Consider the following 115,790-nt stretch of genomic DNA (forward strand, 5'->3'; position numbering starts at 1 on the left):
TTGACCAGCCAATAAAGAGCACCTTCCATATGCCAAGTTTGTAAACCTGGTGTCCACAGAAGGGTGCTATTGACTCTGTTAGCCTTTAAGATGCTAGGACACTCCTGTTTGTTTTTGCCATCACATGACTGCCCCTAGGGTTGCCACCCTCCAGGTGGTGGCTGGAGATCTCCAGAAATTTAACTACAGAAGCACATGCTTCCAAACCCACACTGGCTGTCCCCATTTAATTGTAATGTAAACACAAGAGATAATTTCCCATTGGGCTGCTTCTGGGAGGTCTACTGGGGTATCTCGGTAGTAAAGCAGCCCCTCAAATGATTAAAGTCAACATATTAGTCATACTTAGCATTTACATGTGTATATATATAAAATACTGCTTATTGTGGTTTTGAGAACCTTGAAGGCGCCCTGCGGACAGGGTTAGACATCATAACATAACATCCTTTCTTTCCTTTGGTACAAATTTCCAGCCAGTAGCCACACGTGGTCAGCGGCTCTGGCAGGAGAACTGCTCTGAAGAGGCAGAGGGAGCTGGATGCCTGCCCTGGCAAGTTGGTGGTTGAGATGCTTCTTCTTTCTAAACTTCCACTACCCCTGCTCACAAAAAAACCTGATTTGTTTCTAGCCTTATAAACTAGATTTCTAAAGGATGGGGTTGTGGGCTTGGTTGGAGGATGATAAGTAGTTGGGTTGGATTTATCCTGCAATGATTAATCTCTATGATGGTGTCAACGTTATAAGCCCAGGCAGAAAACACGGTTGCGCTTACCTGTAACTGCTGTTCGTCGAGTGTCTTCTGTGCAGTCCCATGTGGGACTGAAGACATGACGATGAACCATAGCTTTTTTCATGATGGAAAGCTCTTGAATCCAGTATCCACACAGGGAACGGATTATTTTATTTGTTTAGTGCACCCTTTGTACCACCCTTTTCTGAAGAGCTCAGGGTGGCATAGATCACGTTCCCCTCCTCCATTTTAACTTCACAACCACTCTGCGAGGTAGGCTAAACTAAAAGAGAATGACGGGCCCAAACTCACCCACAGTATGTTTAATGGCAAGTGGGAAATTTGATCCCAGGTCTCCTTGGTCCTCCTACAACATTCTAACCACCACATCCACCAGCTAATTTGATGAGTTTATTAAAATAATTACACTCCACTCTTCTGCCATCAAACAGCGGCCTAGGGAAGCTTACAAATGCAGGTGTGAACTGCACCACACAATCGTATAAAACACTATAAAACATATTAAAACACTGTAAATACAAAAACTAAAAATGGATGGGGAAAAGCAGCATTAACTCAAATCTCTATGCCACGAGTACTCAACGAGCTAAACACCGTGTCTGTAAGGTGCCGTAAAGTGGCAGCCAATATATGGCTATCCCATAGGTTTTTTTAAGCAGAAGTTATTTCGGTTCTTGTAGGTTATCCGGGTTGTGTGACCGTGGTCTTGGTATTTTCTTTCCTGACGTTTCGCCCACAGCTGTGGCAGGCATCTTCAGAGGAGTAACACTGAAGGACACACGGTCACACAACCCGGATAACCTACACAACCCGGATAACCTACAAGAACCGATGAACTCTGACCATGAAAGCCTTCGACAGAAGTTATTTCCTTGGTGCTCTCCCATTCAAGTACTGACCATTCTTAGCTTCTGAGATCTGACAGGATTAGGCTGCTATACCATACCATTACACATCCCCGCTAAACATCATATCAACTATACTAAGTTGCCTAGAAAAGCCTTTTAAAACAAGAGTTTGTCGTGCAAATATTGTAATGGAACCCAGCGTGGCGTAGTGGTTAAGAGCGGTGGTTAAGAGCGGTGGGCTCTGATCTGGAGAACCGGGCTTCATTCCATACTCCTCCACATGAGCAGCAGATGCTAATCTGGTGAACCAGATTTGTTTCCCCACTCCTCCAAACGAAGCCAGCTGGGTGACCTTGGGCTAGTTACGCTCTCTCAGCCCCACCTACCTCACAGGGTGTCTGTTGGGAGGAGAAGGGAAGGTGATTGTAAGCCGGTTTGATTCTTCCTTAAGTGGTAGAGAAAGTTGGCATATAAAAACCAACTCTTCTTCTCTCTAGAGTTGCCAACTCTAGCCTGGAGAGGGGAGGGTTTGGGGGTGGGGAGGGAGCTCAGTGACAATGTGATGCCGTAGAGTCCATCCTCTGAAGCTGACATTTCCTCCAGGGTATCTCATCACTGTAGCCTGGAGATCAGTAGTAATACCAGGAGAACTCCAGGCTCGACCTGGAGATCGGCAACCTTACATCTCCTGCCTGATGCTTCGTACAACTTGGATTAATCTTGCTGCTTTTATTTTCCCTGCTACTCTTCTGCCAACTTAAAAGAAAAGTTGCTGAGGAAAACTTTATCTAAAACGGCAGAATCCTGCTGTCAAGTTGGTTGTTCCGAAATGAACTTCCTATGTGGGGAAGGGAGGAGGGAGGCAAGATCAGTGAGCTGTAAGGCGGGCTGTGTGACTCACTGCTTTATAAACTTCCCAGATTTGGGCTGACTTCACACGGAAGAATCGCACCGTAATAGGGAAAACTGCAAGGGGGAGGGGGGCAAGGCTCAACATTTCTCAGCCGCTCCAGCTGTTGAACTGTAATTCGGACCAGCCAAGCTTTGCGATGTTTTGACAGTCGGTGATGTTTTCGGAACACTTTATTCCCACATCACAGCTATTCAGTGTTCCAAGCCAATGCTCTTGAGCCGATAATCCCAGTGATTATGAGGTGGAGAATCACCTCTGTTGATTCAGTCTTATGAGCTCAACTCGCAGATAGTCAATCGACAAGCCCTACATGTTGATCAGCCATAGGCCCTCATTATTGTGATGAGGGTGGGCCATCACACGAACCTATTAAACGGTTGAAAGCGAGACAGATAGGGTTGCCAACCTCCAGGTAGGGTCTGGAGTTCTCCTGGAATTACAACTGATCTCTGGACTACAGAGGTTCATTCCCCAAGAGGAAATTAACAGAAGGTGGGCTTTGGTATTCCATAGACTCTAGGAGAAATGGAAGCCCTAGAGTGATATCAAATTCCCAATGAGCTCCCTCCCATCCCCATCCAAGCACCGCCCCCAAATCTCCAGGAATTTCCCAAGCTAGAGCTGGCACCCCTAGAGACAGATAGTGGTTCTTTCTTGCCAGCAGTTGTTTATTCTGACTGGAAGAAGCACTAGACGTTCTTGAGCAGAATTTTATCCAAGATCCTTTTAACTGGGTGTGTGGGAGGCTACAAGAGAGATAATTCTGAGGGAAATGGTGGTGTTGAAACCTGAAATAGTTGTAAAAATAACAGGCATATCTTGAGCTAGATTCGAATCCAGTAGAATCTTAGAGACCAACAAGATTTTGGGGATATACATTTCGAGAGTCAAAACTCCTGACCCTTGCCAACTCGTGAAGACCCTCAAGGTTATACTGGACCCAACGTTATTGCTGGAGGAGTAAATTAATGCAGTCGCAAAAAAAAAAAAAAGGCTTTCTTCCAACTCAGCCTGCCCAAAAAACCTCCCCGCCAGTGGCAAAGAGGGACGTGGCAACCTTAGTTGCCATTCTCCAGGTGGGGCCTGGAGTTCTCCTGGAATTACAACTGACCTCCAGACTCCCCTGGAGAAAATTGCTGCTTTGGAGGGTGGGCCCTTTGGCATCACACATCCCTCTTGAGCTCCGTCCCCTCTACCTTTCCCAGGTTCTGCCCCCAAATCTCCAGGAATTTCCCAACCCAGAGTCTGGGTTAAAAACTATTAAATAGGCTGGCTAAGCCCTGCCTGTTAAAGGCACAAATTGTTTCGTTAAAAACAAACACTTTTTAAAAATGAGGATGATGATTAAAATATTTGTTTCCCACCTTTCCAATGCTTGAGGTGGCTTGCAATCATTAAAATAATAAAGCTTACGAATCCCACAACAAACCATTAGAAACAGCCACAAAACGACTTAAAAAAGAGGAGCGCATTACAATTCCTGAAAACCAGCCTATCTTGGTTCAATTTGGCCTGCGTGGTATAATAATTGTGAAGGACAACAATAATCTCAACAAATGCTCTTACAATTAACTGGGAGGGTCATACTTGAATATATCCCTAAACGTGGGCCTTGCAGAGAATCTTCCTCCCCTCTCTTCCCTGAAACTGTGCCTGGCTGTCCTGTGAGGTAGGCTTGGCTGAGGGAGAATGACTGGCCCAAGGTCACTCAATAGGTGTCAAGGTGATTTGAAAGGTATCCAATTATCTGAGGTACTTCTGGAGGTAACCAGAGAGATAACATGAAGTAATGTATGCTTTACCTGTGGGAACGTCTTCTTACACTCAAGACCTTCACGTAAGGCGCTGCTTTTGACGTCATTTTCACAAGCGAAATCTCAGCAGAGACTTCTTAGCGGTGGCACCAACTTGATCCAGTTCCCTACCCAGAAAGCTCTGAGAAGACTATACTTTTCTTCTGCTGCTGCAGGCTTAAGTGTGGTCATTTTTACCAGGGTGGTTACTGGTTTAAGCTAGTTCAGGACATTCTCTCTCTCTCTCCCCATTATACTTAATTTGTTGTTTTAGCTTCATGGCTTCCTTTGGCTAGTCAAAAGGGTCTTTCTCCTGCTCATTGGTAGCAGCTGTATTTTATTTGTATGTGGTCAGGGACAGAGGTCACAATGGCAAAGTGATTAAGAAAGGATATAAATACTAGCAGCAGAAGTAAATTTTAAAAAATGTGAGGTAAACATCCTAAAATTAATTCTCACTGGAAAACAAAAGGAGCCAGATTGACCTATGCTGCCTTTTCCATACCGCCTCATGCCATCAATGCTGGGGGATAGGGTTGCCAACCTCCAGGTGGAGCCTGGGGAGCTCCTGGAATTACAACATCTTCAGCTAACAGAGATCAGTTCCCCTGGAGAAAATGGCTGCTTTGGAAGTTGGTCTCTGTGGCATTATTCCTCGCTGAGGTCCCTCACCTTGCCAAACCCTACCCTCACCTGGCTCCACCCCCCAAATCTCCAGGAATTTCCCAGCCCAAAGACCTACTTGGGGGGGGGCTATATAGGGCTGCCAGCTCCAGGTTGGGAAATACCTGGAGAAGTTGAGAATGGAGCCTAAGGAGGGTGGGTTTTGAAGAGGGGAGGGACCAATGCCATAGAGTCAAATTGCCAAAGCAGCCATTTTCTCCAGGGGAACTGATCTCTGTCGCCTGGAGTTATCACTTGTAATAGCGGGAAATCTCCAGCCGCCACCTGGAGGTTGGTGACCCTAGGGCTCTCCTCCACTTCTCACAGGTCTAAAAAAGTAAAGCTAGCTAGAGAGGATTTTGCATGCTTGTCTGCCCTTGGCACAGAACTTCTGCTGCAGCTGGGGCTGCCAGGCCCCTCTTCGCTACTGGTGAGAGATTTTGAGGGCAGAGCCTGAGGAGGGAGGAGTTTGGGGAGGGACTTTAATGCCATAGAGCCCAATTGCCCAAGCAGCCATTTCCTCCAGCTGAACTGATCCCTATTGGCTGGAGATCAGTTATAATAGCAGGAGATCCCCTGCCACCACCTGGAGGTAGGCAACCCTATTTGCAGCCCAGTTGCTTCTCGAGGCAGTTGTTACCACAACTCAAGCTTGGGCCTGGAAGGGGTTTTTTTTTCCCTGAGAGGCAAAACACCACTCTCCTGCTGGCATGTCTGGTTCTTAACCAGGCTTGAAGAAAGAGGATGATTTCCTATAGGCTCACTTGCCCCTCTCCATCTAAGGTCTACTTCATCATCAGGAGAGCAACGAGCAATAGGGTTGCCAACTTCTAGGTGGGGCCTGGAGATCTCCCAGCATTACAACCGATCTCCAGACTACAAAGGTCAGTTTCCCTGGGGAAAATGGCTGCTTTGGAGGGAGGACAGTCTGGCATGGCATTATACCCTGTTGATGCCCCCTTCCCCAAAACCCTGTCCTCCCGAGCCCACACCCAAATTCCCAGAGCTGGGAACCCTGCTCTGTAAGTAGGAAACCATTGCAACAAAAGGGATTGAGCCTTTCCCTTTATTGGGCTAGTTTTATTTACAGGGAGTCTTCCCCACCCCATTTTTTCTAACGGGGAAGAACAAAACCTGGGATCTAGCCCCTGCTGTCTGGAGGTAGTTTACCATTGCCTGCCTCTGCATAGCAACCCTGGACTTCCTTGGCAGTCTCCCATCTAAATACTAAGTAGGGCCAACCTTGCTTAGCTTCTGATATCAGACGAGATCAGGCTAACCTGGGCCATCCAGGTCAGTGCCAAAGACATACAGAGGTAATTTGCCGTTGCCTTCCTGAGTGTAGCAACCCTGGACTTCCCTGGTGGTCTCCCATTCAAGTCTTAACCAGGACCGACCCTGCTTAGTTTCGGAGAGCTGATGAAATCAAGCTAGCCTGGGCCATCCTAGTCAGAACTACCTCAACATATACACCTAAAACAAATCAGAAATGAGGAACAGCATAAAAGAGTCTATAAGTGTCTAATTTATGTCCACTAGATGTGCCTAACTAGGATTCTTCTGTTCTTTGCAGTTTTGCAAAAGAGCCATGTGAACTTTTAACATATTTTAAGTCATTTGTACATACCAATGTACTTAAAAATTTTAAGGTCAGTCTTTGTAGAGCATGGGATTGGGGCTCAAAACCAACACTGCGCAAAATAGAGGCTACGACATTTGTCAACTGCAATGCAGAGGTGGGAAAAGCCAGACTTCCTTTTTTATTGGGGGGGGGGGTGAGGAAGAGAGCCCAGCCTTTACTGGGCAGACTTTGACAACTATCTTTTTTCCGTTTTCATTTTCTACCAGTATAAAGCAAGTAGAGGCCTGCTTCAAGTGACTGTTGAAGACCAACCACTTTTTAAGTTAAAGAGTGCTTATTTATGCCTCATTCTCCCCTTTCAAGAAGGGACTGCACTGTGTGCCACAACATTCATACCATTAAAAAAAAAAAAGATCAGTTGAGAAAGGAAAGTTTATTGACGTTTCTTAAAGGCTTCTTTATACAAAGCAACACATTTTAAAAATGATATTAAAGTGAGTTAACACACACCTACCCAAGCCCCCAAACAGATAGATCACACCTGCGCAGAGGAAGGAAAGGTGGTGTTCTCCCACTGAGTTCGGAGTACATCTTCATCAGCGGGTTTTGTCGTTCCTGTGCTCAGGGAGGCAGGATCTAAAAAATCTTTTGCTTCCTGCCACATGGGCTAGGACCGCCCTCTGATATCCAGTTCTCTTCCTGCCTTAGAGGGAGAAGCAGTGTTTGCGGTTAGCTCTGTAGCAATCCTGATTTTTCTAGCCTTTGACTTTAATAACTCTTTCTGTCTACCTTCTGTGTTCTTTACATTCTATCCTTTGTTTGTGCGCACCCAGCAGCCTTTTTCCGTTTCGTCTCTGCCTCCATGCCTCCCCCCCCCGCTTCTCGGGAGGAATCATGTCAGAAAGTGGGGACAGGGCTTCAGAGGAACTAATGTCGGGGGATGAGGAGCAGGTTGAAGGGCTCCTTACCTCCCAACAAGCGTCTCAAGCGGCATCCAAGAGCCGCGAAGGAGAGAAACGGGCGAATCGGCCCGATTTGCAAGCGGCGGCTCAAAAGCGGGGCCTTCAGCTGGGAGACAACCAAAATGGCGCGAAAAAGATGCGCGCGGACAAGATGGCCGCCGCAACTGCCCGTTCGGCCTATAAAGGTTACGAGGGTGAACCTGATCCCGGTGATGCCGGCTCCTCTGGAGTTCATGCAACTGGGACCACTCCGGGTAACGTTGAAATAGTTTCTTCCTTAAATTCGGAAGGGGGGGCAGGCAGCCTAGGACTGATTCAACTTATGCGGCAAGCATTAAGAGAGGAGTTTGCCCACATTAGCGACCCTTCCTGCGGGAGTATCACAAGATCTAGGGGATCATCCCCAGTTTCTAGGGCATCCATCCACTCTGAGTCAGAACGTGGGGAAAGCTCTAGTGGCACACGACGTACCTGGCAGACTAAAGCAGCTAGGAAGGCGCCTTTACCTTCTACCAGCAAGGCCAGGCCACCCTCTCCCTCATCCAGTGAGGAAGATGAGGGAGAGTTCTCCTCAGGAGAAAACAACGACATAGGGCCACAAGATCAGGACCACCAATCCTGGCTATTTGCCGGGGAAGATTATCAGGCCTTTCTGACCAAGGTCCTAGTAGCCTTAGACCTCCATGAGGATGAAGACTCAAGAGGCAGCCAAAAGTAAGTCTAAATTCAGGGGCACCAAGGAGTTCTTCACCAGACTGAAGACATCTACCCGGGCCGTGCCCTTTCCTGAATATTTTGAGGACATCCTCAAAACTAACTGGGACAAGCCTTTATCCAATAGACAACTCCCAGCTACTGTTAGAAAGATGTATAATCTGGAATCCTGGGCCTCCAATCTCCTTCAAGTACCCTTGGTTGAGGCACCAGTCGCTGCTCTGCAATCGGCTGGCTTACTGTCTGAGGATGGGGCTGGTAACATCAGGGACCCTCTAGATAGAAAAGCTGATTATGCCATCAAAAAGGCTCATGAGGCTTTGGCCATATCCACCCAAGCTTCAGCTACGGGAGCCCTGGTGGCTCGGACCTCCATCATGTGGATCAGGAAAATAATTGACCTCTCCACAAGATAACAAAAGGGTACAAAGTCGCCTAAACAGAGTTCTAAAAGTGGTGAATGTTATGGCAGATGCCACCCTTGATTCTATGGCTATGTCGGCCAGGGCTCTGGCAGTTTCCTCTATTTCCAGAAGAGCTCTTTGGCTATGGTCCTGGTCAAATGACTTCGGTTCCAAGCCCATCCTACTGGGATAACCCTTTGAAGGAGGTCGGCTCTTCGGCTCTAAGCTAGAGGACATCCTAGTAGAGGCGAGAGACAAAAAAAAGGCCCTACCGAAGTACATAAAGAAAGAAGGTAAGGGCTCTTACTCTTCTTCCTTTCGTACATCTCACACTCTGGCAAGAGGCAAATCAGACAACAGAAGGAACAATTGGAATTCTGGAAGAAGATCCTTCCGCCAAAGCTCCAAATTTCGCAAGGGTTACCAATCACAGCAGCAATTTGACGAGTCCAACAGGTTCACTGAGAAACCAGGGAAACAGTGACTACTGGGACACTCCGGTGGGGGGAGAGACTTCAGTATTTTGCCAATGTCTGGGACTCTCTTCACCTGGAAAACTGGGTACGGAAGATCATCCACGAGGGGTACAGCCTAGAACTACGCAAACCTCCTCCAAATCATTTCTTTCTCTCCCCCACATCTACGAAACCGGACAAGATGGCTCGAACCCAAGCTGCAATAGACCACCTGCTCTAGATCAGGCAATCGAGTCCGTTCCTAGAACAGAACAGTGCGCAGGGGTATACTCCATTTTCTTCACCGTTCCAAAGAGAAATGGAGAGTGGCGTGCCTACCTAAATCTAAAACATGTCAACAAGTTTATTTGACTCAGACATTTCAGGATGGAAATGCTCAGGTCTATCATAGAAGCTTTAAGTCTACGAGCGTACCTGACATAAATAAACCTGACGGAAGCGTATTTGCACATCCTCATATACCCCGCGCACCAAAAGTTTCTACGCTTTGCATACAACCAAGATCACTACCAGTTTCGGGCCCTCCTGTTTGGCCTTTCATTGGCTCCGAGGGTCTTCTCCATGTTCCTGGTGATGCTGGTGGCCCACTTGAGAGAGGAGGGGATACGTGTCTTCCTGTATTTAGACGACATCTTCGTGAGTGCTCCATCGGAACTTCTGTCCCGCCAGCATACAGAGACTGTCCTCCGGACTCTGGAACATCATGGATTCCTGGTGAATCGCATCAAGAGCTCCCTCTCCCCGTCCCAGCTAATCCATCACCTGGGATGGATTATCGACACGAACCAGAATGCAGTGTTCCTCCCACCGGAAAGGATCGCCTCCATTGTCAAGCTGACAAAGACAGTTATTCTTGCCAAATCTTCCGGACTTTCGTCCCTAGCCAAACTACAAGGGAAAATGGTGGCATGCATAGGGATTGTTCCCTGGGCTCGCCTCCATATGAGAGACCTCCAGTGGTTCCTCAAACCATTTCAGTTGCAGATAACTCAAAAGAGGAACCCACGTCTCATCGTTCTGAGTCATGTAAAGGACAGCTTGAGGTGGTGGGCCAGATCCCACAATCTAGCCAAGGGCCAGAATTATCTCCCACGCTACACGACTCAAATCTTCATCGATGCCAGCCTGGAAGACTGGGGAGCAATTCTATAGCAAGTGGCACAGGGCCGTTAGACACCAGAAGAGAGCCGTCTTCACATAAATCGGTTGGAGTTACGAGCGATCTGGAAGGCCCTGTTAGAGTTCCAACCAAGAATCAGGAACAGTCACGTGCTACTGAGGACAATGTCTCAGCCAAAGCTTACATAAACAAGCAGGGTGGGTCTTGTTCCTCATCCCTCCAAGTGGAAGCAATGACCATCCTGAATTGGGCAGAGAATCACGTGGCATCCCTCAGGGCGGAACACATAAAAAGGGTGTTGAACACGCAAGCGGACTGGCTCAGCCGACAGCAGGTGGACGAGAGGGAGTGGTCCTTGAAGAGGGAGGTCTTCCTACAAATCACAGAGAGGTTTGGAAAACCGGTTATGGATCTCTTCGCCACAGGCGAAAACCATCAGCTTCCAAGGTTTCTGTCAAGATTCATGCATCCAAGAGCTGAGGGAATAGATGCGCTACTGTCCCCGTGGCCACGGGGTCTTCTATATGTGTTTCCTCCGTTACTGATAATATCCAAAGCTCTACGGAAAGTCAGACAAGAGAAGGCCCTCATCATCTTCATAGCTCCACGATGGCCCCGGCGACCTTGGTTTGCAACCCTGAGGGAGTTATCGATCCAAGAACCATGGACCCCACCTCCGGTGCAAGACCTTCTCCAGCAGGGCCCCTTGGTACACCCAGATCCAGACTGGCTAAAGCTGACCCCCTGGCTCTTGAAAGGTCAAGGTTGCTAGAGATGGGATATGCCTCAGAGGTCATCACCACCATGTTGGAAGCCAGGAAACAATCCACCAGATGAATATATTATTTTTCTTGGAAAGCTTTCGTCAGATGGTGTGGAAGAAAACATACTGACCCAGTGGCCACCACGACAGGCAACTTACTCGACTTTCTCCAGGAGGGACTGGTGCAAGGGTTGAAGGCATCTACTCTCAGGCGACAGGTTACAGCGATTTCGACCGTAGTTCCCAAATTGGACAGCTACCCAACGCCTAGGCATCCACACATAGTCACCTTCTTAAAAGGAGGCTCGGCCATATCACCTCCGACAATCCATAGATTCCCCACTTGGAGACTTCATGTAGTACTGCATGCTCTAACCCGACACCCATTTGAACCTTTACGGGAGGCTTCCCTGGTTCACCTTAGGATGAAAGTCCTTTTCCTCACGGCTGTGACTTCGGCTAGGCGAGTGTCGGAGCTAGCGGCTTTATCGTCTAGGAAAAGCCTTTGTGTATTCCATGCGGATAAGGTAGTGCTACGCCCAGATCCAGCCTTCATACCAAAAGTGAATTCTAGGTTCCATAGACAACAGGAACTCCATTTGCCATCCTTTTGCCCTCACCCTTCACATCCAAAAGAAAAGAGCTGGCACACCTTGAATGTGAAAAGAGCCTTATGCATCTTCTTGAGAAGGACGGAACCATTCCGACGTTCAGAATCTCTATTTGTGTCAATATCACCTCCCAATAAGGGATGTAAAATGTCAAAGGTGGCTATCAGCAAATGCATCAAACAGTACATCCAATTGTGCTATCAACTTAATAACATCCCGGTTCCCTTGGGGATTACTGCACACTCCGTTCGCAGTGCAGCTGCTTCTGCAGTCTTTGATTGTCATGCATCCGTGGAAGAAATTTGCAGGGCTGCGACCTGGTCGAGCCCTTCCACATTCATACGTCACTACAAGATAAATACCTATTCATCATCCAACGTGGCATTTGGTAGGAGAGTCCTCCAGAATGTGGTTTCAGATGATCAGTGAAGACTCCCTCCCAGTTAACGTCAGCTTTTGAAGATCCCGCTGATGAAGATGTACTCCGAACTCAGTGGGAGAACGGAACCTTGGCTTACCTGTGAAGGTTCCTTCTACACTGAGGGAGGAGTACATCTTGCCTGCCCAGGGTGAAGAATCGAAACAGATGAAGAATGGCAGTATTCAAGTTGCACGTTTAAAAAAAGGGGGGGAGTTAGAATAGAGTATTCTCGTGTTTACTTGTTACTAATGCCGTGTTTATGTTTTTATAGTGGCTGCTCCTTGTTCTTTGGGTACACAATTATGTTTCTTTCTTTTTTTCAAATTCTGCTTTGGATGTCCTCGAACTGGATATCAGAGGGCGGTCCTAGCACATGTGACAGGAAGCAAAAGGTTTTTTAGATCCTGCCTCCCTGAGCATAGGAATGACAAAACTCGCTGATGAAGATGTACTCCTCCCTCAGTGTAGAAGGAACCTTCATAGGTAAGCCAAGGTTCCTTTTCATGCAAACTCTGTACCAGAAAAAGGCAGCAAAACATGGATACTGAGAAGGAAGACGCACAGAAATTGGTGGCTAGGATCCAGAGTTACAGGTTGCTTTGAATGATGGGCTGGCTGTCTCTCAAACTGGCTTTGGAATTCTCCTCAGATTTAGAAGTACGGTAGTTTGAGTTGGGGAACACATTCCACCCCCCCTTGACACACACAGAAGAGTTCTTTGGATCCCAGCCAACATGAAGTGCATCCAAGAACTGATCTACACATTACACAGAACAAGCTGGCCAAAATCTCAGCTGCACAACCTGTCATACCCAGAGATGGCGATATGCCTGTCTCTACATACCTCAGCCACATTTTCTCCCGTTACCCTTCCCCCGTTACCCTTCCCCCTCCAAGAAATTTAGGGAAACATACATAGGGTTCCTGTCTCCCATTTGTAGCCTCTCACCTACCCTGTGGCTGGTCACTTCTCAGCCATGAAGGAAGGATCTGAACCCAGATCTCTTTGCTTCAAGTTGACCACTACAGTTGCCAACTCCAGTCCAGGAAATTCCTTGGGGAGGACCTCAGTAAGGATGCAATTCTAGAGTCCACGCTCCAAAGCTGCCATTTCCCCCAAGGAAACTGATCCCTGTACTCTGGAGTTCATTTGCAATTCTGGGAGGCCCCATCCAGAGGTTGGTACGCCCGGCCAACTTTGTAGCAACAGAATGGCTTTCTGCGGTACCCCTCTTACTATATCTAGACTTCAATACACAAAACCTCATGTTGTAATGCATCTTTTTAAATACAATTTTTAAATGGCAAGGGGATCATAGCACTTTCATACCTCACATGGTCTGACCAGGTGCAGTCCAGAATTTTACCACTTTATTCTATGTAATATCTTCTAGTAAGCTTACAAAAGAATCAGGCACTCAAAACTTGCATGTGCAAAAGTAAGTCGATCCAAACAACACACCAACTGTGTATCATAGAATAAGTTTATTTTACCTGAAACCAGGACAGTAGGTGTGATGCTCATTATTGTCAGCATTGAATCAGAACAACCAATGTTATTTACAACTTCTAAAAAAAAAGTCACACATGCTGCTTGATGAACTAAGTTCATTATTAGGCTTCTGTTGCTGTTATGATAAAACGCCATCACAACATGTGTATTGCACCAATGTGTGTCTACGGCTTTAGATTTAAATAAGTTACATTATTACAGTGCAAAATAAGTCTATTTGCACACTCCAAGGTATTTTTTAAAAGCTGAAGTTATGGAATTGAAGGTTTTTAACAATTTCTCAAACATTCAACAACAGTACCGTTGTCAATGAACCTGTATAAATAGGATTGCATATTGTACAGAGCTGTTTAAAGTGGTATGTTAAGATACAATAGAGATTATTGGCTACTTACAACTGAAAAGCATGCATTACAGTCCAATATTGTACATTTTATCAACTATGACATTTTACACAACGAAATATGAAAAAGGAGAATAAAACTTGGCCGATCACCACTCTTTAATTCTTGCTTAGTAGTTTAGGGAGATTGTTGTCTTCATGCAGCAAAGAACCCCAAAACTTCCTTGCAGAGGTCTGTTTTATCAGTTAAAAACTGTATTGCACATTTGTAGATCTGTATATGAATCGAAGCTTACAGAGCACCACACACTTCCTTCACAGAACACGAGTTTTCAGTTCTATTTTTTCCTCCCTCCCTAGGGAAAGAATTTTGTTTCTGTTTTCTTTTACAAGACTCATGCAGATGTTTTCGGTAGATGCGTAGCTAAAGACGCATGCACACAACAAAAAAATTAATCTTACGTTTCTGCAAAATTTGCTTAGGGCTAAGTGATTACTCCAGTTTTGCTGCAAAGGAAAAAAAAAGAAAGAGAAAAGAGAAAGGTAACGTTAGTTAGAAAGATGGATAAAAAAGACTTAATAAAAGCAAGACTTTTTTAAAAAAAAGCCTCAATAGAGATAGCAGGAAAATGTTAACTGACTACAGGCCTTCCATTTTCCAGTGGGAAAATGCAGGTTAATTGAAAAGCATGAATAAGTTAAAAGATGAGAGAACATTCATTTAAGCAATATTATCTTCTGCTCTCCCTGCACCACCACCACCCCCGGCTCAATCAGCCTAGGGAGCTTATGTCAGAGGATTTGACGAGGGGAGACCAACCAAATGCCAAATATTTTGATTTGGTAGCTGTTGCATAAGGCAGGAATGAAAAGAGAGTACATAAAGATCATGCATTCCCTTAAAAGGTATCGCCAGGCCTGCAGCAGGTTGCTGTAGACCTTTCCTTTCTGGGCTCTCAGCTCCTCCTCTCCAGAAGACCAAGAGGGTCTTCCCCCTCCTCCACATTGCCATGGGAACCAACTGAAGGTTGGACATACATCACACATATATCACTCACTGACTGCCCCAGCTTCATGCATGAATGAAATCACCAGACCGAATTCTAAAGTCAGCAAATATCTGTTCAGGACACGCCACTTAGCGGGCTGACACATTTAACTGAGTGTCATCAAGTGAATGTATGTTCCTGTATAGACCAACCCTAAGTGCTAGGCATGCTTTGCCCATGCCTACCAAAAACCTGTAACAGTCTTAAAGGCGTCTTAAGAAACTACAGACAGCCTAACCATTCCTTTTGCTTGGTTACTGCAAAAGCTGTCACACTTGGGAGGAGGGGGATGGCTTTATCCGATCCTCTTCTGTGGCATTTCTTGTGCAGACAGCAAAGATACTGGCTGGATCTATCAGCTTTTCCCTGGCAACAGCACTCTGCATTGCTTACTTTTTTTTGGGGGGGGGGGAGGTCAAATTCTAGTAATTTTATCTGGATTTTCCAGGTGTCATTTAAAGGATGTGTCACTAATTAGGAAGCAGTTAGCAGAAGCATCTGGGAAATTACTAAAAAATATTGTGGGCATAACAGTAAGCATTACAGGATCTTGCTTTTCCCTCCTTCCCCAAAATACAGTACCAAAATCCCATTAAAAACCCCCTATGTATAGACATAAGGGCCGATGGCCACCAAGGAATTCTCTTAGACAAGGTTTTCCCACCAGAAATGCCAGCAGTGATGACACAGAAGATCAGAGGAAGGGTCTCAACTAATTCTTAACTATTATTTTTTTAGTCGGCTTTTGTAGAATTTCTGGCTCCCTGCCCCCATGGAGTTTGTGTTAAAGTACATCGGTATCTCTTTCCTGACCATATTAATTTTTTAAAAAATGCATATTAGCAGAGATTAGGGAAACAATGATTAGGAAGTGCAAGAAATCAACGAGACAGGTGCAAGGACAGACAGTTTGGGTTGTTTTACCTATGCCTCGCCCATCCTGTAATCGCCCCCGCCTTTTCTCCTTTTGTTCATCAAGGTATCTAATCAGCTATGTCTATGGAAGACACTCAGAGGCTGCTGTACTGCATTTTATCACCACACATTAGGACCCTTTGCCCTGTGGATACTGATTCTTTAAAAAGCATTGTTCAACCTTTTTATGAGTTTTATCCAAGTTTTTTTTTGTAAAAACTCTTAACAAGACAAAGAGTAAACACTGATTCTTTGTAAGAAATGTTAGCAATCCTCTCTCAGGCTTTTGAACACAGGATACATTTATGCTGTAAGAAAGAAGTAGGCTTGCGAATTGCTCATATGAACCCACATCTCTGCTTGATGCTTTAGTGAGACCGTTGACCCAGCTAGCTACGTGTCTTCTATGCCAAGTTAGAAATTCTTCAGAATTCCATGCAGGGGACTCCCTTGGCCTTGGTACCAGAGATTGTTTAGAACTGGCGATGCTGGGGACAGAACCTGGACGTTTCTACATGCAGAACATATGCTCCATTGACGAGCTATGGCTCATTCTCCTTTGACAGGATGCGAGCCAACGGCCCAACCGAGGTTTTACCCAGAGCCGTAGCACACTGCATAGCCAAACACTATCTTATCTTAACCTTAGTGGTGCTGCATGGGATTAAAACCTACTGAATACTGGGTTGTACTTTAAAGACCTGAGTTCCTGGGATTAAAACCTGCCTGAAAAGAAGTGCCCTCTAATCTTCTCCTTGAAGTACCAGATGATAGATTGTTGCCCAAATACATCACCACTGAGATCTGCTAAGGGAAAAGTTGGTGGTGCCAGTTCCTTCCATGCCATCTCACAATTCAAAAAGGGATAACCTCCCCAAACACAAAAACTCCGGGGGGACGTGAATGCCCAGGGCTGTCTGGAAGCTGCCCTTGCAGTGATCTCTTAACCATATTTTGACATCTCCTGGCCTGTTAAAGGCTTTCCTTTCAATTTCCCCCCCATGCTGTTTACAAAGGATGAGCAACTAAGTGAATGGTGGGGACTACGCTCAAAAAAGAGATTATACGTGAATATCCTTTGTACCTCTCATTAGACCACTGGCTAGCTAACGCAGCAGTAGAAAAGAGCAAGAGTCCAGTAGCACCTTAAAGAGCCACAGCTCATGAAAGCTCATACCCTGCCAGAAATTTTGTTAGTCTTTAAGGTGCTACTGGACTCTTGCTCTTTTCTACTGCTAGTGACAGACTAACCCGGCCACCCATCATGACCTGTCTAACCCAGCGTTATCTGCTTGTCCTCGAAGGTCTCAAATGGCTGTCTTCCCGAGCCTTGTAGCTGGGAGTTCCATGTTGATGGGCAACGGTAGGAACTGACCTTATGCAGCAAGGCCCAGTTCCTCTGCTGGGACTTCTCCTGCATAGCTCTCTTATCTAAAGCTGTACAGACTTCCCTCAAGTATCAGAGCCAGAAATTTGAAAGGCCTAAGCTGGAAAGTGTTGCGAAACGGAAGCCAGATCGTGTATGTACACTGAAATGTTAAGGAAAGAAGTCTCCCAACATGAGTAGTTCTCTTTGTTGAAAGGATCTCTGTGCCTGAGAGTGAAAGAAAAAGGCCCTGGGCCTGTACAGGCAAATGGAGAGTTAAGAGAGCCGTTATCAGTATCCTGTCTGTAGCGCCAGAACCTACACTGCATGCTGCCACCTCTTGTGAAGGATGGGTCACAAACTCATGCTGGTTTTTATGCCTAGATTTGGTTATACTTGTCTTTTAATGCAGCCATGCTGTAGATACAGATATACAGGGTTTTCTCTGCCACTGCCCGGCTTTACTTTAATGGGCATTGCTGTAAGGCTCTTATATGGGGTGGCAGGTATGAACAGCAAGATATCTTAGGGATGTTCAGCTCACTTTTGTGTAATGAGGAAAACACAAACTAATGCCCATTAATCCAACTTCAGTGCAGCCCGCTAATGCAAAACAGGATCCAGACTAACAAGATGTAGGATGTAGACAAGCTGGAATGGGTCCAGAGGAGGGCAACAAAGATGGCGAGGGGTCTGGAGGGCAAGTCCTATGAGGAAAGGTTGAAGGAGCTGGGTATGTTTAGCTTGCAGAGAAGACAGAGGTGATATGATAACCATCTTCAAGTACGTGAAAGGCTGTCATAAAGAGGATGGTGCGGAGTTGTTTTCTGTTGCCCCAGAAGGTCAGAATAGAACCAACGGGTTGAAATTAAAACAAGAATTTTCTAACAGTTACAGCGGTTCCTCAATGGAACAGGCTTCCTCGGGAGCTGGTAAGCTCTCCTTCCCTGGAGGTTTTTAAGCAGAGGCTAGATGGCCATCTGTCAGCAATGCTGATTCTATGACCTTAGGCAGATGATGAGGGAGGGCATCTTGGCCATCTTCTGGGCATGGAGTAGGGGTCACTGGGGGTGTGAGGAGGAGGTAGTTGTGAATTTCCTGCATTGTGCAAGGGGTTGGACTAGATGAGCCTGGTGGTCCCTTTCCAACTCTATGATTCTATGACCTACTGCTAGTAACATGGATAAAAGGAGTAGAAAATTAACGTTGATCCCATAATCCTACATGGCACACACCAGAAGAGAAATTTTGAACTTTGGAGAGCTCTAGTTTCATGAAAGCAAAGCCAAAATGAGGGGAAACACAGCCGGCCAAACCCCCAAGTTTGGAAGGGTAGCTGTTTAAATACCCACCCAAATACACTCCAATGAGCCCCAAGCTGGTCTTTCGGCTAGCTGTACATCTATGTTTGTTTGCAACTCCTGCTTATTAACATGGGGCTCCATAGCAAATGCAGAAAAGTTGAAGGGACTGGCAACCGGACACGAAAGGCCTGGCTCACACGTGCAGGAGAATAAAGTGGAAGAATGGACTACATCCTGGCAGACTACAGATGAAGGAGTCCAGCAGTGAACGCTTTGTTCTACCATCTGATTCTTCTACATCTGAAGTAGGCCTAATTTCCTCAGAGGAAGGATTGCTGTATGAAGTTATGAGAGCTGGTAGACTGTGGGTGGCTATCCAATGGAATGGTATACAGAGAGGCTTGTAGCTTTCCCTGACTATGCCATATGAGTCAGACTTGCCTTTCTCCCTGCCTCTCCTGGCACTGTGCTTGCATCAGACCCACCGCATGTCAATGAGGTGGTTTTGAAGAACAGTCGAATGCTTTCAAACTTGACTGGCAGCAACTTGCCAAAGAGCTGGCCACCACCAAGCTGCTAAGGCTCAAGACATGGTTTTTAATACCTGTATTGGTGTTGGCTTCCATCCCCGAAAGGCTTTCAACTTAGTACGTGAAGGGGCTTCTGAATTTCACCATCAGAAATCCATCACGTGTTCATTGCCTATCACAGTGACAAGTGTGTTTTAGCACTTGCCAAACTTAATCTATCTCCTTCTGAACAACAAGAGTGACCTAGCCAGTGATAATGCCGTATGTGTGAAGCCAGCACACTTCACTGTTTGCCAAAATGTTGTCCTTATGGGCTTCCCGTAGTAAGCCAGTCTACAGTCACCCTACTGCTTCTCTACAGCACAGTAGAGTCTCTGCCCAATAGGAACAATCAAGGAATTGTCCTGTTAGAGCTCACTACTTAGAAATCTAATTGCAAGAGCCGTGACCTGTTATAGCTGGCAAAGCTCATGACACCTCTGAACAAAGTGGGAAGCATTCCAACACCACCCAAGCAGCATTTCACGATAAGCAACATGGGACTGGTATCCAGATACCTCAGTTTTTTTTGAGCCGGGGGTTGGGGGGAGAATCTATGACTCAGGGCTCCAACTACAAAGCCTTTTTGGAGATGCTGACAGTTGCTAATGGAGAATGAATGTAATTTCAGAACAAAAGGTGTAATTTTCCTGAGCCTCTCAGGGCACTGCTCCCACTAGGTTAGTTCTACAGATTAAGCGGATAGAAATGGCAGGCGCAAATGCCCTTGTGCTCCAAGTCATTTGGGCCTTCTTGCTACTGGATAGAAGAGTGGTGATAATAATGTAGCACAGCAGAATATCTGACAAAACGCAGCATGGAATGGAGGAAAAATTAGCATTTTATTCTTTGACATGTATACAGCATATGCTTTTTTTTTTTTTAACAGCACATCACCACTGGAATGGTGAAATGGAAAAGAAATACTCACTTCAGTCGATGAATGTTGGTAGGCATTGGAGAGAAACACCACACAGTTAGGACTGTTAATGAACTTACACATTGTTGGTACAGGACTCAATTTGGAGGGGGGGAAACACAACATCATGCGCTAACATTTATCTCAATAGAATGATGGTGGTTAGTGCCACATTAAAAATAAAAACAGTTCTATACAATATGTTCATTTGGTCATGTGGTATTTACAGATTTTACAAAACACACACACGCACACATACGCACAGAAACTTGTTACTTTTGCACATCAGGCTAGAAGAACGTGGCCAGCGGATTATGTCCCAAGATGTGTCACTAACAGTTAAGAGGATTAACGAAAAACCAGTGAGAACTCCAGATGTGTAAATTTGAGTTGTTTGCTTCCAGGTCCCATTAACAAATGCTCAGATTTAAAAACAAAAACAACAAGGAACAGAAAGTTCAATACATGCAAAAAAAATAAATCGATAATTAAAAAGGAACTCTGTTTCCTAGGGCTTAATGAAAAGAAAGCCATAGAAATATCTCAATTAAAAAAAAAGGTTATTTTTTTAACTCCTTCCTTGAAGTCCATCCAGGCAGCCATCTCCCTCTTCTGCTTCTCCCCCACCCTCCCAGAACAGGCAATGCTGGTGAAACAATGCTGTTACAATAAAAATAAGACATTTAAATAAATATTTTTTTAAAAAAAAATCCCTACTTGTGTTAAGGGGAGATGGGGGGGGGGCACACCACCATAGATCATCAACAGGTTGCACCTGGAATGGTTTTTTCTGCACTAGCAAGCATAGACATACCTCTCCTTAAAAAGGTGTAAACAAAATTAAGTCAGAACCTAAAATATAGAAAGGGGGAGGAGAAGAAAGACGTGGAGAATAGAAGAAAGGGGGCAGATAATATACTGAGGTAGCCTCATACTCTGCCCAGTGCAGAAAAAGCCCAACTGAATGACAAATTAAGATTAGATGACCATGCAGAAGACACACACAACTGCATGCTTTTAGTTGGAGAAAAAAAGGACACGCAAAAACATTCATTCCCTAAAATCTGCTACCAATTGAAGTTTGCTAAATAGTGTCCACTGGCACTCCCCCCCCCCCCCACAAAACACTTTTGTTTTTACAAGGATGAGTTAACTATTAAACAGAACACTGTACATGCGTCTCCTCTACAAAAAATATTTGCATAAAATAGTGTTAATTTCTCTGTACATGTCAATGGACACCCTAGTTGTGTATAAAAGAGGGGGGAAATACTGCTCCCCTACTGGAGTCAGGAAACAAAATAAGAAAACCCAAAAATCTAGGAATATGAAACCTCAGTCACCGGCAAATATGTTCATGTGAAAATTCAGCAGAATAAGACAATTGCTTCAAACAATAAAAATTGATTAAGTTAAACATCTCTCTGTCAAACTGTTATCACTTCAGGTCAAGACAAGAACATGTCACTAAAGTTAGTGTCTGTGCTATACAGCCAGATAACCAAGGGAAAGGTAATGAACACAAACGGCCAGGAAATCCCTTCAGTGCATGCGGACAGAGGACGTGGTTTGGTGGCAGGCAGCAGAGTATCTTTACCCGGCTCTAAGTAGTTACGCGCCACAAATTTAAGTGTCTCATCCAGCAGAATGACGGGCAGCGAGATTTTCAACACCATCAGCCACTGGATCAGATTCAGAGGTGTGATTTGGAAGATCAGCTAGAAAACAGAAGGGAAAAAGGAATTGTTAAAACCTTTGAACAGAGCCAGGAGTCAGAAGGGAGACTCGAGGTGGATGGGAAGGAGAGCTCTGGCTTGCGATTTGCTCGCCAACTTACTGGCAGTGGCTCCACATAAAGGATGAGGAAATGAAGAGACATGGACAAGCAGATGGAACCCAGCAGCCAGACGTTCTCCCACGGAGGCATCCGTAGCAAAGACTGGTTCTCCGACAAGCTGCAAGAAACAGTGCAGGCGGAGTGAGGCTTCACAGTTCCATAACTGTTTTGTTCAGACAGGCAACCAACACCAGGCCTACATCAAATACCCCACAAACATTCATGTATATAGTGCTTTTTGCAAGGTTGTCCATTATTGCAGATGGGACACAAGAAGTATGTAGACAAGCTGGAACATGTCCAGAGGAGGACAACAAAAATGGTGAGGGGTCTGGAGACCATCCTATGAGGAAAGGTTGAAGGAGCTGGATATATTTAGCCTACAGAGGAGAAGACTGAGAGGGGATATGATCACCATCTTCAAGTACTTGAAGGGCTGGCATATGGAGGAGGGTGCCGAGTTGTTTTCTGTTGCCCCAGAAGGTTGGACCAGAACCAACGGGTTGAAATTAGATCAAAAGAGTTTCCATCTAGACATTAGGAAGAATTTTCTAACAGAGCGGTTCCCTTAGTGGAACAGGCTTCCTCGGGAGGTGGTGAGCTCTCCTTTCCTGGAGGTTTTTAAGCAGAGGCTAGATGGCCATCTGATTCAATGACCTTAATCAGATGAGAGGGAGGGCATCTTGGCCATCTTCTGGGCATGGAGTAGGGGGTCACTGGGGGTATGTGGAAGAGGTAGTTGTGAATTTCCTGCATTGTGCAGGGAGTTGGACTAGATGACCCTGGTGGTCCCTTCCAACTCTATGATTCTATGACACAGGCTGTGAACGGTGGCTGAATGAACTCATGGCTGAGCTAAGATTTGGACCGGGGAGTCTCAAGGCCCTTTAAAAAAAATTAAAAACAATTCACTATTAAAATAATGAACCTCCGTTGCAATGGACGAAAACAACACTAGGGTGTGCGAGAGATGATCCGGCCCTTCTCCCCAGGCCTCCAGAAGTCCTGCCATTTCCTTCCTTTCTTCAGTGGGCCAGTGGCGAGGTTGCAGTTTCCCCTGCACCCCTGAAGCCCATGCTGCGGAGCACAACTCTTTGCCCAGCTGCCAGTGGAAACATGGCCCAGGGTCAGTTTGGCAGCTGCAGAGGCACCAAGGCCTGCACGTGCGCGCACAATATTCAATCTCTCTCCCTGGCTCTCTGGCTGCAGGTGTTTCTCTCCATAGTTCCCTCCTGGGTCAGGCTAGGGGCCTACCTAACTTTCCACAACATCTTCGACAGCGACCAGGCAGATGTCTTTGAGACATTCAAGGGCAACACAAGGCAGACATTTCTTTCCAGCCACAGGTAATCAAGAGGCATACCAGTTCTACCAATCCCATACTTCACCCACTTCCAGGTATTTCCTCAAACTAAAAATCCTTTAGAGCCACCTCTGAATTCCATAAACTGCATCTTGGCAAATTCCTCGATGTGTGTGTGTGTGTGTGTGTGTGTGTGTGTGTGTGTGTGTGTGTGTGTGTGTGTAAAGTGCCGTCAAGTCGCAGCCGACTTATGGCGACCCTCTTTGGGGGTTTTCATGGCAAATGACTAACAGAGATGATTTGCCAGTGCCTTCCTCTGTACAGCAGCCCTGGTATTCCTTGGTGGTCTCCCATCCAAATACTAACCAGGGCTGACCCTGCTTAGCTTCTGAGATCCGATAGGCGTGAGTAAATTTCTGCTCTCAAAACTCACACTGCTGCACCAATGGTGCAGAGTTTGAAAGCGGTCAAGGCAGACCCAAGGGAAGGAACGAAGTCCTTGAGCTTTCCGTTTCAAACACACTCACCTGTTGAGGGCATTGCACATCTCAATTGTGACCAGAACAGAAAGAGCCATTGTCATAGGATACGGAGACTCAAAGACGACACAGTCAACACCTTCAAAATCTGGGTTTTCATCTTTGCACTGCAGGAAATGGCTCTGGGAAGAAGCAAGACACAAGTCAGTCTAACTACACTCTGTCTTGTTGATCAAAACAGCCTTGTGCTAGCACTACATAAAAGTATAGCTAATGCACTTTAACCATTAAAAACAACAATTAGTCGCATATATTATATCTTGACACAGTTAAAAACTGGTGGTCTCTTAAAAAAAGTCATTCCGAGATCTCTGTATTGCACTAAAACAATCAAGCTAAGTTGGCTGCCCTCTGAAAAAATATAAGCTTTGCTCTGAAACTCTAACAATGTTTCTGTTTTTGAAATATTGAAAAGGAAATAATACCAGCTGGTAGAAGGTGATCCTTGGGCCACCGTCAGCAGCAATAAACCACCAAGCGGCAGCCCCCACCGTAGCAGCTCCAACATAGCCTTCGAGAGAGAAAAAGGACACACATCTTAGCGGGCTGAACAATGGAGCATCTGTGCAGCTAGCTGACCTCACCTGAACTCTCCCCTCCGTACAATAGGTTACTGTGTAACCTTTGCCCATTTCCTGTAATTAGTATCCATGCTTAGAACTCCATCCCAAATTCACTGCAACTGGACTCTTCCCAAGATCACATCTCATCTTTTTAAAAAGCCATGGCTGCACACAGTGAAAGGGTGTGAGTTTTTTATGTGATGAATCTGTGTGTGTGCGCAGTCAAGTCACAGCTGACTTATGGCAACCCTGTAGGGTTTTCAAGGCAAGAGACATTCGGAGGGAGTTTGCCATTGCCTGCCTCCGCATGGGCAGAGAGTTCTGAGAGAACTGTGACTGGCCCAAAGTAACCCAGAAGGCTTCCTGTGGAGGAGCAGGGAATCAAGCCTGGTTCTCCAGATTAGAGTCCACCGCTCATGTGGAGGAGTGGGGAATCAAACCTGGTTCTCCAGATTAGAGTCTGCCACTCTTAACCACTACACCACGCTGGCTCTCTACCTCCCGGCCCCCCAAAATCTGTAACTCTTGTCCAAATTAATACAAAGTGTGTTGCTTCCTTTAACCACAGCCATTCTTAAGTGAGTCAGACAATCCAATACCCCAGCACTGCTGGCTGGAAAAACTCAACTTAAGCAGCATCACTGCAGGACCATGGCAGAAGTGGGCCCATTACTGGCTGTATTAGCAAGTACCAAAACATCAAAAGACCAGGAGAAAAGGATGTAGAATTGCACACAAGAATGTATTCTTCAGCTAACTTTAGGCACACAACTAAATTGCCATGCCAACTGGTGTCATGAACCACCCCCCACCCAAAACTCAGCCAATTTTGTGATGCTTTTAAAGCCAAGAGGAGAAAGGAAGGACAGCAGTGGAAGGGAAGAGGAGTAGCTGCTTTGTTCTACCTAAGGGCCAAAGCCAGAGTGACTACTCACATCCAATTGCCAAATAACGGAAAAAGAGCCAGCCGGAGATCAGGGGCTCTTTAGGGTTGCGAGGAGGTTTGTCCATGATGTCCAGATCAGGGGGGTTGAATCCCAGGGCGGTGGCAGGGAGGCCGTCCGTCACAAGATTTACCCACAACAGCTGGACAGGGATTAAAGCTTCGGGGAAACCCAGAGCAGCCGTCAGGAAGATACTACCCCAAGAAGAAAAAAGCACACAGAATTAACCCTTTGTCCTGCATACTTTAATACAACTGCACCAAAGACTCCTTGTCATAGATAAGAGGTCTGTCTCAGGTTTTCCATGCGTCCATCCACCTCAGTTTGACACAACCCATGCCATTCCAGGTGAGAGTTCTTTACAGGCAAATCAGCAGCAGCCCTCCACCTTTCAGCACTAACATCTGGTAACCAAGATGCATGTGGCCTACAGGAAAGAGCTTCAGACCTACATCTGTCAGGGTGGGAAACTGCATGCACCTCTGAGCTCCACCCTTGGCATCCAAAACAGCAAAAATAAAAAACCAGCTTTCTGGTTTTGAGATATCCAAGCCCCTGGGTAAGAACTCACACCAGGGACACAAACCAAAGGGCAAGCTTTGGTGTGGCACTCCCCCTCCAGCCTCCTAGACACATTCTGACAGGAAGGATTCCTCAAGTCGCTTGATTACCTTCTCAGGGCTGGATTTGTCCCAAGTCACCAGCATTCCACCTAGGAGAGCAAGTTAACTCGCCCAGTCCCTAGAAGACCTGCAAATGGTTGAAACACCTACCAGACAACCTCCCCCACGTTGGAAGAGATGAGGTAGCGAATGAACTGTTTCATGTTATTGTAGATTGCGCGGCCCTCTTCCACAGCAGCTACGATCGTCGAGAAATTGTCATCTGCCAGCACCATTTCTGAAGCTGACTTTGCTACCGCGGTGCCCGACCCCATTGCAATTCCAATCTCTGCCTTCTTCAGGGCTGGGGCATCGTTTACACCATCACCAGTCTGAAGCACAAAGTTTGAAAGATGACATAGTGGACCATGCTGATGTCCAAGTGTTAACTCTGCTTGAGCCACAGCTCCCCAGATGGGGAAGGAACTCTATGTATACTCATGGACTTGCTTACTTCTGCTTTCCAAGGGTAAGGCCTAGAACACATGAACAATTTGCAAACTGAAACCTGTTTCTATCAAGAAAAAACTGAGGGGGCCCCCTCCAACATACTCCCAGCAGTAATTCTTGCAGTCAGCCTCTCCCGTATCTTCATATTGCAAGATACCTGCCCAAATTTAACCTCCAACAAAAAAACATAAAACCACTCTTCCCCCACCAAAAAACTATCATACTCTGCTCTTCATTTAAGCAGCTAGATTTTTCTTCATCTAAGAAGCCACAGTCTGCCACTTATCCCCAACAACTTACCATAGCTGTGATCTCATCAAAAGCCTGCAGAAACTCGACAATTTTAGACTTATGGGAAGGTTCCACACGGGCAAAACAGCGGGCGTTTAGGCAAGCGTCCCTCTGGGCAGCTGGGGAGAGTTCATCAAACTCACGGCCCGTGAAGGCTCTCGTGGTGACATCCTCATCTTCCCCAAAGATGCCAATGCGACGACAGATGGCCACGGCAGTCCCTTTATTGTCCCCGGTTATCATGATCACACGAATGCCGGCTTGCCTGCACAGCTTTATGGACGAAGCCACTTCAATTCTGGGGGGATCCAGCATTCCCACACAGCCAACGAAGGTCAAATTGGTCTAAAACAAGATTGATAATTCAAGTCAGGTTTCTATTGTATGGTTATTTAAACTGCAGAGTGTCACACATGAAGTAGCCTTATGCTGAATCAGACCATCGGTCCATCAACGTCAGTATTGTCCACTCAGACTGGTAGCAACTCTCCGGGGTCTCAGGCTGAGGTCTTTCAAGTCACCTACTGCCCGGACATTTTAGCTGGAGATGCTGGGGATTGAACCTGGCACCTTTTGCATGCAAAGCAGCAGCAATTCCACTGAGCCACAGCCCCTCCCATGACACCAAATTGCATGCACAGTTATTTTCTGTTGCCCCAGAAGGTCGGACCAGAACCAATGGATTAAAATTAAATCAAAAGAGTTTTTGGCTAAACATTAGGAAGAACTTTCTGACAGAGCTGTTCCTCAGTGGAACAGGTTTCCTTGGGAGGTGGTGGTCTCTCCTTCTTTGAAGATTTCTAAAGCAGGGGCCAGATGTCCATCTGTCAGCAATGCTGATTCTGTGAACTAAGGCAGATCATGAGAGGGAGGGCAGGAAGGGTTGTGACAGTGTTTGGTTCTTGTGGCCCTTTCTTACATGCCCAGGGTAATGCCAATCGCCACTTTGGGGTCAGGAAGCAATTTTTCTCCAGGCCAGATTGGCCAGGGATCCTGAAGGATTTGTTTTTTTGGCCATCTTCTGGGCATGGGGTTACTGGAGGTGTGGGGGGGCAGTAGTTGTGAATTTTCTGCATTGTGCAAGGGGTTGATGATCCTGGTGGCCCCTTCCAACTCTATGATTCTATGTTCTCAATGTTGTGCAACAGAACAAGAGTCTTACAATTTTATACTACAGTAGTAGCACTTAAGTTAAATTTGAAGATATTCTCACAACAGTACTGTGACGTTCATCAACACTGTTCCTGTTTTACAAGCAGGCAGAGAGACTGAATGGCCCTAGATAATGCCACTAAGTCAGTGATTAGACAGACTTGAACCGGAACCTCTTGAGTCAAAGGGCAACACACCACCCAGCCAGCCTAATGAGAAAGGTCTTTTCTCCTCCCCTTGAGGCATGTGCAGATGGGTACAGTTCTCTCAGCGGAGGGGACTACTGCTCTACAGGCACAAGCAAAAACCGTACACGAAGCTCAAGCAAAAACCGTACACGAAACTAACCTCGTAATTAATGAAGTTTGCAGAATCCTCCAGGTTCATTTCATCCCTCCTAAGCGGATTGTCATGTGTTGCCAGAGCTAGGCAACGCAGAGTGTCTCTGCCCGAGCCCCACTCTCGGATGACAGTCAGGATCTTCTGCTTAATTCCTGGCGTCAATGGTATCTTAGTGCTTCCGACCCGGACGTGCGTACACCTGTCAATCACGCCTTCGGGAGCACCCTGCAGGAGCACAATGAGCACACCGATTAGCCTCATCAGCAAGAATCGAGTTGAGTCATTTGCCTTCCTGCCACAGACCTATTAAGAGCACACATGAAGCAGCAGCTCCCTCTCTCCAGGAGCTGAAATACTAAGCCTGGATTTATTTGGGGGGGATTGTGCTGCAAATTCGTTTTGGCAAAACTTCAGGAGCCATGCTGCCTTTCAGCTGATTATCAACCACCACCACCCGTAAGCATGCTTGCCTTAATGAACATCTTGCTCATGGCTGTCCGACTGGGCTTGTTCGGAGTGCAGTACACAGACATCGACTTTCTATCTCGTGAGAATTCAAGAGTGAACTCTTTCTTCATGAGTTGCTTTATCACCTGGAAGGCCAGGGGGAAGAAGAGTAGTATCAGAATTGCACTGGAATGAGCTTGAGCAAAAGGAGACTTATTGAATCCTGTTTTGTGTGCATCACTGTAGAACTACTGACCGAGTTGCAAGCGTTTGCGCGTTCAATTCTGGACAAGCCTTTCAATTCCGTGTCGAACACGTTCATCTTTTCAACCAGGCAAGTGAGGGCGGTCTCTGTAGCTTCACCAACCTTCTCGTACACTCCCTTTCCCTTCATTCGAAAATCAAAACATGTTAGCATAATCACAGATTGACCAATAGTCGCATCTGTGTAGGGTCTGGTAAAACACATGTCCACAGAATCATTCAGAATAAACAAAATTGGATTTGTCACAAAATCTGGTAATGCAGAAACGGTACTTTCTCCATAACACTGTTTTGTACTAGTCCTTGCTTTCCTTTACAAATGGCCACATCTTTCAAAAACATTATCTTTACTTGTTTGCAGTCTGCTACACTTTGAGCCTTTTAACCACTGATAAAATATTTGCAAACAGCAAGCATATCCTGTTGCAACAGCATCTGAACTCCATCAATCCTCTCAAGTATCCACCCTAAGAGGTGTGAGCAGGTCAGTTTACCTTCAACCCCCAGCGCCGCTCAGGCTTTTCTCCTGGGCCCTACTGTTCATGCGCTCCTGCTTCCACCTAGCTCCACTCCTACTCTAGTGCCTTGCCTTTTGAATGCAAGGAACAAGTATCAAGCTGCCTCCTTCCAACCCCACTAGCAACCTCTAACCAAGAGAATAATTCTCTTTCCTGCACACTCTGCTCTCTTTCCCTCCATCTCTCCTCCACCTTCAACTTTCTCCTGTCCCCTTAACTGCAGTGCCATGTGTGTGTGTTAAGTGACATCAAGTCGTTTCAGACTCATGGTGACCCTATGAATGGAAGTCCTCCAAAATGTCCTATCTTTGACAGCCTTGCTCAGATCTTGCAAATCGAAGGCTGTAGCGTCCTTTATTGAGTCAATCCATCTCTTGTTGCAGAGCCATGGAAACCCAATATCAGAGCATTTGTCAGCTGCTTTCTTTGGCATCAAATGGCACCTAAAGCAGGATGCTGTTTTTTTAAAAAACGAGACGCCCTCTTAGAAGCAGGAATGTTTTCCTTTCTTCACCATACTGCTGACTGCACAGAAAGCATTCAGCATATTGGCCACTGATTATCTACTCCTGTCCACTGTGGTGCAGAGGAGGGACTAGCGCTGGTTGAATAGAGATACAACGTGGACCCTGGCAGGGTATTTGTCCTTTAAGTCTACAACACACTGACTTGTCTAGTTCCCATCCTCTGTCCTTGGCCACTCCTCATGCATGGAATGCTGTGGATGCAGAGAACAGCTTGATATTTCTTATTTTCAGGAACATCTCAGGATACACTTGTTTCTTGTAAACAGCGGCCATTTTGTTCTTTCTGTTGCTCTCATGTTTTGGAAAGACTCACCTCATTGAAATCCAGAGAAGAATCATTGCAGAGGGCACAGATGGTTGCAAGCTCTATAAGGCCATCATACTGAGAGCATCTGACAAGTTTTTCATCTTTATGCCTGTCAGAAACAAATGGGCTGTGAGACTTTCATTCCAGTTGCTCATGTAACATCACAGTTTACTTGCTGGCAGCCGACAGGATGACACACACAAAGCAACTGCTACCCTCTCATACTCACATCCCTCACACCATGAATCCCCAAAACACTGGGGCATGGTGCATTTTTTTAAGACTGTAAAAAGTGAACATTTTTGTGTGTGCTGTTCAGCCTTATAGAATGAGAAGGGGATTCTCCAGATCAATAAGATCTATTACATTTAATGGCATTTTGATGGTTAGGCTGTTCTGAGACTGTCTGAAGACCATCTCTTCTTGCCCACACAAGCACAGAAAAGAATTATGGTCCATCACCTACTACATGTTCCTTTGAACAGGAGACGCTGGAGACTGAACCTGGGACCTTCTGCATGCCAAGCAGATGCTCTACCACTGAGCCATGGTCCCTCACATCGATACCCATAAGGTAGGTACACTAGAACATATGGACACAACATGCTGGCTTGTTTTGAGAGTGCTTGGGATTTTAGTTACAATCACATCTCTAAATAAGAGCTCAAAGTAAATCCTAAATTGTTTGAGATCATTTTATCTGAAGGACCGCCTCTCCTGCTATGACCTGCCATGTCACCTGCGTTCGACATCTCGTGGATTGCTAGGGGTACCTGCCTCTAGATTAGCTCGGATATCTGCCATTAGGGCCAGGGCTTTGACTGTGGTCACCCTGTTTTTGTGATATGCCTTGTGGGAGGAGACTCACGTCCTGTACCCTAGTTAGGTTCCATAGGGTATGTACAACAGAACTTTTCCAACAGGCTTTCACTTGATTGGGTTTATATTTGCCAATCTCTGTTCAGCTCTGGTTATTTCTCCCCTCTAGTTTTCAGAATTTTTGGGGTTTCCAATTTTTGATGTTGATATTTTTAGAATTTTATACTGATTTTACTGTTGTTCATTTATATACTTTGCTGGGGAGAGTGGGATATAAGAATAATAAATAAATATCAGTTTTAAATTATGTTATTCTACATGGTTGTTAGCTGTCTCAAGCCACACTTGTTGTGGAAGAGACAGGATATAAGTTTGAAAAATAAATAAATATTGCTCAGACCAGTCCAGACAGCATCCACTTGTAGTAATCTCATGGAAGGCTTCAGATGTCCTGCGACCGATCCCATTCCAAAACATCATCAACTTAAAATTTATACACAAATCAAGAAGCTGCCCTTCAATCCCACTTGGTAGCATCAATCTTTCTTTCAGACAGCTAATACTCTCAGCCTCGGCGCCACCATGCGTGCAGCCAGACCTGTAAACGCATCATCTGGCAGGTACTTAGCAAGAAAAAACCTCTTACACTTCTCCCAGAGGAGCATATGTTGAGCCAGCCACTGTAAATTCATTCAGAGAGCAGCTATCCCCTTCCACTCTGTCCAGAATGAACATCTGTAAGAAAAATGATGCTACAGTTACGTTCAACTAACTGAAGCAACTCAGTATTCATATACATTTTACACTGAATGTAAAAGGTTTTATGCAGGCTAGTATCAACAAACTAAGTTCATCTTTTCAGCCACGAAGAGACAAGTTAAAATGGCCAACATGGAGCCACCGACTCGGGATTACGTGAATAGGTCAAAGACCACAGACAAGTCCTTTTGATCACCTATCTCCCCCATTTGACCAACACACGTGGTGGTCTACACTGGGGGGGAAGTTTCCTCACACCTCTTCTGTTCATGCAATTATTAAGACTGATGCTTAAGCTCTGCCCACAGAAACTGAGCTGATGCAGACTTTTCACCAGGATGGCAATGCTCCATGTTGTAAGCAAGGTAACTTTAGAATCAGTTTCCTTCCCCCAATATTATGGCAGCTATCCAAGAGGCATGGAGTTAGCACCCCAAGATTTATATAGCATCGCATAGCTTATCTTTGGGTTTAAAAAAGAAAACACAGAAAGTATCATTTAAAAGCCCCAAATTTTAGACCTCATGGAGACATTTAAATATGTTCGCCAATGAGTGCCATATATTTCCGTTTGGGGACGAAGCTTCTGTGCAAGGCAACGTTAGCTCTACCTTTCCCTCAAAGCCTCCAGTCATGACCTTCCTACTCATTTATTCCTTCAAATCCCTGGCCAGCACCTCTTCGGTCAACACTCAGCTCTCAACAAAAACAAAAACCATTCTACATAAATTTCGAGTTCAGTTCTTGGGACTCCATTATAGTACAAAAGCATTAAGCCAAGACAACAGCCTGTTAGAGTTTGGGTTTCTGTTCCCAGTCCATTCCAGGAAAGCACCCTTACACTAACTTCCAGTACATTAATTTCTGCTTCCAGCTGTTGGGTTTGTTTGTTTTTTTGGATCAAACAAAGAACTCAAGTGGTGCCAGACTCCAAGAAAGACTTGTGTCTGCATCCAAGCAGCAGGATTCCAGTCTTGTGCACAGAAATGTATCTGTTCTCCTGGAGACCTATTTAATATTCTTTTTAGTATGGTGACCCACTGAATGTTGGTAAGGAGCATCCACATTAGACATACAAGTCAGGGAAGGGTGGCCAGGAACTGGGTGATGAGGAATAAGATACAGGAGAGTCAGAAGGCAAGGGAGGTGAGCTTTGGCTGAAAAAGAGGGTATTCTTGAGAAGATGGAAATGACATTTCCCTAGCGAGGGAGTAGCACAGCTCAAGACCAACTGAGTCTGCTGAACAACCTGAAAATGCATGATGATCCCCTGGGCCGAGGCAGAACTCATACATATATATGGGCACATACCCTACAGAGGGACAGCCCTTTTTATATGAACTTCAAACATTCCAGTAAGTGGCTGCAGTGAGTCTCCTTTAAGGCTTGCTCTATGCAATTCTCAAGGATTTAAAAATTCACATCAGCTTGGACTAGCTACAGTTTGGCAACAGACCACAATGCAGAAAATCATCCCCTAGGATTACTACTGCAAAAGCTTCCTAAAGAGACAGCCTCTACTGGTGTACAGGCAAATGCTGCTTTACTGCTTTTACATGCTGAGGCAGCCTTCCAAAAATTCACAACCAAGCCTCTCTCTGCATTACCTAATGACATTAACAAAAACAAAAGCCCCCTACCCCATAAGGGGTGGGATTAGAAATAACTTTTCTTTTAGCCTAGAATAATGCAAACAAAGTAACAGAATAATGGTGCATTGTAAGGAATTCTCTTCAAAAGGAGAAAACTTGGGTGTTGAAGAACCTTACTGGTTTTTGGCATCTGCTTCCCTAAGAAATGGGCAGTTATGCAATACCCCTGCAAGTAACCTTCTCCAGAATACAGATGAGCAACTGCTTTGTGTCCCAAAGGCAGAAACACTAGAGCAGTATATTGCAAGACAAGACCAGGGAGCAATACAGATTGGTAAACAGCGTTAGGAAAAGGGGGGGATAGTTAATATTTTAAACAGACCCACAACCCAGAGCATTTCATTAAAAACTATACACAGAGATAGACATCTCTATTACCATTTTGCTCATATGAAATTCAACTCTGGCCCAGTAACTCTGAAGAAAATTATGTAAGGTCATATAGTACAATATAATGCTTCAGCCCACTTAGACCATCAGAGAATTACCTTTCAAAAAAGGTCCTTTAATTTGAATTCGGCGTCTCACTTTGTGCTCCCATTAAATTCCTGCTCAGAATTTCAAACGCAAGTGAGGCGCAACAGATTGAGAGTGAAGAGTCTGGCTTAATTGTTAAAGAATGCTACAATATGTAGATCAATTAGCATTCAAAATAGCTTTCTCGAGGAAGAGAAACAAAGCTGGATGCTCTGCTCAGAATGAAGAGTCTAGCATTGAAGGTGACCTTGAGAATCCAGTCAGAACTCTGTATTTCACTGTCTCAGATGATGCATCAGATTGTAAATTTGGGCCTTCCATGTCAAATCCAGCCTGGAAACACTTATATTATCAGTAGTCTTAGAAATTGTGAAGGTGGGATGACTGCCCAGAGCCAGACAATATGGGAGGGGCTTGCCTACTCATGGTCAGGGCTACTCTAGCTTTCACCTTGGCTGAAACTGAACTCAGTCTTCTTCTCTAATGTTATTTGAAGGCACTTTAATATTAAATTATTCCAAAAACTTCAGAGCCTTTTGGAAAAGGGGGAAAATGGAGCTGTATTACGCTGCCATTTTTATCAGGCTATATATGAACTGACTGGTTGCCTGTGACAACAAGAATAATTTCTAGGAAACCAAGTCTGGATGCTTTCGTAGACTGGAAAAACCACACACACGCTTTTACTTTACCCCAGCTCAGTGGTCGGCAAACTCATTAGTCAACAGAGCCAAATATCAACGGTACAAAGATTGAGATTTCTTTTGAGAGCCAAAACGCCTTTTAACAACCATTCATGCATGGGAGGTTTTGCCTTGGATTTGCCGCTCTCTAGATGCACATTTTCCCCATCTGCATTCTCAAAACTCTGCAGGGGGGCTTATTGTTGAGTTTTGAGAATCTGAATGGGGAAAATGTGCATCTGAGTGGCAAATCGAAGGCAAAACCTCCCATTCATAAATGGCCAATAACCCCCCACTCAGAGTTTTGAGAATCTGGGTCTTTCCCATCACCTGCTTGCCCGGTCCCTTTAACTGGAACAGCCGGGGGTTGAAGCCGGCGCCTCCCGCTGCCTGGCCAAACGCGCCTGGCTGGAGCACTACCCAGGCTGGTGGGCCGCCGTGTGAACTTCACTGAAACTTGGAGCCGGACTGGGCGCGCGGCCAGGACGCCGCCGGACCCGCCCTGCCCCCCGGGGCTCTCAGCGCCGCTCCAGTGCCACCCAGCCCCGACTTCCTGCGCCGCTTGGCTAAATTTAGACGGGGGAAGCGCCGCCGAGGGGCCTGGCCTGCGCCCCCTCCAGCCCGGACAGTGGCCGTGTGCCCTGGTGCATCCCCGCCGGTGCTGCCCTCTTGCACTCGGTCCAGTGGTTCTGGGGCTCACCGTGCTTGCCGTAGTAGTTCTCGCCGCCTGCCGTGCCCGCCGCCCCGGCTCAGCCCTGCCCACCGCCTCCTCCTCCTCAACGCCTCGGCCTCCTCCGCCAGCCAAAATCAGCGGGAAAAATCCTGCCCGCTGATTGGCTGCCGCCGCCCGCCTTGGCGCTGCCGGCCCTCGAGCGCCGCGTGCAAAACCTGGCTGCGCTGTGAGGGGAGGGAAAGTGGGGGAGGAGGAGGGCGCTTTCCAGAGCCGCACTCAAGGGGCCAAAGAGCCACATGCGGCTCGGGAGCCGCGGTTTGCCGACCACTGCCCCAGCTGGATGGGTCAAGGTTACTCTGGTGAGGGGAAGACATCCTAAAGGTACTCTTTATTTTCAAAAGTTGAGCCCAGGACTGAACAGAAGCATAAGGGATAGAAGCCACTAGGTCTTGTACGACACTTCTTGTGTGGCGCATAACACTCGATCTATAGAAAAGGCTGCTTTTCTCTTTATCAAATCTAAGTACGGTTTGCTGGTGATAAAGTCTCGACAAAGTACTGAACAAGGCAGAAATTGGAAGCAGGCTCTGGCAACAAAGCAAGGCAGACAATCACAAAGACTGAATTTGCAGTTCTGAAATACTGATGTTAACACATAGACAATGTCAACCTTACCCTGCAGACAGACATCTGGTTGGTGGTGAGAGTGCCTGTCTTGTCTGAGCAGATGACTGAAGTGCAGCCCAGGGTTTCCACAGATGGTAGGCTTCGAACAATAGCATTCTTTTTGGCCATTCGGCGAGTCCCCAGAGCCAAGCAGGTGGTAATGACAGCAGGCAGGCCCTCGGGGATTGCGGCGACAGCCAGCGCAACAGCAATTTTGAAGTAGTAGATGGCACCCCGAATCCAAGAGCCACCATGGACAGGATCGTTGAAGTGACCAATGTTGATTATCCACACCGCAATGCATATAAGCGAGATGACCTTTGACAGCTGCTCCCCAAATTCATCCAGCTTCTGCTGAAGCGGGGTCCTCTCTTGCTCGGTGGCCACCATTTCGTCACGGATTTTGCCAATTTCAGTGTTCACCCCTGTCGCCACAACCACACCCATGGCTTTGCCTGCAGCAATGTTCGTACCCTAAATCATGAGATTAAAAGAAAATGGGAGAGATGTGTAGCAAATCATAAAACACAAAGAAATGGGCTACCAAGTTACATCTACGGATCTCATGTAGACGTGCAATGTGAGACTTCCTTGACACTAATTAGAGCCACAGAATAGAACAGGCATGTGAATGGGCTTGAATCTGTGTTTTTTTTTCCACCGCTGTTGTCATCATGTGGGCCACTGCTAAGTGGTACAGTGCATGTCTTGCACATGCATGGCCTCCAGCTCAGTGCCCACGCTACAGTTAAAACAGATGTTGTGGAGCAGGGTGGACCTCCAAGGAATACCAGGGTCATGACGCAGAGGCAGGCACCTCCAAACATCTCTTGCCTTGAAAACCCTACTGTGTCACCATAAGTCAGCTGTGACTTGACGGCAAAAAAAAAAAAGCTGTTCAGGAGATTAGTATAATTGAAGACTATGCCTACATGCTACTTCAACTTTGCTCATTTAGTGCCATTAAAAATGTAATCATTTATATAACAAGATGTTGTAATCATTTCCTACATCAGCTGTGTTTGTGTGTGTGTAGTCAAGTCACAGCTGACTTATGGCGACCTCGTAGGGTTTTTAAGGCAAGAGACGTTCAGAGGTGGTTTGCCATTGCTTGCCTCTGCATGGGCAGAGAGAGTTCTGACAGAACTGAGACTGGCCCAAGGTCACCCAACAGGCTTTATGTGGAGGAGTGGGGAATCAAACCTGGTCTCCAGTTTGGAGTCCACCTCTCTTAACCACTCCCCCATGCTGGTTCCTCCTACATCAGCTACCTTAGATGAAATGGGTGAAGGCTAGTTAAAAACTCCACTAGGAAGGAAGCCACAGCAGTAGCCCATTCTCTTAATAATGTGCACACACACACACACAAACAGAACGTGTGAATCATTCACTTACAGAAAAGAGCATGTTCTTCTTGTCTTGATTCACTGCACGAGGATCAGGCACGGGGTCTGTGTGCTTAATTACAGACACGGATTCACCTAGATAAAGGTTACAGCTGTTCAGTCATATATTAAGCCTCTCCCCATGGTCCAAACATTTTGCATCTATTACAACTGCTTCATCAGAATACAATGTCTATATGGAGTTTTACCATTCACGTGTAAAAATTCTTCTTCCACCGACAAAAGTACTAATTTTGGAATTGCTTCACTTGATCATGAAAGCCAACTTTTAAACAAGGCAAACATTTCACAAAGGTCACACCTAGCATACTATTTGCATTGGATCTATGGACTTGGGAGTCTATATAGGAAAGTAGGAATTTTAGTTCATAATTTAATGAAGGTTTTAATATGTTTACATATCAAAAAGAGTTTGTCAGTTACTGTAGGGATGCACAACTCAAAGGCCAATTTTATATCTGTAATAACTGTAATAAGAATTTCACTCCCAGCCAATCACATCAGCAAAGGAATCTCCAACAAAAGTGAGCCATGAAACTTGGCAGGCTAGCTAAAACTGGTACCCTTAGACTGGTGCCAAGGAGAAGAGAAGCAAAGTGGATGTTCTCGCATTCTCACCTACATTATTTGATTAGTCTTAGGCCTTCCGGTGAAGTTAAAAGGAAAGAACTACAAATAGTGGATATGTAGAATTTCCACAAAGGGCTTTAAATAAGGAATGGGGCTGACAATCAGCCTGAAGGTCCTATTTTGTACAGGCCTTGGTTATGTTGGGTTGAATACCTTATAGTAAGCTAGAACAGGTTCAAAGATCAAGCCATTATTTTAAAAAGTCGGTTCAATCCCTGATGCCCAGTGCATTTTGCTATGCTGCTTTCTGATAGTTGTATTTAGTACTACATGTACTAAATCCATTGACCAAGAGGAGGAATTAACAGATGCACATCTCTCCCTGGCCTTGCAAGCCCTCAATGGTCCATGCACCTCTTGTGCTTTTCTGGGCAAGAACCTACACTTGACCTACATTCCACAAATCAAGCACAAATCAAGTGTCACATGAAAAAAAACAACTAATGCAACAACTAGGACAGAATACAAAGAAGCCTCCACTCCAGCATTACTCTAAAAATTGGAGATGAACAACGAGCATTGTCAAGGTAAACCCTACTAGAAATGAATACAATATATGCTTCCATTTGGCCCTTAATTTTTGACAGGCTGTCAGTGATGTCAATAAAGGGTGGAAGAAGAAGAATTCTCCCCCTCCTTGTAATTCTTGGCTGTAGACAGGTTACACATGTTGTATTTTACAAGTAATATTTGCAATTAACTGAGGGAGGTAACCAAAAAGCTTCTCTCTTGATTTCAATATGACTTCCTACAGTATAAACTGATTACTCCGAGATTATTGGGAACAGGCACTTCTTGCTCATTCTGGATTGTAGCTAAATTTAGCATTTTGGATATTTGGTTTAACAAAACCTATGAAGGTATGCTAGTCAAATAATGAGAGTAAGTGTAACATGTGCACCAAAATGCAACATGTATTTCTCTTGTTTTCCAGGTCAGTGCCCAATAGTCGAATGAACAGCATGATGCTGCTGTAATCAGACTCTAATTTGCTTTCAAGTGCTAGTCAAAAACAAACCTTTCTTGAGAGAGCCCAAAAAAACCACATACCTGTGAGAATTGATTGGTCTACCCTTAGAGTTGTAGATTTTATAGAAGTGATTCTTATATCAGCAGGGACCTTGTCACCAACTGTGAATTAAAAAATGCACAAACACATGAATTTGAATAATTCAGGACTTCAGTAAAATGTCATACTATTAATAGGTCATTTATTCACATTTTCTCTCATTTCAACAGGACAGCTAACTTACAATATTTTTCTTAACTTCCAACAGAAACGACGACTCCTCTAAAAGTACCTCTCACTGCCTGAGTATTTAGGAAATTCTCTATGTGGGTTTCACATTAAAAAGATGTATATGAGTACATATGTATGCTTCAACTTTCCATGAATTCAACTTTCCATGAATTCTTTATCAGTACACTAAGACACGGTCATTGACAGGATGCAACTGTTCCACTAGTTCCATGCAGCAAACACAGCTTTCAACTGACATTTCTTAAATAGCACCTCATGCCCCAAAATCTACATGAGAAGCTTTAGAGGGAGTTCCCAAAACAGTTTGTGTCACAACACTGTGGGTGGGGGTTCTAATTTTTGATGGAAACAAGTAAAAAAATATACCACCAGTATTTTTGAGCACCCTTGGGGCACAACACACACAGCACTTGAGATCCCAGCAACTCCAACTCCTATGCACTCACCCACACTTCACCCCATCAGTATTTCTAAAGTGGCGCATACTGACAGTTTAAAAGAAACGTTCACATAAAATGCTCAATCCGATAACTGCAACAATAGCAGGGAATTAAAAGCATTCCAAAAAGCACAGGAACAGAGCACTATAAATTCTTGCATCACCAGCTAATAATTACTGATCCTGACACAAGGAGTGGACTTGTTACGCCCTGCAGTAGTTTTACTGCAGGGACACGGAGTCAACGTGAATTCCTTCAGGAACTGCTTATGCAACTGGCAGCAATCATGCATATAGGGAGAATGAGGCTGCGGGAAAGACAGAAGAGCAGCAGCCTTTACACACAATATGAGTGGAAACGCTTCCCAGATGACTAAAGTACATATAAATTTGTGGCTTTAGATACCCTTTTAGAAAATAAGAACGCATTTCTGTGCAGTTTCTCACAAGGTCAAAGTTATAATCCTAGTGTGACTAGAGTCTCCGCTGGGAGGCAAAACTACATTATACTTATATGGTTAGCTACATAGATGAGCCTGCTATACCCCTTTTCCTTTGTTCCATTATTGTACACAAAAACCAACCTAAACGCTGTGCCCCTGAGCAGTGAAGAGAAAATAGTACAAGGCAAACAATGACCAAGGCCAAAAATGGGCAAACTATTTGAGTGCACTCCCCCCTTGATGTCGTGAGGAGGTTTATATGTAGACACACGATAGCAGCTGTTATTCAGTTTCACAATTCCACCACACAGCAAACAGGCTCAGCACAATGCAGGAGAAAGCCCATCACTCTGTGCGGCATACAGGGTTGTTGGGCTTCCAACAGCTGAACATCTCAAATGCACTACCACACTTGACAATGGTATATTAAAAGACTGGATCTCTTTACCAGGAATGTATGCTGTTCAGTCAAGGAGTGACAGCTATAGACAGTTATACCAGCTCCCAGCAAAAAAATATCTCGGGCAACTTTGTGCTCAACTCATGCAGTAGAAGTGAACACCCCAGTTACCCCTTCAATATGGCATTTAAGAAAATGCTATCTTTCTTAATAACAACTTTTTAGAACATATCGTTTTTAACTGTTCAGAAAGTGTGGGGTCAGAAACCTATGAGCCCAAATAAGAACAGTGCTAACATGCTCAAAGAGGCTTTTGGTATCCAATGACGTCCCTGCACAGAACGTACATGTTTTCCTGATAATTGCTACCAATTGCAATTCTTGCTGCCTAAAACAATCAGGCTAACGTTTCCATTGTTCAGAAGTCTGTTAAACTACCCAACTGAACAATTAAGTCTGGGGAGAGCTCAGACTCTGACCATTCTAATGCCGTAGTACAGTACACTGGTTTAACATTCCAGTACCAAACGTTTCTCCAAAATTGCCATTACATCATACAAGAAGCAAGCATATCAATGTAATGTACTGAAAGATTTGTGCAAGTTCATTGTCTGCCTTATATTTTCCACAAAGCTAGGTTAGAGAAGCACAACAGTTTATCGAAATAGATTGCTGTTGGTCAGTCCTTTTGGTGCCCATGTCCAATTTTCCTTCATTTTGGACCACCCCTTGCCAGAGACTTGTTTTTCTTTACAACTGCCTAACTGCAGTCCAGATTGATGTTAGAAACCAGAGGTTTAAAGTATTGTTCTTTCCAAAATTAACTGTTCTCGCCGTTGAAGTAGACCCTCGACACATGAAAGTAACCTATCCATTAACCCTTTTTTGCTGAATGTGAAAGCAAAGGTGGCTAGTAACCTGCCTTATTAATCACTGCACGGCTTAATACAAACAGAAGGCAAGGGGGGTTACAAGAATTCATAAAAAGCAACAGCATATGTTTTACCTGTAACTTTTCCATTCTAGTACATAACAAAAATTACCCAGCATTCACAAAACCGAACTGTACACTGAACATTATTTCTCGGCATCTTTGGGAGGAATGTTTATTTAGTTAAGCTGCTCCTGATCCATCTGCTCAGAATTTCAAAGAACTACCATGCTCCATTTCTACTTTCATTTCAGTCCCCAGCTTTTCAATCTAACCTGATCAGTTTTATTTTCAGGCCAGTGAAACCAATGAGTTCTCTGGATAGCCCAAGGTTCACTAGTCCACGGACAAGACTACCAAACCTGACCAAGGATAGCGTACTGTTCACCCAGAGCAGAAGCCTCAGAATGGAACCTTGGCTTACCTGTGAAGGTTCCTTCTACACTGAGGGAAGAGGACATCTTATCAGCGGGTTTTCACCGTCCTATGCTCTGGGAGGCAGGATCTAAAATTCTTTGCTTCCTGTCTCCTGGCTAGGACCGCCCTCTGATTTCCAGTTCAAGGACTTTCAAAGCAGGAGTAATAGAAGATAAAACAGGAAACGTACACTGTAACACACAATAACTCAGAACAGTGATATAAGGAACAATTAACACAATAGGAACAAGAACATTGGAACTTGAAAGGTGACTACAACAGTCCTTTCACTTGCTGTTCCTTTCTTCTTTCTCCTTTTTTTTGTTGTTTATGTACGGAGTCTTCCAACCTCTGTATCATCTTCACCCTGGGTGGGCAAGATGTCCTCTTCCCTCAGTGTAGAATGAACCTTCACAGGTAAGCCAAGGTTCCGTTCTCCCACTGAGGGAAGAGGACAGCTTATCAGCGGGATCTTCAAAAGCTGTTATATCCGGGTGGGTAATCTCAAATCTCTTCTGAAACAATGGTCTGGAGGACTCTTCTGCCAAACGCAGTGTCAGCCGATGAGTAGGTATTTATCTTGTAGTGCCTCACGAAGGTGGATGGCGTGGACCACGTCGCTGCCCTACAAATCTCCTTGATTGAAACTTGCCCTTCAAAGGCCGCTGAGGTTGCAGCACTGCGGACTGAATGAGCCATGATCCCTGAAGGTACCCGAACATGACTGAGTTGGCAGCATAACTGAATACATTGTTTGATACATTTACTAATGGACACCTTTGACATCTTGTAACCTTTATTAGGAGAGGAAACCGATATAAACAGGGACTCTGAACGTCTGAAAGGTTCTGTCCTCCTCAGGTAGATCTTCAAGGTTCTCCTTAGGTCCAAGGAGTGCCAGTTCTTTTCCTTCGGATGAGCCGGATGAGGACAAAAGGAAGGAAGATGTAGGTCTTGTTGTCTGTGAAATCTTGAATTCACCTTAGGGGCGAATGTCGGATCTGGACGTAACACAACTTTATCTGCATGAAAATGCATAAACTTTTTCTAGATGACAGGGCCGCCAACTCCGACACTCTCCTGGCTGACGTGACAGCAGTCAGAAAAAGAAGGGGTGACTTAACGAAGCCTCCCTTAGGGGTTCAAAAGGTGGTTTAGTGAGGGCTTGAAGCATGACTTGAAGACGCCAGGAAGGGAACCTATGGACTTTAGGTGGAGAAACAGCTGCTACTCCTTTCAAGAAGGTAACCACGTGAGGGTGCCTAGAAGTAGGATAGCCATCTAAACAGGGAACAACCGTTGTTATGGCCGCCACCTGCCAATGCAAGGTGGATGCTTTTAGCCCTTGTGCCATTCCCTCCCAGAGAAATTCAAGGAGATGGCCTGTAGCAAAGGACAGGGGGTCGAAACCTTTTCTAGCGCACCACCTAGCAAAGGCCTTCATGAAAAATTATAACTGCGTCTAGTGGATTGCTTCCTGTCTTCTTGCATTGTGGAAACGACTCTTGCGGAATAACCTAAGTCTAGTAACCTTCTCTCAAGATCCAGATGGTCAGCTTTAACCAGGATGGATCCGGATGAACTAGAGGTCCCTGAAGAAGAAGGTCCTGGATAGGAGGTAAGGGCCACGGGGACTGGATCGATAATTCTTTCAGCGTTGCAAACCACGGTCTCCATCACATGACACAGGGAGTGTGGACCCAGAAAAAAAGACAGCTTCACATAAATTTGCTGGAGATGAGAGCCGTCCGGAAGGCCCTCCTTGCCTTCCAACCAAAGATCAGGAACAAACATGTCTTGCTGAGAACAGACAACATATCAAAGGCTCACATAAACAAGCAAGGAGGGTCTCATTGGTTCTTGTAGGTTATCCGGGCTGTGTAACCGTGGTCTTGGAATTTTCTTTCCTGACGTTTCGCCAGCAGCTGTGGCAGGCATCTTCAGAGTAGTAACACTGAAGGACAGTGTCTCTCAGTGTCAAGTGTGTAGGAAGAGTCAGAGAGGGGTTGGGTTTGAGCTGAGTACTGTCCTGCAGACGTAATGTGCTAATCATTGTCCTGTAAGTATCAAGATAATGTACTAATGAGAGTGTGGTATGTTAATATGGAAGCATTGTATCCTGAAATGATCTGGTAATGTGTGAAATCCAAAGCTAATCTGCATGGCTATTGTTGACTGTAGCCTTTGTTAGTCTGGAGGTTTTTCAGGGCAGGAAGCCAAGCCTTATTCATTCTTAAACTCTCTTCTTTTCTGTTAAAGTTGTGCTGATGTTTATGAATTTCAATGGCTTCTCTGTGCAATCTGACAAAATAGTTGGTAGAATTGTCCAGTCTTTCAGTGTCTTGGAATAAGACCCTGTGTCCTGTTTGTCAGTCCATGTTCAGCCACTGCTGATTTCTCAGGTTGGCCAAGTCTGCAGTATCTTTCATGTTCTTTTATCCTTGTTTGTATGCTGCGTTTTGTGGTCCCGATGTAAACTTCTCCACAGCTGCAAGGTATACGATATACTCCTGCAGAGGTGAGGGGGTCTCTTTTGTCTTTGGCTGATCATAGCATTTGTTGTATTTTCTTGGTGGGTTTAAACACTGTTTGTAGGTTATGTTTTTTCAAAAGTTTCTCCATCCTATCAGTGACTCCCATTTCTTGATACCCTTGTCATCCGTAAAACAAACTTTCAGTTAGGTCACAAGGTCTACCGGAAACCAACTCACACAGATCGCTACTTACACAAAAACTCCAACCACCACCCCCGACAGAAAAGAGGAATAATCAAAACATTATTGGACAGAGCAAGATGGATCTGTGAACCACAGTTTCTCAAGGAAGAAACTAATCATTTAAATCACGCACTGCTAGCAAACGGCTATTCCAAGAATGAAATCAGAAGGGCCATTAAACCAAACAAAAATCAGAAAACTCAGGAAAAACAGTCTCCCATAGGAAAGATATTCTTGCCATTTATTAAAGGAGTCACTGATAAGGTAAAGAAAAAGAGGAAGAGGCACCCATGTTACCGGTTCCCGTCCCTGTGGCATGATCCCCTCTGGAGCCGGCATCACAGGAGGCCTCCTCACCCTCGTAACCCTTCTGGGCCGAACGGGGAGTCGCGGCAGCCATCTTGGATCCGCGGCTTTTTTCGCGCCATTTTCGCTGTCCTCTGACCGCGAGTGCTGCTTCTGTGCCGACGCCTCAGATTCGGGCTGCGCTCCCCTGCCGTGTACTTTGTGCGGCTCCTTTTTCGACTGTCGGGAGACAAGGAGTCCGTCTATTTGTTCCTCGTCCCCAGAAAGGAGCTGTACCAAGGCTCCGTCCTGTCTTCAGACATCGTCCCAACCGGGAGGGAGGAGGGGGGGAAGAACAATCGGGGGAGTTTAAGACATCCAACAAGGAAGGACCACAGACAAGGAACTAGAATAGAATTAAGGATTAAGGAAGACAGTAGATAAGGGTAAGGAAATGGAACAATAGAGTAAAAAGAATAGAATAAGGAGCAGTAGCTTTGGAGTTAATCTCCCAAGCCTGCTTCTCCCACTAAGGCAGGAGGAGAACTGGAAATCAGAGAGCGGTTCTAGCCAGGAGAAAGGAAGCAAAGAATTTTAGATCCTGCCTCCCAGAGCTTAGGACGGTGAAAACCCGTTGATAAGACGTCCTCTGAGCTCAGTGGGAGAAAGGGGCTTTCTCTTCACCATCACCTCCAAGAGACCTCTCACATCACATAAAATCCACTGACAAGTACAAAGGGATCCTCAGAACAGCATAAGGTGATACTGGAGCACAGAAATTAGACGTACGCAATTCTTTCTACTCAACAAAACAGGGGCCAGGATCCAATATCTTGATGCCATTTTCTCCCTCACTGGTCCAAATAACATACAAGTAAGCAATTTTCACACAGACACTCTCAGGGCTTACTTTAGAACTATGATGATCTGTTGGGGAGGGGGCATGGCTCAATGGTAGAGCCTCTGCTTGGCATGCAGAAGGTCCCAGGTTCAATCCCTGGCATCTCCAGTTAAAGAGACTAGGCAAGTAGGTGATGCAAAATACCTCTGCCTGAGACCCTGGAGAGCCGCTGCCAGTCTGAGTAGACAATACTGACTTTGATGGACGAAGGGTCTGATTCGGTATAAGGCAGTTTCATGTGTTCATGTGTTGGTGGGCATGTTTCTGAAAGGATTAAAGCAGCCTACAACCAGCTGTTATGCTGCAATACCCTTAAACCTTAGAGCTCTCTCTTGCGCTTACAAAAAACATTACTTTGGACTCTTGTAACAGAGATAATTACAAGTGTTTAAATGCAGATTAGTAAACTGTTAGTTGAAAATAATTAGGAGACTTATAATTATAGCAATAAGTAAGTGTGTATGCTTAAAACACAAGGAACAGTAATTCCCAAAAGCAGTAAGTAGCACTGCTGTCAACACAGCTAGTGATAGAAATGTAGCCTCTTCATTTTAGGGACCAAAAGGAAGACTGGCAGCATTCGGAGGATTCTGGCATGTTGTCAAAATGAAGCAGAAGAATCCAGTAATAATTATTACAAGAGTATGTATGATTCAGTTAATATTAAGATTAAGTAATAGTGATATTTCATTAACCCTTAAACACCAAGACTTTAGCCTAATTAAAAGAACCTGCCACAGAAACATGCAGTATTAACAGCTGATTAACTTGATGGTCAAGCATTTTGTTCTGTACCTTTTGTTTTAATAATAACTTTTAATTAGAAGCATATTTTTATTATGAGTATAAGAAGGCAGCTATTCTGTGAATCCAAAGAATGAGAATAGCTCAAGCCTCATGCTTTCTAAACTTTATGGTTCAGTAACTTAGAAAGGGAAAAGCCACCAAATCCAGCAAGAAGTATCAAACTAAACGTTTTCTAAATTTAGGTGAATGCGCTGACCTGGTTTGAACCCTGGCTAGATCATCAATTCCAGTGGGCAGTGGCATGAGGCTGGGAGTAATCTTTTACTTTAGAATGATTCTAGCAGGATAATCTTTCCCATACAAACACAAGATCCTGGCTGAAAGCTACATTCAGTGATAAATAATTAACAAATATGGCTAGATTTCACACTTTTCTTACTCAGAATTAAACATATTCATGAAACTTCTAATTTCCAAGAGTAATACTAATACGACATTGTGTTTTAACAAAGCTGTTCCTATTATATACTCTGAAATAATATGTAGCAGACCAGGGTCCCATTAAGCATGCAGAATTTAAGTTCCACTGAACTCAATTCAATGGTACTTTTGAAGAAAGCGTTGTACTAATACCAGGTATTAAACCTTCAGGTATATGCTGATGACTTTAAGAACTTAAAAGTATCTTCATACAGTGCAAGGTCCTTCCCATGTGTATACTTTTCAAAGACAGTTTACAGTATTTATTAAAAAGCTTATATCCTGCCTCTCCATCACAACAAACAGAAGTGGTGCAAATTAAAACCTTCATAGAAGGCTTAATGGAATTGCCTTCTTCCTACAACAAGAACAACAGCTGTTTGACTTGACTAAGTGGGGAATCAAACCTGGTTCTCCAGATTATAGTCCGTTGCTCTTAACCACTATACCACACTGGCTCTCTGGGAAGGGAAAAAGAAGAGGGGGGGCAGCTAATGTATACACTGTTGCTGTCCTCAGCATAAGCCTGGCAGAACATCTCTGTCTTACATAAATAAGAGCATCTTCCAGTGCTTGTGTGTGTGTGTAATGTGCCGTCAAGTCGCAGCCGACTTATGGCGACCCCTTTTTTGGGGTTTTCATGGCAAGAGACTAACAGAGGTGGATTGCCAGTGTCTTCCTCTTCCAGTGCTTAGGACTAAGCAAAGTTTCTCTTCAGTGACACCACTTTTTGCAAAATTAAGTTAAAAGACGTACAGGCGTGATCAACTTAATGACAGCAACTAAGAGGCCTGACTAAACAACAATATACAGTGAGGGGGGAAAGTATTTGATCCCCTGCTAAATTTGCCCGTTTGCCCTCTGACGAAGAAATGACTAGTCCATAATTTTAATGGTAGGTTTATTGTAGCTGTGAGAGACAAAACAACAGGAAAACCCCCAGAAACCCAGAAGACAAAAGTCAGAGATTGATGTGCATTATAATGAGTGAAATAAGTATTTGATCCCCTATCAACCAGCCAGATTAGGGTTCTGCTGTCGACAGAAGCAATCAATGCATCAGATTCCAAACTAGCCACCATGACCAAGACCAAAGAGCTGTCCAAGGATGTCAGGGACAAGATTGTAGACCTGCACAAGGCTGGACTGGGCTACAAGACTATTGCCAAGCAGCTTAGTGAGAAGGTGACAACCCTAACCGTTAACTGTCAACCTCCCTTGGTCTGGGGCTCCATGCAAGATCTCATCTCGTGGAGTTGCAATGATCATGAGAACGGTGATGAAGCAGCCCCGAACTACAGGGGGGAACTTGTCAATGATCTCAGGGAAGCTGGGACCATAGTCACCATGAAAACAGTTGGTAACACACTACGCCGTGAAGGACTGAGATCTTGCAGAGCCCGCAAGGTCCCCTTGCTCAAGACAGCACATGTACAGGCCTGTCTGCAGTTTGCCAATACACATCTGAATGACCCAGAGGAGAACTGGGTGAAAGTGTTGTGGTCAGATGAGACCAAAATCTAGCTCTTTGGCATCAACTCAACTCGCTGTGTTTGGAGGAGGAGGAATGCTGCCTACAACCCCAAGAACACCATCCCCACCATCAAACATGGAGGGAGACATATTATGCTTTGGGGGTGTTTTTCTGCTAAGGGGACAGGACACCCTCACCGCATCGAAGGGACGATGGACGGGACTATGTATCGTCAAATCTTAGGTGAGCACCTCCTTCCCTCAGCCAGGGCATTGAAAATGGGTCGAGGATGGGTATTCCAGCATGACAATGACCCAAAACACAAGGCCAAGGCAACAAAGGAGTGGCTCAAGAAGAAGCACATTAAGGTCCTGGAGTGGGAGACCTTAATCCCATCGAAAATCTGTGGAGGGAGCTGAAGATTCGAGTAGCTACACATCAGCCTTGAAATCTTACTGACTTGAAGAGGATCTGCAAAGAGGAGTGGGACAAAATACCTCCGGAGAAGTGTGCAAACCTGGTGGCCACCTACAAGAAACGTCTGACCATTGTAATTGCCAACAAGGGTTTTGCCACCAAGTATTAAGTCATCTTTTGCAAAGGGATCAAATACTTATTTCACTCATTATAATGCACATCAATCTCTGACTTTTGTCTTCTGGGTTTCTGGGGTTTTTCCTGTTGTTATTCTGTCTCTCACAGCTACAATAGACCTACCATTAAAATTATGGACTGGTCATTTTTTCGTCAGAGGGCAAACGGGCAAATTCAGCAGGGGATCAAATACTTTTTTCCCTCACTGTATGTAACAAACTCCTGTGAATTTGAAGTTGGCTAATTCATATGACCTCATTAAGAAATCTGAATACAGCACAAATACAGTGTCCTAATGTGGATGTCAAAGATTCTCCACATATGCTTCCCATTTTTCTGTAAGCCCCAGTTTGCCGTTAGGTGTGAATTCAGGGAGGGAAACATTATGAAGAGTGTAAGGAATGTGCAAGCTCAAGGCTCACTTATGTTAACATGGTTTAGCATTACATGTGAATGGTCACATTATAAGCCCCCTGTACACTCTGAGGATAATCCATATAGTTCACATATTCTCTGCAGAAGCAGGGGATGGGGCATAGAATGTGTCATACACGTATGGATATCCTAATAATGAGAAGTGTTAAATATAGTTGGACCACCAAGAAGTTTCATCTTAAAAAGAGAAGACTCTTGCCCCCTCAGTTGTGTGCGTGCAAACAATACTTTTAGGTCAGATTTCAGAAGCAGAAAAAATTAAGCTGTGTATTTTGTACAGTTAACTAAATTAACAGCAAATGCAGAGTTGAAAACACCTTCAAATCACTGAAAATCCCATGAAAATCTAGACCAAGTCAGTAACATAAAAAGTTATTTAAGGACAATGTCCAGATATCACCCTCAAATTACTAAGTGCATTCAGTCTGCTGCACAACAGCAAGAGACCCCAGAAGCACACTATGCGGAGATCAACAAATAATCCTACAAGATGTATGTCCTAGACTTCTTTATTTTCCATACTAGACCACCTCTTGGTATACTGGGATATTCCAGGAAGATAAGGTTGCACATTATAAAACCTCTCACTTCAACATATCCTTTCTTGAAGAACAATGCCTGATTTAATCACCTTTTGCACTCTCTCTCAGTAACCCATACCTAAAAAATATTTAGCAAGATGTCAAATCATGTACCTTTTTGATTGAATGCTAAGTCCATCACGTTTTGGCTCTTATACTATCAGTGTCCAAATGTAGGCCTCTTTTTTTTAGTCTTAACACAATTTAAGGGGACATATTTTAACCTCTTTCATTTTAATCAACAATTTCTCAATGGTAGAACAAACTGCCACTTTCACCAGCAAGTTACAGAAATAGTTGTTTTACACAAGAAAGGGAAGCACGATGCAGACACACTCTAGGTCAGTGATGGCGAACCTTTTAGAGACCAAGTGCCCAAACTGCAACCCAAAACCCACTTATTTATTGCTGAGTGCCAATGAGACAATTTAACCTGAATACTGAGGTTTTAGTTTAGAAAAAAAACAACTCCTGTACAATGCAGGAGATTCACAACTACCTCCCCACCACACACACCCAGTGACCCCCCTACTCCACGCCCAGAAGATGGCCAAGGGGCCCTCTCTCTCATCATCTGCTTACGGTTCTCATAAAAAGGCGCCCAGGGGCTGGCCGTCTTGGCCGCCCTCTTGGGCACTTTCCCCAGCTCCGCAACGTCGGTTCTGGGAAAGGCCGGGCGGGCCAATGGGGGGCCCCTCGGCAGGGGCTGAGCCACGCCCCCCCCCGGGCTGCAGCTGCCAGCTGCAAAGGAGCCCAGGCTGGGCCAGGAGCCTCTGGGAGGAGGAGGAAGAAGGCAACGCTGCAAGGGCGAAGTGGTGCGCGGCTGCTTGGGCGCAAGTCCCGCCGGCCGCCATCGCAGCACGCCCCCCCACCGCATGGGCCGCTCCCGCTCCCCAGCGCTGTTTTGCAGGCCACTCAGCTGGGCTGCGCGCTGGACAGAATCGGGGGGGGGGGGGCGGCTCCTCTTGGCGAAGCGGGGAAGGCGCCGCAGGTGGCGGCCCGGCCTTCGGGGGGCTTTTGCAGTGGGCGGGCAGGCCCGGCCTCCCTTGCAAGGAGCCATGTCCCTGCAGCCCCCAGACTGCTACGGGTCGACGAGGCCGGGGCTCCGTCCGGGGCAGGAGTCGGGGGGGCAGGCTGCGTACCCCGGGGGTCCCTGGGGGCGACCGCTCCCGGCTCGCCCGCTCTGCACACACTCGGAGGGGCCCCGCGCCACCCCTGCAGGGCAGGCTCACCGGGCGGGCAGCAGCGCCTCCTTCTCCCCTCCTTCCTTCTTCGGCTCCCGGCCGGACTGCGATGGCCGCTCCGGCCGCGGCTGCTCCTTGCCCCCGTTCTGAAGCGCCTCCCAGTCAGACCTCGGGCGTGAGGAGCCAATCCGGAGTCGCTACGGACCGCCCGTGGCGCGGGTCCAGGAAAAGCCACGCCTCGACCCCTCACCTCGAGCCTTGGAAGGGAAGGGAAAGGAAGGCTGCTTCCCGGGGGCTGAGCGGAGGCGGCCGGGCGTGTGCCGACAGAGAGGGCTACATGTGCCGGAGTCGGCACACGTGCCATAGGTTCGCCAACACGGCTCTAGGTAGTTCCTGAAAACACATCTGTGCATGGTGGCATTTTATGATTTTGTCACAAGGCAGCTGGCATCCAGGAGGAGATCCAGCAATCTGAAGTGACCAACCACATCATGAAGGCAACCTCACCCACATTTCTATGTGGCATCAAGCATACTGTATTTTTTTCTTTTGCCATCAAGTCACATCTAATTTATGGCAAGTCCGTAGGGTTTTCAAGGCAACAGATATCTGGAGGTGGTTTCCTATCGCCTGACTCAGCATCACAACGCTGGTGTTCCTTGACGGTCTCCCATCCAAATACTTGCCAGGCTCAACATGCTTAGCTTCTGAGATCTGATGAGCTCAGGCTAGCCCGGGCCATCCAGCATGCTGTACGCCAGGTTAGTTTTACCACGTGGCCAATAGCTACAGACTGCTAGCTCCCATCACCAATGCACAATTCCACATGGCTAGACTGAAGGCAACATCCACTGACGTGAATCTGAGGCTGTAAGTTTTAGTGCCTGAAGCCTCTGCCAAGCATCTCCTTGGCAAAAGGCTGTTTTGTTTTTTTAAGGGGAACACCGCATACAAACATCTGCTGGCTTGAAACTTGAGCGCAATCCTAACATGTTTTAGCTTAGTCTTTACCAAGCCAAAATTTACCAAGTACTTTACATATTCTGGAAGCTCATCATTTGCTTGATGCTATTAAGTTACCGCCTGGCAACTTATGGTTAAGGGCAAATACACAAAAACTCATTGCCTATGTTTAGAATCCATTTCCTCCTGACGAAATAAATATTTTTTAAAAAGAATTATTGACTATGCCTCGATGCCACCTCCCCAGAAAAGCCTATAATGAAGTACCCCTCAACATTAGGCACCACTGACACACAGGAGATAGTTACCACCTGGTTACTCATGCCACTCAACGGTGAGGGGCACTTGCCTGGATATGCAAATATCACTGGCACTCAGCCTAGAATTCCATGGCTAGATATGCATCCCAGCATCAAGTGCTTTGTTGCTTCCCTACATGGCCCGTGTTTTATGGGCACCATGTCAAAGGCCATCCAATACGCTTATACTTGTGACAAGAGGCATGTACACAGTCTCTCTCACCTTCAGGTCTTGACATTAGCTATGGAACACAGTGTATGTACTCTTTGCCACCTATCCTGAAGTTTTAACTAGGGACAGTCATTTCATTCACGAAGTATAACAGTGCAGACTTGCACAGAATGAAGCTGTTCCTTACAAAAGCTCATTCTACAATGACTGTGTTAGAGAACTCTTTGCTATACCAAAGGGACCAACATGGGTGTGTGTGTGTGTGTGTGTGTGTGTGTGTGTGTGTGTGTGTGTGTGAAGTGCCATCAAGTTGCTTCCGACTCATGGCAACCCTATGAATCAGTGTCCTCCAAAACGTCCTATCTTTAACAGCCTTGCTCAGGTCTTGCAAACTGAGGGCCATGGCTTCCTTTACAGAGTCATTTCATCTCTTGTTGGGTCTTCCTCTTTTCCTGCTGCCCTCAACTTTTCCTAGCATGATTGTCTTTTCCAGTGACTCTTGTCTTCTCATAATGTGGCCAAAGTACAACAGCCTCAGTCTAGTCATTTTAGCTTCTAAAGTCAGATCAGGTGTGATTTGATCTATAACCCACTGATTTGTTTTTTGGCCGTCCACAGTATCCGTAACACTCTCCTCCAACACCACATTTTAAAGGAATCTACTTTCTTCCTGTCAACTTTCTTCAAAATCCATCTTTCACACCCATACATGGGAATAGCATGAATTCACTTGGTCTTGGTTGTCAGTGACAAATCCTTACACTTCAGAATCTTTTCTAGCTCCTTCAGGGCTGCCCTTCCCAGTCTCAATCTCCTTCTGATTTCTTGGCTGCAGTCTCCCTTTTGGTTGATGATGGAGCCAAGGAATAGAAAGTCTTGAACAATTTCAATTTCCTCATTGTCAACCTTAAAGTTGAGTAATTCTCCTGTAGAGTAACATGGCTACTCTACTTAAATTTGACCATTTAAAAAATGCCAAGAGGCCAACTTAAGTTTGATTACACAACTCCTCTCAAAGCACAACACTAGTGCAGTGAAACTGAAGAATACCACAGACAGAAGAATTAAAGAAAACCACAACCACCTCCTCAGCATATGCTATTCCATAAAGGCTACTGCATCACAAAACAGCAAAACGGGAAAGCTGGCAATTGGGAGTAGAGGATTGTTAAGTGAACTTTGCACTGCGCATCTTACACTGGGAACAAGGGCACAAAGCAGTTGGAAGGCCTGCTAGAGCCTTAACAAATACATACATTTCCTCCATTAACATACAGCATACACAGTTTTGTTTGCTTGGGAATACTCTAAGCAAATTGGGTCTTTTTCATATATGGTATTATTAGATTGTAAGCCACCCCACCACTCTTCTTAGACTGGTGGGTAAAAATGCTTGCATACATACATAAATAGGTTAAAATGCCAACTAAGATTTGGGCATACCAAGAGTCTGACAAGCTCATGCAGTTCTATGAATGTTCTTTACACTGGCAACTCCAGGCCACCACTGTAGGCCCATGCCAGGGTGAATGGTTCTCCTATTCTATTTAGGTCACTTCATGTCAGGTGAGCTTTTTTAGCAGCAAGTCTGGACTTCTGGATGTGATCAGTTTCCCTCCCTTCACAGCATAGAAGTTGCTGAGGAAAGGGAGGCAGACAAAAGTATTCTGCTGATAATGCAGGCACTCAAGATGGCCAGCTTACTTTAAATATACTGTTCATATGGCCAATTTGGCCTCGAACAATGTCACACTGAGATCAAGATGGCCAGCAAGATTTACACAATCCAAAAAAATGGCAGAAATCTGATTACAAGCCATCTCTACAGTACCAGTTCAGCACAAGGATGTCATCCAGCAAGAGAGACTGCACTTGGAATGAAGTCAGTATCAAGATTCCTATCAGTTTTAATGGTTCTGGAACCCATTCTCTCTCACATTGTCTGCGCCTTAACAGTAAACCAAGTCATAGGAACTAATTTATTGCCACCTCATTGCTTCAAAAATTGTAACATAAGGCACATGTAGTATGTAAACAACAGAGTATCTCACCTGCTACTTCCACAATATCACCAGGGACGATGTCTCTAGCTTTTATCCTTTGTACGCTTTTTCTGTCTTGTCGATATATTTTACCCATTTCAGGTTCATATTCTTTAAGAGCTTCAATAGCATTTTCAGCATTTCTCTCCTGCAAGAGGGGACAAAAGTAGAGGTTTCAGAAGACAGAAACACTTGCTTTCTCCACTGCAGTTGGCAAAACCATCAGCTTCTAATTTTTCCCATTTATACCATTAAGCATACAGTCACCTATCTTCATTTACTGACATAACAAGACAATACTGCAAAAAGCTGAGGGAGCAGCCTGTGAAGTATCACTGTCAAACACAGTCTATAGAAGCCACTGTGCTTTTCACTTCAGTTTGTTTTACATTCTCTCTAGGACGCTTATTATGGCACCGACAAAATGATAGTTCTAAGACAAAGGTTCTTTTTGAGACAATTCCTCCACTGGAATGCTTATTCAAGAAGATGACTATCTCACATCAAATGCACGACGTACTTATTTTAACACAGACGTCTCTGCTCCACAGCGTATTTCTTACAGTGACTAACCAAGAAATTAAGCCCGTTATTTTATAATTAAGAACTAGTCCTTATTGTATTCCCGCCTTCATAACACTCAAGACCTTCTTTGGCTGGATATGTTCGTATTTTCACCAACTTCTGACATCTAGATTTGAAGAGAACAGTTGCCCCAAAGCCTCTTTGCTCTAGCAGTAAAAAGATAATGCCTAGCATTTCACGCACATAGTTTGCTAACAAAATAGCTAATATATCTTTAACATAGTAACAAGATTGGTATAACAGAGAAAGTATCAACCCCTCATCATTACTCCAGTTTGGATCCTCTAGCTGTCCACGCGAGAATGACTACATAATTAGGGTAACAGCACTTCAATGGCTACTGTCGTTTAAGAATCAAGGTTTCATTCCCGGATACCTGAGGGACTGTTTGCTTCAATACAGAACTGTCCAGATGCTGTGCCCATTGTTTCAATCCCTTATCCATATGCCCCTGCCTTCTAAAGCAAGGCAGGTGGCCATAAAGGGTGCGGTCTTCCAGCTGCTGCCTCCTGGAATTGCCTTCACCCTCTCACATCACTAAGAAGCTTTTTGCACCAGGCCAGATTTCAGATGGCGTTTAGATAATTTGAAGATTATTCCTGTTGGCAGGAGTAGTTTTTCCCCAATCTTGCCTGGTTTTTGAAGTGCTACTTTCCCCAAGTGCTGCTTCTTGTAGTATTTTAGATGTTTTTATGCTAAGGTGTTATGGGACCGTTTTATTTGTCTTTTATTATCTTATTGCACTGCAAACTGCTTCAGGCAGGGTATTGAAAAAGAGGCAGTACATAAACGACTGGGGGAAAAAACAGGATACAATGAAAAGGACTTTTAGTTAGTAAGATTGTTTTCTCCTAGACAGCCTGATGTTGAAGTCTCTATAAACTATTACAGGCTGTCAAAATAGAAATGTTTGAGAAGCTAGTAATTTCTGGCTTCTCACTGAAAGTCAAAAGCAAAGCACCAGCCTGTTGTTTGTGCAGCCAGAACATACAGATTAAATAGTGCAAATCATGCCTTAAAACATTTTTTTCTTGTCCCATAGTTACAAATTACTCTAGTCAACTTACTTTGACAATCATGCAAAAAAGATTAATGCTGAAAATAAAATCTCTCCAGCTGTTCCTGCTATGGTAATTAGTTTGCAAGGGAAATTTCTATACGACCAGATCTAATCTAGGGCACAAAACAAAAACACTGTCTCCTTTCCCAGTGCCTGTTCAGAAGCTCGACATAAGCATATATGCAATATTAAGTGACCCGGATGGACCAACTTTTACTAGATACATTCAGGACTTGACAAATCCAGGTGCCAGGGTACCTAGAAATTTCGTCATGGTGCCTAGTACTTTCAGCATCTATTGTAAAGTGCCTCTTGGTGATTCTCAGTAGAAGTACAAAGCTTATTTAGTTGAGGGATTTTATTGTAATGACAACCAGCGTTATTCCATGTATATTTACAGGCTACAACACTTTTGCTATAGCTTTAAAAAAAGATAAGCAACCATGAAGAGTTTAGTATTAGGTTTTGTGGTCGCAATAATTAAACCCTGAAGGTTGAAATATAAGCCTGGATCGTAAATTTTTTGGGGTGGCTCCTTATGCTAAAGAAAATTAGTCAAGGCCTGGATCTATTCCAAAAGAGAATTTTCTGAATGACTATTTTAAAACATTCCACCTGTGAAGCCAAGAAAGAAGACAGAGAGACCTGCATTAGGGGGACACCTGGCTCAGGCTTCCAGATCCAGATTAGTTTGTCAGTCTGCAAACACACCCTGGCCTGGTTTGCGTGTCATGGTTCGGCAGCTGGGATCATGCTGCAGCTTCCTGACCTTCCTCTCCCTCCTGGTCTCTTGCACACCGAACCCCCTCCTCTACTTCCTGGTTCATGCCAACCAAAATTTGCTACGGGGTCCACATTGTGGCTTTTCCTAGCTGGCAAACTACAGTAAAAATAGTTTAAAGACAATCCCATTCAACCACCATTCAAAATCTTTGCATTGTTGTTTTTAAAAAAAAATTATGGTAGCTACCCACTGTTCCATGTCAAAGCCATAAAATCAAAACCTAGTAAAATCTAATAAAAAGCGAAACAGTTCATCTGCTTGAACTCCTGTAAAAGCAACACTATCTATTCAAAGTTATGAGTCAGAATCTGGCAGCTCCTTCTTGGCAGTGGCGGTATAACTTATGAAGACTGCCATCAATATTTGTGTTGCCATGTTACCGTGGGACAGATTCCTATACAGCCATACATTCAGAAATGACTATCTGGACCCTCCCTTTTCAGATATTTCTTATGTCCAAGTGTTCTCTTGAATACAGCACAGCAACAGCCTAACTTATATAGACCACTCACCCATCTAGACAAAAAGACAATTGTAGGTGTATCTGTATGCAACACACTGTAAAGGAAACTCATAATGAGAACAGGGTACACTGCAGCTAAGGTTTGGCGTTAAACCAACAGCTTTAACAGGACTCCATTTTGACATCTGTAGTTTAAGCAATACTGTACAACTAAATACTTTAAGAGTACCTAGGACAGTGTCTATTAGATGAACTGGGCAAAGGGAACTCTGACAAAGTCAAGACCGTTCAAGGTTCCAATTGTAATGCAGTAGGAAAGAAAGTCTGCTGGTGATCCAATCATGTGCTCTACTAGCACTGGACAGTGTTAATACTAGTAGCCTCTATTCACCTACACTGACTGCCTACCCTGCAAAAAGAGGCAATGCTATTCACACCCAAGCGCAGTAAATGGTATTTCTGCACCAAGCCTTGCCATGACAAGACACAATGATTCCACAGGGCTATAGCTCAGTGGTAGAGCATCTGCTTGGCATGCAGAAGCTCCCAGGTTCAATCCCCGGCATCGCCAGTTAAAAGGACTAGGCAAGTAGGTGATGTGAAAGACCTCTCTGCCTGAGGCCCTGGAAAGCCGCTACCGGTCTGAGTAGACAATACTGACTTTGATGGACCAAGGGTCTGATTCAGTATAAGGCAGCTTCATGTGTTCACAGGGCAAAGTAAGCAGATTAACACAGGCCAGTCTGGCTAAAGAACTCTCTTTCTCCCTAGGCAGAACTCCTATTGAACCTCAATACTCATGTGCAAGACAACATGTGCAAATGCTGCTCACTGCAATATATGAGATTTACAGCTCGGGAAGACTTCAGTAACACTCCACTTCGCCATGACATCTGAACACAGGTATTAGGGCAGACTGGAGGCTGACTGAAAGCTTCCTGGTTTGGCCTTTATTCACACTCTGCACGCAAGAGGCGTGGGAGATGGGGAAAGCACCTGAGGACAAGGACCCGTTGTGCTGGCACTTAACACAGAGGTTTTCGGTGATGTCTGAATATGGCCAGAATCTGAGCCCAATTTAAGAATGTACAATGATTATGGCAACAATCTGGAACAATTACTTTAGGTGCACCCAAGGGCTTGGGTATACTTCATTAAAATTTTCTTTTCACTAGCATGCAGAATACAAATACAGACCCTTCAAAGAAAAACTGAAATGTTGTACATCTTGTCTCTTTTCCATTCCAAAACATACTCAGTTCATCAAAAAACCTGAAGTTTAATAGCCAGAACTTGCAAAATTAATTTAACAGTGAAATGTTTTATATTTGCTGTATTTTGTTGGTCTAAATTATATTTTTGCATTTCTTTGTAAAATGCTTTCAGTCCACGAGGAAGATAAAAGCAGGATAGAAATACTTAAATAAACTGATTCATGCAGTAGTTTCTCTGTTCCAAAAGAAGGTTGCCATGCAGCATTTGAGAAGAAGAGGGAGAAGTGGGGGAGGCTGTTCTTTAAGAAAGCCAAGTCCAAAGCTTCCTTGAGTGCACTGAATTAGTTACATGGCCCCTTGGATCCCAGCCAATCTAGAGGGCACAGCCTCTTTCTTCAAGAACTGAGAAGGCACAATTTGAAACACCTCCTTAAAATTATACCTAAAAATCTCACAGCTTCCTTCTTCTTTTACATCACTGTATAACATATGGCAATTTTAATCCAAAGCTGTTTAAAATTCATGTGTGTGAACAGCACCCTCACAGCAACAATACTTATTATAATTTTCCAAGGTTCAGCATTACAAAGAGTATTTGCTTACCTGCCACACACCCACAATTGCATTAGCAACTAATATGAGTAAAATTACAAAAGGCTCTACAAAGGCTGTTACTGTTTCTTCACCTTCTTCAAACCAGGCCAACACCTGCAAGAGAAATCAGAGTTAGAAAACATGTACACAATTAGATGGTATTTTCTTTAACATGCTACAATCATCTCAATTTCAGCGACAATTTATATTCTCTGGTAATGAGGCATTCCCCTAAGATTTACTGCATCATTTGGAAAATGTTCACTGGGTCACTTAAACCACAATTTAGATGCTGAAAACAAATTCCATTTCACAGAAGTGGATTCCCTGATCTGCCTCTTTTCCAACAACTTGCAATTTGCACATCTAGGATATTGGCAGGATAATTTTTTTCAAAACTAATCACTAAGATTTGGTTTTGTAAACGAAGCTTAAATGTTAAATATATACAATCAAACCAAAACTACAATTTATGTTTACCCTTTATCTTGTGTTTCCTCAGGGCAGTGTATGTGGCCATGTAAGGTGCTGCATCTTAAAATTAAATTCCAAGACTTAATTCCTAATATTCTTAAAAACAGGCTTTTATTTTTAAAAAGTTGCTTTAAACACAGTGCAAGACCTGAGCTTGCATTTTTATGCTCAGTTTGGGATTCTGAAACTGAATTATGGTTGTGCTTGTCTAGGGTCAGGTAGTTTCCCCGTCTTCCAATCTTCTGCTGTATCTAAAATTCAACCCCATCTCCTTCCTTGTCTATATTTCAAAGAAAGACCAACTTCATTGTATATCTGACTACTCATGGTGCTGCATGAACAATTTATGGTGCAGAATGCATTTTGAGCATGAGGTAACTGTTCAGAAAGAAGTTCCTCTCAAAAACCAAGTCTTGAATGAGGAATGAAAAAAAGAATGACATTGGGGCTAAAGATGTGCACCTGAAAAAAAGTGCAATTGTTTAGATTTCAGGAGGGGATCCATACTGATAGTGTGGATTATTTAGATCCCCAACACCATTTTATAACTTCAAAAGTTTTTAGGTATATTATTCTCAATAGGGAACTCTCTCTGGGGGACTGGGAGGGTGGAGTGGCTATTTCAGGTAAGTGACATCAAAATTGCAGGAAACCTACTTCTGCCTGTTGATTGAAAACCAACCAAGTTTCAAGCAAATGGATCAAGAGGACCAGTTCTCTGGGCCCCTGAACAAGGTGCCCCCAGCCATTCTATTTGTTTCCATTGTTTCCTATTGGGGGGGAGGATTTCATGCTTTCTCCAGGGCAAAGAAGCCAATAGCAAAACACACAAGAGCAGCCACCGGCCAACAGCCTCCAAACCCAAATAGAACCAACAAGCCCAACAGAACTAATGTCAAATCAGATAAGTCAAGCAGAACTCAGGAACACTGTAGCAAGCCCAACAGAACCAGTCATCATAATTGGACAGCTGTGGTGATCTCCTTCACATCTGATCCCATTGCCTGGGAGAGCTACCTCCATGACCTTGAGAATCCTGTTGAGCTAAAGGAGGTTTTGGCAGTTGGAGCGGCTGGTGGGAGAAAAAAGAAAAATGCCAGCTCTGAATCTCCAAGACCCTATTACCGGTATTCCAGAAAACCGCAATATCATTCTGGGTATCAGAAGTTTTCAAAAAATAAGAGTAAGTTTTTTGGATATATATCCAGTCCAGAAATACCTGAACGTACATCCCTAGTTGGGTCTCTCTAACAGTAAGTGCTTCAATTATGGAGACGGTGCTCTATAACAAAATCCCGAGAAACCTAATAACATGTAGAATCTCTCTCAAACGCTCTCCAGAGCAAACTTTTTTACCACTTCTGGCCCACTAAGGCACTCTGCATACTATAAGCTAACCATCTCTTGATTTAGAATAAAGTGTAATTTGTGTAAGAATCATTGGGAAAGTTTAAAAGGTTAATCCAAGAAAGAAGGCCTTCTTAGGGCTGAATGAGCAGCACAGTTTTCCAGTGGGAGACCCACTCAAGCCCTCTCCCCCACGCCTGATTCCATTTGTTGGGAAATGCACAGTAAATCTGTCCTAAAATTTTGAACGACTCCCCTTAGTGGATGGGTCGATTTTATTTATTTATATACTTTCCTAATGGTATTTATCTGATTTTATGTGTCTTTTGTAAATATGAATCCTTGCTTATGATTGGTAATATTGTCTCTATGCCACTAAAGGTTTGGATGGATGGTAAGTAGCAGCTGTAGGAAAAGGGGAACACAAATGGAATCAGCAAGGAAGGAAGGGTTTTGACCCTTTTCTCCTGCAGGGAAAGTAGCAGCTGCAGAGGGCCAAGCTAGATGGGTTAACCTGTGCTGGAAGGGGACATACAGGCACTCAGGATGCTTCTCCTGGTGAGGCAAACAAGAACTGGGGGTGGCAAGAAGAAAGAATCAGTGTCAGGAAAGCAATGGGGGGACAGGCTAAAATTCCCTCCCCCACTGTGCAGCTCCAATCCAAACCAGAGAGTCCCACAGCTGCCTTTCACCATTAAAAAATTCACAGGAGCCCACCCCCCTCCCCCCCGCATTTATGGATCTCACTAAGTCTCCTCTAGTTTTACTCTTAACAGCAGCCACACACGGTCACATACCTACATGTTTTCCAGACCCACCACACAGCTTTGGAGTATCAAAGCAGCTTTAAAAAAAGGCAAACATCTTAGGTAAAGATAGAGAACAGTCCTGAGATCAAAATGTGCCTAAGTCCCTCTTCACCTAAACAGCTTCTTCAAGTTCCTCTTGTTCAGCCCAACAAAGCATCCCAGAAGGACTTCCAGAAGCTGCTGTGATGAACAAACAAATCAGGGGACGTCTCTGCACAAATGCGCCATACAGGGCACTTTATGTCATGGCCAAAATGTCCCTTTACTAGCTTTATTTTAAGTACATGTGATTAATTTATAGTCCCTTGGAAGACTTCAAACTGCACAGTGATTAATGAAAGAGGTAGTTACTACCATCTGAGTAACAGGAAGTACAAAATAACTAACTTGAATACTGTAAAGATCATCAGTCTAAAACTGAAAGCAAGCAAGCAAATAAGGAATTTTCTTTTAGGTAGCTTTAACACAGCAACTCCCAAACATCATACTGGAAATTTCTAGAAGGATCATAGACTGCAGAGGTTGGGGGTGGAGGCAATGAACAACTGGGATGGAAACATTTAGGTCAGCTGGTATGATAGCATGGAATAATTCTAGTGACAGCTTTTTTGAAAACGCTGGGAAGCCTAACTAAACTAAGAATTTAATTGAGGTTTGCTGGGAGAGGGTTGTGATTGTTGTGCCAGTGGGTGATTAAGGTTGATTGCTGCCTGAAAGCTTGATTGTTACCTTGTTAAGTGGGGTTGTTGTGATTGGAGCTTGTGTGTGAGGTGGGGGCTGTGAGCATTTAAATTCCAAGGCTCCTTCTCTGGGGCTCTTAGCCTGTGGATCTGTAGGGTGAGTATAAAATCTTGTTATCTTGGCCGAGTAACTCTCTCCATCCAGTTGGAGTACCGAGCAACTTGAATATCTATGTGAATTAGCAGCAGATAGCTGCAGGGCAAGGAACTTCGGCACTCAGTTCTTATTTGGTACAGAAAGAGTGCAAGAGAGTAAAGGGCAGGGTTACACCACCAAAGAATAATATAATAATTAATTAAATACCAGTTATGAAGGTAGAAAGCCAGGAGGAGTCAGGGGGCTATCCAGTGTGCTGCATGGAGTGTCACATGTATGATTATCTGCCTGCTGGACAGAGGTCGTGGGTGTGTGCTCGGTGCAGGGAGCTCCTAGCTCTCAGAAAGCGAGTTCACTTCCTTGAGGCCAAGGTAGCTCAACTGGATGAGCTGAGGCAGGCAGAGAAAGAGGTGACTAAGGACTCCGGGGATGAAATAGTCACATCCCAGTCCCAAGGGGACGGCAACCTGCCAGTCACGGATGATGGAGCCCTTGGGGAAGGAGGCCATCTCACTGAGGTAGGGAGATGTGGTACCTTAGAAGGGAACTCTTCCTTGGTGGATGAACAGATATCCTCTCATACCGAGGATATGCCTCAGAGGGGAGGGGGGCTTCTTGTAGTGGGGGATTGAATCCTTAGGAACGTACATAGATGGATTTCTGGCGGGTGCATGGACCACATGGTGACTTGCCTGCCTGGTGTGAAGGTTGCGGACATTACCTGTCATATAGGTAGTCTGGTAGATAGTGCTGGGGAGGAGCCAGTGGTTGTGGTACATGTTGGCACCAACGACATGGGGAAAAGTTGTCCGGAGGTCTTGGAATCCAAATTTAAGTTGCTAGGCAGGAGATTAAAAGCCAGGACCTCCAAGGTAGCTTTCTCAGAAATGCTACCTGTTCCACGTGCTGGACCAGCTAGGCAGGCACAGTTGGTGAGTCTCAATGTGTGGATGAGACAGTGGTGCAGGGAAGAGGGCTTTAGATTTGTAAGGTACTGGGCAACATTTTGGGACAAGCTGGGCCTATACACAAGGGATGGGCTCCACTTGAACCAGGATGGAACCAGACTGCTGGCGCATAATATAAAAAAGGTGGCAGAGCAGCTTTTAAACTGAACCTGGGGAGAAAGCCGACAGGAGCTGAGAAGCATCCGGTTCGGGCAAACTCAGTGCATACAGACAAAGGGAAAATTGCTTCAGATTGCCCACACAGGAAGTACTTAGATATGAAAGGGAATGGGAAAAAAATGATGGATAGCCACTTAAAGACGCCCAAAGGCACATGCCAGGCAAGTCGAAAGAGAGAAACAGTGTGGAGGTGTTTCTATGCTAATGCTAGAAGCCTCCAAGCAAAAATGGGGGAATTAGAGTGCATGGTTTTAAGAGAAAACATATAGTGAGCATTACAGAAACCTGGTGGAGGGGAGAGAACCAGCAGGATACAGTCATCCCTGGTTACAAACTGTATAGAAATGACAGGGAAGGGCGTATTGGAGGGGGTGTTGCTATGTATGTCAAGGAAGGCATAGTGTCTAATAAGCTAGAGACCATGAAAAGGGCAGACTCATCCACAGAATCCTTATGGGTGACAATTCCGGGCCCCAAAGGAGATTTAGTACTGGGGACGTTCTATCGGCCCCCTGACCCAATGGCTCAGGGTGATCTTGAGATGGAGAATGAAATTAGGGAAGCACTCTAGACAAACTGCAAACTAACAAGTCACAGGGACCAGACGGTATTCATCCTAGAGTTCTTCAAGAACTCAAATGGGAAATTGCTGAACTTCTAACAAAGACATGTAATATGTCCCTTCGATCAGCCTCTGTACCACAGGACTAGAGAATGGCCAATGTAACACCCATTTATTAAAAAGGTTCCAGGGGGGACCCAGGAAATTACAGGCCAGTTAGCTTAACGTCTGTTCCGGGTAAATTAGTGGAAAGCATTATTAAAGACAGAATTTTCAAGCATACAGAAGGGCAAGGTCTGCTGGGCAAAACCCAGCATGGCTTCTGTAAGGGTAGGTCCTATCTCACTAACCTATTTTTTGAAAGCATCAATAAGCATGTGGGTAGGAATGAGCTTTTGGATATTGTGTATTTGGATTTCCAAAAAGCTTCTGACAAAGTCCCCCACCAAAGACTGCTAAGCAAACTTCATAGTCACGGGATGAGAGGACAAGTCCTCTTATGGATTGAGAGCTGGCTAAAAAATAGGAAGCAGAGAGTAGGAATCAATGGTCAGTTCTCCCAATGGTGGGATGTGAGCAGTGGGGTGCCTCAGGGATCTGTGTTGGGACCGGTGTTTTTCAACCTGTTCATCAATGACCTGGAGTTGGGGTTAAACAGTGAAGTAGCCAAGTTTGCAGATGACACCAAATTATTTAGGGTGATTAAAACAAGAGCTCCAGAATGATCTCTGCATACTGGAAGAATGGGCATTAAAATGGCAAATGAGATTCAATGTAAGTGTAAAGTGATACATATTGGGGCAAAAAATCCCAACTTCACATATACATTGATGGGATCTGTGCTGGCAGCGATAGACCAAGAAAGGGATCTTGGGGTGGTAGTGGATAGCTCAATGAAGATGTCAACCCAGTGTGCGGCTGCTGTAAAAAAGCCAAATTACATGCTGGCCATAATTAGACGAGGAATAGAGAATAAAACTGCTGATATCATACTGCCCTTGTACAAATCTATGGTGAGACCACACTTGGAATACTGTGTACAATTCTGGTCACCACACCTAAAAAAGGATATTACATAGCTTGAGAAGATGCAGAAGAGAGCAACCAAAATGATTAGGGGACTAGAGCAACTGTCCTATGGGAAGCGGTTAAGACGCTTAGGGCTGTTTAGCTTGGAAAGAAGGGGCTGAGGGGAGACATGATAGAGGTCTATAAAATTATGCATGGTTTGGAGAGAGTGGACAGGGAGAAGTTTTTCTCCCTCTCCCATAATACTAGAACACGGGGTCATCTGCTAAAGCTGGAGGGTGAGAGATTCAAAACAGATAAAAGGAAGTATTTTTTTACACAACGCATAGTTAAATTGTGGAACTCCCTGCCCCAGGATGTGGTGATGGCTGCCAGCTTGGAGGGCTTTAAGAGGGGAGTGGACATATTCATGGAGGAGAGGGGTATTCGTGGCTATTAGTTAGAATGGATACTAGTCATGCTGCATACCTATTCTCTCCAGGATCAGAGGAGCATGCCTATTATTTTGGGTGCAGTGGAACACAGGCAGGATGGTACTGCTGCAGTTGTCTTGTTTGTGGCTTCTTGGAGGCACCTGGTTGGCCACTGTGTGAACAGACTGCTGGACTTGATGGGCCTTGGTCTGATCCAGCAGGGCCTTTCTTATGTTCTTAAGCCTCCTCAAACAGTTCCATAGTCATAAACTACAGCAGTTTCCAGAGCACTGCACTAGAGTTCTAATCAGCTGGACAGCCCTGATCACGCCAGAAAATAATGTGGAAACAGATCTCCTACTAGGCAATTACAAACCACTGGGACAGTCTACAGGCTGGCATTATCAGTTCGAAAGTTTCAGCATCTGTATTAGCCATCCTTTTTAAAAAAAAAACACAAGGAAAACAGAGGACTACAGCAGAGTATTCTAAAGAGCATAAAACACCTAGTTTTCTAAAGAGCATAAAACACTCCAAAATTACATCCTGGCTCTTCTAAAATGGCTGCAATTACAACATCATTAGCCACTTGATGGAGCTCCAATCATGCAGCTATAATGTAGACCAATATAGACAAAAGCTGAGTGCTGAAACAAGATATCAGTATTCAACGACCTCCTTGGCTGCATTAACCAGTGAAGAGCAATATGGGCAATGTGTTTTTAAAAACTGGCCACAGTTAACATTTGGTATACATAGTTATAAACATCTACCAATGCATAACGTATTACTACATATTTGCCTGAATTATGAGACAGTAGCCTCGCCTTACACAACTTTTTAAATTTTGGAATTCTGGGTTCACACAGAACTTGGATTTTTAAAAATTAAACTTTATCCAGAGTACATTTTAATCCTGCCCTTACTCCAAGAAGCTCAGGGGTGACACAGACAGTCCTCCCCTACATCCACTTTAACCGAACAACCCTGTGAGGTAGGATGGGCTGTGAGAAAGTGACTGGCCCAAATTTCTAATGACATCAGGATTTTTGTCAGTAAAAACAGGACTTTCTTGCCTCCCCCCTCCTGTGCAGCTCAAAATGCTGCTCTGGGAGGACAGGCACTCCCCAAGAACAACATGAGGGGGAAATCTACAAAAAACCTCCCTACTTTTTGCCAGCAGAAGTGTTAGGCAGACCCAACCTAATGGAGACAGACAAAAAAAATTTAAGTACCCACACGAAAAGACTGGAGTCTACTTTTAAAAGTAGCTAAATACAGATTTAAATTATTTACATAGCAATTTTATTTATAAATATGACAGATAAGTGTGAAAGTTTAAGCTCGTTAAACTAAAGGCACAGGCCACAATTTCATAGCAGAATCTTTAGCGGTAGCATGACCAGCTTTGAAACTTTCATTATTTCTGTATATTGCTTCTCTTTTTTATTATACATTTATTTAATACAAAACAATATATGTATATTCTTTACATTATATACAATAGGTACAAGGCTAACATGTCTACCCATACCATAAAAACCATGTGGAATTATGAACTTTCTCACATTTTGCTGCAAGATGCATTCTCTGCACAACCTCCAACCATCAAGAGTCTAATCTACAGGTATCTCTACTTTGCTAAGAGAATATGTGCGTGTGTGTTTTGCTATCAAGACACAACTGACATGTTGACCCCATAGAGTTTTCAAGGCAAGAATGTTCAGAGGTGGATTGCCATTGCCTGCAATCCACGTCATGCCCAGGTATTCCTTAGAGATCTTCCATCCAACTACTTGCCAGGATTGAAGCTGAGTGCATGACTGGCCCAAGGTCACCCAGCAAGTTTCGATGGCAGAGTGGGGATTCAAGCCTGGGTTTCCCAGATTCTAGTCTGACACCTTAACCACTAAACCACGCTGGCGGTCAAGAGAATACACCCCATCCTAATTTCTAAGCGCTTAACCATTTGGCGTGATTTCCCATACTACTCAGTTTTTCTTTTATAACCATGAGGACAGGAAACCAGCTCTAGAAAGCTAACTGTCAATCTGAAATTCTTCTTTTCATAACAAAACATGCTGTACAGCTAAGAAGTCCAGATTTTTTTAATAGATACACACATTTACATACCATGCCCATGCAGCATACCAGCTGACACTCCCTCCCTTTTCCACATGGTGAGACCTGCAATTTATTCATTTCTAGTCAAATGCCATTCTACAAAAACTCAATGAATGTGTGAATCCGTTTTCTGCACAGGGATCTTTGATTAGATCATTCTTATTTCCCTTATAACTGTAAGTAGGCATTAAAGCCTTACAATTCTTTCAGAACATCATGGTTACACCTTTCAAGAGCATAAGAAAATCAAGTGGCACGTACAACATTAGTTTGATCATAGGTTATTACCGCATTACTGGATACTACTTTAGAGATGAGGGATCAGCTGATGGAATGTTTTGGAAGATCTCTTAAAGGAACATCCAGTAAGGGATTACATGGGGAAGTACAGTATACAACATTACTCTCAGCATTTGCAGTGTAAGAAGAAACCCTAATCTCTGGTTTGGTCTTCACTGAAAAAGCTTCTGAATAATGTCCTGTTCTGCCATCTCCCATTCCATACAAGCATTCAAATATAGTTCTTTGAAAATGGTTACTGTGAGGCCTGATGAAATAACAAGGGAAGTAAAAATGTTCAACAATAGGACTGGCTATTTAGAATTTGTTCCTTATGCCAGATTTATGCCTACTTAATATTTCTCTCAAATATGGTCCAGTCTGCCAACAGACTGCCAATTACACTTTCTGCAAGATATTGTATATATGTGACTATATCAATGTCCTGGCTAAGCAGCACTGGTGACATCAGTTATTCTAACTGTGCTGCTGATTAACGGGCACTTTGTTCTGTTGCGTGCTTCCATGCCTTGACGCAATCCCATCAGGATGGCTTTTCTTGCCCGTCAGCAGTCTTCAACATGGGGGGTGGGGCAGATAAAAGATGGATAAAAAACAGCAGCCAGAGCCATGAAGGCAGTTTTATTTGGATGCCCCGAAAAATGCTCTCTCGTGTTTGCAAGCCTTCATTATAAACTGCTTAGGTTTCCAGGCTTCCTTTATAAACCAAAGCAGCACTGGTGCAACATACTTCTAGAATCTAAAAGTGTCACTTTTTTCAAGTTCTGAGCCCTGTAACAGATGCCATGCTAGCGTGTGACAGATGGGTGCCCTACTCGGCAGTCTGAAGTAGTACAATCTGGACACAGCTTTACCACCACAGCTGCTGAACTAAACCTAAGTTTAAAGAAAGAAACAAGGTGAATATGTTAGCACAGCAGTGCTCATGCATCCTTTATAGCAAAGGACTGCATGAAAGGATTGAGCAACCCAACAGAAATGAAAGCATCAAGCAGGTACAAGCGGGAAGGAGACAGAAGAAAAAGTGAAGAAAAAAATAAAAGTGAAACTATATCACTAACATAATTTTCTCTTTTAGTTATGCCGTTATGTTGTAGACATATTTCCAGAACTGAAGAAGCATATTCTGAACAAGGGCCCTGAGAAGGACTTGCTAGGTCACTAGGGACAGCTATATGTGGCAAGCACCTGTCCCAACACAGAACAATAGAGGCTCTGGCATGCCCCAATCTTGCCATGCTTAAGAGGTCTCACTGTTTTCAAGTGCCTCCAAAGTTCAGTGTAACATGAGTCACACACAAAAAAACCCCACCTTTCATTTCATTGGGGAGGAGAGGCAGGATAAATTATGGCTTGCTACCAAGGGGAACCCAAATTTATGGATCCCAAGCCAAAGCATTTTGTAACCCTGCCAGAAAATGCTCTTTACCAAAGCTAAGATGTAACACAATGAATAGTACAACCTGGCATACCTTATTCCTCAATAAACACTGGTTATCACTGCAGATGGATATTTTGTAAGGAACTCTCTTCAACCATGAAGATTCATGGGCACTACTGCATATTGATCATCAGCATACTGGTCTGAGTTAATCATGAATGTAAGGTCAATGAAACAAACTTCCTTTTCAAAAAGGTACACTGAAAGATAGCAAGGATTAGTTCTCTTTTGCTTCACTATTCCTGTGCTGTCATAAGAAATACCAAGTTTATCTTTGACGCTACTACTTATTAAATGGGAACTTGAATCGCCTTCAAGAGTCCCCCTAATTCATTCATTGCTTGCAGAATTCCAGCTTCACAGAACTTCTAATGTTGGTATGTACATTAATAGAAACAAACTTTGTAACTGCAACAGCCAATCAGTTCATGCTAGAACCAGACTTACAATTAAGACAGTCAGCAATAATCTGGTCATGAAAGAAGAAAACTAAAAATATTGCAACAATTCCTGTGCAGATTTGACCACTGCATGAAAAGTCATATTATGGTTAATATATAATCAGCGCTGTATGTCTAATCCAGAAACAAAGAGCATGCAAAGAATAGATTAAATCAATAACCCATACATCTAATGACCCATTGTGGAGAAGGGAGGGGAAGATAACCACTTGAATGAGAAACTATTTCAGATGCATGCAGAATACATATCCCATCTAAGTCTAATTACACTAATTCATTTCCCTGTCCAATCTTGCTAAAATACAGTTTTGTTAAATGATTGCATATTTAGTACACTTTATGAATCTGACAGTCCCTTATTAACACTATCATTTTTCTCACCCTCTCTAGAGTGCCATCTGGACTTTTAATATGATAAAGTCTAATTTACCGTATTTCATTTAAAATTAAAAAAATAAAAGATTTCTTTGCAACAGCCTTGATAAGTTATTCCACACAAGTTATTCAGCTGTATGGGGAGCTGCCAACCATCAGTTCAGATTGTTTCACTTCTCTTCACAATTCAAAATGAGCCAATGCCCCTTACATTAAGAATCCCATAGAAAAATGAAGCTGTCAACAGAGGGAAGCTGATGGGACAGAGAAGTCTGAGTTAATATGGCTCATCTATTTGTTGCTACTCTGAGAAGCAGGAAACAGAAGGGTTATCTGGAACCAACGCAACTACTTATTTTCAGTATCTTTCCAAGGTGACCTTTCTTCAACAGCTATGCATTTTTAATAATTCTACAACTCTTTCTAATACAACTTTAAAAAAAAACTATACAGTTTTAGTCTGCAAGACACAACATACTGAGTTAAATAAATGCTTTCCCATTGTGTTAAACACCTGAATTACCACAGGCATACTATTCTTAGGCAACTTTAGAACCTCCCAAGATTCATTTGATCAATTGTTTTGCTAGCATACGAATAAAAAAATCAGCAATTAAAACCACAACAGGGTTAAATGTTTTATGATATCCTTTTCAGATAAAAGTCTAGAAATTCAGTTTTCATTTACGTTCTGTCAACCAAAGAAATTCATTAGTCATTTTCAAACCTTTGTTTTTTAAAAAAAGGACAGGGTGCATAGTAAATAATATTTCTACTTCAATGCCTTTTCTCAAATTTGTTTTGAGAAAACAAATCTACAAGGAGCTGTCAATGGAGGTGCTAGAAATAAAATGAGTTCTTCATAATCAGACAGACCTCACTCACACCAAACCCCTTCATCCAATTTTAATGGAGATGTCATGTAATGTTCATTGCTTTGTCAAAAAGGAAAGCAAGGTATCTGAAATAATTGTTCAACAAAGTGATCTTACATAACAGGTGGAATCCCTTCTTTCATTCTTAGAATAGTAAAACTATCAACTCCATGTGGACCTTAATAGGTGGAGCAAGTTAAGTTTGATTTATCCAAAATCAAAAGTGTCTTTGTAGTTAGAGTAGCAACAAGAGCTAGTGGGTTGATGACTACCTGAATTCGTATTCAGGTTACAAATATGCTTCCGGAGATAAATTGGGTCCACTTTAAGAAGTGCCCTCAAATACACATGCAGAGATTACTGAAAGCCAATCCACAGAAGTCAGAAAATGACATAGCTAGAACACTGTGTTATGAATGAAGAGCATGAAGAGTATTGTGCATTACTGGTATAAGAGACACAAGTAGGTAAAACGATCTCATGTTCCAATAACTTAATCTTCTGTGCTGCATCTGCTATTCTACAGGTATAATTGTGTCGCAAACGCAATTTAGTACACACCAGTGTCATGGATCACTGCTAGAAATTTCACAGCAGGCTGTTATGTTCAGGATAACAGTGGAAATCTGATCTTCAAACAAATAAGGAATCATCCAAACTGAACCCAAGAAACAAGGCTAGTGTTTCAGGATGTGGTGCTTAGAGATGCCTCTCCGAGAATGGGAGCCTAGCTCAATGAACAAGTGCATGCTTGAAACCCAGGTTCAACCCCCCCACAGAGGAGCAATGGGGCTGGAAAAGACCTCTGCCTGACAGGCTTTAAACAGCCACTGCTAGCCAGAGCAGACAATGCAGGAGAGAATGAACCAGTGTGTCCAGTTCAGGATAACACTTACATATCTTCTAACACATTGTCAGCAAATGCATGTTTGGCTCCCTGAAGCCACAATTATTTTTTTCCCTTCTCCTCAACAGTCCATAAATCCAGACCTACGGGACAGTCATCTTCACATTCCATTTTTCAAACAGTTAACAAGCAAAGTGCCATTAATACATCTCAAATCAATTTCTTCCTGGATTTCCACTGCTAATCCTGACACAATCTACAGTTTTAGTTCATGTTCATCTTTGTGTACCAACTTGCATGCGAAATGGCTAAATATCCATTAAGGGTAGGGGAAAAAATCATCATATGGAACTCTTTGTGGTACTAGGCATGTTAAACAGTATATATTAATCCAACAGTGAGAATGCAACACAGTACAGAATTTGCGCATTTTAAATCACGCTTATACATAGCACAATGTGGTGTTTTATAGCACAGCACCTCCTCTCACAAAATGCTCTCCTGTATTCCTACTGAGGTTTTTCAAATGCATGAAATTTGAACAGTTTTTGCCGCACTCTCACACTTGCCCCTTTTAAGTATCTCTTTGGAAAATGAATGGCACCAGATCATTATTATTATATTTTACTTAGTAGGGCACATATTTGATCACAAACTGCCAGACATCAGGGTTTCAGCATACCAGTGCATATCTCAGTTTTGTCCCACCAACAAATTTGTAGCTCTCAGTTTGAGAGTTTCTAACCCGTAGAGACTCATCAAGACCAAACCTAATCTCAAAAACATCCTAATTTGCAGACAGAACTGAAAAAAGACCGGTTTTTTTAGCCATCAAGTCACAGCCAACCTTTGGTGACCCCGTAGGGTTTTCAAGGCATGAGACGTTCAGAGGTGGTCTACCATTGCCTGCCTCCATGTCATGACCTTGGTATTCCTTGGAGATTTGCCATCCAAATATTTGCCAGGGTCAACCCTGCTTTGCGTCTGAGACCTGACAAGAGGAGGCTAGCCTGGACTATCCAGGTCAGGGCAAAGAGGACTATATGAAAATCCAACTTCAAATGGAGAAACAGCACTAGCGTCACAATGTAGTGACCCTGGTGATCCCTTCCAACTCTATCATTCTAGTTCAAGGATTATAATTGGTTTTGACTATATTTGGTGAACAAAACCAATCTCCACCCAAATAAGATAGTCTGCTAATATCTTTAACATGAATAATGCAAGTCTAGAATGTTATTTCTGAATTTAAAGAAAATTAGATCATGCTATTAAAGCAATTCCCTGACCTGAATGGCCCAGGCTAGCCTGATCTTGTCAGATCTCAGAAGCTAAGCAGGATCAGCCCTGGTTAGTATTTGGAAGAAGACCACCAAGGAATGCCAGGGTTGCTGTGCAGAGGAAGGCACTGGCAAACCACCTCTGTTAGTCTCCTGCCATGAAAACCCCAAAAGGGGTCGCCATAAGTCGGCTGCTTGATGGCACTTTACACACACACACACACACACACTAAAGCAATAATAATAAATCAAATATAAACTGTGAAATGGAAGTCAACACCCATTTTTTGCTATTATTACTCCAAATTTAGTTTTGAAAAACTAGAAGAGACTGTGGAGGAATAACCTCACTAGTTTCCTTCCAGGAAACTCTTAGGAAAGTTCCCAGCAAAAACTAAGCTGTGTCATCATAGCTGTTAAGAAACACCAGACATGATGTGGCTCCTCATCTTCAAGTTTGAGCCATCTAACTCTAAAGGTCAATTTCATGTTGATTACTGAGTTCTGATGTAATGTTGAGTGTTTGAGGCCTACACCTGCTGTATGCTCTCAGAACTTATAACCTCACCTTACTAATAACCAACAGGCACTAAAATCTAATTTGAAACGAGCAGTTTTTATCACGGGGAAGAATCAGCTTCTTTGTTAAATGAAAACATACATACTAATAAATTCAGGAACGAATATGAATCTATCAAATCTCTTACTGATACTACTACTTCATATTTTTGAGCAGGCTAGAGAGTCCCTATTTTCCACCACTCTCTAGTGTGCTCCAAGACACATAACCATCATCTTAAACTCTAACTTCCTACAGATAAAACTGTCCATTCATTCAAAACTGATACTGCCAAACAAAGTTCTCCTTCATAAGGGAAAAAACTCAGAATGACTAAGCCCCCGTCTCCAACAAAGCAAAACTTGCCAAAACATGATATGCACACACCAGAATGCCCCCCCTTCTTTGAAACAGCATGCCCTGATATTTGAAACCCTCACTGGCCTAGAGCAGCAGCAGACTATACCGCATAACCACACAAAGGTTTATCCTCCTTACTGTCATGAGTCAATTTCCAAGGGCAGAACAAGTCAGGATTGTGTTTGTTTTCCATTTTAAAAGGCACCAAGAATATGGAAGTTACTTAGGAAACTGTTACTGATATTAGGTGTACTTATAGGGAGAAGCACCCCTATGCTGGAGGTTCTGCACAAGCACTGGATTTCTCATGTTCCTCCCTCCCATCGCATCTTTCATTACCCTGAAAAGCTGCTCTGGGAAGCTAGTAAATTTACTAGGAGCCAGGGTCAGCTCACTGAACAAACAAGCCAAATGGCCCCTTGAAAAGCCAGAATCTGAAGAGGGTGGACACACAGCAGCGAGCAAAGCTTGTGCCCGACTTCACATCCCTGACCTGCTACACCACTGCACATCCCTCAGGAGGCTGAGTTCTAGCAGTCTCAAGTCTGCCTTACTCCTGAATCCTAGACAGAGGCTGCACAGGTCAAGTGGAAAGAGACGGTCTGCCACCTCCCCAAAGCCTTCCTCAGTTTCCTGGGATGAGGACCGATCAATCCCAGGTGGCGTGGTAGATGATGGACACCAGTAGCTTCCCTGATCCTGGGAGGAAAGCAAGTTCCAGGATGCTCACCTTCCTTCCGGTGATACTGGTCAGGGAGGTAACAACCCATCATCTTCCCAACCCACACTTTCACCACCTCTGGGAAGAGGATGAGCTCTAGCAGTGCTACGAGCACCTCTGGGGCTCGTCACCTTCTGAGCAGCATCTACCGCGGTGAGGTAACTGCTAACTCCTTCCTTCAGGACCTGCTTGGGACAACAAAATGCTTTTCAGCTGGCCCTCTCAGGAGCAGCCAGATGCAACACAAGGGGCTATAGCTGAAAGGGAAAACCAGAAAGCCTCAACGTGTGCAAGGAAGTACTGGAGTACATTCAATAAGGGCCTCTGCGGATCCCAACCTTTTCTAGAATATTTTTTCATTGTACAAGGCTGAATATTTTTTCAGTGCACAAGGCCTTGGTGACCCTCATGGTAATCCTGCAAGGTAGGCTGAGGCAACAAGTAGCCTCATGCCCAAGAGCACCATGAGTTTTGGGGTTAAACAGGGATTCAGACCTGGGTTTCCCCACAATCACACATAACATTATCTGGTGCAACGTGCTTAGTCCTCCATAATTTAACCTATTTTCCTCTCAGAGAATATGCTCATTTCTTCCTATTCAATTTGTCAGGAACCATGATTTCGTGTTTTCTAAAATCTTTGCTACATGCATACTGTTCCCCCTGCAATCGCACAGTAAGCATCATATTAGGCAACAATAACCTCCTCTTTTTAATAAATAAATAAATACACACACACACACACACACTGAGATGCAGCTCCATCTCACTAATTCTGTGTGTAAGGCATGGAGTTTATTCTACAAGAGGCTTCCCAAAGGTCAGTTACCAAATTTGGTCAACAATGGTGCCATCACTGCTGTCACCGTTCTTGTCACTGTCAAGAGCAACAACTGTCACCTTGCTATTATCAGCAAGGGAAGGCAACTGGAATATTCCCCATGCAAATTCTATTTACAGTTTGCATTGCATCCAAAAAAAGACTTCCCGTCTCAGTTAGTTTCATAACAATCAACTGCAAAAAAATACCAGCTCACCTTCCTATTGGGGCCAAGGTTAAAAGGTAACACTGGGCGAATCTGCTTCAAGCAGAAGTAAAAATATCCCAGACAAAAATGGTAATATTAATCCAAAAACATTTATTACATCTAGTTTAACATATACTGTTTGGACCCCATATTAAACATAGCTTTTCATTGGGAGGTACAAGAGAAATTAAATTAGGACATAAGGAAGCATATTAAGGATTAGGATCCAAATTATTGGTTTAAGATTTAGAGATTATGCAATTGTAGCAGACAGGAAATAGTACGCCCTGGCTAAAACTGAACATGAAATTTCATTTTTCAACATTTTATGCAGATCAAATTAAGAACTTCTGGGAAACCTGTGCATCAATATACACATAATAAATCAAGAATTTAATAGAATACTTACAAAAGATATACATGCTGCCAACAACAAAATTCTAACTAATAAGTCTTCAAACTGTTCGATCACAAGCTCAAGTAAAGTTTTTCCTGCCAAGATAAAACATAGGCACAAACTGTAAAACACATACTGGAAAAGAGTTGGACAGAAATATCATCACTACTGCCTTATAAACTTGCTTACCTTCTTCAGCCGGTAATTCTTTAAGAGGCAATGATTTTCCAGGAAGCATGTAGAAGAGGAGAGAAAAAGTCAGGAAATTCCATTAGATATGACAACAGTATCCTATCACCAATGCTTTTCAATTTTTTTTCAGAAACTGAAGTGTTCTGTTAAACCAAATACTCAACTGAAAACATTTATGAAGGCATAAACTACATCACTCTTACAGCGCCTTCTATCAATGAGGCAGGCAGACAGGCAAGATCAGGCCTCATGCGGTGAAGTATGTTCTAGCAGTAAGCTTGCGAGGTTACAGATTCAGCCAAGTCATCACTAGTGCCAACTTCTCATGCAGCTCCCTGTACACCGGACCGGGTCAAAGGCTTTGAATGCTCCGCTACACTCCCACCCACCCCCACCGCCAACAGCCAAACATGGATTCCTACCCCATCATTTTCCGGAAGAAAAAAAGAAAATTGCTATATAGTGGCAACCATTGCGCCATTCTGGGATAGCTCCTGGAAACACCCCCCTTCCCGGTGCTATGATTTCCTATTTGAAAACGGATTTTTAGTACACAAGCACACAAAATTGTCCCAGTCTTCTCCCCCCGCCCCAACCCTTTGGAACCCCACAATTTTTAAATAAAGGGCAACCCTTGGCAGGCACCAAGCCGGAAGGAAAGCGTGGAGGAAACAGAGGTCAAATAGGAAACTGAGAGAAGCAATGGGGGGGGAGGAAAATCAAGAAAGCGAGGAGTCATCTCCCCTTTTTTTTGATAAAAGCTACCTTCCCCCCCACACACACACACCACGGAAAGGTGAAAAGGAAGTGAAGCTGACAGCCTGCGTGTTGCAACAGCCCCAGCAAGCGCGGAGGAAACCCACGAGGTGGATTCCGAGTCAGCCATCTTCTCGCTCCCTTTTTCCCCCTTTTATTCCGGGTCCTGGAAACAGATGCCGGCTTTTCTCTCTCCCCCCCCCCCGCCCCACTTGCAGGTGTGCGCTCATTTGTCCGCCGCGGCTCGAAGCTTCGAGTCAGGCCCAGGGAGGAGGAGGAGGAGAAGGGTAGGGGGACAGAATTATGATTGTGTGTGTGTGGGGGGGAGAGTAAAAAGAATCCCCCGAAGCATCTCCGCTTTCCAGGGAAATGGGGGGGGGGAGGAAAGGAAGGAAGGAAGGCAGGCAGGCAGCGAGTCGTCGTCCCCCCCCCCCCGCGCGCCTTACCGTTGGCCCCCCATCTCTCCCTGAGCTTCTTGACCTGCTCCGAGCTGAGGCCGGTGCTCTCGTTGACGCTGAAGTAAGCCAGGACTTCCTCCACCGTCTTGGTGTGCGCGTTCTCCATGGCGGCGGGGAGGCGGCGGCAGCAGCGAGCGGTTCCCTGGCGAGCCTCCGCGCTCCTTCCCTCTCCGGCTGGCTCTCCTTCCTCCTTTGCAGCAGCAGCAGCAGGAACAGGAGCGGAGGCTCCGCTGTGGCCACCTCGCCCTGCGTGCTCCCGCCCGCCCCTACGGATCCCCACGCCGCCGCCGATTTGTCACCATGGGGGGGGGGAAGCCCGAGAAGTCCTTTGGGGGGCGGGGGTGGAAGTTGCCACCAAACAAAAGGAGGCGCCCCCTCCCTGAGGAGAAAAACTGAGGAGGGGGGCGAGTTCCCCTCTTCCTGTGGGAGGAAGGCCCTTGACCCCCCTAGAAAGTGAGCCTTTTGGGGGGGGGGATAAACGGCCACAGAAGCCCCTATTAAATCAAACTGAAGGGCGGGGGGAGGGGTCTTTTGTCGGTGAAGGAGGAACTTTGAGGGGGGGTGACTGAATGTGCCTGAGGGGCCCCCCCTCCGTTTCCGTCCCCGCTTCTTCCTCCTCAGAGGCTTATTTCCCCCTCAGGAATGGGATTAACCGCCCCGCCTCGCTTTCCTCAGGGGGGTACCAACTGCCCCGGGGTGGTGGTGGTGGTGATGCTGCCCCTTCCCCCGGTGGTCGCGGACGCCCAAGCCGCCGTCGGCTGCTCCCTTCCGTCCCCCCTCAGCGGCCGCGGCGTCGGTTCCCTTTTATTTCCCCGCCCTCCCCGGAGCTGGCTGAGCCGGCGGCGGTGGCGGCTCTAATAGAATTTATCCGAGCCAACTCGCCGCTGCCCCTCGCGCGGCCGCGGCATGTGGACGACGCTGATTGGCCGAGGGAGCGGAGCAGAGGGGGCGGGGCCGGCCCGGAGCGCCGCCTCCCCCTCACCCCCTCCCTCCTCCTCGAGGTGTCGTCACTCCGGACCCGGATCCTGCCGCCTAAGTTTTCCATAGACGCCGGGGAGAGGCGGAGGGAAAGGAGCTCTCGGGCGTCGACGCGCAACACACAGACAATGGGGAAAGGAGGGGGGGAGTCCCCTCCCGCGCCTTGACTTTGCGGTTAGCGGCGACGCGATTGGTTGGCGCGCCGGGGGGGGTGAGGACGCCGCCGGCGGGCGCCGGAACCAAACGAATAAATGGCGATTTGAATTTTCTTTTGAAAAGAGGCCAACCGCCTCCCCCCGCATCCCAGCAAGGGAAGTCTCGCGCGTCAACGGACAGCGGTGTTGGGGGAGGGGCGCGATGTCTCCCCCCCCCGCAGGAGTGACGCTGTGGGGAAACGGAGAATCGCCCCAAACCCCGCCTTCTTCAGGCTCCACCCTAGGGTTGCCAGGTCCCTCTTCCCCACCGGCGGGAGGTTTTGGGGGCGGAGCCTGAGGAGGGCGGGGTTGAGGGAGGGGAGGGACTTCAGTGCCATAGAGTCCAATTGCCAAAGCGGCCATTTTCTCCAGGCGAACTGATCTCTGTCACATGGAGATCAGTTGTAATAGCAGATCTCCAGCTAGTACCTGGAGGTTGGCAACCCTTCTCTTTTCACTGTGGCCAATTATTTGATTGTGGACATTGTCCATGACTATACCAGATATTGGTTGTATTCTTATATGCCTTTTATAGCATACAGAAGCATTTTCTGTTATTTGCAGTTGTTGCTGTTTCTCTGTTTGCTAAGTACCTGGAGGTTGGCAACCCTATCAGTCCTCCTGGAGAAATTGGCCGCTTTGGCAACTGGACTCTATGGCATTGAAGTCCCTCCCCTCCCAATCCCCGCCCTCCTCAGGCTCCGCCCCAAAAACTTCCCGCCGGTGGTGAAGAGGGACCTGGCAACCCTACCCCAAACCCCGCCCTCTTCAGGCTCCACCCCCAAATCTCCAGGTATTTCCCAGCCCAGAGGTGGCAACCCTGTCCTTGTGCCTCGAGTGTGGCGTAGAACCGCCTTCTGCAGTGTGTGTAAAAATTAATTGAAGTCTTTTCGTTTTTTTCTCCCTTTTGAACTTCTTATATTTCAAAAGCACGACGTGGCTCTTAATACGTGTGTCACAATTGCAGGATGTGAGGAAACAGAAGAAAATTAGGAATTTTAACATCTGTATGAAGTAGGCTGGTCCTTGTCATTGCAAAGCCGTTTCATTTTATTTATTGAAATATTCGTAGCCTGCCTTTGCTTGCGAGTCAAGGTGGCTGATAATTAGGGTTGCCAAACTCTGGGGGGGGGGATGGAGAGCTCCTAGGATTGCAGCTGGTATCCAGGTGACAGATCAGATGTTAGCCTCTTTGCTACAACGGAACAAACCATATTGAGCTTGAACCTCTAGAATCATACCCCTCACCAATGTCATGGATCCTGTCGCTTTTCACTTTCTACCTCATACTGCTTCTCAACTTATTAGTTTTAAGCAGGTTACTAAAATATAAAAAACTAGACCACATCTGAACAGCTGCGGAAATCAATCAAAAGGGCATAAACTTTCTCAACTGAAAGAGTGATAGGTCTACTATTATCTTCGAATAAAAGAGGTAGTGCCTCTGTTTGATCTATATTTTGGAGCAAAGGAAAAATTAAAAGATTTCTAGCCTCAGTAAAATAGTTGCATTCAAAAGTCATGTGATACAGAGTATCGACACTACCTGCCCCGCAGTCACATACTCTTAAGATACCTCCCTTGCAAGACTCTAGATGGTAAGGCATTTAGGCGTGCCAACATAAAGGCCCGCCTATACCAAGGAGCAGTCAAATATGAACAGTAGTCAGGAAGCTGGCCAGATGGAAGAATACCAACAAATTGAACAAACACGCCGTGCTCTACAGATTGTACTGTTGTAATCGTACCTAAATAAACATTAAATTAATCATGCTCATAGCTTCCTGTCTGTTGACCGATTGAAGGGAGTCCAAGGAAAGATTGAGGAGCTGAAGTCGTTGCTCTACAAGTTTATCCCAATGGGGAACACAAGAATCCTCCCTGATCTATCGGAGGTAGCCCTCTTGGGTGTCGGAGTGTATAATTTTAACTTTAAGAGAAAAGGCCTTCATCCAAGCCCAGGCTTCAAGGGGTGATTGTCCTAATTCCGCCCGGAGGGCCACCCCCTGCTACACAATTTGGAATTCCAGAGATGGAACATAGGAATTTAAGAAGAGTTGAATCGAAGGACTTCTCTATTTTGTAACTAGTCCCAAATAAACTATGCAGCCACCTTGACGCTGAACTGTTTAATGGTGGCTGGGATATACTGCCCCAGATGAATAAAAGAAATGACAAATAATATTTGTTGCTGCTTTAGCCAATCTTTGAACATAAGCATTTTGCACCATATCTTTTCACCAACTTGTGTGGTCCTGTGGGATTGTGGAATAGAATGCCTCGTTCCTCTTAACCCAAACACCTGATTCTTCCTTCACTTTTGAAACCTTCACTCCTTTTCTCATTGGTTAAGCCATAATAAATCAAGAAAAGGAGATAAGATACATAATATTTGCATTTATTTTATATGTATGTTTGCAAAGCATCTAAGCTATTTTGAAAGAGTTAATTGGCTTGCAAAGGAATTGAACTATGTTGCAATAGGGTGAGCTTTAAAGGTAAAGGTCACCTGTGCAAGCACTGGGTCATTCCTGACCCATGGGGTGACGTCACATACCAACGTTTTCTAGGCAGACTTTGTGGGGTGGTTTGCCAGTGCCTTCCCCAGTCATCTTCCCTTTACCCCCAGCAAGCTGGGTACTAATTTTACCAACCTTGGAAGGCTGAGAGGGTGAGCTTTACCTAGCAAGATTAACTGCCGTCATTCAGGACATTTGAACCCACAAACTGATAAGGCCATGACCTAAGATAGGTGGCACCAGTACCATTTCCTTTTAGAAAGTAGAGAGTTTGGAAATCAGATTACAAAATGGGAGGGAGAGCTGTCCTAAAATCAGATATCTCTTACTCAGGAATACAGGCAGATGTTAGATTGTAAACTCTTGTATGCTGAATATAAAACAGTGTCAAACAAGTATAATTATTGGCATCTATCAAACATTGGAAGGTCTACTTTAGGTTCTCCTTTCTTTCTTTGTGCCTTGCTGTTTCTGATAAGCACAGGTCTGCGTACCAAGATAGCAAAATCCTTTTGTTCTACTCCTTCAGAAAAAGTACTTCACCAAAGTTCTTCCCTAGATGTTGGCCCTGGTTCACTTAATAACAGAAACATGTCTGGGAAAGTAGTGACAGGGCAGTCACTGGGCTGTACATGAATTAATTTCGGCATGTCTCTTGCCAAAAAAGAGGTGGCAGCTTGAAATAAGAATGGAGGGAGTCTCCGTTGCATTCAGAGCCAAGCCTGGCCCACAAAAGAGCTGTAATTCCGTTCCCAATAAAACCATTGAGTTTTTTCTATTTACTTCTGCGGAATTGAGATCAGGTCACTGAGGGGTCTTTAAGGAAAGAAGAAGAGTTGGCTTTTATATGCCAACTTTCTCTACCACTTAAGGGAGACTCAAACTGGCTTACAATCATCTTCCCTTCCCCTTCTTACAACAGACAGCCTGTGAGGTAGGTGGGGCTGAGAGAGCTGTGATTAGCCCAAGGTCACCCCGCTGGCCTTATGTGTAGGAGTGGGGAAACCAACCTGGTTCACCAGATTAGAGTCCGCCACTCATGTGGAGGAGTGGGGAATCAAACCCAGCTCTCCAGAGCAGAGTTCGCTGCTCTTAACCACTACACCACATGGCATTTTCCTGACAGCGAACTGTGGCGATGTGGAAACCTTCAGGCAGATTAACTTCTGGTCAGAAAAATATAATTAGAAGTGAGACCAATATGTAGGAATTTTCTACCCTCAATGAGCTGAGATTACAATGTGAATACAGCGTAATACCTTGAACCGGAATACAGTATTAATTCTTGGTGAAATCCTGTTGTCTTTAATGGAAGGAAATTCCTATTTATGCATCTGGTGAAGTGGGCAAGTCACCAGTCATCCTGCCACAACACTGGTCATCCTGTTTGAAAACAAATATCTCGAGATTGTTCTTACGTTATCTGTAAAACATTATTTGCACAGATGGTGGCATGTTTTTATTTATTTATGTATTTATTGGAGTGTTTATGCCCTGCTTTTTCCACCACTCACAGATATAAATAACCTATATAAAAACGTTCCGTCACACTCTAATATAACCATGAAGCACAACCTAGGGAGTCACTGGGGCAGTGTAGACAGGAACAATCCTGATTCTTAATATTTGGAGTTGCCATGGAGCCACTGGGAGCAGGTTCAGCCCCATGCATCGCCTGGCTCTATAATGGTTGCCATTAACTGCTTTGGGGGAAACTACATATTACACTTGATCAGTGCTGCAGTAGGATACCAGTGCCACAACCCGATCGATAGAGGGGAGACCCCGCCCACCATGTGTCAACATTACACATCACAGAGGTCCTTCCAATATACAAACCATCTCGGCACATATCCTGCTCTTCATAATGAAGCACATCTTTGCAAGTAAATAAGAATAATATTAATTCTGGCATTGTTTCAAGTAGGTGGGTGTGACTTTATTTGACCAGGCACCCTGGCACCTCTCATTACCAGAAATGGAGCTGTGGAGTTATTGGCACAGCTTTAATCAGGTCTTCTACCTTTCTCATAGAATAGAATAATAACATCATAAGAGTTGGAAGGGATCACCAGGGTCATCTAGTCCAATCCCCTGCACAATGCAGAAAATTCACAACTACCTTCCCCCCCCACACCCCCATTGACCCCTACACCATGCCCAGAGCCAAGATGCCCTCCCTCTCATGATCCACCTAAGGTCATAGAATCAGCCTTGCTGACAGATGGCCATCTAGCCTCTGCTTAAAAACCTCCAGAGAAGGAGAGCTTACCACCTCCCAAGGAAGCATGTTCCACTGAGGAACTGCTCTGTCAGAAAATTATTCCTAATGTCTAGATGGAAACTCTTTTTATTTAATTTCAACTCGTTGGTTCTGATCCAACCTTCTGCGGCAATAGAAAACAACTCGGCACCATCCTCTATATGACAGCCCTTCAAGTACTTGAAGATGGTTATCATATCCCCTCTCAGTCTTCTCCTCTTCAGGCTAAACATACCCAGCTCCTTCAACCTTTCCTCATAGGACGTGGTCTCCAGACCGCTCACCATCTTCTTTGCCCTCCTCTGGACACGTTCCAGCTTGTCTACATCCTTCTTAAATTGCGGTGCCCAAAACTGAACACAATACTCTAGGTGAGGTCTAACCAGAATTGATCATCCTGATCAATTAGCAGATGGAGGTAATACATGAATGGAGGCATCAATAGGATTTTGTCTCCAAGAGGATATCTGCTTTAGTACAACAAACCTTCACAGACTCACCCACATTACCGAAGGTGGTAGGTTTGTTTGTTAGGTCTGTGGCTGTCTGTAATATTTGCGATAATGAAATTCTCTTTGATGCTCAAATGTCAGGTGAGAGACAAATCGTGTTGGCTGGAGTTAAGCAAAGCCCAGGAGGCGGCCATTCAAAATCCCCAGTCATTTCAGCCAGCTTGCCCAAATGCTGACCTGCAATGCCCTTTCTGTTTTGAGTGTGAGCCTCTTCTATCTGGAAATGGACAAGGTATTACCACTGGAGTCATAGGTGCTATTTACACAGCCCATATAATGCACTTTCAATCCACTTTCAATGCACTTTGAAGGTGGATGTTATTGGGTGAACTGGCAAAATCCACTTGCAAACGATCGTTAAGGTGCAGTGAAAGTGGGTTGAAAGTGCATTATTTGGGCTGTGTAATAGCACCCCAGTCTTCATGAGACCATGAAGTTCTGTTTGTTGTTAAATCCAATTTTGGTTTGCTATTCTTGGTACAATCTAGGTGGATTTTGTACGCCATATTAATTAGTCTTGAATAACAATGCCCAGGAGTGTGGGTAGTGTGGCCTGGCCAGGATGAGGAGGACCATCTCCCCCACCTAGGGTTGCCAACCTCCTGGTGGTAGCTGGAGATCTCCTGCTATTACAACTAATCTTCAACCGATAGAGATCAGTTCACCTGGAGAAAATGGCCGCCTAGGCAATTGGTCTCTATGGCATTGAAGTCCCTTCCCCAAATCCCACCCTTCTCAGGTGTCCCCAAAATCTCCAGATACTTCCCAACCTGGAGCAGGCAACCCTACCCCCACCTGTCCCAGAGAGAGAAGGGCAACAAAGCTGGAGGAGAAGCAGAGCTAGGAGAAGGGGAAATCTATTTAATTAACCCCTTCCCCTCCTGAGCGGAGGCAAAGCCAGCTGGAGGGAAATTGTAGGACACCCCCTAGTAAGTACCGACAGGCAGGCATCAACATGGTCACATTCAAATGCCAGCCTTCATTTGCTGCCTTTATGGTTCTCTTCTGCTGTTACCTGCTGAAACTAAAAATGTTATGCATTAATCAGCACTTTAAATCTCTCTTCCCCCATTAAATTGCCTCAAACTTGCTGTATCAAAATGGATAGACTCTAAAGCTGCATTTCTCTGATAGAATAAAACTTTAAATATAGTAAATACATTTGAGAGTTTTGGGTAGTCAGCTTGTTCTTTGATATCATGGGAACGTGTCAAGCTCTGCTTTAAGAAGCTTATAGCTTTAAACTGCAAGAAGGATTTCTTTTTTTGATATGTTGTGATGACTGGAAGAGTTATGCAAGCCTGCCAGGGAAAATGATTAAATGTGATTTGGAATTTATGTAACTGTGTGATCCTGACTTTTTGCGTTATTATCTTTATTGCCAGGCAGTTTGTGCGCTCCTGTTAGCAACAGGGGGGCACAAGCTGGCAAGATTCCCAATTTTGTGGCCGCAAAAGAAGAGAGAGCTAATTTCACAGATTTCTCAAACCAAGACGTTCGTCCTTCTCTGCACTCAGTTGGGTTCCTTGGCTGACTGTGTAAGTAATGGCCAAGGAGCCATTGAAATTAAATCAAAAGAGTTTCAGTCTAGACATTAGGAAGAATCTTCTAACAGAGCGGTTCCTCGGTGGAACAGGCTTCCTCGGGAGGTGGTAAGCTCTCCTTCCCTGGAGATTTTGAAGCAGAGGCTAGATGGCCATCTGTCAGCAATGCTGATCCTATGACCTTAGGCAGATCATGAGAGGGAGGGCATCTTGGCCATCTTCTGGGCATGAGGTAGGGGTCACTGGGGGTGTGTGGGGGAGGTAGTTGTGAATTTCCTGCATTGTGCAGGGGGTTGGACTAGATTACCCTGGTGGTCACTTCTAACTCTGTGATTCTATGAGGAGCCCCAAGTATGAAGAATCCAAATCTGGGTTGGTGGGTTTCTTGGTTTGCCTTCCTATGGCGCCACATACTCTGTTTTATGGGAAGAACCTTGTTGTGAATCCAGCTTGCATTGCCAAAATGCCACATTCCCTTTGGATTAGGAGTTCATGGGGAACCCATCATGGGATGCTTTTGTCATGTCCGCTCTTACAAAGGCATCTCCAGATGGAGATGTCTGGCATTTTATTACTTCTGGACGCCTGTGAATTCTTCCACTTTGCCCCTGACATGGTAAAAAAATATGATCCCACACTGGGGTGCATTCATAAAACGTGTGCACAACACAGCAAAAAGATCTGCCATGGCTGATTGGTTGCCCCAGTCTGAAAGCTCAGCATGGATAATTGTCAGTGCAGGACTGTAGGTAGCCCCCCGGGGGGGGGGAATGGATGGACCAACCAAGCAGAGATCAAAAGCCAAGAGTTATATGTAGAGTTGCCGGGTCCCTCTTTGCTACCGGTGGGAGGTTTTGGGGCGGAGCTTGAGGAAGACGGGGTTTGGGGAGGGGAGGGACTTCAATGCCATAGAGTCCAATTGCAAAAGCGGCCATTTTCTCCAGGTGAACTGATCTCTATCAGCTGGAGTTCAGTTGTAATAGCAGATCTCCATCTAGTACCTGGAGGTTGGCAACCCTTGTTATATGTCTGTTGTGGTCACTGTAGGTCAGAAGAAGCCAATGGCTCCCCTGGGTGAGCACATTAATTTCTGAGCCTACAACACTTCACCAAGGGACCAAACTGAGTTGAGTAAGAATTCCCTTTTCAGTTCCCCAAACAGAGAGGTTACCTGCTCCCCAAAGATGTACAGACTTGGACTTTGGTAAGGCTGCATTTGAAGGGAGCGGAACAAATAGGGGAGTTGGGGAAGCCACTGAGAAGGCCTCTTTTCTTGCCCATACTGACTGCACAGACAGTATCATTAAGAGAGGGTCATAGTTAGATCCTGGAGATATTTTTAGGCATGGGACAGGAATTGGTCTCTAGCAGTGGTTCCCAACCTGGGGGCTAGGGACCCTGGGGGGCATGGGGAGCTATTGCAAGTGTTCTGTGAATCCATATGCACACTAAGCATTGTCATTTTTATATTGTAATTATTTTTTAATTATTTTTTATTATGTATTTTCTCAATTGATGGATACTTACAGTACAACGATTATAATGTGGGGGTCCATGCATTTTTTTATCTTAAAAAGGGGTCTTCCTGCTCAAAAAGGTTGAGAACCAGTGCTCTAAAGTATGTTGGGTTGAAACCATCAAGGGTTTACTGAGACCCAGTTAAAAGTAAGTATGGAAATATGGTATAAGGGCTTAGACATGTGATCAGCCTACAATGTTATTTATAGCTTCAGAAGAGTTTAATGTATATTACAATAGATTGTATGGCAACAGTGGCCGCTTAATCATAACCTATGCGGTTAGATCAATAATTTCTGGGTGCTCAAGCAGAACAACCACTTTGTGAGACATGTATAAAGAACATTAATGTCACTATGTGCTGAGGGCTGATTTCTGTTGATGTTGTGAGAGTTGTCTTGACTTCTTTTGACTGCACAAACAGCGTTTGCTCTCCATCAAATAGAGTTTCTAGAAGGATTTGCACCTGAAATTATGAGCGATGTTGCACGGGGCCAGCTCCCTGATTTCTTTCACTCAGAAGATCCCTGCACCACATTTTTAGCTGCAGAGGTATGTGCCTCCATTAATAGACAAGTCATTAAAGACTTGAACTTTCAGTGAAATGCAAAGCCTGAACATTTTACTAGCATGGCACAACAATAAGTGATTCTAAAGATATAGGAAAAAGATTCCGAAGTAGTTGGCTGCAGGTACTTGGAGAACATGGGTGGTGGCCAAGGCCTTCATGAACTCATGAAGAGCCAGTGTGGTGTAGTGGTTAAGAGCAGTGGAGTCTGATCTAGAGAACCGGGTTTGATTTCCCACTCCTCCTCTTGATGAACTGGTGAACTGGATTTGTTTCCCCATTAAGCCATCTGGGTGACCTTGGGCTAGTCACACTCTCTCAGCCTCACCCACCTCACAGTGTCTGTTGTGGGGAGTGGAAGGTGATTGTAAACCAGTTTGATTCTTCCTTAAGTGGTAGAGAAAGTCAGTATATGAAGACCAACTCTTCTTCTTCTTCATTATCCGTTTCTGATTTGGTCACAGGTGGCTATTGCCTCTGCTTCTTCTTTGTTCACCTCTAGTAACAGGCACAATTTATCTTCATGACTCCATTTTTATTACTGTCACAGGTGCATCAGTCTCTTTTTAGAAAATACCAATGAGAGACACACACACACAACCATGGGGAGAGAAAGCAGTGTTGAGATCTGCCATGCTGATCTGATAGGGAATGTTATCCTTTCTAGTGTGGGCAAGCCATTTCTCCTAAAAGGGAAATCTGCTCAGCTGCTGTCCTAAACAAGCCAGGCAGGCCCAAAAGCAGGGGGGAGGGGCTGGTAGCAAAAGCAGAGGACAGTCTCAGATAATCTGGGGTCTGAGTTCTGTTCCCCTGACAATTTCTGGATGACTCTAGGGGAGTTTGTGGTGATACCGCATCATGAAACGAGAAAGCAATATTTGAAATTGCAGGAACATGAGACATCTTGAAAGGAGGCTGAAAATTGTGGGGTATGATACCATACAGAACAAATTATGGGATGGCATTATATAAAATCTGAGGGGGGGGGAGCCATGTTAGTTTGGTACAGCAAAAAAAGAGTCTTAGCTAGGGTTGCCAGCCTCCAGATACTAGCTGGAGATCTCCTGCTATTACAACTGATCTCCAGCTGATAGAGATCAGTTCCCCTGGAGAAAATGGCCGCTTTGACAATCGGACTCTATGGCATTGAAGTTCCTCCCCTCCCCAAACCCTGCCCTCCTCAGGCTTCACCCCAAAACCTCCCACAGGTGGTAAAGAGGGACTTGGCAACCCTAGTCTGAGCATTCATAACTATAGTCTATGATGTCTGCTGGTACATCTGGTCAGTTGGACTCTAGTCTACAAAAGCCAAAATAAATCTGTTAGTTTTTAAGGTGCCAAGACTTTTAATGTCCCCCCCACATTATAAATTTGTGTTCCAAGGACAGAAGTTCCCTTCTTGTTGTCTCTTCAGAGCATTATGGTACCATGCTCCATAGAAGTAGGTGGCAGAGTGAATACATGAACACATGAAGCTGCCTTATACTGAATCAGACCCCCGTCCATCAAAGTCAGTATTGTCTACTCAGGCTGGCAGTGGCTCTCCAGGGTCTCAGGCTGTGGTCATTCGCATCACCTAGAGATGCCTTTCAACTGGATATGCCGGGGATTGAACCTGGGACCTTCTGCATGCCAAGCAGATGCTCTTCCACTAAGCCACAGCTCCTCCCTATATATTCATGAGCAGGGCTGGCTCAAGATATTTTCTCTCCCTAAGCGGGGTAACCGATTGTTGTTGCCATATGAGCATGGCTTGGGCCTGGCTACTCAGCAGCGCACTTTAAGGAAGCAAGGCCTGTCAGTTCCTCCACCGCCAAGCCCCTGTGGTGTATCCGCCCTTTCCTCGAGGTGCCATACCAAGCAGTCAGAGTTACTTCTCTTTTTGCGACACGTGCTAATTACAGTCACACTGTAACCATTGTAGTTGAAACAGCGGGCGGCATGCAATCCATTAATCTCTCTTTCAAGTTGATTCTTGATTTCTGACACAAATGTGCTGCGTAACAGTTCCTGTTCAACATTGCTGTCCTTCAAAAATATTGAAAAATCAGCCACAACAGCCCTAAATTTTGCCTTGGCCTCTCCTAAAACCTGCTTGGTGGGGTATAAAATCTGGTTGTCAGTTACCCAATTCTTTTGTTTCTTCAAACAACATTTTCCAAAAGGTTTTGACGCTGTATCAAGAAGACTAATTGGACAGTAACTGTTAGGATTGGTTTTATCCCCTTTCTTATGAATGGGAACCGCTATACTAATCTTCCATCCAGCTGGGAAAACACCTAGATTGTTTATCTGGGTAAAAGGTTTAGCAAAAACCGAGGCCCACCAGCTGGGGAAGGCTTTAAACAGATCTGTAGGGATCAGATCCTTCCCAGGGGCTAGGGTTTCCAACCTCCAGGAAGTAGCTGGAGATCTCCTGCTATTACAACTGATCTCCAGCTGATAGAGATCAGTTCCCCTGGAGAAAATGGCCAGTTCAGCAATTGGACTCTATGGCATTGAAGTCCCTTCCCTCCCCAAACCCTTCCCTCCTCAGGCTCTACCACATAAACCTCCCGCCCGAAAAGGGACCTGGCAACCCTACCAGGAGCTCTACCAGAGGTTAATGACGATATAAGATTTTCGATTTCAATCTCCGTTACTGGGGAGCATTTGGTTAGCATTTGAGAGTTCCTAACAAAAAAACTGTTTCCTTGTTTCTGGGGTTGTATGTGAAGATGAAAAAGACTTGTATAGTTAGGGTTGCCAGGTCCAGGCTAGGAAATACCTGGATATTTTGGGGTCGGAGCCTGAGGAGGGCAGGGTTTGGAGAGGGGAGGGACTTCAATGCCATAGAGTCCAGAAGTCTATAGAGTTCCCAGAACTTGCTAAGCTGGGGGGGTCAGTGTCCTGCTTTTCTCTGCTGCTCATGCTTCTACGTCAGCGGTAGTTGCACGCACACTGAAATTGTCCTGACCTCCAAACCTATTTCTATTTTAGACTTCTTGACTTTTCCCAGTTATTCTCAGATGTTTTGCTACATTGTCCCAAGAGGCCCATGTAAAGCAATCAGCTTTCCCTCTGTTACTATTTAGGCTTTTGATTCAGAAACATTGATTCAGAAATAAGATTGCCAGTTCTCCCTGCTTCAGTGCTAGGTTGGGTTACCAGCTCTGATCTGGGAAATTCCTGGATATTTAGGGGGTAGTGACTGTGGAGGGGGGAATTTGGGGAAGGATTTCCCCTAGAGTCTATGGTATACCATAGAGTCTGCCCTCTGAAGCTGCCATTTTCTCCAGGGGAACTGATCTCTTTCGTGGGGAGATCTGCTATAATTCTGGGAGAACTCCAGGCTCCACCTGGAGGTTGGCAACTATTTCCTAACTCAGAGTTGGCAACCCCAGAATTGGCAACCCCAGAAACAAGGGTTGCCAACTCTGAGTTAGGAAATACCTGGAGATTTTGGGGGCGGAGCCTGAGGAGGGCAGGGTTTGGAGAGGGGAGGGACTTCCATGCCATAGAGTCCAATTGCCAAAGCGACTATTTTCTCCAGGGGAACTGATCTCTATCGGCTGGAGGTCAGTTGTAATAGCAGGAGATCTCCAGCCACTACCTGGAGGTTATCAACCCTACTGTCAACCCTAAACCCAGGGTTGCCAACTCCAGTTCAGGAACTTCCTGGAAATTTCGGGGTGGTTCCTGGGAAGGACGGAAGCCACAGCGTCTATCTTTCAAAGCTGCCGTTTTCTTCTGGGTAACTGATCTCTATAGTCTGGAGATCAGCTGTAATTCCGGGAGAACTCCAGGCCCCATCTGGAGGCTACTAACTCTATTGTAGACGGACCAAAAAAGATGAAGCAGTCAAAGTTTTTTCCCCAGCCTGGCAATAAAACTTCACTTGCTGAATTTCTGTGTCCTCATGATGCATTTGGAGGCACATTTAATCAGATGACAACTTTAATCAGACAATTTTTACTGCAGTTACATTAATCTTGCAGTATTTTAACAGAAATCCCTGCTATGAATTGCATGAGAAAGAGATATGGTCGCTAAATTGCCATTCTAATTTGAATTCATAGTTTGCACGTGTAGTTCCTTCTAAGCACTTTAAAAAATAGGACACAGCAATTACTTTGGGGATCGGATCTACTCTGATCTCCACACCATACACATTTACTTAATTTACTTGTTTGTAAAATCTCTACTATGCACAAGGCAGCTAACAATGAAGGTATATAAAACAGTATGTTAAGGGACAATTAACACCTCCAACAGCTGGTAAAAGCTACATGCAATGTCTGTAATAAAAAGATAACAGGCCAACAAAGGTCTCCATTCCTCCATATGAAGCCAGCTGGGTGACCTTGGGCCAGTCACGGTTCTCTTAAGAGTTCTTTCAGCCCCACCTACCTCATAAGGTGTCTGTTGTGGGGAGAAGAAGGGAAGGAGATTGTAAGCTAGTTTGATTGTCCTTAAAAAGGTAGAGAAAATCGGCATATAAAAACCAACTCTTCTTCAGCCATTTTCTCCAGGGGAACTGACCTCTGTCGCCTGGAGATCAGTTACAATAGTGGGAGATCTCTGGTCACCACCTGGGGGTTGGTAACCCTATGGGTTGGACACCCGTAGGATTGGTAACTGATAGGAGATGGGGTGTGTGGACATGGGGGATGTCAGCGGTATGTGTGGTATGACGTCACTTCTGGGGAAATCAGACGTGATGTCACATCTCTCTAGAAATCACTAGACGCTCTATGGTAAAACCATAGAGTTTCTGGCGATTCCTAGAACGTGACGTCACTCCCAGTTTTTCCCTAGAAGAGACATCATTTTGTGTGTACTGGGGGGTATTTTTCCCCCTCCTGCCACTCGAAGGAGCAGCAGCAGGAAGAGAGGGTTGCTGGCAGGAGATCTCCTACCATAGTGGGAGACCCGGCAACCTCAGGTGACCCAATTTGTGTCACACATACCGTGTATTTTGGCTCTAACTCTATAGAGTTGCCAGAAGCAGAAGCCTCCCTCTAAAAACCTCCAGCCCTCTTCCCAAACTTTACGTTTTTTTCCCCCAGGAGAGCAGTAACAATGGCAGGAAGCTAAGAAAAATTAAATTAGAATAGCTTGAAATTCCCAGCAAACTCTGCTGCGTTTTTTCCTTGCGTTAAGAGCACACAAAAATAGAAAATAATTAACTGGGAACAAAATGTGTGGCCTACTGAGTGTGCCTTGTGTGAGAGTGAGCTACAAGGTTTGTAAGTAATTAGATGTAAAACTGCTAATATGCCGTTAAAATATCTGTGGCCTGTCAGCGCAGTCAGGAAAAATAAATCTGTTGTGTTCCCCTGGCACCGAAGCATCGGTTGCCAGAAGCTGAACTCCACAATCTTCTCTCTGCTCTGTGCTTGTGCAACTGCCAGGCCCCTCCGTTTACAATCTAGCTGCAGGCAGAGCTGCGTGTTCATCCCATTGAAGCAGAATTACAATTCCTAGGATTCTGAAGCCACTGTGGTGCAAACCAACGTGAAACTGATGCATGTTCCATAGGTCATTGTATCTTTGCTGCTGCCACTCCCTTCCCATTGGCAGCTGGGTGCAAGAGGTGGCAGCAGAGGTAGGGTTGCCAGGTCATCCCTGGCCAGCAGTGTGTGTGGGGGGGGTAGGGTTGCCAGCTCCTGGTTAGGAAACTCCTGGAGATTTGGGGGTGGAGCCTGGGGAGGACAGGGACCTCAGTGGGGTACAATGCCATGGCGGCCACCCTCCATATAGGGATGCCAACCTCCAGGTGGTGGCAGGAGATCTCCCGCTATTACAACTGATCACCAGCTGAGAGATCAGTTCACCTGGAAAAAAAGGCTGCTTTGGCAATTGGACTCTATGGCACTGAAGTCCCTCCCCTTTCCAAACCCCGCCCTCCTTAGACTCCACCCCAAAAACCTCCCACTGGTGGCAAAGATTAACCTGGCAACCCTACCTCCATAGCAGCCTTTTTCTCCAGGGGAAATGGTTTCTGTAGTCTGGAAATATGGTTGCCAGCTCTGGGTTGGGAAATACCTGGAGATTTTGGGGGAGGAGCCTGAGGAGGAAGAGGGAAGGGACCTCAGCAGGGTACAATGCCATAGAGTCCACCTTCCAAAGCAGCCATTTTCTCCAAGGAAACTGATCTTGATCACCTGGAGATGAGTTGTAATAGCAGGAGCTCTCCAGCCACCACCTGGAGGCTGGCAACCCTATCTGGAGATGAGCTGTAATTCTGGGAGATCCCCAGGTCCCACCTGGAGGCTGGCATCCCTAAACAGAGGTGACTGAAAATCTTCTCTGATGCCCCAGTTTGGGTCAGTCTTGCCTCTCGCAGACACGTACACTCTCCAGGCTTTGTGACTGGCACAAACTGGAGCTTTTATAGCAGGAAGTTGTCTCTCATTGGTGCTGGGGAGTCACCTGATCTCTGCTGGCTCTTTGTGCCACTTCTGTTTGTTTCAGGCCCAAATAAACAGTTACACACTCTTCCTTGGCTTTCACAGCCAGCAGCACCAGGAATAGATTCTCAGTGGCAGTCTGATACAGATGGAGTATCCCTTATCCGGACTGCTTGGGACCAGGAGTGGTCTGTATTTCGGATCTTTCCGTGTTTTGGAATATTTTGGAATGTTTGCATATACATAATGAGTTATCTTGCGGATGGGACCCAAGTCTAAACACTAAATTCATTTATGTTTTATACATACTTTACATAGCCTGAATGTAATTTTTAACCATATTTTAAAAATAATGTTGTGTACGTTGAACCATTAAAGGCGCTGCTGAGGGCCTGTGCGTAATGCCTGCACGCCGGCTCAAAAGGTCCAGTTTTCGGATCAGTCCAGATATTAGATGACTCCGGATAAAGGATACTCAACCTGTATAGCCATTATGGTGAAAAAGTCACGTCAAGGAATACTTCCAGAACTGCACCACGGCTGACGACCAAGCCCATTCCAGGTTGTTACAAGAGCAGGAAATCCTGTAGCTACATGAAAAATCCACCTTTGCTGACCAGCCTCTTTAAATCTAAACAAGAAAGACTTGTTGCTACAGCCAAGCAAAGGAGTCAAGGGAGTTGCTGGATGCCTTTTTTGGATTAGGAGGCCCATTAATGTTCCAAGGAAGTGATAGTGGAGTAATAAACCTCTAATGTAAACCATAATCTCCCTAACCTCTTAACACTGGCAGTCAGGATTTCCTGACAATAAATATGAAAATCTTCCATATTTGGCATGGTTTTTAGGAAATCCCATATCTCATTTGAAGGATTGAAAGGAGGGGAGGCAGCATGTCTAGGATTTCAATTTTGTTGTAACTGTAATAGTAGCGAACATTAAGTTAGCTTTCAGAAACCTTATTTTATGATTCCCCCTTGGAATTAAACCTGTTGAAGGCTGCGCTTGTTTTCAATTGGTTACTTCTAAATCCATTTACTGGTCACTGGTACCAGCTATTTCCTGGTTATGTAAGAAGGTGCTACTGGTTAGTACTAAATGCAGTTTTGCAATCTGCAAATCATGCATTTTGTAGTAATTAGTAAAATGTACATCCTTATATGACAAGTGGAATGTGCTTGGAAATAGGGGCTTGTGCCCTGGGTTTGTGTGTGTGTGTTCTGCACAAAGGTACTTTGCATTGCCCTTGTGAGATCTCTGTCAGCACAGTTACACTGTGTGTCTCCCTGATCCTACCAACCAGATGTGCATTGCGAATTTTGTGCTTGGAACATACTTCCTGGGCATGTGGGGGCCTGGTTCAGATTGGGACTGTGGTGTGTGACCTGAAATGGCGACATTGGGGAAACTTGTGTGTGCTGATGGACTACATGTTAAGTTTAACCAAGGGGCAAATAGCAGTTCTCCAGGGCCATTTCAGGATAGGAAAAACAGGGAGGAGAGAAGCTGAAGACCCTTCTGCCCGTGTGCTATAGTCCTGATCTGAACCAGGCCCCTGCATAGCTGGGAATTTAATTCTGAGCATGGAACTTCCAGTGCACATCTGGTCGAGAGGAAGAGGGGTGGACATAGTTGGGGGGCATGAGGACAGTGTAATGTCTAGTTGTTAGACCCTTAGAGAAGGCTGAGCTGCCCTGTAGTGGGAATGGGTGAGGGAGCAGCACTTTAGTGTTCCCTATAAGGACTGAGTGGCAACCATTCACTTGTATGGGAGGAATTCAAGGATGAGGTTGGGTAGGGTGTAGACCTGATCTTTGCCCCTCCTAGCTTTAACTACCAATAATGTCCTTTGGCTGGTCCTCTGTTAGCCTCCCTTCTTCATCTTTGCAGCCCCATTGGGGAGGGGCTGTGGCTCAGTGATAGAGCATCTGCTTGGCATGCAGAAGATCCCAGGTTCAATCCCTGGCATCTCCAGTTAAAGGGACTAGGCAAGTAGGTGATGTGAAAGGCCTCTGCCTGAGACCCTGGAGAACTGCTGCCAGTCTGAGTAGACAATACTGACTTTGAGGGACCAAGGGTCTGATTCAGTATAAGGCAGCTTCATGTGTATTATTACCACTTCTGTTTCTTGGTCACTCCAGAGAGTGACCAAATGTCGCCCTGTAAGGCAGGCAGGCATTTAACCCCTTCCTGAGGCAGCCTGCCAATGAAGTGATAAATGTCACATTCACTTCTGAGTAGGGTTGCCACCCTCCCTGTGGTGGCTGGAGATCTTCTATTACAAATGATCTCCAGGTGACGGAGATCAGTTCCCCTGGAGAAAATGGCTGCTTTGGAAGGTGGACTCTATGGCATTATACACCACTGAAGCCCCTCCCCAAACCCTGCCCTCTTCAGGCTCCACCTCCAAAATCTCCAGGCATTTCCCAATCCAGAGCTGGCAACCATATTTTAGATCCAAGAGTCATTGTTTGTATGAGGCCACCCCTCCTCTCTTATTTATTTATTTTATGCATGTATAGTCTGCCTTTCTCACTGGGACTCAAGGCAGATTATACAAATTTAAAAAATATAGGAGTAGTATACATATAATCAACAGTACAATATAATGGGATTATGACATTTGAGTAGTGTACTAAACAATATCCTTCATACAATAAAATAATGTAATACATACAACAAAGAAACAAAACAGGATTGCAAAATTAGAGAAACATTATGGTATGTATGATGAACAAAGCAGTGAAAGCTACCTGAAGTTTCATAGACTTTGACTATGACCCGATTCCCTTTATAAAATTGCCCTCCCAAAGAATTGTGTTTTTCACATACAGCAGAATAAAAGTGTGGGATCCTTCCTGACTTTTAAACTGCTTGTTTTCATGATCTAAGGAAGGGAGGGAGCTTTGCTCTCCTTTTACACATTAATAACTTTTAACAGCCTGATCCTTTGTGTATTTACTCGTAAGGTCACTCCTGTTTTGTTAGGCTGGACTTGTAAAGATGCACAGGACTGCAGTCATACTATTTCAACATTATAGCACTGAAGGAAATAATCTTTTAAATTGTTATCATGTCGGCTTTCAAAAAAGCCAATAATAATCCGCCTGTCTGTGTGTGTGTGTGAGAGAGAGAGAATAGTGGGATTTTCTAGCCAGTTTTGTCACATACTTGTGTGACCTCAATCAGCTGTTCTGGAGCGGGGGGGGGTCTTCTGCTGGGAGGTTAAACAAGGTCGCTGTCTGTCTGGTAGGGAGGGAACCCAAGAGGTGAGGTTCCCGGTTGGAATCATGCTTTGTCATCCATGGAGACTGTGGTGTATCACTTTTCCTCATTCCATGTGAGGAATCTGCTCCTGGGCATATTGACAGAGAGTTCCAGCTATTCTTTCTGGCTTTTATCTTGTACCTGTTACATAGCTTGTAAAGAAATACAAATAGTGGTTTGGATCTGTCCTACCAGACGAGTGTCCTTTTCTCCCCTCTCAAGGCATGAGAGTTAGCCCTTTCTTTAGGCCACCCAAAAATGGAGTTTCCTAAAGTTAACAGAAACGATTCAGTTGAAGCTATGTTTTATACTTATATAGTACTTTAACTACCATTGTGTATCCAAACTCATGTCAGTGGTGGAGCAGAAGACCTCAGTAAGCCAATTTTTTAATACAACATTTGATATTTGATCTGTGACATTTTACCTTCCCTAACAATTTTGGATCATTCTGTCTCTGAAAATTTAGTTTACTCAGAGAATTAATCTGCCCGTTCTGCCCATGATTTTGAGGTACCTGAGTACAACAATCCAACTCCAGCTGAGGATGCCCGTCCTGCGTTCGTCATGTGGATTCTTGCCCAAGAAGAAAAGTCTGCGAAAAGTTGGAATGGTTAAGAATTCAAGATAATCTGGGAGCATTGGAAAAGATGGGGTGCTTTGTCCCCAGAAGGAGGGCGTGCATTTACTTCCGTCTTCACCACATAATTCAAGATGGTCCCTTCGTTCTAAGTCTGGGAGTATCTTATTCATTACTAAAGGGAGGTCTGAGGGAAAACTTAGATAGGAAATCTGTAAACTTGAAAGTCTTTGAACTCAGTGATTCTATTAAAATAGCCCCCAGTTCCAAGGAATTGGTTCCCCCTGCAGGTGGGACACAAAGCCCTCAGAAAGGTCAAAGAGAGGCAGGTCTTGTCTCCAGTCTTGGTCAATAAACAGCTTGAGACTTGGCGGTCGGCAAACCACATTGTATTAATAGCAGCAGATCTGGTTTCTCCTTGTTGGGCTCCTCTGGTTTCATCACTGGAGGAGACTGAGGAACACAATATGTTCTGCCTCTCCCTACCCCCTCGCTCTCCCTCCCGAGGGGAAACAGAGCCAATAGGGATGGGACTGTTAGGTTTAAAGATATTACCAAAGAATGGACTTGAAGAAAGAGGACACCTCGTTGACATGTGGTAACCGTTGGCTACCACCGCTGGTGATATGAGCAGCCCTGCATTGCTGAAAGTCTTTAATGGGAAAAAGGGTATTGGTGCAACGTCAGTAGAAGAGAAAACACCTCAATCTAATAATACCGGTAATTGTTATGGCCTTCGGCAAATGGAAGGCGTGCTTAATCCTTTGACATTTCCCTCCGGGTAGGTTACTTGAGTCCACAATGAAGTAACGCTGCTAGTCCGCATGCCAGCGTCTTTGTCAAACCATTGCTTGCAAATGGTCCTGCTTCTAGTGGAGCAGGTCAGCCCCATAATTTTTTCTGGAAGGACTCTCTGCTTGGAGGACATGTCTCCATCATCCCTTTCAGGAGAGGACTCCTGGTGAGTGGTTGCTATTTTCATTACATGCAGATATTTGTATTTGTACAGCACTTCTTAAGGTAAGCCTTAGTTACGGTCATTTGATCAACAGCCCTGCTGGGTAGATCACTGCAATCCTCCCTTTTACCAGTGGGAAACTGAGCCTGAGGAAGATGCCGAAAAGCCACCAACATGTCATGCTGAAGTGCCATGGTTAGATGTGTAAATGGTAGGGTTGCCAACCTCCAGGTACTAGCTGGCGATCTCCTGCTATTACAACTGATCTCCAGCTGATAGAGATCAGTTCACCTGGAGAAAATGTCCGCTTTGGCATTTGGACTCTATAGCGTTGAAGTCCCTTCCCTCCCCAAACCCCGCCCTCCTCAGGCTCCGCCCCAAAACATCCCGCTGGTGGCAACAAGGGACCTGGAAACCCTACAGCCAATAGAAATCAATTCCCCTGGAGAAAATGGCTGCTTTGGCAATTGGATTTTATAGCATTGAAGTCCTCCCCTCCCCAAACCCCAGCCTCCTCAGGCCCTGCCCCAAATCCTCCCGCCGCTGGCGAAGAGGGACCTCCAGAGTCACAATAGGGCAGGTGCTAGGAAAAGGAGGGCGTATCTGACAAAGGGAGCGTTGACTCTCGAAAGCTTATAGCTCAAAAATCTGGTTGGCCTCTAAGGTGCTACTGGACTTGAATCTAGCTCTTCTACTGCAGACCAGAACAGCTACTGTCTGAAATTTTCCCCATCCTGTTCCCATGATTGACAACGCCTTTTCGCTGGACTTCTTTTTGCCCTGATAGGAAGAAAAGGCTCCACAATACGGGTACCTGTCTTGTTCCCCTATCAGGGCTATTTGTTGAAACACACATCACTAGGCCTGTCTCCTCCAGAACCTGTTCCAAATGCCCCAGTCCAGTACCAGAGGGCAATGCCAAGGGAAGAACAACCCATTGCTTTCCCTCCAGGGTATGGTGCAGTCATATAGTTTGAAAAATCTGGAACTGTTTGGGGAGAAAAATATTTAATTCCATTCCATAACTGTCCTGCGAAAGCACCCCAAAGTCTTAGGCACCTTAAAGAGCAAAGAGTTTGTTCTGGCTTAAGCTTTCTGGAATAGAGCTCATGTTGTCTGATATATGACCATTGGAAAGCGTACAGTATACAGTCTGCTATAGTATACAGTCAGTTTATAACAGTAAGTTATAGTGTGTAGTAAGTTTACAGTAAACAGACCCCTTCTCTAAAATGACTACGTTTCATAAGAACATAAGAAAAGCCCTGCTGGGTCAGACCAAGGCCCATCAAGTCCAGCAGTCTTTTCACACAGTGGCCAACTGGAAGCCCACAAACAAGACGATTACAGCAGCATTATCCTGCCTGTGTTCCACAGCACCTAATATAATAGACATGCCCCTCTGATCTTGGAGAGAATAGTTGTGCATCATGAGTAGTATCTATTTTGACTAGTAGCCATGAATAGCCCTCTCCTCCATGAACATGTCCACTCCCCTCTTAAAGCCTTCCAAGTTGGCAGCCATCACCACATCCTGGGGCAGGGAGTTCCACAGTTTAACTATGCTTGATGTATGACCCTTGGTTAGTTTACAATATACAGTCTCAGTATCCGGTATCAGAAACAGGGGGCCACCCAGGGAGCTGCAACAAACTGAGCGGCTGCTTCTGTCCCCACATCTGCTCCGGCAACATTATTGAAGGCTCTACTAACATCAGCCATCCCCCCCCCGTCCCGGCCACTCCCAAGCACAGCGCAGATCAGCTGGAGAGAGGAGGAAAAGCCCTTGAAAAGGCTGGCAAGGGGGAGAAGAAATGGAGCTTCAGTTATACCATTTTGAAGGCAGAAGAGACCCCTGCCAGCTTCCCTGTAAAGGCTGCGCGTGGGGCATTCAGATGATTGTCCACCCACAGCCCCTCCAGTTTCCCCTTTCAGCCAGATCAAAGGAGGTTTATTTTATGATCCAGCTCAGAGGGGGAAAACACGGCATCCAGATTTAGCATGGTATTGTCTGGATGTTCCCACATATTCCAGGCCTTCCTGCTGGCCATGCATGGAAAAATCCTCTCCTAGAAGAAGCCACAGTTAATTCAAAAGGCATCAAAATTGTTTTGCAAATGCTGGTGAATTATTTAAACCATACTAAGTTGTCTGGACACGTGACTAAAGTAGGGTTGCCATTCCCCAGGCAGTGGCTGGAGATCACAAAGAATTACAACTAGCCTCCAGGTTACAGAGATCAGTTCCCCTGGAGAAAATGGTGGCTTTGGAAGGTGGACTCTATGGCATTATACCCCACTGAGGTACCTCCCCTCCTCAAACCCCACCTGCCCCAGGCTCCACCCCCAAATCTCCAGGAATTTCCCAACCTATAGCTGGAAACCCTAGACTAAAGGGAACCCTCACACCCAGAGGCAGTAAATAGGGTTGCCATCCTCCAGGTACTATCTGGAGCTCTCCTGCTATTACAACAGATCTCTAGCCGATAGAGATCAGTACAGCTGGAGAAAATGGCCGCTTTGGCAATTGGACTCTATGGCATTGAAGTCCCTCCCCAAACCACGCCCTCCTCAGGCTGCACCCCCAAAACCTCCCACTGGTGGCAAAGAGGGACCCGGCAACCCTAGCAGTAAACCACAGTGCCAAGAGGCAACATCAAGTAGAGGCCGTGGCCTGTGTGTCCTGTTAATTGGCCCTCGGGGCAACTGGCTGGCCTTTTTGTGAGACGGGATGTTGGACTAGATGGACCACAGGTTGGATCCAGAGTAGCAATCATATTATTCATTTTTCTTGCTGAGTTTGCAAGTTGACTAAGAGATTACACACCTGCTGCTTAGAACTGCCTTTATCTTGGACAGTTAGTTGGAAGAGTTACAGAAAAAGGTTACATTGTTTTTAAAGATTTGTGATTGCCTTTCTTATCTTGCTATATCAGATGATCTCATATGCACTTGCTGATTGGCTATTTGCACTTATGTTGCTTATGTCTTATTTAGTGATAACTAGTCAGATATCTAGGAGCCCCGTGGCGCAGAGTGTTAAGCTGCAGTACTGCAATCAAAAGCTCTGCTCATGACCTGAGTTCGATCCCAATGGAAGTTGGTTTCAGGTAGCCGGCTCAAGGTTGATTCAGCCTTCCATCCTTCCGAGCTCAGTGAAATGAGTACCCAGCTTGCTGGGGGTAAAGGGAAGATGACTGGGGAAGGCACTGGCAAACCACCCCGCAAACAAAGTCTGCCTTGGAAACGTCGGGATGTGACGTCACCCCATGGGTCAGAAATGACCCGGTGCTTGCACAGGGGACCTTTACCTTTTACCTTTAGTCAGATATCTAGAAAGAACCACATGATTGAGCTAAATCAAATTCAGAGAAGGACTGACATTTTTCTGTACATTCTTGTAACAAGCACATCAGATTTTTCTGGCTGGAAGTCTCAGAAGTAGAAGAGGTGAGATCTCTTGCTGAGATTTTGGGTAATCTGAGCTTTTTTTATAACCTCTCAAAGCAATGAGACAACATCTAAAACCTGATTTATTTTAAAACTATAGTTAGCTATTGCATGATAAAGCAATGCTAGGAGCACTGATAATTTTAGCATTCACTTCAACAGTACTTGTGGGGTTAGTTCTTTTTTGCCTTTATTTTTTCTGTCTTGCTCAATAAAAAGAATTAATTTTTTTGCTTAATAAAAGATAAAAGTTTATGCATGCGTCTTGTCTGCTTTGCTGGCTAATATTTCAAAAGAACAGACTCGCTCCCTTAATTTGCATGATGAAGAGTTGGAAAAGTTTCTCTAATGTGATAAACTTTGGAGATCTGTGTGGCTAATTAGTTTTTGCACAGGCAAGGCCTTGAAACTGTCTAGTGCAGTCTGTATCAGGGTGCGGGGGATCTCTCACAATGCCAGCAGGGCTCTTCTTATGTTCTTATTTTATGATTGCATTTACAGTACATGCTTCTAAAATAAACATGTGCGCTTGTTTAGTTTATAGGTAATTTGATATAAAGTACTGAAGACAGATTTTACTGATTGCATTTTTGCGGAGACCACTGGGGACAGCAAGTCATGTTCCTCAAGAAAGCATCAAGAAGACCTTAAAAGGGAAGTGAATGGCAAAATTCTCTCTGGAGGGGGTGCTGGGTGGATGAGGGTTTATTACTGATATTTATGTGTCCTTGCAAAGGTGGATTAATGGGATAAATGCTTCCCAACCGTTGCTTACTTGTAGTGGTGAGCCAGTTTGGTGAGGTGGTTAAGACTGGCAGACTGTAATCTGGAGAACCGGGTTTGATTCCCCACTCCTCCACAGGAATCCTGCAGGGTAACCTTGGGCCAGTCACAGTTCTCACAGAACTCTCTCACCCCACATGGAGGTAGGCAATGGCAAACCACCTCCGAATATCTCTTGCCTTGAAAACCCTACGAGGTCACCATAAGTCAGTTGTGACTTGACGGCGCGCGCACACAAACAGTGGGCCTTAGACTCTTCACAAGCACAGTTCTACTTCTCTTTAAGCTGCATTGTTCTCCTCCTAGATCAGAGATTGGGGCCCATATTTGGCATATGCTAACCTTTCATCTGGCCCCCAAGCTCCTTAACCATTTGTTGAAGAAGAAGAGTTGGTTTTTACATGTCGACTTTCTCTACTACTTAAGGGAGAATTAAACCATCTTACAATCTCCTTCCCCTCCCTACAACAGACGCCCTGGGAGGTAGGTGGGGCTGAGAGAGTTCAGAGAGAGCTGTGACTAGACCGAAGTCTCCCAGCAGGCTTCATGTGTAGGAAAGGGGAAACAAACCCGGTTCACCAGATTAGCTGCCGCCGCTCATGTGAAGGAGTGGTGAATCAAACCTGGTTCCCCAGATCAGAGTCCACTGCTCCAAACCACCACCCTTAACCACTATACCATGCTGTCTCCCTAAGGTTGCCACCAGCTTTGGGAAGGGATGGGTCTCTTGTGCGTGACAGCTGTGAGGCAGGCAGGAATTCCAATGGGGCAGCTGTTCTCCCAGCTGAGAGATTTCAAATACACTGGAAATCAGCTATGGAAAAATGGCTTTAAAAGGGAGAACTGGGGGGGGGGGATCTGGCTCAAGATGCTTGGTTTAGGAACCTCACCCAACTTTAATTAAATTAATACCCCGCTAAAATGCTGGGTAGTTCAAGCACAAGGATGATGCAACAGCTCCCCTCAACCTTAAAAAGGTTCCAGTAAATTCTGAATCAGTCATTTCTTGATTGTGTAATATTAGAGCGGGGGACAGAAGATCAGGCCAACAGGGCTTAATTTGATCCAAGGCACAACCTAGAATCTGCCTGGGCTAATCCCTGTAACATAAACAGCTACAACAATAAAGCTAAGCATGCTTCTGAGCATATGCAGAGTGTCTTCACTATTGCGCAACCAAGTCCATCCCCACATATCTGCTATGAATCACATCTTTGTCCTCCAAAGAGCTCACAGTAGAATACGTGTTTCTCCCCTCCTTCATTGTTTTCTCACAAAAACCTTGTAAAAAAGGTTAGGCTGAATAAGAGAGACTGACCGGGTCTGGATATCATAACAACTGGGAAGAGAAAAACTCCCTCATCTGTTTTTAGAAGAGATAAGCAAGGGGGGAAAGGAAAATGAATATCCGAAGGGGTAAAAGGGAGGGATCAAATTTTGGGGAGGTCGCTGAAAAGGCCCTGTGACCTTGACAAATGCCTTTTATGAAGCTGTTTAAGACCACAGGAGCAAAAAATGTGAAAGTTAGATTAAAATCCAGGAGCAGGGTGGCAAATATTTCAGCCTGAGGGCCACATCTGCTTCTTTGCGTCTTTTTTTCTTGGGGGGGGGGGCCTCTGAGCTCAATGCTGGCTCTTCCATGCCCAGCATGCAGTTCAGAGCCCTCAAAGGTGGGCAGGGAACCAGAGGTGGCCTTCTCTCCCACTGCCTTCAGCCCTTGAACGGATTCAGAATTTTGAGGAGCATCGCCCTGCTAGTCCACACTGCTGTGCAGGGAGTCAATCTTCTCAGCGTGGTGAGAGCCATTGAGGTTTAGTAGTTAAGGGTGGTGGTTTGGAGCAGTGGACTCTAATCTGGAGAACTGAGTTTGATTCTCCACTCCTCTACATGAGCAGTGGAGGCTAATCTAGTGAACCGGGTTGGTTTCCTCACTCCTACACATGAACCCTGCTGGGAGACCTTGGGCTAGTCACAGTTCTCTCTGAACTCTCTCAGCCCCACTTACCTCCCAGGGTGTCTGCTGTGGGGAGGGGAAGGGAAGGAGATTGTAAGCTGGTTTGAGTCTTCCTTAAGTGGTAGAGAAAGTCGGCATATAAAAACCAACTCCTCCTCCTCCTCTTCTGTGATTCAGGGGCAGGCTGCCTGTGTGACTCCAGGAAGGAAAAATAATGGTTTTCCTTGTTGGGTTGCCAGTGTTTCAGTTGATGGCTGTGATCTCAACTGAAGCTTGGTAAATTGATAACAGTATGCGATCGTACTTATCACTATGCTGCCCCTGGGTGAGTCCTCCTCAAGCTGTTGTTAAAAGCACAAAAGTAGGCCAGGCTTGTTTCCGGTCAGTTGGCAACCCTGTGAGGCCTTCTGGCCAGAAGAGTGGGGGGGGGGGGACTGGATCCTGAGCCTTTTCTCCCTTCCTCCTCACTGTTTGCATTCTGGCTTCCGTTTCCATGTGGTTTTATTTACAAGGCAACAAAGTACAAGAAAGGGGTGGGAACTTCTGTTTGGGAGAAAAGAAAGGTTTTTTGTTGGCTGTTAGTTGCTGTTTGCTTGTTCTTGCTGAGGTCCAGCTGCTCCAGCTGAAGAGCATTTTCTGGAAAGACTGCAAAGGTGCACAGGCTGTTGGGCATACCTTTTAAATACTTGGTTGAAAACCACATCCATGTGCTACCGCTTAAAGAGACCTTTACCCAAATCCAGAATTCAATATATTTCCAATGCCATACTGGAAGCAGAACATATAGTTCAAGCAGATCAGCTTACTCCGCCTCTTCACCTGGTTACACCACCGATATTAATGCTGAAGGCGTCGTTGGATTTCTTGTTTTTAGCCGCTGAATGGTTGAGACACGTTACAGGTTTTTAATGAAATCTCTTTATTGTATTGTAGTTGCAGAATGGTAAGCTGCAGTACTGCAGTCAAAAGCTCTGCTCATGACCGGAGTCTGATCCCAAAGGAAGTCGGTTTCAGGTAGCCGGCTCAAGGTCGACTCAGCGTTCCATCCTTCTGAGGTCGGTAAAATGAGCACCCAGCTTGATGCTGGGAGTAAAGTGTAGATATCTGGGGAAGGCAATGGCAAACCACACCGTAAACATAGTCTGCCTAGGAAACATCGTGATCTGACGTCACCCCATGGGTCAGTAATGACCCAGTGCTTGCACAGGGGACTACCTTTACCTTTTTTAGTTGCATTTTAATGGGAATATATTGAAATTATGCTCTGTATGTAAGCCACTCTGAGCCCGACCTTGGTCAGGAAAAGGCGGGTTAAAAATATAACAATAAATATTTTTCCTTTACGAAAAGACCACTATGCTCACACATTAGACAATGGTTTACAGAAATGCCACACCATTTGGCCCTCACGCTTGCCACTGCCACCACTGCCTTTCTTTCCAGTCTTCCTCTCCCAGTTGCAATATGAGGACAATAATGCTGACCTACCTTGCAGGATTGTGGTAAATATGATTGGCTTTTGATTAAGGAGTTTTGAGCAATCATTGAGCAATCACTGGTGTCAACAGGCCTTGTTTCGTTCTATGCTCTGGCAGTTGACAAAGTTACCAATGTCCTCATTTAGACACTACCTCCTGTCTGCCTTGACATATCCTCGGTAACTAAAAAGCCAATTCCTAGTTACAGCTACTTAAAAATAAATAAAAAGTAGACCAGCAAGCACCCTCCTGTTTCACATTACATCAAAAGACCTTTTGACAAGCAAACGTGAACCAAAAACCCCTGAAAAAAATGTATGGAGAAGTAACTCATTGATGAATGACCTTAAATAGATCTGCAAGTATTGGAAAACAGACGAGTCAGAAAAGAAGGGGGGGGAATACCACAAGTGGCTGCCCTATATTAATGAGAAAAAAGTTGCCATTTGTGCACTGGTTCAAAACGTTTAAAGACGATCTTTATTCCCTTTAGGCAAGCCACGAAGTCCTAAATTGGAAACGCAGCTCTGCGCTCCAAGGTCACTGGTGCTGTTTCCAAAAATATCTTGAAACAAAACGCAAGAGGGGCACTTTGTTGGACGTTATCTGGACATATAGAGTTTCAATCAAATTGTTCAAGAAGTGTTAGAATAAAGGCTGACCACTTGTCTCAACACCAGTGAGTCTCTAGCAAGAGGGGGGGGGGGAATCCCCACGCTTCTTCAAGACAGAATGAAACGGCCAATGGGGCTAAAAGCACTAACCTTTTCCTAGTTCTTTCTTTTCTTTTAGAAGGGGGGAATAGTATCTGGGTGAAAGTGTAAAATCCTTTCTACTTGGCCTGTTTTCTGAGCTGCTGCAGTGGCTCATCAGAATGGGACGCAGGCTCCTTGGGCCTGAGGCCCAGCACGGTACCACAGTGGCTTCTGCAAGTGGTTGCCACACATGTCTGTCCAGTAAAAATAAACAGGAGCCTTGAGGCATCTTAAAGACAAACATTTTATTGCACCCTAAACTTTCATGGACCAGAGTCCACTCCTTCAAATGCACTGAGTGGATTCTTACTATGTAATCGTTTGATGAATGATTTTTTAAAAAGGTCACATGAACACACATGAAGCTGCCTTATACTGAATCAGACCCTTGGTCCATCAAAGTCAGTATTGTCTACTCAGACTGGCAGTGGCTCTCCAGGGTCTCAGGCAGAGGTCTTTCACATCACCTGCTTGCCTAGTCCCTTTAACTGGAGATGCCAGGGATTGAACCTGGGACCTTCTGCATGCCAAGCAGATACTCTATCACTGAGCCACAGCCCCTCCTCAAACATATGAATATATTACATGTGTTATTACATGTTTTCGTTTAGTGAACCATTGTATGATAAGTTTAACATCTACACATGCACTATGTGAGATAATTTATGCTAGATTCAATATATGTGACATAGATAGTAGCACTTAAGTTTGATTTTGAGATTTTTCATATTAGATACCTGTGATTATTTGGCTTGCTTTGCTGTCTTTGGTATACTAGTATATTATCTCAGCACAAGGCTCTTTTTTGTTTGACTTTGTGCCTCTGTTTATATACACACACAACTGTGTTTAGTTGTTTATGATGAACCTTCCATTTAGCTGAGATTAATCCACCTGAAGGAAACAAGCACAGGAAAGAACCAAGGAGACAGCCTTGAGCTACTGTGTGTTGAGAGCATACTAATGATTTCTGCATGAAAAGAATCAGGATGCAATATTTTCATGGTAAAAAATAATAATAAAGGACATGGGAAACAGAACAGGCATTGCATTGTGTGTCTCATTTCAACTCTTGTTTTGGAAAGTGCTCGGGTATTGTCAGGGGATATAGAAAGGAATGACCTCTTTCCCATCCATTGCCTTCCTTCACATCTCATTTCTATTCCATGCATCCTCCCAGGGGTTCAGGGCAATCTCCTTGCCACTTCATCTACACAACTGCGGCTGGCCCAAGTTCACCCATTGGGAGAATTTCATTGTATATCTCTCTCCCTTATGGGAAAAGGAATTTGAACACAGGTGGATTTTTCAGCACAATTCATGTGGGAAATCAGCAGGAGCTCTTCACAGCTCAGGAATCCCTTCTGAATAAAATTCAGAGTTTTTCGGATTCGTGGTATGGGGAGGAGGGTTTGCTCTGGCTCCAGAGCTACCTGAGGAGGGGCCGTGGCTTAATGGAAGAGCCTCTGCTTTGTATGCAGAAGGTCCCAGATTCAATCCCTGGCATCTCCAGTGAAAAGGAAGAGGCAGTTGGAGATGTGAAAGACCTGCTGGAGACCCTAGACAGCCGTTGCCAGTCTCAGTAGATAGCACTGATTTCATGAACCAATGATCTGGTTCAGTATAAGGCAGCTTCATGTCTTCATATTTACCTGGTAACTGGAGCTGCCTGGATGACTGTTTATTTTCCAGAATCTCAAGGTAACCAGCACTTCCTGACTTGGTTCATTTCTCAGTTTTTGGTCATATTTTTCATTAACGGTTGCCTGTAAAGTCTAAAAATTTTTTGTTTATTCAGAAAATTCTACATTGAGTCTATCGCTAAGCAGTTTATAGCCTTCCAGTCACCAAAAGACTTAAAAGCATACATCGTAGTAGAAAGAACAGTCATGCCAATTAAGCTCCGCTCTCTTTATTGTCTCGCCTGGTGCAGCATTTGATTTATGCACAATTCCACAGACCGTGGTTACTTGCATGAAGTAACAAGGCTTTATGATCTATTTCAGACACAAATTAGAACGGATGTGCTGCCTCAGACCAAAGGCGGGTGTGGCCCAGCGGGCCAATGGCAGGCAGCCGGCTGCTTCTGGGAATTCTCAAGTGAGGGCCTCCTTATGGTGTTTGACCGTAGCACCTGGCAAGGATCCAACCAAAGGCCAATCTTGTCCAGTATTCAGCTTCCAACAGGTAAATTATACCTGAACCTGGATCCATTTGTTTCAGCCATTTAAAAAGCCATTTCATCCCGATTTGGAAGTGCTTGTGCTTTTCCATTCAGTTGTGCTGGTGAGGGGAAATAAACACAAAACCATCCTCTTTGTCTGGTGGTCTATTTATTTCCAATAGCCGTTATGCGGGTGTTTCTTATTCAGATAGAATACGTAAGTGTGGAGACGGCCAAGTAGAGACTTTAGAATGTATTCCTTTGTAGCCTTTGGAAGGATTTGAGGAAGAAATTTTTAGGGCTGTTTATATTTTATAAATCATATGTTTCTTCACAGAGACTAATTCAGATGTTACTATTGGATAATGATAAAAGGATTATGTTATTAGTTGCAATTTTTTTGTTGGCAGTAATTAAACATAAAAGGGAGTAATAAAGGGTTGTTTCAGTGGGATGCTGCTTGTGGCCAGATAGATATTAAAGCAATACCATGTAAGTCGATATTTCCAATAGTAATTGGAACCATTAGGAAGAAGAGGGGGGGAGGGGGAGTTGGTTTTTATATGCTGACTTTCTCTACCTTTTAAGGAGAATCAAACCAGTTTACAATCCCCTTCCTCTCCCCACAACAGACACCTTCACACCTTGTGAGGTAGGTGAGGCTGCAAGAGTTCGGCGAGAACTGTGACTAGCCCAAGGTCACCCAGCAGGCTTCATGTGGAGGAGAAACAAACCCGATTCTCCAGATTAGTGTCTGCCGCTCTTAACCACTACACCATGCTGGTGAGAACAGATCAGTGATTTTGCTAGGCTTTACAATACCCTTTCCTGAAAGACAGCCTTAAGTAAAATATGGCCCTGGGTGCAAAATCAACGTACCTGTGCATGCCCAAGCTTGTACCTCATCATCAGGTCACCTCACCTGCACACCAGGGACCTGTGATCCAGACAGAGGCTGCACTGGCATGCTAGTCCTCCACACACGCCCCTCGAGACCCCAGTTAAGTTTGACACAAAGGGCCAAGATGGCCCCTGCCCCAATAAATGTTTTACACAAGCTCGGTGCCATGTGGAAACTGGGCCTTAGGCAGGGTTAGATACATTCCTCCACCTAAAAGCTCAGAGACCTCGATCTTATTGCTGACATTCTGACAGATTACTTCAATTTCTGATTACCATCCCTCACCATGTAAATAAATCAGATGTAAAACTGAGTTCAGGGATGGGCCTCCAAAGATTACGGATCATGCGCTGGTTTTAATGTATGTTTAAGAGAGATTGTAGCTGAAGCATTCTTTGGAACTTCACCAGTAAAAGGCAGGTGATTTTCCAAACGGCAGTTATAATCTCATTTATTAGTCAGCTAGAGTATTAATGCTAATAGAAAAAGGCGCAAGATGAAGGAACTGTCATTCAGTCAAAGCCACCCCCACCCCCCCATCACATCTGTAACTGATGTGTGCGGGGAGGAAAGTCACTGAACAAAGACCATTAAAGTTGCATTACTGAATGTCCACTTTCATGAAAGCTAAAGATAGGCATTTTAGCCGTTCCTCTACTTTCCCCTTGCTTTAGATAGTTATAATTTTCTGCTTCAGCTGAGAAAGTAAATTTTCATGCCGGTGAAGTGCGTAATCCATTTGCCCTTCTGCAGGGCAGTGGCAGTGATGCAGCACCGCAAGCAGACCCTCAGAAAGCATGAAGGGTGCTTTTGTACAAATTTTCCTTGGGGGGGGGGAGGACGGCAGCACATTCCAGACTGAATGACTGCTGAAAAGCCTCCGTTTGTTTTATTTAATTTCTTTTTTGCCTTTAGACAAAAGAGGAATACTACCACACTGATGATATCAGAATGGACATCTTGGAGTCCACTAGCACCTTATAGACTAACCAAAGTGTCCATGGAGCTTTTGTGAGTTAAAACTTACTTTGTCAGATACAAATAGAATGAATATCCATCGGTCCTTATATCCAAGTCAGAAGGGGCTTACCAAGAACCAGTTGCAGTCAGGATGCAGGGGTGCAATGCAAAATCCTTACTTTTTTTCAGATCATAACAGGGGGCCGCTGCTTCGCTATTACATGTAGCGATAAGGGTGTGTATTTTGTAGAGGGAAATTCAGGTGCAGATTGATGGGAGAAGGAACGTAGGCATCTTAGCTGCACAATGCTCATCTGTTTCATGTGCTGACATTTTCTACACATTGGAAGAGAAATTTCCCCATCCAAATCTCCCTGCTTTTAGCGAAAACTGCAAGAGACGCTAAAAATGTTATTTCAGTCTTATTTCTAACCACTGCTCTGAGATTTCAAAAGTGCCCACTTCTGTGGCAACAAGCTGCGTTGTAGGATGCCTAAATGATTTAATGGATAATAAGTGTGATTTAAAGCTTCCAGGAGTAGAAGCAGCAGTCAAGCTCCTACCCTATTACTATTTAGGGGCCCCTTCCAAAGAGCTTAGAAACAGAGAGTGGTACTTGCATTCCACACACACACCCCGGTGCATTTTCTCTCACTTCCGAGCATGCATTGCCCCTTATCTCCTCTTAAGAGGAAGACCACACCTTTTGTGAACTGTAAGCTTTCAGCAGTCTGCTTGCTGACCCTCCCTTCAGAGCTTCAAGCCCTTTGGTGTTGCCCCACCAACGCAACAAGTACAGGACAAGCAAGAACAGGATCTTATCAACCATGGCGCACCAGTGATTCTAACATCAACTAGTCTATTCTGCTTCCAGGTGTAAGTCACGGCTGCAGTCAAAACAAAACTCCAATTCCAATTCCAGGAAAGCCCAAATTCTTCAGGCACAAATTAATGCAAGTAACGTTTGCATAAATACACCCACACCCACAGTCATTGTCCTGTTAAGGTATGCTAAGGATTTCTACTCCTATTAGTTGTTTATACAGAAAGTATGTGCCTATTCAAGACCATGTGAACTAGAGAACCATCTTGATTTTAAAGAAGAGGAGCTGAGGAAGACGAGAGCATGACTTCTCCAAGGCCATGACAAACGTCCACGGAAGACATGAGACTTGAACACAGATTTCCCAGATCCAAGTCTCCAGCCCCTCTGACCACATCAGAGCTTTTTTAAAGGGCACATTTAAAAACTGTAAATCATGAACACAACAAAAGATATATTTGCAAATTTAGGGAGACTCCTGCACATTTCTCAGGATCCATGATGCTTCCGGTACTACTGGAGGACTATTCAAGGCATTTGGGGTGGAGGCTTCCTTGGTACTAGGATACAATCAGATAGTGTGGGAAACCTGATTGCATGCCCAAAGATATGGGGGTTTCCCACTTAGAGATGATGTCATCAGTGTTGCTTTGGGGTGTCTTCCACGTGGTGGGTTTCCCTACATTCCTCTGACCAAACCTCCCACATTCATCATATCCCCCCTAGATCACTGTAGAATTATAATGACCTGTTGCAACAATGTATAAGTTCCCAGCTTTCATGCTTTTAAAAATACAGTAATTATCTAGTTTTTTTTGTTGCTGAATTATAAGGAGAAAGGTGAAGGCCACACATTTCTCCTTTCAACTTTGCAACAAAGGACTGTTTTTTTTCTGATGAAAGCTGATAGTTGCAATAGGCTGTTATAACACCACAGCAATCTGGCACTACTGAGTTGTTTAAGAAGTTTTCTGGTGTGTATTGTGTGTGGGGGAGGAAATGGTGTGGGGGAAATGGGGGGGGATGCATGCTTTCCCATCCACATGGCAGTCACTCCAGCATTGCTGTGATCTTTCCAAAAAGACGAGTAAAACAGGTTAGGGAACGAACATGGAGAAGCTGGGGAAACCTGAGAGCTGCATGAAAGCACCATAATGCTGTGGGACACAGGAAAAACACCCACTTTCCAACAATATGTGAGCCAGGGCAAACAACTCATGCCCACGGTTGGGCATATAATGAGGTTTTCTTTAGTTTGAAACTCATCTTGGAACAACAACAAAAAAGAAAAAAATCTTGGCTTGTGAAGCCCAGGTCTGAATTGAGTCGGGGAAGTTCGTCCATCACTAGACTGTTGCTGGATAAAAACAGGCCTCCCGCTTTCCACACTGCTGAAGAAGCCAGCTACATCCTGTGCAGCTCCCCCTCAAGTCATAAGAACATAATGCTGGATCAGACCCAGGCCCATCAAGTTCAGCAGTCTGTTCACACACTGGCCAACCAGGTGCCTCTAGGATGCCAACAAACAAGATGACTGCAGCAGCATTGTCCTGCCTGTCTTCTGCAGCACCTAAGAATATAGGCATGCTCCTCTGATCCTGGAGAGAATAGGGATGCATCATGACTAGTATTCATTTTGACTAGTAGCCATGGATAGCCCTCTCCTCCATGAACATGTCCACTCCCCTTTTCAAGCCTTTCAAGTTGGCAGTCATCGCCACATCCTGGGGCAGGGAGTTCCACAACTGAACTATGCCTTGTGTGAAGAAATACTTCCTTTTATCAGTTTTGAATCTCTCACCCTCCAGCTTCATCAGATGACTCCGCGTTGTAGTATTATGAGAGAGGGAGAAAAGCTTCTCCCTGTCCACTCTCTCCATCCAGCACTCAGTATGCAGCCAGGCATTCTGCTTCTCCACAGCTCAAGAAATACAAGACAGGAGCTGTCCGACTTTGTGGGGAGGCTTTCCTCTGGGGTCTCTGGGTGCCTGTCAGTTTCAGCTCTATGTGATGTGGAGTCAGCGGGCTGCTCTACAGCCGGAGACAGAAAGTTAAACCTTTTTGGGTTTTGGCATGAGTAACTCTTAGAAACAAAGCTGGATTGGATGCTCCAGTTCTTTCTTAAATGCACTCAGTGGGGAACCAAAAGTGCAGAACATGGAAGAGCAACATGGCCAACGGTAAATTTTATTACCTTTGTAGCTGCATTAACAATACCCATTGAATCTGTTTACCAGCCAGTACAGAAAGACAGAGAGCAGACAGCCACAGATCCTCTCAGAAGGCTAAAAGGCCAGAGTTGTAACAAAGCTGAAAGCATAGTAAATAATAATACCTTTGTTTCAAGGCAAAACTAAATAATCCCAATTGACTTGACCAGAAATTTAAAGGTTTAAAGAAAGCAACAACCTGGAACCTTAAATTCGGAATATTAATCCATGAAAAGCTGAAAGACTGGTGGAAAGAGGGTGTTGAGACAGCTTTTCCGATCTTGAGAGCATCAAGTGCAACAGAAGGGAATATGAAGACACACAAAGGCCATCGGGGTGCTTATGGTAATTGACCATTTTTCCTTCTCCAAGGGAAGCTGAGGCTGGTATTCTCACACTAGAGGAAGCCTCCTGGTCAGAAATGACAACCTCTTTAGAACAACTCTGCACAAAGGCCATCACACTGTGGCAAACAGCTCAGCTCTTGGGGAGCCATCAAAATGCAGCTGAAATGGGAAGGGGTTGGAGTTTTAACACATGAACATGTAGAGGTTTCTGATGTAATTTAAGGACTGGATAAAGAACAGCATCAAATTTTGATAAGGAAACAAACATGGAGGAGATTGAAAATGCAAGCCTTTTCCTTTAAGTTTTGCCCTTGCGCTCAGGATGTAGAACTGGCACCGTTCCTGGAGTGCAGGAAAGGGGGGCAAAATGCTAGGCTTGCACATGACTGAGCAGGGTATGTGGGCTTCTTGACTGCAGGGGGGGGCTCCCCAAAATGTTGTCTAAAAACTGTTTCCCCAATAGAGACTAGAACGAGAACGCCAGCTGCAAGGGGCTCGCCTGGGACACAGAATCTGCCTGCTCAGC

At 44.8% G+C, this 115,790-nt stretch overlaps 1 protein-coding gene and 1 long non-coding RNA gene across 2 annotated transcripts; both read right to left on the reverse strand.

Moving 5' to 3' along the window:
• Positions 1-13,491: 13,491 nt before the first annotated feature.
• Positions 13,492-20,333, reverse strand: LOC130486106 (uncharacterized). Its single transcript, XR_008933736.1, has 2 exons — positions 20,012-20,333; positions 13,492-14,384 (listed from the first exon to the last, which is right to left on the reverse strand). It is a non-coding gene; the product is annotated as an uncharacterized LOC130486106 (long non-coding RNA).
• Positions 20,334-20,913: 580 nt separating this feature from the next.
• ATP2A2 (ATPase sarcoplasmic/endoplasmic reticulum Ca2+ transporting 2) lies at positions 20,914-78,273 on the reverse strand. The gene is made up of 20 exons (XM_056859302.1): positions 78,136-78,273; positions 76,931-76,948; positions 76,754-76,836; positions 59,385-59,489; positions 54,685-54,823; positions 38,961-39,041; positions 37,270-37,355; positions 35,884-36,348; positions 31,611-31,699; positions 30,152-30,254; positions 28,786-28,917; positions 28,553-28,675; positions 28,089-28,307; positions 26,598-26,933; positions 25,959-26,179; positions 25,177-25,379; positions 24,104-24,189; positions 23,667-23,800; positions 21,837-21,954; positions 20,914-21,717 (listed from the first exon to the last, which is right to left on the reverse strand). Exons 1-20 carry the CDS (start codon positions 78,251-78,253, stop codon positions 21,448-21,450), a joined length of 3,129 nt encoding a protein of 1,042 aa, XP_056715280.1. The 5' UTR covers positions 78,254-78,273; the 3' UTR covers positions 20,914-21,447.
• Positions 78,274-115,790: the final 37,517 nt, after the last annotated feature.

This window comes from Euleptes europaea, chromosome 13 (genome assembly GCF_029931775.1).
Source record: "Euleptes europaea isolate rEulEur1 chromosome 13, rEulEur1.hap1, whole genome shotgun sequence".
In the NCBI taxonomy this organism is placed as follows: domain Eukaryota; kingdom Metazoa; phylum Chordata; class Lepidosauria; order Squamata; family Sphaerodactylidae; genus Euleptes; species Euleptes europaea.

Excerpts from the sequence above, each read along its gene's own strand:
- ATP2A2 (XM_056859302.1), bottom strand. The coding sequence starts at position 78,253 with ATGGAGAACGCGCACACCAAGACGGTGGAGGAAGTCCTGGCTTACTTC. Across the intron at positions 28,676-28,785 it reads GCGCAAACGCTTGCAACTCG|GTGATAAAGCAACTCATGAA; the intron begins GTCAGTAGTTCT and ends CTGGCCTTCCAG. Across the intron at positions 26,934-28,088 it reads CAAACTTCATTAATTACGAG|ACCAATTTGACCTTCGTTGG; the intron begins GTTAGTTTCGTG and ends ATCTTGTTTTAG.